This window comes from Rhinopithecus roxellana, chromosome 6, assembly GCF_007565055.1.
Source record: "Rhinopithecus roxellana isolate Shanxi Qingling chromosome 6, ASM756505v1, whole genome shotgun sequence".
NCBI lineage: Eukaryota > Metazoa > Chordata > Mammalia > Primates > Cercopithecidae > Rhinopithecus > Rhinopithecus roxellana.
The window spans coordinates 45,801,297-45,936,234 of record NC_044554.1 but is presented as its reverse complement, the minus strand read 5'-3'; the positions used below and the strand labels follow the sequence as shown (position 1 = coordinate 45,936,234).

Genomic DNA, 134,938 nt, shown 5'->3' with positions numbered 1-134,938 from the left:
ATATCTTGGAAGTGTCAAGAGCCTTTTGAACTTAACTCTGGGTCAACAACAAACACCCAAGAAATAGGTAGAAAGACCATTACATACCCAAGAATGAAAGGCAAACACACAGGCAACTTTTACAACCAAAGAAAACGATAGGCATCACGGGATGAAATTAATCTCTACAAAACAACTAATGGGTAAGTGCTTTCCTGCTCCTTGCTCCACACCTACCGGCTGGTAGGTCTCTGCCCCACACTGGTCACAAGTGTAAGTGGCCACCACCATCTTGGGTTTGACTTCAGAAACACGAGTGACGATTCCACGCACAGTCACCAATTTCCCCACAGAGTCAGCCCGCACTTCCCGGATCACACGAGGCTTGTTGCTGCTTGGGCCTTGAAAATACAGCTCACTAAGGGGAGAAAACAATCACAAACAAGATCCTGGAGAACCAATCCCTACATCCTTCCCAACAGAGACCACTCACAATCTGCGCATGAGTTCAGCAGGGTACTGGTTCTGGGGGCTTCGGGCTGTTCCAGGGTCCCGACTCCGCTGCTCCATCATCAGCCGATGCTCAATGTAAACGTCCAGAACATCTTTATTTACCACCTAAAGGAGAACAAAATAAACAAATAAATAAATGAGCAACAGGATGGGGAAAGGAAAGCACAGAGAACACCAGACAGAAATGCCCCTTCTTTCTGCCTGCTTAGAAAACATCAGTATCTGAGTGGCCTCTCTACAGAAGCTTCAATGCCTTGCCCTTTGTTTGCCATTGTTCTCTGGCCACTCACTTCCCTCTCCTTGTACTGAGGCAGCAGCTCTTGTACGGAATCGGCAAAGAGCTTTGCGTAGCGCCTGGCATTCTCACAAATTGAGTCCACCAACTCGGGGTCATCCTCGGCTACGTCGTCCAGGTCCACATACAGAGCCACTTGTTCCCGATGAGCCAGCCGAACCTCAGGTGAGGAAGAGACAGAAACACCTCAGAGCCACATTCACCTTGTGCACCAGTGTTCATACGTGAAAATACATCACTAAGAACTCAGCACAGGCTCTGGGCATCCACAGGGGAGAACACAGCGCCACTTAGAGCGATACCCGCTTCTCAGCCCCCAAACCCTCTAATTGTTACGTCTTTAATAAAACAAGCCAAACTACTTCTTATGGCTCCTTAAGCACCCCACTTCCCCATTCCCTTTACCCAATCTTATACTTACCAACTGGTTCCCATACTTGAACTGCTTCTTCCCAAGTTCATCATCCTGGTAAAACTCTTGTAAGAACTTCTTAACCTTTTCTGTAAAGTGAAATGTAAAATCATAAGACATAAACTTTAAGACACATCACTGCCCACCCCTCTGATAGAAATCTAAGACACCTATTTTCGCTTAAAACACAGCCTATGAACTAATATGAACATTTAAATAAACCTACCGAATTCTCCCCAAAGTGGGCATAACTCTTTTGCACAGTCTGTTTTAACCAGCGAAGAATAAAGAGCCCGTGGCAGTGCACAGTGCGAGCCAACATCTATTCCCCAGGGGATTTCCTGTCCCTACTTTAAAATCCTGGCGCCGTTCCCCATTGACCTCCCACACTCCGGCCTCAAGGTTCTCTGCTTTCTTTCCACCTCCATGATCCCTGCCTTCTTTGGGTCCCCCGAGCCCCTTATCTCGCCGGGACCTCCGCCACCAGGGAGGTCCCGCAAGCCACCACCGCTCCCGCCAGCGCTTCCGCTCTTAGTAAACAAAGAAGCACATGGGCCCGGATTCCAGCCGCTTCACAGCCCGGGATTCCTCCGCCCGAGGCGGGAGCCAGTCCAGCCATTGGCTAGCACGCACAGGGCCACCGCGATCCCAGCCCACTGCCGCCTTTCCCGGGCCCGAGCGAAGCTCCTGGAACCCAGGCACGCCCCCCCGGGTCGCAGCTCTCTCCGAGGCCGCCGCGCGGAAGGACACTGTTTACACGACACTCCCTCCACCGCGTCGCGCCACTTCCGCCCGGCTCCACTTCCGCTCGGAGGGCGGCCTCAAACGGCCAATCCCGGCACGCAGCGGCCCCGGCCTGCCCGCCCCCGCGGCCTCCGCGCGCCTCGGGGAGGCGGCGGGAACCTGGGAATGCCCAAAAGCACGCAGGGAAGCGGGTCCGGGGTCTAGAGCCCTTAAAGAGTCTCCTGAGGTCCTGGGCGCGATTTTTCCCTGTGCAGCCCCCAGCCGGGTAGCGCCCCCCAAGCCCCACAACCCCACGACTCTAACACCTTTCCCAAGTGGGATTACTACCTTTTCTTCAATGTCGATGCCCCCCGCGCGCCTCCCAGGCCCCGTGGGCCTTTGCCAGGCCGCAACCCGACCCTGCCTCTGCCGTCGCGCGCCCCAGAACCCGCCGACCCCAGTCCTCGAAGACCTCAGCTCACATCAACAGGTGTTCCCCAGGAGGCTCCCGCGCAGAACGCCCTCCCAGGCTTGTAGACCCGTACCTTTCTCTAGCGCGTAGTCCTTCAGTGCCATCGCTGCCGAGGCCCGTGCGGCAGCTCTTGGCGGGCTCAGAAGTCTTGCTCCTGGGGAAGCTGAGAACGTCCGCGCGGTGGACTGTGGCCGGCCAACCGAAATTGGCGCGAAACGTCGCCCCCCACGTGACCAGCGCTACTGCGTGCGGGCCAATCGGAAAAGCCGGCCCTTTCTCCCTCCCGCTAGCCGCAAGCCAATGGCCGGGCGGGCCTCGAATGAGTGACGGGGAGGCGGTGCGGGAGTCGGAAGGGAATCTCCGGGCGGGGTGGGGCGGGCGCCGGGTTTCCCGCGGTCCAAGGTGGCGAGGGCGGAGGAGAATCGCTCTTAAAGGGCCAGCGCACGCGCGTTCTTTTGTTCCGGGGCCTCAGGGCGGGGCAGGCCCAACTTTCGCCGTCTTCTTGTCTGCTCTCCAGGACGGCCATGATTTCCCAGTTCTTCATTCTGTCCTCCAAGGGAGACCCGCTCATCTACAAAGACTGTATCCTAAACCCTGGGGGCTGGTAAGGGGTGGAGGGACCGGGCGGGAGGGGCGCCCAGGGCCAGCCCGTGTCGCAGGATCCTTCACTGAGTCCTTCCACCCGCCAGTCCGCGGGGACAGTGGCGGCAGGGATGTGGCCGAGCTCTTCTACCGGAAGCTGACGGGACTGCCAGGAGACGAGTCCCCGGTTGTCATGGTAACCACTGGCGGGAGGCGGGTGAGGAACGGGGGCCGGGCGGGCCGGGTGGGCGCCGGCTCCCTCCCAGGCCTGGTTCCATGGTAGCTTTCACTTGGGGGGTGTATTTCTCCAAATAAAACTAACGAGAGGCCCGGCGCGGTGGCTCACGCGTGTAATCCCAGCACTTTGGGAGGCCGAGGAGGGCGGATCACCTGAGGTCAGGAGTTCGAAACCAGCCTGACCAAGATGGTGAAACTCCGCATCTACTAAAAATACGAAAAAAAAATTAGCTGGGCGTGGTGGCGGGCGCCTGTAATCCCATCTACTCGGGAAGCTGAGGCAGGAGAGTCGCCTGAACCGAGGAGGCGGAGGTTGCAGTGAGCCGAGATCCGGACACCGCACCCAGCCTGGGTAATGGGGATGGGGAAAAAAAAAAAAAAAACGTCCATTGGGCGCCAGCAACACACCAGGCCCAGCTGCCTGCGTGACTCCATTATCAGCAACTCAAGGTAGTTACTGTAATTAACCCCGTTTCCACATTGGGAAGCTGGACTCAGGGAATTGTCATGTATCTCCCAAAGTCACTGCTGTTGTGACTAGTAAGAAGCATCAGGAGCTGGGCGCGGTGGCTCAAGCCTGTAATCCCAGCACTTTGGGAGGCCGAGACGGGCGGATCACGAGGTCAGGAGATCGAGACCATCCTGGCGAACACGGTGAAACCCTGTCTCTACTAAAAAATACAAAAAACTAGCCGGGCGTGGTGGCGGGCGCCTGTAGCCCCAGCTACTCGGGAGGCTGAGGCAGGAGAATGGCGTAAACGCGAGCTGAAATCCGGCCACTGCACTCCAGCCTGGGCGACAGAGCGAGACTCTGTCTCAAAAAAAAAAAAAAGAGGCATCAGGATCCAAGCTCAGGTCTCCTGGGTTCTGATCACTCCACCTCCCTTTTCCTAACGCCTCTTTTCCCTGCCTGTGTTTCAGCATCATGATGGCCGTCATTTCATTCACATCAGACACAGCGGCCTGTATTTGGTGGTCACGACTTCAGAAAACGTTTCTCCCTTCAGCCTCCTAGAACTGCTTTCCAGGTGAGGAGGGTTGGGCTGGGCACCTGCTAGCTGGCAGGGGTCTGAGAAGATGAGGAAATACACGCTCCAAGTGTTTCCTCAGGTTGGCCACTCTTCTGGGCGATTACTGTGGCTCCCTGGGCGAGGGGACCATCTCCCGCAATGTGGCTCTGGTCTACGAACTCCTGGATGAAGTGCTGGTGAGAATCAACGATCCCCTTCTGTGGCCCCCGCCTAATTCCCCTGGAGATACATCTGCTCTTCTACTGTGGGATACTGTGGTTAGGAGGCCAAGCCTATTTTTTTTTCCTTTTAGAGACGGTCTTGTTCTGTTGCCCAGGCTGGAGTGCAGTGGTGCAATTATAGCTCACTGCAGCCTGGAACTCCTGGGCTCAAGCTATCCTCCTGCCCCAGCCTCCTCCCGTGTCCAGCTAATTGTTTATTTTTTGTAGAGACGCGAGTCTCGCTGTGTTGCCCAGGCTGGTCTTGAACTCGTGGTCTCAAACCATTCTCCTATGTCTCAGCCTTCCAAAGACCTGAGAGTACAAGAGTGAGCCACTATGCCTGGCCCCAATCCCCCTTTTTACGCCTTCCCTCCACTGACCACTCAGACTGTCCTTCCTTTACCACTAGGATTATGGCTATGTACAGACCACATCCACAGAGATGCTAAGGAATTTCATCCAGACGGAAGCTGTGGTCAGCAAGCCCTTCAGCCTCTTTGACCTCAGCAGCGTTGGCTTGGTCAGTAGAGGGAAAGAGGAGGGTGAGGAAGGAGAAGAGGGGTTGGCTGGGGTTGTCAGACCTGATGATTGATTGCTTTGGATGCTTTACAGTTTGGGGCTGAGACACAACAGAGCAAAGTGGCCCCCAGCAGTGCAGCCAGCCGCCCTGTCCTGTCCAGTCGCTCTGACCAGGTAAGGGAGGAATCTATGGGGTCAGACCCTCTGGTTTTGCTCTGGGACCCTGGAGTCCAAGATCTTAGGTTGGGCACAGTGGTTCATGCCTGTAATCCTAGCACTTTGGGAGGCTGAGGTGGGTGGATCACCTGATGCCAGGAGTTCAAGAGCAGCCTGGCCAACATGGTAAAACCCCGTCTCTACTAAAAATGCAAAAAAAAAGAAAAAGATCGGCCAGGCGCGGTGGCTCACGCCTGTAATCCCAGTGCTTTGGGAGGCCGAGGTGGGCGGATCGTGAGGTCAGGAGATCGAGACCATCCTGGCTAACACAGTGAAACCCCGTCTCTACTAAAAAATACAAAAAGTTAGCCGGGCGAGGTGGCAGGCGCCTGTAGTCCCAGCTACTCGGGAGGCTGAGGCAGGAGAATGGCGTAAACCCAGGAGGCAGAGCTTGCAGTGAGCTGAGATCCGGCCACTACACTCCAGCCCGGGCAACAGAGCGAGACTCCATCTCAAAAAAAAAAAAAAAAAGATCTTGGCACATCTCTCACCTCCCCTAGATGTGGGTATCCCTTCCATCACCCATGTCCCCACCCTAGAGCTGTAGCTTTGACTGTCCTTTCCTTTCTCCCTGTCTGTCCATTTCAGAACATAGGCTATTCTGCTTCCAACCATCCAAATCCTCTCTCTTTCTCAGAGCCAAAAGAATGAAGTTTTTTTGGATGTGGTCGAGAGATTGTCTGTACTGATAGCATCTAATGTAAGTTTGAGCTCCCAAACCTGGAACTGAGGACAAATGGGACTTGAGAAACATGGTGGGGTGGTTAAGACTCCCAGCAACGGCCACACAGCAGCTCATGCTTGTAATCCCAGTGCTTTGTGAGGCCAAGGTGGAAGAATTACTTGGGGCCAGGAGTTTGAAACCAGCCTGGGCAACATAGCCAGACCCTGTCTCTACAAAAAATACAAATAAACAAGTTACTCAGGCATGGTGGTGTACACCTGCTGTTCCAGCTACTTGGGAGGCTGAGGCAGGAGGATCACTTGAGCCTAGGAGGTTGAGGCTGCAGTGAGCCGAGATTGAGCCACTGCACTCTAGCCTGGGTGACAGAACAAGACCCTATCTCTTTAAAAAAACAAAACAAAAAAAAGGCAGGGCACGGTGGCTCATGCCTATAATCCTAGTACTTTTTGGCAGGCCGAGGTGGGTGGATCACTTAAGGTTAGGAGTTTGAGACTAGCCTGGCCAACATGGTGAAACTCCATCTCTACTAAAAATACAAAAATTAGCCATGCATGGTGGCAGACATCTGTAATCCCAGCTACTTGTGAGGCTGAGGCAGGAGACTCTCTTGACCCTGGGAGGTGGAGGTTGCAGTGAGCCGAGATCACACCGCTGCCAGCCTGGGCAACAGAGCGAGACTCTGTCTTAAAAAAAAAAAAAAAAAAAGACTCTAACCTTGATCCCCCTGCCTCTCAGGGCTCCCTGCTGAAGATGGATGTGCAGGGAGAGATTCGGCTCAAGAGTTTCCTTCCCAGTGGCTCTGGTGAGGCCTCTGCAGGCGGGACCCAGGGTTGGGGTTAGGGCAGGTTCCTTGGTGTCTTAAACCGTGGAGTTTGCTGAGCTCCCCTGATGTTCTCTCCTCCAACAGAGATGCGCATTGGCTTGACGGAAGAGTTTTGTGTGGGGAAGTCAGAGCTGAGAGGTGAGGAGAAAGTGGGTCTTTCTCCCCTTGGAGTAGGTCATTGCCGGAGAGTTCATGGAGAGAAGTCAGAGACGGAGCCTCCCCCCTTCTTGTTCCTCTCCCAAAACATGGGTCAGGAGAGAAGTCTCTTTCTTTCCAGGTTATGGGCCAGGAATCCGGGTCGATGAAGTCTCGTTTCACAGCTCTGTGAATCTGGACGAGTTTGAGTCTCATCGAATCCTCCGCTTGCAACCACCTCAGGGCGAGGTCAGGGTTGGGGTGGCCTCATAAATTCCATCCACCATGGGGAAGGGGTCAGTGGGGGCATGAGACCAAACTAACCTTGTTGCTCTCTGGTCTCTCAGCTGACTGTGATGCGGTACCAACTCTCCGATGACCTCCCCTCACCGCTCCCCTTCCGGCTCTTCCCCTCTGTGCAGTGGGACCGAGGCTCAGGCCGGTGAGACCATTTCCTGGGTTCTAGAACTACCTTGGAACCCAAGCCAAGACCTGTATGTTCCCAAGACTCACTGCAGAGTGAGGGTGGTGGTAGTGGTGATGGAGTGCAAATTGGAAAAAGTCTTGGGCTGGGCGTGGTGGCTCACACCTGTAATCCTAGCACTTTGGGAGGCTGAGGCGGGAGGATCACTTGAGCCCAGGAGCTCCAGACCAGCCTGGGCAACATAGCGAGACCCTGTCACTCTGAGAAAAAAAGGGAAAAAGCTTTGGCTAATGGAGTTGGGCTGGACTTCAGCCCTTTTCTCTCTTGGGGGTACAGCCCATACCCACACAGCCCTGCATGGAGGCCCCTAGTGAGGAATGGTGAGATGCCAGTAGGCGATGGCCTGAGTCATGGTGTTTTACCCTCTCATCCAGGCTCCAGGTTTATCTGAAGTTGCGATGCGACCTGCCCTCGAAGAGGTAAGAGTGAGGCTGGCGCCTGGCCGAGTTCAACTCTGTGGGACAGGAGACAGGGCCAGGGCACCTGCTACTTCTCCCTTCAGATGCAGCTGCCAGCCTCAGAATCCAGTTAAGGTAGAGGCTGTAGCATTTGGGAAGGTGGGGGACACCTGTGCTGAAATCCTGTTGTGACATTGAAGAGGAACAGGACAAGGGACCATGCCTTCCTGGGGCTGACTTTGTTCCTGTCTCCTCTGTAGCCAAGCCCTCAATGTCAGGCTGCACCTCCCCCTGCCTCGAGGGGTGGTCAGGTGAGTGTGTGCACCCACCACGGGGAGATTCCTGGGGAGAGAGTGAGCTCAGCCCAAGAAGGCTCTAAGCCCAGCACCTTCCCTCTCCAAACTCCAGCCTGTCTCAGGAGCTGAGCAGCCCAGAGCAGAAGGCCGAGCTGGCAGAGGGAGCCCTTCGCTGGGACCTGCCTCGGGTGCAAGGAGGCTCTCAACTCTCGGGCCTTTTCCAGGTATTTGTATTTGCCATGGATCCCTAAGCCCCTCTCCTCTCACCGTCATTTAACGGCCCCCCCACCCTCCCGAAGCAGTGCTGCCTCGTCCCCCCAGTGTGGTCAGCTTTCTGCCCTCTTTCCTCCCCCTGCCTCTGCCCCTCACAGATGGACGTCCCAGGGCCCCCAGGACCTCCCAGCCATGGGCTCTCCACCTCGGCCCCTCCTCTGGGTCTGGGCCCCGCCAGTCTCTCCTTTGAGCTTCCCCGGCACACGTGCTCCGGCCTCCAGGTTCGATTCCTCAGGCTGGCCTTCAGGCCATGCGGTAATGCCAACCCCCACAAGTGGGTGCGACACCTAAGCCACAGCGATGCCTACGTCATTCGGATCTGAGGCTCCCCAAATGAGGACACAGCAGCCAAGGCGGCAGTTTGTCCCACGGAACAGTCTTTTTCTTTTCCAGCCTCCTGGTCTTGGGACTCTCAATATGGGCAGGAAGAGTCCTCAGTCCCGAGAGACCAGGAGCGGGCAGTGGGCCCAGCCTTTCTGTGGTATCTGATGCAGGAAGGACTGCAGTGGATCAGAACTTACAAACCAAACTTTTATTCTGAGGAACTGACTGTACAATATCTAAAAAGAAAGTGACATGAAGGAAGCAATCTACAACCTCCTTCCGCTTAGTATGCATGCACGTGTGTACATGTCTGCATGTGTGGGAATCCAGGGGCTGGCAGGTGGAGCATCACGGAGCAGGCTGAGGGGAGCCAGAGTTGGGGGGCTGGGAGCCATTCGCTTTTGGAGTCCCTGGAGCTGGAGGGGGACTGTCCCCAGGTTCCTGCTTCCCCCCGCAGAGGGCACTGCCGCTGAGTGGGGAGGGGGACGATGCTGGTGGAGGAACTGGAGAAGGATGGGAAACGGGGCCTCCTTTGCCCTCCCCTGTTGGGGGAAGTGAGACCACGATATACTTCTGGACACTCCCGGGACCAGAGGGAGCAGTGCTGGGGGGTGCGGTGGTGGCGGTGGAGACCAGCTTGACGATGGGCTGCACACTGGGGACGGTGGTGGTGACGGGTGAGGTGGTGGTAGAACCTGAGCCAGGGGCTGAGGTGCTGAGGGACAGGACCTGGATAGAAAGAAAAAGTGGGTCCGCTTGCCCTGTGCCCTCCCTGCCCCTCAGAGGCCTGGCAGGGACACTTCACTTGCTCCCTGCCTGAACAAGTTGTTCCTGTAGTTGACCCCGTAGACAGCTATGGCTGGAGACCTTGCTCATGCAGGGCAGCTGCGGACCTGCAGGACCATGGTGGGTGCCTCTTTCAGCTCCTGACTTTGGGCCCAGAGGGGACTGTGCTCTACTCCTGGGCCTCCCCAGGGTGCTCTGAGGCAACCTGGGCCGTCCGGATGCTCCCTGTCCCACACAGCTCTGCATACCTGCTGGGTGGATGGGGCGCTGGAGGACGACGACATTACAATAAACTTGGTTGGAGGAGGGGAAGGCTGTGGTGGGGCAGCTGCGCGTGCAGACACCAGTGTCTGGACAGGAAGTGCGATGGAGCCAGGAACCTTCAGCAAGCCAGGGGTGCGAGGGCCAGGCTGCGGGGCCTGCGAGAGGGTCAGCGTGGGCCGGGGCTGTGGGAAGAAGAGGAAAGGGGATGTGGCAGCATCTACTAAGAAGAGTCTGAAGGGAGAGGCCTGGGCTCCCCTTGCTCTTCCTCAGTGGCTCTCACTGGGGCTGGAGCATCCTCACTCGGCCTGGTTGCCGTGAGACTGCTGACTCGGGGCCCACGTGGCTGTGTGAATGCCCATCCCACACTGGGGTCCTCCTCCGCTTCCTATTCTTCCTCCCCACCCGGCCACGGACCTGTGTGATGGTCAGAGTGGTCCTGTTGACCTGCTGAGCCTGCAGAGCAGCCTGGGCCCGAGCCTTGACCACATGGGAGCAGAGGAGAGGCCCAAGGGACCCGAATTCTGCCCGGTAGGCATCCTGATTGTCAGGCGGTGGGCGCAGCTTTGCCAGAACAGGGGCACAGTGTTTCTGCAGACAGAAAAAAAAGCCAGGTAGAGGGAGGGCTGGTGACACTCTGAGAATAGCCTTGGGGATGCGATAAAAAAGGACATTCCTTATCATCTCGGTGCCTCTGATGGAGGCCAAACTATGCTGAGCCGTTAGTGTGTGTACAGAACACTGGGCTTTCTCAAAACAAAAGATGGGCACGGGGCCAGTTGCGGCATCTCATGCCTGTATCCCAGCACTTGGGAGGCTGAGGCGGGTGGATCACTTGTCAAGAGTGTGAGACTAGCCTGGCCCAAATGGAGAAACCTTGTCTCCACTAAAAATACAAAAACTAGCCAGGCATGGTGGCACGCACCTATAGTCCCAGCTACCAGGGAGGCTGAGGTACTAGAATGCTTGAACCCAGGCGGTGGAGGTTGAAGTGAGCAGAGGTTGCATCACTGCACTCCAGCTTGGGTGACGGAGTGAGACTCAGAAAAAAAAAAAAAAGAATGGCTGGGCGTGGTGGTTCATGCCTGTAATCCCAGCACTTTGGGAGACTGAGGCTGGCAGACCACCTGAAGTCAGGAGTTCGAGACCAGCCTGGCCAACGTGGTGAAACCCTGTCTCTACTAAAAATACAAAAAATTAGCCAGGCATGGTGGCACATGCCTGTGGTCCCAGCTACTCGGGAGGCTGAGGCACAAGAATCGCTTGAACCTGAGAGGCAGAGGTTGCAGTGAGCCTGAGATCGTGCCACTGCACTCCAGCCTGGGTTACAGGGTGAGACTCCCATCTCAAGAGAAAAGAAAAAATGAAAACATGGGCACTAACATGTGAATGAACTTGCTAAATACTGTGGCAGAACAGTTAATCAAGAGGGCATTTGCCTTGTACAGAGAAGACCACACAGTAACACAGGAGCATTGGGGAAGGATGGTCCAAATGCCAAAGGCTGAGCATGTGAGCCCTTCTTTCTTTTTGGGGGAGTGGTGGTCTCCCTCTGTAACCCAGGCTGGAGTGCAGTGGCACGATCATAGCTCACTGCAGCCTTGAACTCCTGGGTTTAAGCAATGCTCCCACCTTGGCCTCTCTAGTAGCTGGGACCACAGGCACATGTCACCACTCCCAGCTTTTTTTTTTTTTGTAGGCGGGGTCTCGCTACATTGCCCAGGCTGGCCTCCTAGGCTCCCAGAGTGCTGGGATTACAGGCAGAAGCTGTCACGCCCAGCCCCCTTATTTCTTTTTTTTTTTGGAGATGCAGTCTCGCGCTGTCACCCAGGCTAAAGTGTAGTGGGGCAATCTCAGCTCACTGCAGGCTCCACCCCCCAGGTTCATGCCATTCTCCTGCCTCAGCCTCCTGAGTAGCTAGGAAAAGAGGCACCCACCACCTCGCCCAGCTAATTTTTTGTATTTTTAGTAGAGACGGGGTTTCACCGTGTTAGCCAGGATGGTCTCAATCTCCTGACCTCGTGATCCGCCCGCCTCTGCCTCCCAAAGTGCTGGGATTACAGGCATGAGCCACCACGCCCAGCCAGCCCCCTTATTTTTTACTCAGCCTGAGTCTCAGTCTTTCCATCTGTAAAATAGTATCAGACTCTGCAGTATGTTCTGAAAACAGAAGGCAAAGATGGGAGTAGGTGAATAAAATACACCATATGCTTGCTAAACGCCACCTGTCTCTTGGGGGGTCGGGGGCACAGATGCAAGGACAGGGGCTTCGGTTACCAGTAGAAGGCTCTGCACATGGTCTGCTCCAATCCGGTCAATGTTGCTCAACACAGGGCCATCCAGCACACTGCGGATCCGCTCCCCTTCCTGCTGCAGTCGGGGCAGAATCAGAGTCTTGATAACCTGTTGGAAGGGAAAGGGAGAAGCCAAAGCCGGAGGGTCACGAGGGTCTCCCAGGTAGGGGCACAGTGCCCTCTATAACCTCATGACTGCGTCCCCTCCCCCATTTCTTCCTCCCAGAGGCCTAACATCGTGTCCCAGCTCAGCCAAGCCTGCGATGGAGCCATAACGAGTCGTCCAGGGCGTCTTCTCGTCCACCCAGCTCTGTAAGGGGAAGGAAATAAACTAAGATGAAGGGGTCTAAAAGGATGATTGATAGGGACCCATGTCTTTCATAGACACTTTCCTTGTAAATCATTAAGACATGACAGTGAGGCCAGGCGCGGTGGCTCACGCCTGTAATCCCAGTACTTTGGGAGGCTGAGGCAGCCAGATCACCTGAGGTCAGGAGTTCGACACCAGCCTAGTCAACATGGTGAAACCCTGTCTCTACTAAAAACACAAAAATTAGCCAGTTGTGGCCAGGCGCAGTGGCTCACACCTGTAATCCTGGCACTTTGGGAGGCCGAGGCAGGCAGATCACCTGAGGTCGGGAGTTCTAGACCAGCCTGACCAACATGGAGAAACCCCGTCTCTACTAAAAATACAAAATTAGCCAGTTATGGCTGCAGGCACCTGTAATCCCAAGTACTCAGGAGGCTGAGGCAGGAGAATTGCTTGAACCCAGGAGGCAGAGGGTGCAGTGAGCAGAGATCACACCACTGTACTCCAGCCTGGGCAAGAGTGAGACTCCATCTCAAAAAAAAAAAAAAAGGCATTACAGACAAGCCTGAAGACCCTTAGACCCCCACAAGTTCCAGTCCCTCTTCCCTCTGCCCTTGTTTCCAGTGTGACTTCCCCCAACCAGAGGTGGCCAGTGATGAAACAAATGGTGCTTAAGTTTCCCTGGCTCACCTTGGTGAAGGTCTTGGTGATCCGGGACTGGATGTTGTTAGTGGTTGTGCTAAAATGCTTGCAGATCTGGGCCACCAGGCGGGCAGCAAAGTCTCGGAGTGCCCAGTGATTGTCCACATCTGGTCGCAGGCACAGCTGTCTGCTCACGATGCAGGTCATCACAGCCGGAATCAGCTCATGGACCTAAGGGAGAAGGGCGGGGCAGCTCATTCTGGTTTTGTTTGTCTGAGACAGTCTCACTCTGTCACCCAGGCTGGTGTGCAGGGGCACAATCATGGCTCACTGCAGCTTCAATCATCCAGGCTCAAGCAATCCTCCCATCTCAGCTTCCCAGGTAGCTGGGACCACAGGCATGCACCACCATGCCTGGCTAATTTTGTTTTTGTTAATTTTTTTTTGTAGAGACAGTAGTCCTACTACTATCCTCAGGCTGTCCTCAAACTCCTGAGCTCAAGCGATCCTCCCACCTCGGCCTCCAAAGTTGCTGGGATTCCAAGTGTGAGCCACCGCTGACCACTGACTTCCTGTTGGTGGCAGCAGGGTCCCTAGTCCCTGGAAGGGAAGGTGGGCAGGACCACTCACGTATTTTTCTAGATAGAGCGTGGGGTTGTCCATCAGCGCCTTCACCATACGCATCAGGTAGATGAGTAGGGCCAGGTTGTTCTGAACCACATTCACACGGACCTGCGGGAGGGAGGAGTGCTGGGCATGGGGCAGGGAGCCCCTCACAGGAGCTTCCGCTGCCGTCCCTGCACGGTGGAACCTCATGCTCTCACCCCCTCCGAGATGAAGGTACTGAACCGTGGCAGCATCTGATACAGCCCGGGGTCCGTGGCAATGCTTTGCAGGGCTTCCTGTGGGAGGAGGGAAGCCAGTCAGGTGGGGGTAGGATGTGGGGAGCAATTCATAGGACCCCCAGGACGAGGAGTCTCAGGGCCAGGGCAGGCTGGTAGGGCCCTCACCGCCCTCTTGGCCTCGCAGGAGCCCACACAGGCCTCGGTGATCTCCTTGTAGTAGAGCTGCTGCTCCACAGACAACTCATGGATGCTCCGCGGCTTCAGTCGCAAGGGGGCCCCCTCCAGCAAGGGCGGTGCCTTCTTCTCTTTCCCTGTGTGATTGGAGAGGTGGGTCTGACAAAGAAAGCTCCAGAAAAAACCTCAGTAACAGAAGAACCTTAAGCCTCCACTTCTCCTGAGACTCAGGAGACCCGGCTTCTTCTTAGGCTTCCCCATCCTTTCTGGGGCTCTCTGGCCCTGACCTCAGCCACTTCACAGATGGCCACATGGAGGCTTGGCATGGTGGTTCACACCTGTAATCCCAGCACTTTGGGAGGCCAAGGCGGGTGGATCACATGAGGGTGAGTTTGAGACCAGCCTGGCCTACATAGCAAAACCCTATCTCTACTAAAAAAAACTACAAAAATTAGCTGGGCGTGGTGGTGGGCACCTGTAATCCCAGCTACTCAGGAGGCTGAGGCAGGAGAATCGCTTGAACCCAGGAGGTGGAGGCTGCAGTGAGCTGAGATTGTGCCACTACACTCTGGCCTGGGTGACAGAGTGAAACTCTGTCTCAAGAACAAAAAAAGGAAACAAAACAAATGGCCATGTGGCTTTAGGCAAGAGTCCAGAGAGGCCTGGCCTAGGACTGACCTTTGCCGTCGGCTGTGGTGGCCCCTTGACCTTTGCCCTTCAGGGGTCCGTCTTCCTCTTGGCCTGGCTTGGCTGACTTCAAGGGTTCTGTGGCTTCCGCCTTCTGTTGCTCTTTGGGAGCTGGTGGGAAAGCAGGCACAGCAGGAGGCGTGACGAGAGTAGCAGGAAAAGTAAAGGGAGGAGGCTGGATGTGGTGGCTCACGCCTGTAATCCCAGCACTTTGGGAGGCCAGGGCGGGTGGATCACCTCAGGTCAGAAGTTCGAGACCAGCCTGGCCAACATGGTGAAACCTCATCTCTATTAAAATTACAAAAAATTAGCGGGGCGTGGTGGTGTGTGCCTGTAGCCCTAGCTACTCAGGAGGCTGAGACACAACAATCGCATGAACCCAGGAGGCAGAGGTTGCAGTGAGCCGAGATTGTGCCACTGCACTCCAGCACTCCTGCACTCCAGCACTCCTGCACTCTAGCACTCCTGCACTCCAGCACAGGCAACAGAGTGAGACTCCATCTCAAAAAAAAAGGTGGAAGGAGGGGGAAAGGGACCCAGAGACCCAGAGGGTGGGGCATGGAGGTTACCTGGGGGCGGGTTCTCGGGGATAGCTGGCTGGCAGCCCTCGATGCTCAGCCAATGAGCTGCAAGGAAGGCAGGTGTCAAGGTGAATTGCCGCGCATGGACACTGGGGAGTTGTTCCATGCTATTGAAGCATGTTTCCACTCCTGCTCCCCTTGCAACTCCCTAGGGATCTCACACTGAGCTTTTCTTCTATTGTGAGGCTACTCACACCCACACGCATCTGTCCTCCTTTCCTTCCTCCCTGCCACCCTGCTCTCCCCTCCCCCAACCTTTGAGGCAGACGTCCAGGGGCACCCGGGGCAGAGGGGTATTGATGATGTCGCTCAGATCAACCTCCTTCTCCTCGTAGAAGTAAAGCTCCCGGCCCCCACCAGAGGCGAAGCGGAAAGGAATGAACTCCTGGGCGTGGAAGCCATAGAGTGGCTGTGGCAGGAGAGAGGGGCACGGGTGAGAAGGGAGCTGGAGGAGACCTGGCTGAAGGATGGCGCCTCACCCCGACCCCATCGCCCTGTCCCCATCACCCGCCCCCTGCCTGTCTCCCCAAATCACCTCGACATTCTTTAGCTTCAAGGCGTAGTCAATGTCACTGGTGGTGAGCTTCTGCCGCTTCCCCATGTGCATGAACTTCAAGGCATCCTGGGGTGGGTGACGGAATAGACATCAGCCCAAAATCCTAAGGACGGGGCCCCGGGCGACATCCTGGACCCAATGTGGAGCTGGATAGAAGGGCTGGGTCACCTGTGCGATTTCTTTGATGCGGTAGCTGACCTCATCCGTCAGCAGCTGGCAGGTCTCCTCCTGAATCTGGGCGATGCCCATGGATTCAGCCACCACCTTCATGGACTCCGAGGGCAGCACAGTGTTGCTAAGCTTCAGCTTCTTCTCCTCAGCCATTCTGGAGTCCCTCTTCTCCCTGGAAGGATGAAGCCCCCGGTGGAGAGACGGAGACCCTGGCAGAGGAATGGGGCAGACAGAAGAAAAAGAAATGTGAGGCCAGGCGCAGTGGCTCAAGCCTGTAATCCCAGCACTTTGGGAGGCTGAGACGGGCAGATCACGAGGTCAGGAGATCGAGACCATCCTGGCTAACATGGTAAAACCCCGTCTCTACTAAAAATAACAAAAAATTAGCCAAGTGTGGTGGCGGGCACCTACAGTCCCAGCTACTTGGGAGGCTGAGGCAGGAGAATAGCATGAACCCGGGAGGTAGGAGTTTGCAGTAAGCTGAGATCCGGCCACTGCACTCCAGCCTGGGTGACAGAACGATACTCCGTCTCAAAAAAAAAAAAAAGAAATGTGAGACACGGGGAGGGGGCCAATAAAGGGAGGACAGTGGGGAGAGGGGAGGAACTCGGGGTGTCTTCTGTCCATCCCCACGAGTCAGCCCTGAGGTGTAACAGAGAAAGATAGAAATCTGGGCTGGTGCCAGGTGCCATGGCCCACACCTGTAATCCCACCAGCACTTTGGGAGGCCAAGGCGGGCGGATCACTTGAGGTCAGGAATTCAAGACCAGCCTGGCCAACATGGAGAAACCCCATCACTACTAAAAATATAAAATTAGCAGGGCGTGGTAGTGCACACCTGTAATCCTAGCTACTACAGAGGCTAAGGCAGGAGAATCACTTGAACCCAGAGGGCAGAGGTTGCAGTGAACCAAGATCATGCCACTGCACTCCAGCCAGGGTGACTCTGTCTCAAAAAAAAAAAAAAAACTCTGGACTGGGCCTAGTGGCTCATGCCTGTAATTCCAACACTTTGGGAGCCCGAGGGAGAAGGATCACTTGAGCCCAGCAGTTCACAACCAGCCTGGACAACACAGCAAGACCCCATCTGTACAAAAAATACAAAAATCAGTTGGGTATGCAGGCACACGGCTATAGTTCTAGCTACTTAGGAGGCAGAGGTAGGAAGACTGATAGAGCCCAGGAACTCCCAGGCTCAAGCAATCCTCACACCTCAGCCTCCCAAGTAGCTGTGACTATAGGTGTGTACCACTGTGCACAGCCAATTTTTTGCGGGGGCAGAGACAGAGTCTCACTATGTTGCCCAGTCTGGTCTTGAATTGCTGGGTTCACACAATCCTCCTGCTTCGGCCTCCCAAAGTGTTGGAATTACAGCCCTGAGCCAGCAGGCCCAGCCCAGATTTATATCTTTTTCTGTTACACCTCAGGGCTTCAATCTCAGCATTTTGAAGTCTTGGGCTCAAGCAATCCTCTAGCGTTGGCCTCCCAAACTGTTGGAATTAAAGGCGTGAGTCGAACTACCTGGCCCAGGCTCAGGTTTCCTTATCTTCACAGTAATGCCATCCATGCAGACACTTGTTCTTTATCTGAGCCTTCACAACAAATCCACCAGGTAGGCCAGGTGTGGTGGCTCACGCCTATAATCCCAGCACTTTGGGAGGCCAAAGTGGGTGGATCGCTTGAGGTCAAGAGTTTGAGACCAGCCTGAGCAACATGGTAAACCCGTCTCTACTAAAAATAGAAAAATTAGCTGGGCATACGGCGCGTGCCTGTAATCCCAGCTACTTGGGAGGCTGAGGCAGGAGAATCACTTGAACCTGGAGGGTAGAGGTTGCAGTGAGTTGAGATTGTCCAGCCTTGGCGACAGAGAGACTCCATCTCAAAAAAAAAAAAAAAAAAAAAAGATAAAAAAATAAATCCAACTGGGCACGGTGGCTCACGCCTGTAATCCCAGCACTTTGGGAGGCCGAGGCGGGTGGATCATGAGGTCAAGAGATTGAGACCATCCTGGCCAACATGGTGAAATCCTATCTCTACTAAAAATACAAAAAATTAGCTGGGCATGGTGGCACGCGCCTGTAGTACCAGCTACTCGGGAGGCTGAGGCAGGAGAATCGCTTGAACCTGGGAAGCGGAGGTTGCAGTGAGCCAAGATGGTGCCACTGCACTCCAGCCTGGCGACAGAGCGAGACTGTCTCAAAAATCAATCAATCAATCAATCCAGCAGGTAGTCCAACCTGACTCCCCTGCTCCCACTGCTTGGCCCAGGTCACCATCATCCATCCACTGGGTAACTCCAAAAGCCTCCTAACGATGTCTCCCGGTGTCTACCCTTGCCTCTCTCTACATCTATTCCTAATGTTGCAGCCAAAATGCTTCCGTCAAACTGTAAAGCAGATTGTCATTTCTTTGCTCAAACCCTCATAATGGCGCTCCACTTGCCATAGAGTAAAATCCAAAATCCTTATCATGGCCAGGTGCAGTGGTTCAGCTCATGCCTGTAATCTCTGCACTTTGGGAGGGTGAGGTGGGAAGACTGCTTAGGCTTAGAAATTCCTGACCAGCCTGGGCAACATAACAAAACCCTGTCTCAGGCCGGGCACAGTGGCTCATGCCTGTAATCCTAGCATTTTGGGAGACCAAGGCAGGCAGATCACTTGAGGTCAGCAGTTCAAGACCAGCCTGGCCAACCTGGTGAAACCCCATCTCCACTAAAAATACAAAAATTAGATGGGCGGGCACCTGTAATTGCAGCTAGTCGGGAGGCTGAGGCAGGAGAATCACTCGAACCAGGACGCGGAGGTTGCAGTGAGCAAAGATCTGTGTCACTGCACTTCAGCCTGGGCGACAAAGCAAGACTCCTTCTCAAAAAAAAAAAAAAAAAAAAGACAAAATCCTTATAATGTCCTACAAAGCCCTTCAAAATTTGCCTTCTCCCCATTATATCTCTGATCGCTCTTCCTTCCTTCTTCCACTTTGATCCAGATACATATTCCTTCTGGCTGCTCCTTAAACTTGCCAGGCATGCACTTGCTTAATAGCTTTTGCTCCATTCCCTCTGCCTGGAATGTTCTTCCCAAATGTCTAACTGGCTGCCTACCCTGACCACCCTATTTAACTCTGCACTCTGCCCTCAGAGTGGGGGCAGCCCACTTCTTTTCCGTAGCATTTAACATCATCTGGGCCTGGCGCGGTGGCTAACGCCTATAATCCCAACGCTTCGGGAGGCCGAGGCAGGCAGATCATGAAGTCAAGAGATCGAGACCATCCTGGCCAACATGGTTAAACCCTGTCTCTACTGAAAATACAAAAATTAGCTGGGCATGGTGGCGTGCGCCTGTAGTCCCAGACACTTGGGAGGCTGAGGCAGGAGAATCACTTGAACCCGGGAGGCAGAGGTTGCAGTGAGCAGAGGTTGCACCATTGCACTCCAGCCTGGCAACAGAGCGAGATTCTGTCTCTGTCCACCATGTAAACAGGGCTCTTCTTTTTTTTTTTTTTTTTTTGAGATAGAATTTCACTCTTGTTGTCCAGGCTGGAGTGCAATGGTGCGATCTTCGCTTGCTGCAACCTCCGCCTCCCAGGTTCAAGCAATTCTCCTCCTGTCTTAGCCTCCCGAGTAGCTGGGATTACAGGCATGCACCACCACACCTGGCTAATTTTTGTATTTTTAGTAGAGACAGGGTTTCACCATGTTGCTCAGGCTGGTCTTGAACTCCTGACCTCAGGTGATCCACCCACCTTGGCCTCCCAAAGTGCTGGGATTACAGGCGTGAGTCACTGTGCCGGGCAGACAGAGCTCTTTATGATGTTCACTGATGTATTCTAGGAGCCCTGGGACATCATAAATATTTGTGAAGTAAATGAATTAGTTGTAAGGCTTAGAGATGTTGGTGCTCAGTAAATACTTGGTATCACTGTTATTAATAGGTCATAGGCCCAAGCTTTGAGCCTACACTGTAGCTAAAAGCAAAGTGGAGCCAGGTGTAGTGGCTCACGCCTGTAATTTGGGAGGCCAAGGCGGAAAGATCACCTGGGGTCAGGAGTTCGAGACCACCCTGGCCAACATGGTGAAACTTTGTCTTTTTGTAAAAACACAAAAATTAACCAGACATGGTGGCGGGCGCCTGTAGTCCCAGCTACTCAAGCTACTTGAGAGGCTGAGGTGGGAGAATCGCTTGAACCCAGGAGGTGGAGGTTGCAGTGAACCGAGATCGTGCCACTGCACTCCAGCCTGGGCGACAGAGGGAGACTCCGTCTCAAAAAAAAAAAAAAAAAGCAAATTGGAGCCAAGAGAGGTAGCTCACCCCAGTAATCCCAGCACTTTGGGAGGCAGAGGTGGGGGGATCGTTTGAGGCCAGAAGTTTGAAACAAACTGGTCAACATGTGAGACCCCCATTTCTGCAAAATTTAAAAAATTAGACGGGCGTGGTGGGGTGAACCGGTCATCCCAGCTACTTAGGCGGCTGAGGCGGGAGGAGCGCTTGAACTACTGAGGAGTTGGAGGCTGCAGTGAGCCAAGATGGTGCCACTGCACAACAGCCTGGACAACAGACGGGTACCCCGTCTCAAAAAAAAAATAATAATAATAAGTGGCACACTTGGAGCTGGACATTAGGAAGATTAACATCAATACTGTTCAGGAGTAGCACAAGTAGGGTGGGGCCGTGCTGGAAGGATGGGAAGAGGGAGACCGAAAAAGAAATTGGTTCTTTTCAAACCATCCCTGAGCTCTTTCCCCACTTTTGTAAGTCTTATCTATAGGGAACACAATTATTCGAGACATACTCTGTGCCTGGCGCCGGGTTTACAAGAGGCGGTCGTGTCCCACTTCCCTGGCGAACTCCTACGAATCCTTCAATACCCGGCGGTACCCTCTGCCAGTAAAGGCTCATAAAACACGCTACAGTCACAGGATCTCCTCAGATCAGTGGAGGCGGCAGGAAGGCGTCCCAGGGAAGGGTTAACTTGAGCGAGATCCCAGCAGAGAAGCAGGTCGAAGATCCCCGGGCAGCGCGAAATGAGGCTCAGAGAGCCCACCCCATCTCCTGCAACATCTCTCCAATGCAGGCACACACACGGGGTCCCCACGAGCACAGACACACAACCAACCGTCCTCTTTCCAATCCCCACTAAGGGACCTTCAAAGGGTCTCCTCCCGGGTACCACTCAGACCCGCCCCCGCCAGCCGAGCGCGGGCAGCAGGAAAACTCTAGCCGCCGCCGAGACGCCGCTCACCCGGCGCTCGGCGCCATCTTGGCCCCGCCCCCTCCTGGAAGCAGGTCCTGGCAGAGCCGAAGAGCAAGTCACTGCCCCTTCCCCGTGCCAGAATAAGTCCTCTAGGCTTACAGAATGAAATTATATTTTAAAAATTTGTTTCTACATCTACATATAAGGACCACTCCCTCTTGGTGTAATTAGTGTAATTTATTCCTTCACTACCCAGCTGCCAGGACCTTCAAGAGGCGCCACAAAACGGAGGCAGGGAAACCCGGAGCAACGAGGCCGCACCCCTGTTGGGCTGATCTTGCGCATGCGCCGACCTTGCCAGGCTGGATTTAAGGTTGCCGCCAGCCGCTGGGAATTTAAAGGAGCCACACTGCCTCTCCGAAGTTGGTTTGAAGGCAAGCGGTGATTGTGGACGGCGCTTTGTCATGGGACCTGTGCGACTGGGAATATTGCTTTTCCTTTTGGCTGTGCACGGGGCTTGGGCTGGGATGCCGAAGGAGGAGGACGATGACACAGAACGCTTGCCCAGCAAATGCGAAGGTATTTGAAGAGGGTAGCCCCTGTGGGCATCGCCCGGCCACACCTCCTTCTTCTAGGCCGGACATCCTGGACTGTATTGGGTGGGTCACCCGACCTCCTTGAAGGCTTGAGGGAGGTTCTGGTGGAGCTTGGCTGAATTTGGATGGGGTCAAGGAAGCGAACGTGTAGTGCCACCTCAAAGCTGCATCCAGCGAGCGCCTGCATTTTTTTGGCTGGCTTGGACACCCCCGCCAATGGATTGTGGGAATTGTAGTTCAGGGACCATCGGCCCTGGACTGCCAACTTTTAGAGCATCTTCAGTGCGGGTTTCCCTCATGCCACCAGACCTTAATCTGCAGAGACTGCAGGAGCCGGGTGTGAGGCTCAGGCCTTGTGGACATCCGCTGCCCTACCCTAGCATAGACGCTCCCAAATTACAGGCCCCACGCCCCGCTGAGGGGGTTTGAGGGTGAGTAACTCAGGCTTTGAAGCTCATAAACAAAAGGAGGCCGCACAAGTAGGAGAGGTTCCCCATCCGGTGAGACTTTGCAGACGGTGCGTACTACATGGATTTTTCAGCAAGCAGCACCTTCCACAGCTGCACTAGTGTGGCGCCCATTTGAGAAAGGGGACTGGCCCTGATGTCCTAGTTTGCTGCCCTCCTGACTTTACGTTTCTTCCCTGGATTCTTTTTCTCTTCGCTTCACCCCCCCCCAAACTGTATTTCAGTATCATGAAAGGCAGTCATGATAGTCTCATGACTTGGTCCTCATCTCTGTCTCCTTTTACCTCCGTGTCCCGCTCTTCTCCCCTGACTTGTCAATCTTTTAAAACGGACTTAATCACCTAATTGTATCAGTCCTTGCTTTAACACCTCTGCAGGCCTTCTGTCGATATACAGCCCACAGGCCTGGGCACAGTGGCTCACATCTGTAAACCCAGCACTTTGGAAGGCCAAGGTGGGAGGATCACTTGAGCCCATGAGTTCAGGCCCAGCTTCACCATATCTTGTCATCCTTGGTTTATCTGTCCCAACTACACTGACAGAGACCTGTAGATAGAGATAATAGGTTTTATTGCTATTGTTAGTATGCATACAGAAGGAGCTCAATAAATAACTGCAGGATAACAGTGAATACTTATACAGTACTCACTATGTGCCAGCCTTTATATATGTTGATTTATTTAATCCTCATCACACTCCTATGAGGGACATACTATTATCCCATTGTATTTATTATATACATATATATATATATACATATGTATGTATTTTTTTTTTCTTTTGAGACAGTCTCATGCTGTTACCCAGGCTGGAGTGCAGTGGTGCAATCTTAGCTCACTGCAATCTCTGCCTCCCGGGTTTAAGCGATTCTCCTGCCTCAGCCTCCCAAGTAGCTGGGATTACAGGCGTCCACCACCATACCCAGCTAATTTTTGTAGTTTTAGTAGAGACAAGGTATCACCATGTTGGCCAGGATGGTCTCAATCTCTTGGCCTCATGATCCACCTGCCTCGGCCTCCCAAAGTGTTGGAATTACAGGCATGAGTCACCACACCGGCCTATTTATTTTTAATATATTTTACTTTGAGATGGAGCCTTCCTTTGTTGCCTGGGCTGGAGTGCAGTGGTGGGATCTCAGCTCACTGCAACCTCCACCTCCTGGGTTCAAGTGATTCTCCTGCCTCAACCTCCCGACTAGCTATTACAGGTGTGCACCACCACACCTGGCTAGTTTTTGTATTTTTAGTAGAGATGGGGTTTCACCATGTTGGCCAGGCTGGTCTCGAACTCCTCAAGTGATCTGCCCATCTCAGCCTCCCAAAGTGCCGGGATTACAGGCGTGAGCCACCACTCCTGGCCTATTATCCCATTTTAAAGATGAAGAAACTGAGGCACAGCAAGCAGGAAGATTGCCATACAGCTGCTAAATGGCTGAGCGAGGATTCCAATCCAGCCAGTCTGGCTCCAGAGTCTGCACTTGTATGCTCTGCTGCCTCAGGTCATCTGCAGAATGAATGGCTGGTGTGTTTGTCTGTCTTTCACCTCCCCTGGACATTTCTCCTCCCCACCAGTGTGTAAGCTGCTGAGCACAGAGCTACAGGGGGAGCTGAGTCGCACTGGTCGATCTCGAGAGGTGCTGGAGCTGGGGCAGGTGCTGGACACAGGCAAGAGGAAGAGACACGTGCCTTACAGCGTTTCGTGAGTCCTTCATGCTCCTCCCTTTTCCAACCCCCAAGGGAGCTCTGGGAGTTCCTACAGCATCCAGGGAATCTGTTTCCTCTCTTTCCACAGAGAGACAAGGCTGGAAGAGGCCTTAGAGAATTTATGTGAGCAGATCCTGGACTACAGTGTTCACGCTGAGCGCAAGGGCTCACTGAGATATGCCAAGGTCAGACCCTTCCCCAGGGCAGGACCCTACTTCTCAGAAACAAAGATCTGTATCCCCTGAGGTCCTCCAGAGGTTATCTGCCCATCATTTCACCGTCATGGGACTCATCCTGTGAATCTCCAGCAGTTGACAAAACTGAAATGGCAGAAAGGGGAAAGGAGGGGAGGGGTGGGGTGGTGGGCTGGGCTGATGCCAAATTCTTAATCTCTCAGGGTCAGAGTCAGACCATGGCAACACTGAAAGGCCTAGTGCAGAAGGGGGTGAAGGTGGATCTGGGGATCCCTCTGGAGCTGTGGGATGAGCCCAGCGTGGAGGTCACATACCTCAAGAAGCAGGTAGGATCAGATACTGCACCATCCAGGGAGGTGAGAAGGGAACCTGAGAGGGGAGCTAGGTTCTAGGGTTCGACTGTAGGGGGCGTCTACCCCGAGCATGGGGAATGGGGCAGAGTGAGGACTGTGCCATTGATTCAAGTGGGGCCAGGACCGGTGGGGCATGGTGGCTCGGCTCACACCTGTAATCCCAGCAATTTAGGAGGCTGAGGCAGGTGGATCACCTGACGTCAGAAGTTCGAGACCAGCCTGGCTAACATGGTGAAACCCCGTCTTTAATAAAAACACAAAAATTAGCCGGGCATGGTGGTGCACGCCTGTGATCCCAGCTACTCGGGAGGCTGAGGCAGGAGAATTACTTGAACCCAGGAGGTGGAGGTTGCAGTGAGCCGAGATCACACCATTGCACTCCAGCCTGGGCGATGGAGCAAGACTCCATCTCAAAACAAACAAACAAACAAAAGAAGAAATCATAATGAGCTGGGTGAAGTGGCTCACAACTGTAATGCTAGCACTTTGTGAGTCCGAGGGAGAAGGAGTGCTTCAGGCCAGAGTCCAAGACCAGCTTGTGCAACATAAGAGACCCTTCTCTACAAATAATAATTTTAAAGAATTTCTTTTTTTTTTCCGAGACAGAGTTTCGCTCTTATTGCCCAGGCTGGAGTGCAATGGCACCATCTCAGCTCACCGCAACTTCCACCTCCCGGGTTCAAGCAATTCTCCTGCTTCAGCCTCCTGAGTAGCTGGGATTACAGGTGCCTGCCACCACACCCGGCTAATGTTTTGTAATTTTAGTAGAGACAGGGTTTCATCATGTTGGCCAGGCTGGTCTCGAGCTCCTGATCTCTGGTGATTCGCCTGCCTTGGCCTCCCAAAGTGCTGGGATTACAGGCGTGAGCCATTGGGCCCTGCCTTAAGGAAAATTTTTAAAAAGTAATAATGGGCCGCGTGCAATGGCTCACATACGTAATTCCAGCACTTTGGGAGGCAGACGCAGGCGGATCACGACATCAGGGATTGAAGGCCATCCGGGCCAACATAGTGAAACCCTGTCTCTACTAAAAATACAAAAATCAACCAGGCGTGGTGGCGTGTATCTGTAGTGCCAGCTACTCGGGAGGCTGAGGCAGGAGAATTGCTTGAACCTGGGAGACGGAGGTTGCAGTGAGCTGAGATCCCACCACTGCAGTCCAGTCTGGGCGACAGAGCAAGACTCCATCTCAAAAAAAAAAAAAAAAAAAAAGGTTGCTAATGATATCCACCATCACTTATCAAGCACCTACTGTGTCCCAGACTCTGGATCACATACTTTGCATCTGCAGCCTCATTTTACCCTCAACAACCTGATGTGGTAGGTGCAATTACCGTACATATTTTACAGCCAAGGAGCTAAAACTCAAGAGTTTAATAACCTACTTGGCAGAGTAGGTGCTGGTAAATGTTTGTTGAATGAATGAGGATCGCACATCTAGTAGGCCAAGCTTAGCTTCCTGGCTACCGGCCTCTCCAAAATCAGTCAGGTTGAGGAGGGAGAGAAGACAGGAGGGATTCCAAATTCCTCCAGAGCAGATACTCTTCTGGCCCTTTTACTTGACCAGTGTGAGACCATGCTGGAGGAGTTTGAAGACGTTGTGGGAGACTGGTACTTCCACCATCAGGAGCAGCCCCTACAAAATTTTCTCTGTGAAGGTCATGTGCTCCCAGCTGCTGAAACTGGTAAGCATGGGGATTGAACTCTCTTGCCAAGCCATACCTCCCTTGCTTCCTGGACTAATATCTAAATTGTTTTCTGTCATCCAATCTAGCATGTCTACAGGAAACTTGGACTGGAAAGGAGATCACAGATGGGGAAGAGAAAACAGAAGGGGAGGAAGAGCAGGAGGAGGAGGAGGAAGAGGAGGAAGAGGAAGGGGGAGACAAGATGACCAAGACAGGGGGCCACCCCAAACTTGACCGAGAAGATCTTTGACCCTTGCCTTTGAGCCCCCAAGAGGGGAAGGGATCATGGAGAGCCCTCTGAAGTCTGCGCTCTCCCTGCTCCACAGCTTTCAGGGTGTGTTTGTGAGTGACTCCACTCAAGCTTGTAGCTATTCTCTCCCATCTAACCTCAAGCAAGATCTTGGTGAAACAGCATGGCATGGCTTGCGGGGTGGAGGGTAGGGGTGGAGGTCCTGCTCCTACAGATGAACTCCATCCAGCTCCTTAATTGGCAGGTGTATGTGCTGACAGTACTGAAAGCTTTCCTCTTTAACTGATCCCCACCCCCACCCAGAGGTCAGCAGTGGCACTGGAGCTGTGGGCTTTGGGAAAGTCACTTAGCTCCTTAAGGTCTGTTTTTAGACCCTTCCAAGAAAGAGGCCAGAACGGACATTCTCTGCGATCTATATACACTGCCTGCATCCAGAAGGCTACACACCAGCAAACCGTGAAGGAGAATGGGACACTGGGTCATGGCCTGGAGTTGCTGATAAGGTCGGTGGGGTAGATACTTGGTCTACTTCAGATCAGTGTCACTGAGAGCTCACCATATAGTTTCATAGGTGCTAAATTTTCTATATTGCTATTAAACTTTTTTCTTTTTTTCTAAAAACTAGCTGGGCCCAAAGTTTCAAACAGCAGGGCACACATAGCTAGCTGGTGGATGAGGCAGCATCCAGAATGGCTGCTGTCTTGTTAAGCTGAAGTTGCAGCTTGAGCAACATAGTGAAACCCCACCTCTATACACACACACACAAATTAAGAAGACTGCAGGGCTGGTGGTGCAGCACCTGTAGTCCCAGTTACTACAGAGGTGGAGATGGGAGGATCACTTGAATCCAAAATATGAAGACCAGCCTGGAGGCTGGTCGAGGTGACTCACACCTGTTATCCCAGCACTTTGGGAGGCCGAAGCAGGCGAATCACCTGAGGTTAGGAGTTCGAGAGCAGCCTGGCCAACAATAGAGAAACCTCGTCTCTACTAAAAATACAAAAATTGGCTGGGCATGGTGGTGGGCGCCTGTAATCCCAGTTACTCGGGAGGCTGAGACAGGAGAATCGCTTGAACCCAGGAGGCGAAGGTTGCAGTGAGCTGAGATCGCGCCACTGCACTCCAGCCTGGGTGACAGGGTAAGACTCCATCTCAAAAAAAAAAAAAAAAAAATTTAGAGGGGCGTGTACGCCTGTGTTCCCAGCACTTCGGGAGGCCGAAGCAGGAGGATCGCTAGAATCCAGGGGTTCAAGGCTAGGGAGAGCTACGATGGTGTCCCTACACTCTAGCCTGGGCGACAGGGAGAGACTTTGTCTCAAAAGAAAAAAAGACCAGGCGCAGTGGCTCACACCCGTAATCCTAGCACTTTAGGAGACCAAGGCTGGAGGATCGCTGGAGCCCAGGAGTTCCAGACCAGTCCCGGCAACAGAACTAGACCCTGTCTCTACAAAAAAAAGAGGAAAAAATAGAAACTTTAGCTGGGCTTGGTGGTGCGCGCCTGTGGTCCAAATACTCGGGGGGACTGAGACGGGAGGATCACATGAGCCTAGGAGGTCGAGGCTGCAGTGAGGTCTGATCGCGCCACTGCACTCCAGCCTGGACAACTGAGCATGACCCTTCCTCAGAGCTAATGGCGCTTCATAATTCTGCAGTCCAAGGAAGCTTCTGGGATCGCGGGGCGGAGAACCGCCAGGAGGCTGGAGTCCAAATGGCCTCCCGTGGCAGACGGTAAAGGCGCCGGAACTACAGCTACCTCCGCCGCGCCGTTTCGGCCGCCATATCTGGGTGCACGGGAACTCGCAGAGGACAAACTCCCACGCGCGTTTTTGATTTCTGCGCTTTCCTCGAGTGAGGCAAGACTTAGCAGAGGCCCAGGGTAGAGCGCGGCTAGGATTCGATAGAGGGGAATACAAAGGATAGCCTTAGGAGGGTGACGGGCAAGGACGTACGTACCGCTAGAGGAACGGGGCAGGGGCCGAGGACGCCGAGGGAGGGGCGGGCCCAAGTGTGAGGGGAGGCTGGGCGATACCATCTTGGGCAGGGGTCGAGGGTGATACCAACTTAATGGGAGGCGGGTGGCAGAGAACCGAGGCTTAGTGGCAGTGGCGGGGCCGGGCTCGGGTTGGGGATCGCAGAGGGATAGGACGGTCGCCCACTGCTCCATTTCCTTTCTTCCCAGCCCGTCCCTCCCTGCCAGGAGCAGCCTCATGAGGACCGAGCCATTGCGCGGGGCGTCCCCTCTGCTGGTGCCCGGCAACCCCTACTCCGTGGTGGTTCTGCTGCAGGGCTACGCGGAGCCCGAGGGCGTGGGTGACGCTGTGCGAGCCGACGGCTCCGTAACCCTGGTCCTACCCCAGACCCGGGGTCCGGCCTCCAGCCACCGAAAGTCCCCGCGCGGTAGTGGCGGCGCAGAGGCCGCCCTGGAGGAGGCGGCCCGTGGCCCCATCCTGGTGGACACCGGGGGCCCCTGGGCTCGGGAGGCGCTGCTGAGGGCGCTGGCGGGGCAGGGCGTGGCCCCGGGAGACGTGACGCTGGTGGTGGGGACCCATGGGCACTCGGATCACATCGGGAACTTGGGGCTGTTCCCAGGCGCGGCTCTGCTGGTCTCCCACGACTTCTGCCTCCCCGGAGGCCGCTACCTGCCCCACGGGCTGGGTGAGGGGCAGCCCCTGCGCCTGGGCCCGGGGCTCGAGGTGTGGGCCACGCCGGGCCACGGGGGCCAGCGCGACGTGAGCGTGGTGGTGGCCGGCACGGCTCTGGGCACCGTAGTGGTGGCGGGGGATGTGTTTGAGCGAGATGGGGACGAGGATTCGTGGCAGGCGCTGAGTGAAGACCCCGCAGCCCAGGAGCGGAGCCGGAAGAGAGTCCTGGTCGTTGCCGACGTGGTCGTACCTGGTCACGGGCCCCCCTTTCGAGTGCTCAGGGAAGCCTCGCAGACCGAGACGGAGGGTGGAGGGAATAGCCAGCAGGAGCTGGTGGTCGGAGACGAGGAGCCCGCCCTGCACTGATCAGCCCGGAGAGGGACTGGACTCTTGTAAGCCCTAACAGCGAGGAGTTGCTGGAGACAAAGAGCAGTCAAGGGTGGGAGCTTCCAGCCCTTCCAGGAGGCTAGTTTTCCAGTGAGGACAGTGCACCAGACACTGCCATCACATCGTCAGTATCACGCCTATCTCTGCCACCAAACTAAGATCAAAAGGACGGGCTCAGCTCCCTGTACATTCTCCCGGGGCCTCAGTAAAATGGGAGAAGGTTCCTGGGAGGGGTCTCCAAAATAAAAATGGAAACTGCATTGAAAATCATAGTGCCCTAATGTAAATGTGAAGCATTGATGGTGATAATCGTGCAAACATGGTAATCTGCAAATGCAGCAGGGGCATACTTTGGCCAGTTGCCCCTTTCTTATAGGATGGAGGTTGCTGAGAGAAGGTGCAGGGCATAGAGATGACCCCTTAGTCACATATTTTTCTGTCACACAGGCTGGAGTGCGGTGGTGCAATCATAGCTCACTACAGCCTCCAGCTCAAGCCATCCTTCTGCCTCAGACTCCCAAGTAGCTGGGACTACAGGCAAGTGCCACTATACCCTGCTACTTTTTTTTTTTTTTTTTGAGGTGAAGTCTTGTTCTGTCTCCCAGGCTGGAGTGCAGTGGCATGAACTCGGCTCACTGCAAGCTCCACCTCCCGGGTTCACGCCATTCTCCTGCTTCAGCCTCCGGAGTAGCTGGGACTACAGGCGCCCACCACCATACCTGGCTCATTTCTTTTTTTTTTCTTTTCTTTTCTTTTCTTTTTTTTTTTTTTTTTTGAGGCGGAGTCTTGCTCTGTGGCCCAGGCTGGAGTGCAGTGGCTCGATCTTGGCTCACTGCAAGCTCCGCCTCCCGGGTTCATGCCATTCTCCTGCCTCAGCCTCCCGAGTAGCTGGGACTACAGGTGCCTGCCACCACGCCCAGCTAATTTTTTGTATTTTTAGTAGAGATGGGGTTTCACCTTGTTAGCCAGGATGGTCTTGATCTCCTGACCTTGTGATCCACCCACCTCAGCCTCCCAAAGTGCTGGGATTACAGGCTTGAGCCACCGCACCCAGCCATTTTTTTTTTTTTTTTGTATTTTTAATAGAGACGAGGTTTCACCGTGTTAGCCAGGATGGATTTTTTTTATTTTTATTTTTTTGAGACACAGTTTCACTCTGTCCCCACAGGCTGCAGTGCAATAGCGCAATATTGCACTGCAGAGTGCACTGCAACCTCCGCCTCCTGGGTTCAAGTGATTCTTATGCCTTAGCCTTCCCAGCAGCTGGGATTACAGGCTCACACTACCATGTCCAGCTAATTTTTATATGTTTAATAGAGAAAGGGTCTTACCATGTTGGCCAGGCTGGTCTCAAACTCCTGGCCTCAGGTGATCTGCCCACCTCAGCCTCCCAAAGTGCTGGGGTTATAGATATGAACCACCATGCCTGGCCATCAGCTAATTTTTTTTTTTCATTTTTTTTCAGAAATGGTCTCACTGTGTTGCCCAGGCTGGTCTCGAACTCCTGATCTCAAGAGATCCCACCTTCTCGGGCCCTCTGCATTTTTTTTGAGACAGTTTTGCTCTTGTTGCCCAGGCTGGAATGCAATGGTGCAATCTCGGCTCACTGCAACCTCCGCCTCCCCAGTTCAAAGGATTCTCCTGCCTCAGCGTCCCGAGTAGCTGGGATTACAGGCACCCACCACCAGGCCCAGCTAATTTTTTGTATTTTTAGTAGAGACGGGGTTTCACTATGTTGGCCAGGCTGGTCTCAAACTACTGACCTCAGGCAATCCACCCTCCTCAGCCTCCCAAAGTGCTGGGATTACAGGCGTGAGCCACGAAGCCCAGCCCTGCCCCTGCCTTTATTCACTAATTCTTCATTCAGTGGATACTTAACCCCTGCAGTGTCTCAGGCACTGCCTAAGTTATGGGATACAACCAAGAACCAGCTGGACAAACTCCCTGTCCCTCGTGGAGATCACATTCTATATAGGAGACAGACAAATAACAGCAATAATAGTAGCAAATCAAATAATTACAGGTGGTTGTTAGTGATGTGAAAAAAAAGAAAAAAGCAGAGTAAGGAGGGAATGAGAGAGTGGGCTCTTTTATTTAGGGTGTCAGGAAAAGTCTTCGTGAGGAGATGATGTTTGTTCAGAAAACCAAATGAGTAGAAAGCCAGCCTGGTGTGGATCTGGGAGAAGGTCATTCCAGGCTCAGGAACAGCAGGTATAAAAGCCCTGAGACAAGACAGCTTGACTCACTGGAGCGTCAAGAAGACCCATGGTAGAGCTGGGTGTGGTGGTTCACGCCCATAATCCCAGCACATTGGGAGGCTGAGGAGGGAGGATCACTTAAGCCCAGGAGTTCAAGACCGGCCTAGGCAGCATAGTGACACCTCATCTCTATAGAAAATTTAAAAATTAGCCAGGTGTGGTGGTGCCTGCCTGTAGTCTCAGCTACTCAGGAAGCTGAGGTGGAGGCTCACTTGATCAGGCTACAGTGAGTTGTGATCTTACCGCTCCACTTCAGTCTGGACAACACAGCAAGACCCTATTTCTAAAATTAAAAAAAAAAAATAGGCTGGCACAGTGACTCACACCTGCAATCCCAGCACTTTGGGAGACTGAGGTGAGCAGATCACTTGAGGTCAGGAGTTCCAGACCAGCCTGGCCAACATGGTGAAACCATGTCTCTACTAAAAATGCGCGCGCGCGCACACACACACACACACACACACACACACTAGCTGGGCGTGGTGGCGGGTGCCTGTAATCCCAGCTACTTGGGAGGCATGAGCCACCATGCCTGGCCCTCCCAAAGTTCTTATTTTTTATTTTTGTAGAGACTGAGTCTTTCTGTGCTGCCCAGGCTGGTCTTAAACTCCTGGGCTCAAACAATCCTCCTGCCTTGGCCTTCCAAAATACTGGGATTACAGGTGTGAGCCACCGCATCCAGTCACTCTTACCACTTTTATCTCCTAAGAATAAATACCAGAACGCTGTGTGAAGCTCTGACATCCCATTTCAAATCCAATCACACATCTTCAAATGCCCCATCCACACATTCCGCTAGAAGCCCCCTCCCATCTCTTTAACCCATTTAGAAGAAGTATGAAATAAATCCTCGGGCTGGGCGTGGTGGCTCACACCTGTAATCCCAGCCCTTTGGGCTGAGGTGGGTGGAGCACAAGGTCAGGAGTTTGAGACCAGCCTGGCCAATATGGTGAAACCCCTGTGTCTACTAAAAATACAAAAAAAGAAAAAGTTAGCCGAGCTTGGTGGCGCATGCCTGTAATCCCAGCTAATCGGGAGGCTGAGGCAGGAGAATTGCTTGAACCCGGGAGGTGGAGGTTGCAGTAAGCCGAGATCGCACCACTATACTCTAGCCTGGGTGACAGAGCAAGACTCTGTCTCCAAAAAAAAAAAAAAGAAAGAAATCCACATCTTTTTCCACTCTGCTGCCTCACTCCCAGTTCAGACACCCCTGTGATTTTCAGTTTGAATCACTCTTTGGTTGTCCAGAGTTGTCTGGTCATCTCCAGTTATTCCAAAACCAATCTGTAAACAAGTATTGTCAATCTCCAGCGAACTTCCTTTACTGCCAGCTCCCTGTTTCCTTACCAGTTTAGCCTCTCCTCACCTCACATGTTGACTCCGCTGTTATAACTGGGCTTTGTTCTTTTTTGTTGTTGTTGTTATTTATTGTCAGTTTTTGAGATGGGGACTCACTCTGTCACCCAAGCTGCAGTGCAGTGCCCCAGGCTGGAGTGCAGTGGCATGATCTCGGTTCACTGTAACCTCCGCCTCTCGGGCTCAAGCCATCCTCCCACCTCAGCCTCCCGAGTAGCTGGGACTATAGGCGCAAGCCACCACACCCAGCTCACTTTTTGTATATTTGGTAGAGATGGAGTTTTGCCATGTTGCCCAGGCTGGTCTCTGTGGTTATCTTATAACTGGGCTTTGGTCTTTTTTATTTTTTATTTTTATTGTTTATTATTATCATTTTTCTGAGATAGGGACTCACTCTGTCACCCAGGCTGGAGTGCAATGGCCCAGGCTGGAGTCCCGTGACTTGATCTCAGCTCACTGCAACTTCTGCCTCTCGGGCGCAAGCCATCCTCCAACCTCAGCCTCCTGCATAGCTGGGACTACAGACGCGAGCCACCACGCCCAGTTCATTTTTTGTATTTTTAGTAGAGACGGGGTTTTGCCACGTTGCCCAGGCTGGTCTCAAACTCCTAGGCCCACGTTATCTGCCCACCTCAGCCTCCCAAAGTGTTGGGATTACAGGCATGAGCCACCGCGCCCGGGCAAAGCAGGCTTTGCTCTTTTTAAAAATTGAATCTGTCCAACAAACTGAAAACTCGACTTAAAAACATGGTGTCTCCTACTTGTCACAACATAACCCCCTAAATCCTAGTTTCTCTACAACTCATTTTAAAATTTTTATTTATTTTTTACAGAGCAAGTCTTGCTCCATCACCCAGGTTGGAATGCAGTGACACAATCATGGCTTACTGCAGGCTCAAACTCCCGGACTCAAGTGAGCCTCCCACCTTAGCCTCCCCAGTAGCAGGAACTACAGGCACGCACCACCACACCAGTGCACCATGATATCGGGCTAATTTTTTATTTTTTTCTAGAGATGGGGTTTTGCTATGTTTTGCCCAGGTTGGTCTTAAACTCCTGGCCTCAAGGGATCCTCCCACTTCGGCCTCCCAAAGTGCTGGGATTACTGGTGTGAGCCACTGCGCATGGCCTACAATTTTTTTTTTTTTTTTTTTTTTGAGTCTTTTGTTGCCCAGGCTATAATGCAATGGCACAATCTCGGCTCACTGCAACCTCTGCCTCCCAGGTTCAAGCCATTCTCCTGCCTCAGCCTCCCCAGTAGCTGGGATTACAGGCGTCCGCCACCAGCCTGGCTAATTTTTGTATTTTTCATAGAGACAGGGTTTTAGTAGAGACAGGGCTTTGGATTTTTAGTAGAGATGGGGCACCGTCTCTACTAAAAATCCAAAACCCCATCTGTACTAAAATACAAAGATAAAAACCCCGTCTCTACGAAAAATACAAAAATTAGCCGGGTGTGGTGGTGGGCGCCTGTAATTCCAGTTCTTCAGGAGGCTGAGGCGGGAGAATCACTTGAACCCAGGGAGGCAGAGGTTGCAGTGAACGGAGATCGTGCCAATGCACTGCAGCCTGGGCAACAGAGCGAAACTCCATCGCAATAAATAAATAAATAATAAATAAATACATAAATAAATAAAATCCCGGCCGGGCGCGGTGGCTCAAGCCTGTAATCCCAGCACTTTGGGAGGCCGAGACGGGCGGATCACGAGGTCAGGAGATCGAGACCATCCTGGCTAACACGGTGAAACCCCGTCTCTACCAAAAATACAAAAAACTAGCCGGGCGTGGTGGCGGGCGCCTGTAGTCCCAGCTACTCGGGAGGCTGAGGCAGGAGAATGGCGGGAACCCGGGAGATGGAGCTTGCAGTGAGCCGAGATTGCGCCACTGCACTCCAGCCTGGGCAACAGAGCGAGACTCCGTCTCAAAAAAAAATAAAATAAATAAAATAAAATAAAATCCCAACTCTATTCCTCCAGTACCCGCCAGCAAAGCCTCGGTTCCAGTCACGGTGATCTACACTCTTGCTCTCCCATAAGAGCAAGAGTTGAGATTAGGCACCGTCTGCACACTCCATCTCTCAACCCTTCCCCTGCCCCAAACCCAGGTGTCCCGTCCCTTCACTTCACTCCCCTGACCTCCAGGCATCTTGCCCCATCTGCGTGATAGACGTTTTTGGCCTCCTCACCGTTCCTGTTCTCCTCTTGTTCCTCAGAGGCCCCACTCCCTCCCTCATGAGTACTCAGAGGGCACGGTGTTACACAGATACTGCCACCACTGCCCCAGCGTGGAGTCCCCATCATGTGGACGACGTGGCCAGCCAGGCAGCCCAGGATGCTGTTGATGGTGGAGAAGGAGCGGGTGGAGCAAGACAGCGAGTGCCACACGTCGTCGCTGTGGTAGAAGCCAGAGGACTTAGGGGCCCGGAGCGCCCCCCCGAGGAGGCATGGTTGTTCGAGGAACGGAACTATAAGCAAAGCAGTCAGTGGGTACAGAAAGGGCGACAGCCACGGGTGTGGAGTACGTGCTGCTCTTTCTGCAAGCCGCACTGCCACTTACCCAGGCTCCTGTTTCTCGCCTTGGCCCCCTGGATTGGAGAAATGCCCTGAGAGAAAGCCTTGTCTGTCACGTTCCTGAAGAGAAACCGGCGGGCAGGAGGGAGGTTTTCATGGAAGTGCCTGGGGGGAAGGGATCCTGGGCTAAGGCAATATGGGGGTTCTCAGAGGAAATGAGGTTCTCAATGTGAAGGGCTTTCCTGTTCCAGCATCAGACTCCTGGTGAGGGATAGGGAGGAGGAGAGGGGTTGGAAGCTGTATTTCAGGGCTCCAGTTCTTTGAATTTTCGTGCCTTGGGGATTTCTTTTTCTTTTTTCTTTTTTTTTGGATACGGAGTCTCACTCTGTTGCCCAGGCTGACGGGTGTGGTGGCAGGCACCTGAAGTCACAGCTACTCCGGAGGCTGAGGCACGAGAATCACTTGAACCCTGGAGGCGAAGGTTGCAGTGAGTTGATCACACCACTGCACTCTAGCCTGGGCAACAGAGCAAGACCCTGTCTCAAAAAAAAAGAGGAAGGAAGGAAAGAAAATAAAAAACACACTTAATAACTTAATACAAGAAGATACTGGAAGTCTTTTTTTTTTTTTCCTTTTTTTTTTTCTTTTGAGACGGAGTCTCACTCTGTCGCCCAGGCTGAAATGCAGTGGCACGATCTTGGCTCACTGCAACCTCTGCCCTCTGAGTTCAAGTGATTCTCCTGCCTCAGTCCCCCGAGTAGCTGGGATTACAGGCGCCTGCCACCACACCCAGCTAATTTTTTGTATTTTTAGTAGAGTCAGGGTTTCACCATCTTGGCCAGGCTGGTCTTGAACTCCTGACCTCATGATCCACCCACCTCAGGCGTGAGCCACCGCGTCCAGCCTACTGGAAGCCTTTTGTAAGAAGTCTTAACTCGCCTCTTGGTCTCGCTAAACCCACTCCGTCGGATTCTCACTCCCACTTCTCCCAGAAATGGCTAAACCTAGTGTCAGTTCTCAGCCACAGTCATTGCTTGTGGCTGAGCTCGGTGCTCCGTCCTCCCTGAAACACACTCTGCAGCTCGTTTCCTGGACACCTCACTCTCCTGGCTGCTGCTTTGCGATTCCTCCCTTCCTCCTCAACCTCTTTCTGTTGGAGTATGCAGGCTCCATCCTTGCTTCTCTTTGTATTTACATTTACTCCTTTAGTCTCTCGTTGCCTGATGACTTTAACTTCCACGTTTATCTCTCCAGCCTGGACTCGTCTGCTCAACTCCTCCAGATTTTTTTTTTTTTTTTCTTTTTTTGAGACAAGGTCTCCCTCTGTCGCCCAGGCTGGAGTGAGCACAGTGGTGTGATCTTGGCTCACCGCAACCTCCGGCCTCCGGCCTCAGCCTCTCGAGTAGCTGGGACTACAGGCATGTGCCACCATACCCGGTGGACTTGTATCTTTAGTAGAGATGGGGTTTCACTCATCATGTTGGCCGGGCTGGTTTCGAACTCCTGACCTCAGGTGATCTGCCCACCTCACCCTCCCAAAGTGCTGGGATTACAGGCATGAGCCCCTGTACCTGGCCAATAAATGAATCACTTTCATCACCTCAACTACTACAGCCTGAGTACTGTCATCTCTTGCCTTGAGGGAAGACACTGTCATCTCTTGCCTTGAGGGAAGAGAGAGACCCTCTCATATTGTTTTATATTGTTTTATACTCAGTACCTGTTTTAAGAAAAAACAAGGAAGTGGCCGGGCGCGGTGGCTCAAGCCTGTAATCCCAGCACTTTGGGAGGCCGAGACGGGCGGATCACGAGGTCAGGAGATCGAGACCATCCTGGCTGACACGGTGAAACCCCGTCTCTACTAAAAAAAAATACAAAAATCTAGCCGGGCGAGGTGGCGGGCGCCTGTAGTCCCAGCTACTCCGGAGGCTGAGGCAGGAGAATAGCGTGAACCCGGGAGATGGAGCTTGCAGTGAGCTGAGATCCGGCCACTGCACTCCAGCCTGGGCGACAGAGCAAGACTCCGTCTCAAAAAAAAAAAAAAAAAAGAAAAGAAAAAACAAGGAAGTGAAACCAAAGACAGGCAGCCCGGCGTCAGGCCCAAAACTGGGCCTGGGCCTGCCTGCCCTAAACCTAGTAGTTAAAAATCAACTCATGACTTAGAAACCGATGTTATCCATAGATTCCCGGCATTGTATAAAAGAACATTGTGAAACTCCCTGCTCTGTTCTGTTTCACTCTGACCACCGGTGCATACAGCCCCTGTCACGTACCCACTGCTTGCTCAAATCAATCACGACTCTTTCATATGAAATCTTTAGTGTTATGAGCCCTTAAAAAGGACAGAAATTGTGCACTCAGGGAGCTCGGATTTTAAGGCAGTAGCTTGCCGATGCTCCCAGCTGAATAAAGTCCTTCCTTCTACAACTCGGTGTCTGAAAAGTTTTGTCTGCAGCTTGTCCTGCTACAGCCTGGTTACTGAAGAGCTTCCTACTTCTCATTCTCCCTGCTTTTCCCTTCTCCAATTCATTCTCATTTTTCCCCAATTAAAAAAATTGGGATTAAAATACATATACATATAATTAACCATCTTGACCATTTTATAATTAACCGTCTTGGCCTTCTTTTTTTTTTTTTTTTTGAGATGGAGTCTTGCACTGTCACCCAGGCTGGAGTGCAGTGGTGCAATCTCGGCTCACCACAACCTCCGCTTCTCGGGTTCAAGTTATTCTCCTGCTTCAGCCTCCCAAGTAGCTGGGACTACAGGTACGTGCCACCATACCTAGCTAATTTTTGTATTTTTAGTAGACATGGGGTTTTACTATATTGGCCAGGCTGGTCTTGAATTCCCAACCTCATGATTCGCCTGCCTCGGCCACCCAAAGTGCTAGGATTGCAGGCATGAGCCACCACGCCCGGCCTGATTTACTTACTGTTTATGGTTAGTCGTCCCTTCCTCTTGTCCTGTAGAGACTTTACCAGATCAGAGACCTTTGTTCACTCTGTATTCCCAGTGCCTAGAGCAGGACCATGTAACAGGTGCTCAGGATGCATTTGCTGAACGAAGGAATGGACTGATTGGAGAGGTTATGTCCTAGGAGGAGGAGGGGGAAATTTGCTATTGGTGTGTATGAGGGGATGTATTAAGGAATATTCCTGCAATCTGGAAAGATGACCAGGCATGGCCTGCCCTGAGAGTATCAGGGTCCCAATGCCCTGTAGAGATGACAGGAAGTATGTGCAGGATAAACCCAGGGATGCTGGACCCAGGTGGAGATGCCTGCCCACGCAGCAGATGCCAAGACCACAAAGGTTTGCACAGTGGGCACTTTGGGGTGACCACCATGGACAGAGGACTAAGGAAGGATTCCTGATGGTCAAGTTGGGTTTCTTTGCAGGGTCCAAGGTGAGGAGCATCCTCCCCACCTGCCTAGCAGCAGAGGTCCTCAGAATTGGATTAAAGTTGATGTAAAGAAAACCATGGGCCGGGCAAAGTGGCTCACACCTGTAATCCCAGCACTTTGGGAGGCCAAGGTGGGTGGATCACCTGAGGTCACGAGTTCAAGACCAGCCTGGCCAACATGGTGAAGCCCCGTCTCTACTAAAAATACAAAAATTAGCCGGGCGTGGTGGTGTGCGCCTGTAATCCCAGCTACTTAGGGGTCTGAGGCAGGAGAACTGCTTGAACCTGGGAGGTGGAGGTTGTAGTGCGCTGAGAACACACCACTGCACTCCAGCCTGGCTGACAGAGGGAGACTCCCTCTCAAAATAAAAAATATAAATAAATAAATAAAGTTGATGTAAAGAAAACACCTGACCTTGGGGTTGCAAATTCATGTTGACTATACATTCGCCAAGTGTGATTATTTATTTATTTATTTATTATTTATTTATTGAGGCAGAGTCTCCCTCTGTCAGCCAGGCTGGAGTACAGTGGCTCGATCATGGCTCACTGCAGCCTCTGCCTCCCAGGTTCAAGCAATTCTTGTGCCTCAGCCTCCAAGTTGCTGGGACTACAAGTACACACCACTGGGCCAGGCTAATGTTTGCATTTTCAGTAGAGACAGGGTTTTGCCATGTTGCCCAGGCTGTTCTCGAACTCCTGGCCTCAAGTGATCTGCCCCGCCTCGGCCTCCCAAAGTGCTAGGATTACAGGCATGAGCCACTGCGCCCTTCCCCAAGTGTGATGATTTAATGTCTGTTTTCTTTCAGCAGCCTGATGGCTCCCATGGGCATGGGATGGGGCCACACCTGCCTGGCTCTCCTATGCTTGGGACCTCCAGCACCTTGGACAAGTTCTGGCACAGAGTAGGGCGGGGTGAAATAGCAACAGATGCCTGAAGTGAGATCTTAAGAGCTCACAGAGCAGACCAGTTCTACTTGCTCTAAGCACTTTCTGTACATTATTATTATTATTATTATTATTATTATTTTGACTGAGTCTTGCTCTGTAACTGAGACTGGAGTGTAGTGGTGCTATCGTAACTCATTGTGACCTGGAACTCCTGGGCTCAAGTGATCCTTCCACTTCAGCCTCCCAAGCTGCTGGGGTTACAGGCATGAGCCACCGTACCCAGCCCCATCCATTAACTTATTTGTTCCTCATCGCAGCTCTGAGCTAGGTACTATTATTTTCTTTCTTTCTCTTTCTTTCTTTCTCTCTCTCTCTCTTTCTCTCTCTCTCTTTCTTTCTTTCTTTCTTTCTTTCTTTCTTTCTCTCTCTCTCTCTCTCCTCTCCTTCTCTCTTTTTCTCTCTTTCTCTCTCTTTCTCTCTCTCTCTTTCTCTTTTTCTCTCTCTCTTTCTCTTTTTTTCTCTCTCTCTTTCCTCTCTCTCCTCTCTCTCTCCTCTCCTCTCCTCTCCTTTCCACAGAGTCTCACTCTGTTGCCCAGGCTGGAGGAGCGCAGTGGCTCGATCTCGGCTCAATGCAACCTCCGCCTCCTGGGTTCAAGCACTTCTCCCTGCCTCAGCCTTCCGAGTGGCTGGGATTACAGGCGTTTGCCACCATGCCCAGCTACTTTTTGTTTTGTTTTGTTTTTTGCACTCTTGTTGCCCAGGCTGGAGTACAGTGACACAATCTCCACTCACTTCAACCTCTGCCTCCTGGGTTCAAGCAATTCTTGTGCCTCAGTTTCCCAAGTAGCTGGGACTACAGGTGCATGCCACCACGTCTGGCTAAATGTATTTTTAGTAGAGACAGGGTTTCACCATGTTGGCCAGTCTGGTCTCGAACTCCTGACCTCAGGCGATCCACCCACCTTGGCCTCCCAAAGTGCTGGGATTACAGGCGTGAGTCACTGCGCCTGGCTTTTTGTATTTTTTTTTTTTTTTTTTTAGTGGAGACGGGATTTTGCCATGTTGGCCAGGCTGGTTGAACTCCGGACCTCAAGTGATTCAGCCTCCCAAAGCGCTGGGATTACAGATGTTGAGCCACCATGCTTGGCCTATTATTCCTTTTCACAAATAAGAAAAAACTGAAGTATTGAGTGGTTAAGTGACTTGACCTTAAGTCATCAGAGATGACATAAATAGTAATTGGCGGCTGGGTGAGGTGGCTCACACCTGTAATCCCAGAGCTTTGGGAGGTTGAGGTGGGAAGATTGCTTAAGCCCAGGAGTTTGCGACCAGCCTGGGCAACATAGCAAAACCCCATCTCTAAAAAAGAAAAAAAAATTAGTTGGGCTTGCTGGAGCCCACCTGCAGTCCCAGCTACTTGGGAGGCTGAGGCAGAAGGATCACTTGAGCCCAGGAGTTGGAGGCTGCAGTGAAGTCATGATTGCATCACTGCGCTCCAGCATGGGCAACAGGTTAAGACCCTGAAAGTTACTGGCGAAAAGTAACTGGTAGAGCAGAGATTCCAACCTAGGCAATCTCGCTGCAGAGGTGGACTTTACCTCTTCGTGGCATTCTGAGGCGGCTCCTGCAATGAATAATAGGTTGATTTCCAATCGACCAATGCAAAAGGGACACGTGGTTCTTCTTTTCTAACCAAAGAGAGCATATACGCATTAGACTGGAAAGACCAGAGTTTTCTAGTGCTAAGTTCTCAGGCTGGCGACCGAGTGCCACTGGAAATTTCCCAAAAAGCTGCTTGGAGCCTCCAGGGTCCGGCATCCGGTAAGAGAAGGCGCTGCAGGAGCCTCCAGTTTAGCTCGCCTCTCCTGGGTACTTCGCCCCGGCCCCGCTACCTCCAGGCATCCGAGCGGCCGCTGTTAACTTTTGTGCTCTTTGGCGCCCCCTACTGCAAGTCCGCGGAGCAGCAGCCGTCTCGACTGCCGTCCCTCTCCCGGGAGCGCAGCAGCCGCTTTAATTTTTTTCTTTTTCTTTTTCTTTTTCTTTTTCTTTTTTTCTCTTTCTCATTTCTTTTCTCTCTTTCTCTCTCTTCTCTCTTTCTTCTTTCTTTTTCTTTCTTTCTTCTCTCTCTCTCTTTCTTCCTTCCTTTCTTTCTTTTTTTAGAGACAGAGTCTTGGGCCGGGCACAGTGGCTCATACCTGCAAGACTCCATCTCATAAACAAATAAATAAATAAACTTTATGTAGCCATGAGGTATCACTGTGTTGCCCAGGCTGGTCTTGAACTTCCAGGCTCAAGAGATCCTCCCACATCATATTCCAGAGTAGCTGGGACTACAGGTAACACCACCATGCCTGGCTAATTTTTTGTTTTATTTTTTATAGAGATGGGGTCTCACTATGTTGCCTGGGCTCAAGTGATCCTCTCACCTTGGCCTCTCAAAGTAGTGGTATTACAGGCATGAGCCATTAAATGCACCCAGGCTGGAAGGAGGTTTTGGTTCACCAAACATAGTCCTCCTCTTGCTGGCAGGTCTCCAGCAGGTGCTCCACTTGTCTTATACCGGTTCTGACTCAAAGCCTAGTGTCTAAGCCACCACCAAACACATCTGCAGGTCCCTTCCCATGTTTAAACTATATGTCTGTGGCTGGGCACGGTGGCTTACGCCTGTAATCTTAGCACTTTGGGAGGCTGAGGCAGGTGGGTCACTTGACATCAGGAGTCTGAGACCAGCCTGGCCAGCATGGTGAAATCCTGTCTCTACTAAAAATACAAAAATTAGCTGGGCGTGGTAGCACACACCTATAATCCCAGTTACTCGGGAGGCTGAGGTAGGAGAATCGCTTGAACCCGGGAGGTGGAGGTTGCAGTGAGTCAATTGTGCCACTGAACTCCAGCCTGAATGACAGAGGGAGACTCCATCTCAAAAAACAAACAAACAAAAGCAATTATATGTCTGTGGGTTTTGCTAAATCCCACAGAGAATAATTCACACCTCTGTCTCCTGGTCCTCATTGGTGCACCTGCACACCCTTCCTTTGCCACCAGAGGGGAGTCTAGGCTTCCAACTCCCTGATCTCCAGCTCTCCCTACCCCTGACAAACCCTTCCTTCTCTGAACCTCAAAACCTGGAGTAAATCCCCCTTTCCCCTCCTATCTCCTCTGTTGGCAACCCAGCCTCCACCATCTCCATCCCAGATGTAGAACAAGGAGCTTGTTTACATACAGAAGAAAGAGAGGTGCTGAGTTAGGGAGTAACTAATGAAATTGAATCTCTGAGGTCCTTGGGATTACTTGCACAGTGGGCTAAAAAGAGAGAAAGATGCCAGAGAAGATGGACAGATCACAAAGGACAAAGCTGCATAAATGCACAGGTCGAAGGGAGAGCTGGGAAAGTGTTACCAGATGGTGCTGTGCAATTCCAGGCTCTTGGTGTCCCTGAACAAAGAATTGGACAAGACAGACACAGATAGCAAAGCAAAGCAAATCAGCAAAACTGTATTAAGCACAGTATTCCACTCTCGGAGGGCAGAGCAGACGGAGTCTCTGTCGCCCAGGCTGGAGTGCTTTGGCGCAGTCTTGGCTCAGTGCAATCTCCACCTCCCAGGTTCAAGCAGTTCTCCTGCTTCAGCCTCCCGAGTAGCTGGGATTATAGGCACACGCCACCATGCCCGCCCAATTTTTGTATTTTTAGTAAAGATGGGGTTTCGCCATGTTGGCCAGAGTGGTCTCGAACTCCTGACCTCAAATGAGCTGCCCGCCTCAGCCTCCCATATTGCTAAGATTGCAGGCATGAGCCACTCCGCCTGGCCAAACCTCTGCTTCTTTTTTTTTTTTTTTTTTTTTTTTGAGATGGAGTCTCGCTCTGTCGCCCGGGCTGGAGTGCAGTGGCCAGATCTCAGCCCACTGCAAGCTCCGCCTCCCGGGTTTACGCCATTCTCCTGCCTCAGGCTCCCGAGTAGCTGGGACTACAGGCGCCCGCCACCTCGCCCGTCTAGTTTTTTTTGTATTTTTTAGTAGAGACGGGGTTTCACGGTGTTAGCCAGGATGGTCTCGATCTCCTGACCTCGTGATCCACCCGTCTCGGCCTCCCAAAGTGCTGGGATTACAGGCTTGAGCCACTGCGCCTGGCCAAACCTCTGCTTCTTATCGTGCTTCTTGCTCACCCCCGCCTTCATCTTGCTGTATTTTTTATTTTTTTATTTATATTTTTTGTCTTTCTTTTTTTTTTTTTTGAGACGGAGTCTTGCTCTGTCACCCAGACTGGAGTGCAGTGGCGCGATCTTGGCTCACTACAAGCTCCGTCTCCTGGGTTCATGTCATTCTCCTGCCTCAGCCTCCCGAGTAGCTGGGACTACAGGCGCCGGCCACCACTCCCGGCTAATTTCTTTTGTATTTTTAGTAGAGACGGGGTTTCACTGTGTTAGCCAGGATGGTCTGGATCTCCTGATCTCGTGATCCGCCCACCTCGGCCTCCCAAAGTGCTGGGATTACAGGCGTGAGCCACCGCACCCAGTGCTATTTGTTTGCCTTTTTTGTATTCCTTTTGTTCACCTTGCTTTACAGCAAAGTAAAAGCACCTTGCTCTCTGCTTTTCCTTATTCTGACCTTTAGCCAACTTTTAATTCCCTTTGCTATTCTTCTGCCTTATGTTCCCTATTCTCCTGCCTTGAAAGGAGTGGGTGGGCTCCCGCTCTCTCTCTAGCCCCCAACAAAACTCCCAAGTCTCCAGTAAGCGTGAGCCTAAGTTGGCCCTGCCTCATGGGAAACATATCCACATGGCTTGAAATTGCAGGACAAACAAAGGCTCGGCAGTTCCTCCCAGGGAAGGAAGCTAGTCAAGGTGTGGTGGCTCACACCTGTAATCCCAGCACTTTGGGAGGCTGAGGCAGGAGGATCACTTGAGCCTAGGAATTCAAGATCAGCTTGGGCAACATAGTGAGACCCTGTCTCACAAAAAATAAAAATTAGCTGGGCATAGTGAGGCGCACCTGCAGTCCCAGCTACTGGATAGGCTGAGGCAAGATCACTTGAGCCTGGGAGGCAGAGGTTGCAGTGAGCCGAGATCACGCCATGACACTCCAGCCTGGGCAACAGAGTGAGACCTTGTCTCAATATAAATAAATAAAGACACTACCAACAGGCTAAAAAGGCAATCCGTAGAATGAGAGAAAATGTTTCCAAATAATCAACCCCTGATAAGGGATTGATATCCTAAATATGTAGAGAACTCCTAAAACTCAAACAGTACAAAGCAAACAACCTAATTCAAAAAAGGGCAGCTGGGCGCAGTGGCTCAGGCCTGTAATCCCAGCACTTTGGGAGGCTGAGGTGGGTGGATCATGAGGTCAGGAGTTTGAGACCAGCCTGGCCAACATGATGAAACCTCGTCTTTACTAAAGATACAAAAAATTAGGCCGGGCGCGGTGGCTCAAGCCTGTAATCCCAGCACTTTGGGAGGCCGAGGCGGGCGGATCACAAGGTCAGGAGATCGAGACCATCCTGGCTAACACGGTGAAACCCCATCTCTACTAAAAAATACAAAAAACTAGCCGGGCGAGGTGGCGGGCGCCTGTAGTCCCAGCTACTCGGGAGGCTGAGGCAGGAGAATGGCGTAAATCCGGGAGGCTGCAGTGAGCTGAGATCTGGCCAGTGCACTCCAGCTTGGGTGACAGAGCGAGACTCCGTCTCAAAAAAAAAAAAAAAAAAATACAAAAAATTAGCCAGGCGTGGTGATGCATGCCTGTAATCTCAGCTACTCAGGAGGCTGAGGCAGGAGAATCGCTTGAACCCGGGAGGTGGAGGTTGCAGTGAGCTGAGATTGCGCCACTGCACTCCAACCTGGTGACAGAGGAAGACTTTGTCAAAAAAAAAAAAAAAAAAAAAGCAAAGGACTTGAATAAGCATTTCTCTAACGATAGGCAGCATATAGTCCCAGCTACTCAGGAGGCTGAGGCGGGAGGATTGCTTGAGCCAAAGAGTTTGAGGTTGCAGTGAGCCATGATTGCGCCACTGCACTCCAGCCTGGGAGACATAGCAAGACCCTGTCTTTAAAAAAAAAAAAGGCCGGGCGCGGTGGCTCACGCCTGTAATCCCAGCACTTTGGGAGGCCGAGGCTGGTGGATCATGAGGTCAGGAGATCGAGACCATCCTGGCTAACACGGTGAAACCTTGTGTCTACTAAAAATACAAAAAATTAGCAGGACGTATGGTGGGCGCCTGTAATCCCAGCTGCTTGGGAGGCTGAGGCGGGAGAATGGCATGAACCCAGGAGGCGGAGCTTGCAGTGAGCTGAGATCGCGCCACTGCACTCCAGCCTGGGCGACAGAGCGAGTCTCTGTCTCAAAAAAAAAAAAAAAAAAAAAAAAAAGATATACAAAAGGCCAACAGGTACATGAAAAGATATCAGCATCACTAATTAGAGAAATGCAAGTCAAAACCACAATGAGATCCTACCTAACATCCATTATGATGCCTACTGTCAAAAAGCAGAAAATAAATGTTGGTGAGGATATGGAGAAAATGGAACTCTTGTGCACTATCAGTGAGAATGTAAAATAGTGCAGCCAGTGTGGACAACACTATAGTGCTGCCTCAAAAAATTAAAAATAGGCTGGGCGCGGTGGCTCATACCTGTCATCCTAAAACTTTGGGTGGCCAATGCGGGCGGATCACCTGAGGTCAAGAGTCGGAGACCAGCCTGGCCAACATGGTGAAACCTTGTCTCTACTAAAAATAGAAAAATTAGCCAGGTGTGTTGGCAAGCACCTGTAATCCCAGCTACTTCAGAGGCTGAGGCAGGAGAATCGTTTGAATCCATGAGGCGGAGGTTGCAGTGAGCCGAGACCATGACATTGTATACCAGCCTGGGCAAAAAGCGAAACTCCATCTCAAACAAACAAACAAACAAGGCCAGGTGCGGTGTCTCACGCCTGTAATCCCAGCACATTGGGAGGCCAAGGCAGGTGGATCACCTGAGGTCAGGAGTTCAAGACCAGCCTGGTCAACATGGCAAAACCCTGTCTCTACTAAAAATACAAAAATTAGCTAGGCGTGATGGCATGCACCTGTAGTCCCAGCTACTCAGGAGGCTGAGGCAGGAGAATTGCTTGAACAGGGAAGCAGAGGTTGCAGTGAGCAGAGATCGTGCCACTGCACTCCAGCCCAGGCGACAGTGCAAGACTCCGTTTCAAAAAAAAAAATGGTTAACATAGTGAATTTCATGTTATATGTATTTTACCATGATAAAAAATAAAGAAAGGAAAGAAGGCAGGGAGAGAGGGAGGGAAGAAAGAAGGATAGAAAGAAGGATGGAAGAAGGAAGGAAGGGAAGGAGGAAGGAAGGAAGGGAGGGAGGAAGGGAAGGAGGGAAGGAGGAGGGGAAGGAAGGAAAAGATTCTCAGCTTGGCCAGAACTAGTCACAATAACATTGACTTATCTGAGGCTAAACACTGAGAAGTTTGAATTAATGTCCAGAAAAAAGATACTGTGGAGGCAACTCAGTTTGAAGCCAATTGTTATTTAATTTAATATAAGTGGTTTGTTGCTTTGTAAATATGTAGGTTTATATCTTTGAGTTTCCTTGTGCTTTCTCCCCCTATTTATTCCTAGTAAAGCTCTTTTTTGAAGAATTACAATTTTTTTTTCCCCAAAACTAAGAGGAAAAGAAAACCTCTACTTATGCACCAAAGTAGGGAGAGAGTAGGGTATTCTTTTTTTTTTTTTTTTTTTTTTTTTTTGATACGGAGTCTCTCTCTGCCGCCCAGGCTGGAGTGCAGTGGCCAGATCTCAGCTCACTGCAAGCTCCGCCTCCCGGATTTACGCCATTCTCCTGCCTCAGCCTCCGGAGTAGCTGGGACTACAGGTGCCCACCACCTTGCCTGGCTAATTTGTTTTTTGTATTTTTTTTAGTAGAGACGGGGTTTCACCGTGTTAGCCAGGATGGTCTCGATCTCCTGACCTCGTGATCCGCCCGCCTCGGCCTCCCAAAGTGCTGGGATTACAGGCTTGAGCCACGGTGCCCGGCCGAGAGTAGGGTATTCTTACAGACCAAGTATGAAGGTCACAGTGACCTTCTCAGTTTTAAGAACTGGAGGCCGGGCACGGTGGCTCATGCCTGTAATCCCAGCATTTTGGGAGGCTGAGGCAGGTGGATCACCTGAGGTCGGGAGTTTGAGACCAGCCTGACCAACATGAAGAAACCCCATCTCTACTAAAAATACAAAATTAGCTGGGCGTGGTGGCGCATGCCTGTAATCCCAGCTACTTGGGAGGCTGAGGCAGAAACACTTGAATCCGAGAGACAGAGGTTGCAGTGAGCTGAGATCGCGCCATTGCACTCCAGCCTGGGCAATGAGAGCGAAACTCCGTCTCAAAAAAAAAAAAAAAAAAAAAAGGCCGGGCGCAGTGGCTCAGGCCTGTAATCCCAGCACTTTGGGAGGCCAAGGCGGGCGGATCACAAGGTCGGGAGTTCGAGACCACGGTGAAACCCCGTCTCCACTAAAAATACAAAAAATTAGCCGGGCGTGGTGGCGGGCACCTGTAGTCCCAGCTACTCAGGAGGCTGAGGCAGGAGAATGGCCTAAACCCAGGAGGTGGAGCTTGCAGTGAGCCGAGATCGCGCCACTGCACACCAGCCTGGGCACAGAGCGAGACTCCATCTGAAAAAAAAAAAAAAAAAAATGAGAAAAACTGGGAAGGAGCTGATTGAGTTGGAGCAGAAATGTTACAGCCTGTGAAAGAGAAAGCATGAATAACTTAGATTTCTATTATCTCAAACAAACTCTTTTGGGCTAGTGTTTTGGACTCCCTTACAGCTACCTCTGCCTGATACAATTTGCTCACTCATTCTCCTTCTTTCTTGCCTTCCTTCCTTCCTTCCTTCCTCCCTCCCTTCCTCCCTCCCCTCTTTCTTTCTTTCTCTCTCTCTTTCTTTCTTTCTTTCTTTCTTTCTTTCTTTTCTTTCTTTCTTTCTCGTTCTTTCTTCTTTCTTCTTTCCTTTCTTCCTTTTCTCTCTCTTTTTTGTTGTTTGTTTGTTGTTTGTTTGAGACAGGGTCTTGTTCTATCACTTAGGCTGGAGTGCAGTGATGCTGCCTCAGCTCATGGCAGCCTCTACCTCCTGGGCTCAAGCGAATCTCACACCTCAGCCTCCCAAATAGCCAGGATTACAGGTGCCCGCCGTCAGATCCAGCTAATTTTTGTATTTTTTGTAGAGACAGGGTCTCCCTGTGTTGCTCAGGCTGGTCTCGAACTTTTGGGTTCAAGTGATCATCCTGCCTCGGCTTCCCAAAGTGCTGGGATTACAGGCATGAGCCACTGCACCCGGCCCTCATTCTCTTTCTAAGAACTTGTTCCACTCTGACACTTCTGCTCCTGGATTAATAGCGGGAAATAGAATGAAGAAATGGAGAGCTTTTCTCAGCCTTCTTGTCCCAGATTAGAGGAACTACTTCAAGCTTTAAGGGTGGAGAGAGATAAGCAGAAAGAGAAATACTCACCCAAATTGCAATGGCTGATACCGCAACCACCGTCTTATGCCACTTGAACTGTCTGACCAATACGTCTGAAGAAGCCTGGAGTTGTTTATTAGACATTGGTCCTGTGCTCAAGACCCTAGGTAGAAAATTTTTAAAATCCAAGGGTCAGTAAGAAACCATCAATGTAGGAGATGTATATCAATAATGGCAGTTTTTGAAGTTTCCAGTTGCATGATTAAATAATTAGAAGCTATGTTCAGCAGTGTCTGTAATACATAATGAAATAATTCTACAACTCGTCAATGTTGTAGAATCAGTGGAAGCCCTGAGCTTGTTTACCTGCAACTAGAGACCAGCCTGGCCAACATAGTGAAACCCTGTCTCTACTAAAAATACAAAAATTAGCTGGGCATGGTGGCGCATGCGCCTGTAATCCCAGCTACTCAGGAGGCTGAGGCAGAAGAATCGCTTGAACCCGGGAGGTGGAGGTTGCAGTGAGCCGAGATTGCGCCACTGCACTCTAGCCTGGGCAACAGAATGAGACTCTGTCTCAAAAAAACAAACAAACAAAAAAAAAAAAAAAACAAAGAAAAGAGAAGCAACTGCTGTCTACTCTCTACTTTCTCTCCCTGCAGCCCCACTTTAATTGGGAGTTTTTGTCCTTCTCAGCATTTAGTTTTCAGGGCTAACAGAAGACCCAGGAATTCAGACCATCATTCCTGAGAAATTCCAGACATCCTACCACTCAGTTGATCCTTTTCTTTCTTTTCTTTTTCTTTCTTCCTTTTACCTTTTTTTTTTTTTTTTTTTTTTTTTTTTGAGACAGGATCTCACTCTGTCACCCAGGCTGGAATGCAGTGAGGGTGATCATAGCTCGTTGCAGCCTCAACCTCCCAGACTCAAGCTATCCTCCCACCTCAGTCTCCCAAGTAGCTGAGACCACAGGCACTTGCCACCATGCCCAGCTAATTTTTTGATTTTTTTTTTTTTTTTTTTTTTTTTTTTTTTTTTGAGACGGAGTCTCGCTCTGCCGCCCAGGCTGGAGTGCAGTGGCCGGATCTCAGCTCACTGCAAGTTCCGCCTCCTGGGTTTAAGCCATTCTCCTGCCTCAGCCTCCCGAGTAGCTGGGACTACAGGCGCCCGCCACGTCGCCCGGCTAGTTTTTTGTATTTTTTTAGTAGAGACGGGGTTTCACCGTGTTAGCCAGGATGGTCTCGATCTCCTGATCCGCCCGTCTCGGCCTCCCAAAGTGCTGGGATTACAGGCTTGAGCCACCGCGCCCGGCCATTTTTTGATTTTTTGTAGAGACAGAGTCTCTCCCAGGGTACTGAGATTACAGACGTGAGCTGCCATGCCCAGCATGAATGCTTTTTTTCTAACTCTGAATTTTCATTGTCTTTTTTTTTTTTTTTTAAGGCGGAGACTCACTCTGTCGCCCAGGCTGGAGTACAGTGGCCTGATCTCGGCTCACTGCAAGCTCCGCCTCCTGGGTTCATGCCATTCTCTTGCCTCAGCCTCCCAAGTAGCTGGGACTACAGGTGCCCACCACCACACCCGGCTAATTTTTTTGTATTTTTAATAGAGATGGGGTTTCACCGTGTCAGCCAGGATGGTCTCGATCTCCTGACCTCGTGATCCGCCCGCCTTGGCCTCCCAAAGTGCTGGAACTACAGGCATGAGCCACTGCGTCCGGCCTTCTTTTTTTTTTTTTTCTGAGACAAAGTCTGTCTCTGTAGCCCAGGCTAGAGTGCAGTGGCGCCATCTCGGGTCACTACAACCTCTGCCTCAAATGATTCTCCTTCCTCAGCCTCCAGAGTAACTGGGACTAGAGGTGCGTGCCACCATGCCTGGCTAATTTTTGTATTTTTATTTTTTAAAATTATATATATATATTTTAAGACAGAGTCTAGCTCTGTTTCCCAGGTGGGAGTCCAGTGGCGTGGTGAGATCTCAGCCCACTGCAAACTCCGTTGTCCGGGTTTAAGCAATTCTTCTGCCTCAGCCTCCCGAGTAGCTGGCATTACAGGTGCCCACCACCATGCCCAGCTAATTTTTGTATGTTTAGTACAGACGGGGTTTCACCATGTTGGCCAGGTTGGTCTTGAACACCTGACCTCAGGCGATCCCCCCGCCTCAGCCTCCCAAAGTGCTGGGATTACAGGCGTGAGCCACTGCGCCCGGCCCCAGATCATGATTTTAATCCATACTGATTGCCTGACAAATAAAAGAAATACACTGCTTCCTAAACCTGAGTCTGTTCATGTGTCTCTTTCCCCTGCCCACATTTTCTTTCTGAAACTTAAATCCCCTCCCCCCATTGCAGGATACTCCTCACCCCTTGGTCTTTCTCTCCTCCCTCTGTAAGTCCCCAAAGCCTTGTGTCCTCTTTTCATAAAAACTCACAGGGTAGTGTCCTGGCAATGTTTTACCTACTGCCAAAGTACAGCATCTGAAAACGTGTGGAAGATGTGGCCGGTCAAGCACCCAGAAGGAAGTTCAGTGGGGAGAAAGGCAGCTGCCTTAGGAAGGAGAGAACCACACTTCTTAGTACAGTAAATTTAGAGTCCAGGAATGCAAGCGCAAAGAAGGAATAAGTCTGCGGGCAAGAGGAACCTAATGACTGTGGAACTTTATGGTCCAGACCCTCAGAAAAAGAATAATCACCTCCTCCTCCCACGCACCCACCAGAAAGCATTTTTGTTGTTGTTGTTGTTGTTTGTTTGAGACGGAGTCTCATTCTGTCACCCAGACTGGAGTGTAGTGGCACGATGCAACCTCCGCCGCCCGGGTTCAAGAGATTCTCCTGCCTCAGCCTCCTGAGTAGCTGGGATTATAGGCACACACCACCACACCCAGCTAATTTTTGTGTTTTTAGTAGAGATGGGGTTTCACCATGTTAGCCAGGCTGGTCACGAACTCCTGACCTCAAGTGATCCACCCGCCTCGGCCTCCCAAAGTGCTGGGATTACAGGCGTGATCCACCACGCCTGGCTCAGAAAGCCTTTTCTTTTTTTCTCTTTTTTTTTTTTTGAGACAGAGTCTGGCTCTGTTGCCCAGGCTGCTGGAGTGCAGTGGCCGGATCTCAGCTCACTGCAAGCTCCGCCTCTGGGTTTACGCCATTCTCCTGCCTCAGCCTCCCAAGTAGCTGGGACTACAGGCGCCCGCCACCTTGCCCGGCTAGTTTTTTGTATTTTTTAGTAGAGACGGGGTTTCACCGGCTTAGCCAGGATGGTCTCGATCTCCTGACCTCGTGATCCGCCTGTCTCGGCCTCCCAAAGTGCTGGGATTACAGGCTTGAGCCACCATGCCCGGCCCAGAAAGCCTTTTCTACTGGATATCTGTAGAAGAAAGCAATGCCCTGGAGAGAGGATTGTGTTTGTCTGTTTTCTAGAGAGAAACGACTTGAAGTCAGTACCTAAGTATATGAAGGAATTATGCAGGGATGGATGATATATTGAGCTCGATGGTTTGAGCTCAGGAGTTTGAGACCAGCCTGGCAGCAAAGTGAGACCCTATCACTACAAAAAATACAAAAATTACCTGGGCATGGGGGTGTACACCTGTCCTCCCAGCTACTCAGGAGGCTGAGGTGGGAGGATCACTTGAACCCAGGAGTTGGAGGCTGCAGTAAGCTATGATTACACCACTGCACTCCAGCCTAGGCAACAGAGCAAGACCCCATCTCAAAAAAATAAAAAAATTAAGAAATTAAAAAGTTGCTTCATGTTAGCAATATGTTTTTTATTTTATTTATTTTTTTTAGGACGAGTCTTCCTCTGTTGCCCAGGCTGGGGTGCAGTGGTGCGATCTTGGCTCACTGCAACCTCCGCCTCCTGAATTCAAGTGATTCTCCTGCCTCAGCCTCACAAATAGCTGGGACTATAGGCGCATGTCACCACACCTGGCTAAGTTTTGTATTTTTAGTAGAGATGGGGTTTCAGCATATTGGTCAGGCTGGTCTGGAACTCCCGCCCTCAGGTGATCCGCCCGCCTCGGCCTCCCAAAGTCCCGAGATTACAGGTGAGCCACTGTGCCCGGCCAGAGCAATACGTTTAGACTTAAGTTTTCTAGCAGCAAGGCCAGCACTAAAGGTTATAAGATGTTTTCTTGCTTTTTAAAATTTGTTATTTGGTTATTAATTTATTTTATTTTTTTTGAGACGGAGTCTCGCGCTGTCGCCCAGGCTGGAGTGCAGTGGCGCAATCTCGGCTCACTGCAAGCTCCGCCTCCCGGGTTTACGCCATTCTCCTGCCTCAGCCACTGGCTTAGCTGGGACTACAGGTGCCCGCCACGACTCCCAGCTAATTTTTTGTAGTTTTTAGTAGGGACGGGGTTTCACCGTGTTAGCCAGGATGGTTTTGATCTCCTGACTTCGTGATCTGCCTGCCTCGGCCTCCCAAAGTGCTGCGATTACAGGCGTGAGCCACCGCGCCCGGCCCACTTCTTTTTTTAAAAAAAAACAACACATTTATTTATATATATTTTTTATAGCAACAAAAGTAAAATGTTTTATTTCCCTGTAAGGTAAGATACAAATTTGTCTGGAGGAAAAACTCCTGTTAACTAAAATATTAATACAAGGTACCAAGACAAAAGTAGAGTTCTTTGGAGAAAACTTGATATAATAGAGACCCTGAGGGTAAAGTAGGGTCATTGTTGCAGAAACTGAGGGAGGAAGGTTGTGCTCAAGGATTTGTAAGATAGTGGTTCAGCATGCTGGTTTCTTTCCAGGTCAGTAGGTTCCATCATAAGCTGTGGTCACATTCAGCTACCTGTTCCATTGAATGATCAAACAAGGCTGGGAGCTGAATACACACACACACCAAAAAAACTTCACCTGAAGTCCTGCTACTAGTCCAGGAAGTAACTTTGTGTGTCTAGAAACCTACACCTTCCTGAAGCACGTTAGTCCCATCTGCCAGGAAATCAACCTTCCAAAATGTAGAAACCTTTTTTTTTTTTTTCTTGAGACAGTCTGGCGTGTCACCCAGGCTGGAGAGCAGTCACGCGATCCCAGCTCACTGCAAGCTCCGTCTCCCAGGTTCACGCCATTCTCCTGCCTCAACCTCCCGAGTAGCTGGGACCACAGGCACCTGCCACCATGCCTGGACAATTTTCTGTATTTTTAGTAGAGACGGGGTTTCACTGTGTTAGCCAGGATGGTCTCGATCTCCTGACCTCGTGATCCCCCCGCCTCGGCCTCCCAAAGTGCTGGGATTACAGGCGTGAGCCACCACGCCCGGCCACAAACCTTTTTACAAAAGAAAGCCTGAGTTTCAGCTGAGACGCTTTGGGAGAATTGAATTGTTCAGTGGCAATGGCGTGATCTCAGCTCACTGTAACCTCCAACTCCCAGATTCAAACAATTCTCCTGCCTCAGCCTCCTGAGTAGCTGGGATTATAGGCATGTGCCCCCACATCCAACTAATTTTTGTATTTTTAGTAGAGACGGGGTTTCTCCATGTTGGCCAGGCTGTTCTCAAACTCCTGACCTCAGGTGATATGCCTGCCTTGACCTCCCAAAGTGCTGGGATTATAGGAATGAGCCACTTCGCCCAGGCCTCACAGCCTCACTTTTTTTTTTTTTTTTTTTGTTTGTTTGTTTGTTTGTTTGTTTTTTGAGACGGAGTCTCGCTCTGTCACTCAGGCTGGAGTGCAGTGGCCAGATCTCAGCTCACTGCAAGCTCCGCCTCCCGGGTTTACGCCATTCTCCTGCCTCAGCCTCCTGAGTAGCTGGGACTACAGGCGCCCGCCACCTTGCCCGGCTAGTTTTTTGTATTTTTTAGTAGAGACGGGGTTTCACCGTGTTAGCCAGGATGGTCTCGATCTCCTGACCTCGTGATCCGCCCGTCTCGGCCTCCCAAAGTGCTGGGATTACAGGCTTGAGCCACCGCGCCCGGCCTGTTCGTTTGTTTTTGAGACAGAGTTTTGCTCTTGTTGCCCAGGCTAGAATACAACGGCGCAATCTCGGCTCACCGCAACCTCCATCTCCCGGGTTCAAGAGATTCTCCTGCCTCAGCCTCCCAAGTAGCTGGGATTACATTACAGGCATGCGCCACCAAGCCTGGCTAATTTTGTATTTTTAGTGGAAATGGGGTTTCTCCATATTGGTCAGGCTGGTCTCAAACTCCCTACCTCAGGTGATACACCCACCTTGGCTTCCCAAAGTTGTGAGATTACAGGTGTGAGCCACCGCGCCCAGCCCATAGGTCACTTCTAATCATGACAGTCACCATATGAAACTGAAGCTGCCAGTTACCAGGGCAGCACAGTCACACACTCTGATTAGTCATTGCTTTTCCTCTCAAGAAACTGAAGCTAATTCTGGCTGATTACAGATAAAGGGAATTAATAAAAGTATCCTGGGCAGCCCATACAAGTATTAGGAGACTGGAGATGAAAAGCTGAATGCTGATCTTCCAGAAACTATGCCCTAAAATCATGCTCAGACCCCCACTGCTGCAGCCCTCCTCAGTGGAGTAGGAGAGACTCCTGCTGTCATTCACACTGCACCAAGGATGCATGCCTTTCTGTGCCAGTAGCCTCGCAAACTACACCACTATTGAGGGCCAGGTGCCTCTAATACCACCCTCACTAGCAAAATGGATCCTGTGTGGACCTCATTTTCAAGTTGCTCACGTGTGCATTGAAGGAAGTGACATGAAAGCCAAGAGGAGATAAGATTTTCCAATAAAGGAAGGCGTGATTGGTCTATGCTGTTTACTAAGTGGGAAAAAAAACCCAATAATCTGCAAATGAACTGTGGCTTTTGGCCTGACTACCCCCAATAAAGACAACTGAAAAAAGATTTAAAATAAAAATATTTATGGCTGGGCATGGTGGCTCACACCTGTAATCCCAGCACTTTGGGAGGCCAAGGTGGGTGGATCACCTGAGGTCAGGAGTTCGAGACCAGCCTGGCCAACATGGCAAAACCCTATTTCTACTAAAAATACAAAAATTAGCCAGGTGTGCTGGCACACACCTGTAATCCCAGCTACTTGGGAGGCTGAGGTGGGAGAATCGCTTGAACCCAGGAGGTGGAGGTTGCAGTGAGCCGAGATTGTGCCACTGCACTCTAGCCTGGGTGACAGAGCGAGACTCTGTCTCAAAAAATAAAATAAAATAAAAATATTTAAGGCCGGGCGCGGTGGCTCAAGCCTGTAATCCCAGCACTTTGGGAGGCCGAGACGGGCGGATCACGAGGTCAGGAGATCGAGACCATCTTGGCTAACACGGTGAAACCCCGTCTCTACTAAAAATACAAAAACTAGCCGGGCGAAGTGGCGGGCGCCTGTAGTCCCAGCTACTCGGGAGGCTGAGGCAGGAGAATGGCGTAAACCCAGGAGGCGGAGCTTGCAGTGAGCTGAGATCCGGCCACTGCACTCCAGCCCCAGCGACAGAGTGAGACTCTGCCTCAAAAAAAAAAAAAAAAAAAAAAAAAAAAAAATATATATATATATATATATATTTAAAAAGCATCAAAGACCTTGTATGACACTGAAGAATTATCAGGAGAGAACAGGGAAAAGGACTGGAGCTCAAATAGATGGCTTAGGGTTGATTCTAAAACAGGGATATTTGTGAGCAAAGACAGCAAAGACATAAAGCTTGGCTTTTGTCATTCTCAAGAGTAGAGTGGGCTGGGTGCAGTGGCTCATGCCTATGATCCCAGCAGGTGGGAGGCCGAGGTGGGAAGATCACTTGAGCCCAGGCGTTTCACAACAGCCTGGGCAACATAGTGAGACCCCATCTTTAAAAAAAACACACACACACAGCTAGGTGTGGTGGCATGCACCTGTAGTCCCAGCTACTTGGGGGGCTGAGGCAGGAGGATCGCTTGAACCCGGGAGGTCAAGGCTGCATTGAGCTGAGACTGCGACACTGCACTCTAGCCTAGGTAACAAGGTGAGACCCTGTGTCAAAAAAAAAAAAAAAAAAAAGAGAGAGAGAGAGATAGAATGAACATGGGTGAAAGTCCTTCAGCAACTGGGAAGGTAAACTTTAGAGAAGCATCTTCTGCTGTTTATCAAGACTCTAATCCATGGGCATTCACTGAAAGGCAGAGATGTATTTTTAGTGGCTTCATGCCTTAGAGCAATGGGAGTTGGAGCTTACCATTCACCAAATGGAAGACACTATGTAACAGTTGCTATACTGGGTTGAAAACTGAAGAATTTTACTCTGGTTGTTGGGGTGAACTGTACTCCCAGGAATTTTTCTGTGTGGCCACAGAACTTCAAACCATGTGTCTGAACTGTTAAGTACCTTAGATATCTAATAGTGGAAACTGTTCAGAGTAAGATAGTAGTGCCTTAGGTCTTACAGTATACATAAAAGTATTTTTTCAAATAAAATGTCCAGAAAACAATCAAATATCACAAGGCATGTAATAAAGCAGGGCAGCCAGAACAATAGAAACAATAGACTACAGAAACATGTACACACACATACACACACAGACACACAAGGGCTCCAGAGGTTAGAATTATCAGACACAGATTGTAACGCTTACTATGTTCAAGGAAATAAAAGTCTAATTTTAAGATCTCAGTGGCCGGGCAGTGCAGCTCATACTTGAAATTCCAGCATTGTGTAAGGATGAGGCAGACAGATCACTTGAGACCAGAAGTTCAAGACCAGCCTGGGCAGCATAGCGAGACTTCATCTCTATAACAAACAATAACAAACAAAAATTTAAAAATAAATTCGTGGATTTAGGCATGTTTGTTATGTTTCAATTCACTGCAGTTATTGTCCTGATTGATTTCAAAATATTGTTTTTTCTTTTTTGTCCAGTGGAAGCCTCTTCAAGTTGGCTTTTGAATTCTTTTGACACAACCCTAGTCACCAATAAAGTTACCTTTTTATTGATTGATTGATTGATTGATTGATTGATTGATTGAGAAGGAGTCGCGTTCTGCTGCCCAGGCTGGAGAGCAGTGTCTTGATCTCCACTCACTGCAACCTCTGCCTCCCAGATTCAAGTGATTCTCCTGACTAAGCCTCCTGAGTAGCTGGGATTACAGGCACATGCCACCACGCCCGGCTAATTTTTGTATTTTTAGTAGAGATGGGGTTTCTTTTTTTTTTTTTTTTTGAGACGAAGTCTTGCTCTGTTGCCCAGGCTGGAGTGCAGTGGCCGGATCTCAGCTCACTGCAAGCTCTGCCTCCTGGGTTTACGCCATTCTCCTGTCTCAGCCTCCCGAGTAGCTGGGACTACAGGCGCCCGCCACCTTGCCCGGCTAGTTTTTTGTATTTTTTAGTAGAGACGGGGTTTCACCGTGTTAGCCAGGATGGTCTCGATCTCCTGACCTCGTGATCCGCCCGTCTCGGCCTCCCAAAGTGCTGGGATTACAGGCTTGAGCCACTGTGCCCGGCGAGATGGGGTTTCAACGTGTTGACCAGGCTGGTCTGGAATGCCTGACCTTGTGATCCGCCTGCCTCGGTCTTCCAAAGTGCTGGGATTACAGGCGTGAGCCATGCGGCCGGCCTAAAGTTATCTTTTTTTTTTTTTTTGAGTTGCAGTCTCACTCTGTCGCCCAGGCTGGAGTGCAGTGGCGCGATCTTGGCTCACTGCAAGCTCTGCCTCCCAGGTTCACACCATTCTCCTGCCTCAGCCTCCCAAGTAGCTGGGACTACAGGTGCCCGCCACCATGCCCGGCTAATTTGTTGTATTTTTTATAGAGATGGGGTTTCACCGTGTTTGTCAGGATGGTCTCGATCTCCTGACCTCGTGATCCGCCCGCCTCCGCCTCCCAAAGCGCTGGGATTACAGGCGTGAGCCACCGTGCCCGGCCCTAAAGTTATCTTTAACTTCATTCCGTAGTTTTATAATTACTTTCTGGTTTTTTTTGAGACTGAGTCTTGCTCTGTCATCCAGGCTGGAGTTCAGTGGTGCAATCCTGGTTTACTGCAACCTCCGTCTCCCAGGTTCAAGTGATTCTCCTGCCTCAGCATCCCGAGTAGCTGGGATTACAGGTGCCTGCCTCCATGTGCAGTGATTTTTTGAATTTTTATTAGAGACAGGGTTTGGCCACGTTGTCCAGGCTGGTCTCAAACTCCTGAGCCAAAATGATCTGCCCGCTTTGGCCTCCCGAAATGCTGGATTACAGGTGTGAGCCACCGCGCCTGGCCTCCATCTTTTATCTATCTACATCTTCTGCCTGCAGAGTGGCCTAGAAACTATGTTATCCCATAAAAATGGGCACTCACAATCCCCAGATATGCATTTCCAATTCCCCACAAATCCTCAGAGAATCAACAAATTCCAAGTCTGGGGCATAATAGGTACAAAGTGAGCCTGAGAAGCTTTTTTTTTTTTTTTTTTTTTTGAGACGGAGTCTCGCTCTGTTGCCCAGGCTGGAGTGCAGTGGCACGATCTCAGCTCACTGAAACCTCCACCTCCCAGGTTCAGGCAATTCTGTGCCATAGCCTCCCAAGTAGCTGGGATTATAGGCGCCCACAACCACACCCAGCTAATTTTTTGTATTTTTAGTAGAGATGGGGGTTTCTCCATCTTGCCAGGCTGGTCTTGAACTCCTGGACTCGTGATCCAACTGCCTCGGCCTCAAAAAGTGCTAGAATTACAGGAGTGAACCACCATGCCCAGCCGAGCCTGAGAAACTTTCTAATGCCAGAGTTATGTCAAAAAGGACACAAGCCAACTCGGCAAAAATTGTGAAAATTTGAATATTAGAGAAAACAATGATTGTACTGATTGAGCTACACCAAATCAATAAAAATCTATGTGTCCATAATGGCATTCAAAAAGGTAAAGCCATTTGTCACACTGGACGTGGCAGCTCACACCTATAATCCCAACAATTTGGGAGGCCAAGGCAGGCGGATCACTTGAGCCCAGGAGTTCAAGACCAACCTGGGCAACATGGCAAGACCCTGTTTCTACAAGAAATCAAAAAATTAGCCAGGTGGGGTGGTGCATGTCTGTAGTCCCAGCTTCTCAGGAGGCTAAGGTGAGAGGATTGCTCGAGCCCAGGAGTTCAAGGCTGCAGTGAGCCATGATCACACCACTGGACTCAAGCCTATGCAACAGAGTAAGATCCTTTCTTAAAAAAAAAAAAAGGCTGGATGCAGTGGCTCATGCCTGTAATCCCAGCACTTTGGGAAGGCCGAGGCGGGCGGATCATGAGGTCAGGAGATCAAGATCATCCTGGCTAACACGATGAAACCCCATCTCTACTAAAAATACAAAAAAAAAAAAAAAAAAAAAAAAAAGCCAGGATGGCGACGTGCCCCTGTAGTCCCAGCTACTTGGGAGGCTGAGGCAGGAGAATTGCTTGAACCCGAGAAGCGGAGGTTGCAGTGAGCTGAGAGTACACCACTGCACTCCAGCAACATAGCGAGACTCCGTCTCAAAAAAAAAAAAATTTTGAACTGATGCTTCACAGAAGATGATATCCCAAAAGACAAACCTGTCTAAAAATGTGATCAACCTCATTAATATTTAGGTAAATGCAAATAAAAACCACAACTGAGAAGCCATCGCATATCTAAAAGTGTGGCAATACTGGCTGGGTGTGGTGGCTCATGCCTGTAATCCCAACACTTTGGGTGGCTGATGTGGGCAAATCACGAGGTCAAGAGATCGAGACTATCCTAGCCAACATGGTGAAACCTGTCTCTACTAAAAATATAAAAATTAGCTGGGTGTGGTGGTGCGCTCCTGTAGTCCCAGCTACTCAGGAGGCTGAGGCAGAAGAATTGCTTGAACCCGGGAGGCGGCGATTGCAGTGAGCCGAGATTGCGCCACTGCACTCCAGCCTGGGCAACAGAACGAGACTCTGTTTCAAAAAAAAAAAAAAAAAAAAAAAAAAAAAAAAAAAAAGTATGGCAATACCAAGTGTTAATGGAGCTGGAGATAACTGGGAACTCTGACACATTGCTAGAGGAGCGTGAGTTGGTCCAACCAGTTTGATTTGCGGATCATAGATAAAAAAGATAGGGAACTGTGACTCATTTTTTTCTGGCAACCTGCTCTTTCTACCAAAAGCAGATAAAGAATATACCAAAAAGAAACTGTAGCCCAATCTCATTTATCATAATGGATTTTTAAAATTCTAAATAAAGCAGTACAACAAATGGGTAGTATAGTTTGTTCCAGTAGATGTTATTCCAGAAACACAAAGATGGTTAAATATCACTTGATCTTAGCCAGAAGGCCGAGAAGCGATAAAGATAGTTAAATATCAAGAATACTGCCACCATAATTTATTACATCGAAATCTTCCTTTTTTTTTTTGAGACGGAGTTTCATTCTTGTTGCCCAGGTCAGAGTGCAATGGCACAATCTCGGCTCATTGCAACCTCCGCCTCCTGGGTTCAAGGATTCTCCTGCCTCAGCCTCCCCAGTAGCTGGGATTACAGGCAAGTACCACCGCACCCTCCTAATTTTTTTTTTTTTTTGTATTTTTAGTAGTGATGAGGTTTCACCATGTTGCCCAGGCAGGTCTTGAACTCCTGACCTGAGGTGATCCACCCGCCTTGGTCTCCCAAAGTGCTGGGATTACAGGTGTGAGCTACCATGCCCAGCCTTGAAATTGTTGTTTCTAACAAATCTTAAAAGACACCCAGACTTCAACAATTGTTATTATATTCAGATTTTTTTGGTTTGTTTTTGTGACAATCTTGCTCTTTTACCCAGTCTGGAGTGCAGTAGCATGATCATGGCTCACTGCAGCCTCAAACTCCTGGGCTTAAGCAATTCTCCCACCTCAGCCTCCCGGGTAGCTGGGACTACATGTGCGGTATCATGCCTGGTTAATTTTTAAATTTTTAGAGATGGGGTCTTGCTATGTTGCCCAGGCTTGTAGAATCACTCTTCACATTATTCACTAACACTGCCTCCACCACATTAATACGGCAACAGGTCTAGAAATTATAACAAAAATTTCCAATGTTTACATATATTGTGTGATATATGTATGTGTGTGTGTGTGTGTGTGTGTGTGTGTGTGTGTGTGTGTCATTCCAAGGTACTAATTTTTTCCTGCAGAGAATATTCAGTATTGTAGCTGCATTGGCTAGCTGGGGATTCTATGCACCATCACATTGTCCTGGACTGAATCTGAGGACAAAAAACCACTTTGGGAACAAATTCTTTTTTTTTTTTTTTTTTTTTTTTTTTGAGACGGAGTCTTGCTCTGTCGCCCAGGCTGGAGTGCAGTGGCCGGATCTCAGCTCACTGCAAGCTCCGCCTCCCGGGTTCACGCCATTCTCCTGCCTCAGCCTCCCAAGTAGCTGGGACTACAGGCACCCGCCACCACGCCCGGCTAGTTTTTTGTATTTTTTAGTAGAGACGGGGTTTCACCGTGTTAGCCAGGATGGTCTCGATCTCCTGACCTCATGATCCGCCCGTCTCGGCCTCCCAAAGTACTGGGATTCCAGTTGTGAGCCACCGCGCCCGGCCAAGGGAACAAATTCTTGTCTTCAACAAAGAGCGGTCTTGAGTAGGCTTAAAAGTAGCATTTGAAGGCTGGGCGCGGCGGCTCACGCCTGTAATCCCAGCACTTTGGAAGGCCGAGGCAGGCGGATCACGAGGCCAGGAGTTTGAGACCAGCCGGACCGATATAGTGAAACCCTGTCTCTACTAAAAACACAAAAATAGCCGGGCGTTGTGGCGGGCGCCTGTAATCCCAGCTACTTGGGAGGCTGAGGCAGGAGAATTACTTGAACCTGGGAGGCGGAGGTTGTATTGAGCCAGAGATTAAGCCATTGCACTCCAACGTGGTTGACCGAGACTCCGACTCAAAAAAAAAAAAAAAAAAAAAAAAAAAAGTAGCATTCGAATAGCTTTTTTAATTCTTTTTTTAGAGGAAGGGCACCCAGGCTGGAGTGCAGTGGCACCAAAATAGCTCACTGCACTCCAACTGCTGAGTTCAAGAGATTATCCTGCATCAGCCTCCTTAGTAGCTGGAATTACCGGCGCGAGGCACCACGCCCGGCTTATTTTCTTATTTTTTGTAAAGGTGGTTGGAGGCGGGGGGCTGGGGAGGGTCTCGCTGTTACTCAGGCTGGTCTGTAACTCTTGCCCTGAAATGATCCGTCCTCTTCCGCCTCGCAAAGCGCTGAGATTACAGGCGTGAGCCACGGCGCCCAGCCTTGAATAGCTTTTTACATGCATTGCACGTTATTTCCTTTTATTATCACGTTTTTTGGGTCCAGTCTTAAACCTGGGAAGGCATTCGTTTGGGGGGTCACACTGGCGGGCATCCTGGTTCGGGCGGAACCCAGACTCTAGAAAGCGCGCGCAGGGCCACACGGTCAACCCTGTCCCACTCCCGGCCCTCCCAGACCGTCCCCTCGGCGGACGAACCCCCTCTTCCTCTCGCTCAGGCACTGACTGAGAGGCGGGGAGATGGGTGTTAAAGAGGGGATATCACCAATCAACGTGCGCCTCCGGGAAGGAGCGCTTCGCACTGGCTGGTTGGGTCTGACGACGTGGCCACGATCCAATCCTCATGCTAGAGGCGCTGCTAAAGGGTAGGGAAGCAAGCAGGAGGAGGAGCGCACCGGGTGCGAGCACGTGACCGGGGCCTGAAGCCGGAAGCTACCTATCTGGTAGGGAGCTCCACCAGCACCGAAGACTGCGATGGTGAGTGAGGACGCATGCGCGGGAGAACCCGCCGGGGGTTCCGCGTCTCTGCTCCCCAATCTGTGTGGTTTCCCCCTCGTGGGCCTGCGCTCCACCCTCACCTCCTATCCGCTTGGGGAGGAAGACGGGATGGAGATGGGAGGGATGGCGACTGGAATGCTGGGGAGGGGTCTGTGGGAGGGTGTTCTGGGGCTGCGGGTAGTCTGCAGGTCGGGGGCGGGGAGGTGGAGAGAGGGTCTGGGGGCAGGGGCCAGTGGGGCAGCGAAGTCCCCTCGGGGTGTCAAAGGTGGAGCGTGGAAGGCCAGGGGAGCCTGGGGGCCGAGAGTGGGGGCAGATGGAGCCTCGGGAAGATCAGTATTGAGGACCATGTAGGGGGAAGGGGGCCGGGAAAGGACCTGGCTGGGGAATGAGAAAACCTGGGGCCATCGTCAATCAAGAGACTTGGGTTTGTAGGTGAAGGGTATCAGGGGCCATCCATCCCTCTAGCATGCTTCTCACTACTTGCATCTTTATCCATTAGACTTCTGCACTGACCCAGGGGCTGGAGCGAATCCCAGACCAGCTCGGCTACCTGGTACTGAGTGAAGGTGCAGTGCTGGCGGTGCGTTCTGGGAAAGGGAGGGGGTCCCTTAGTGCACACAGCCCGGTAACCCCTTCTAATATTGGCTCTTCTTTTCTCGGCTTTTACCTGGTTTGCAGTCTGGCATCTATTAGGTTGGTACAAAAGTATTTGCAGTTTTTGCAATTACTTTCAGTAATCAGTCTGTGGAATCTTAGTCTCCTAACGGTAGCGATTTATTTATTTATTTATTTATTTATTTATTTATTTATTTTTGTTGCCCAAGCTGGAGTGCAGTGGTGCGATCTCGGCTCACTGCAACCTCCACCTCTGGGGTTCAAGCGATTCTCCTGCCTCAGCCTCCCGAGTAGCTGGGATTACAGGCATGTTGCCACCACGTTCAGCTAATTTTTTGTATTTTTAGTAGAAACGGGGTTTCACTGTGTTAGCCAGGCTGGTCTCAAACTCCTGACCTCAGGTGATCCACCTGCCTCAGCCTCCCAAAGTGCTGGGATTACAGGCGTGAGCCAACATGCCTGGCCTTTATTTGGTATTTCTTAAAGAGGCATTTGTATTTTGTTCCATAGTAGTGTATAGTGTTAGGTCTCTAGATGTTTTTGATTTAGCTGGAGACAAAGCTTAAGGTTAAGTGTTGAAAACAATACAGGTGGTAAAAGACTATTGAAGGAATCCAGGATATTAAAAATTCAACATGTTATGACAAGGTAACTAACTTTCCTGGAGGTAGGAATTCAGCCCAGCTTAAAGGAGAGTATTTACAGTGGGGAGGTGGACCTATTTACAGGTGTGTGGCACTGACCTTTCTGAACTGATGGTAAGTCTGTGCTTAAAAGATTTGGTAAGGTTTGAGGGAAGAGGAGGATATGGTCAGGGAGGATCTGATTGTGAAGGATCTTCAAGGCCAGGTTAACACACTTGAACTTATTCTTCTTGGAGGTAATAGTTTGAAAGGTTTTTTAAACGGAAACAAGACCCAGTGAGGTGGTTGAGCAATATTGTTGTTAGTGATGTGAAGATGGGCAGAAGGAGGCATCATTAAGAGATTAGACTGGGCCGGGCGTAGGTGGCTCACGTCTTTAGTAGTCCCAGCACTTTGGGAGGCTGAGGCGAGTGGATCATGAGGTCAGGAGATCTAGACCATCCTGGCCAACACGGTGAAACCCTGTCTCTATTAAAAATACAAAAACAAAATTGGCCAGGCGTGGTGGTGGGTGCCAGCTACTCGGGAGGCTGAGGCGGGAGAATGGCGTGAACCAGGAAGGCAGAGGTTGCAGTTAGCCAGGATCGCACCACTGCACTCCAGCCTGGGTGACAGAGCGAGACTCCGTCTCAAAAAAAAAAAAAAAAAAAAAGAGATGAGACTGGGCAAGTGGCGGTAAGAAGGAGCAAGGAGAGAAGAGTTTTGTTTTTGTTTTGTTTTTTGTTGTTTTTTGAGACAGAGTCTCGCTCTGTGGCCCAGGCTGGAGTGCAGTGGCATGATCTCAGCTCAGGGCAACCTCTGCCTCCCAGGTTCAAACGATTCTCCCGCCTAAGCCTCCTGAGTAGCTAGGATTACAGGCGTGTGCCACCACACCCGGCTAATTTTTGTATTTTTAGTAGAGATGGGGTTTTGCCATGTTGGCCAGGCTGGTCTCGAACTCCTGACCTTGTGATCTGCCCATCTTGGCCTCCCAAAGTGCTGGGATTATAGGCATGAGCCACCACACCCGGCCCTGTTTTTTTTTTTTTGTTTTTTTTTTTAAGGACAGAGTCTTGCTGTCACTCAGGCTGAAGTGCAGTAGTGTGATCACATCTCATTGCAGCCTTGAACTCCTGGGCCCAAGCGATCCTCCCACCTCAGCATCCCAAGTAACTAGAACTATAGGCAAGCACCACCACGCCCAGCCATTAAAAAAAAAAAAAATTTTAGAGAGACAGGGGTCTTGCTATGTTGCCCAGGTTGGTCTCGAAGTCCTGGCCTCCAGCAATCCTCCTGCCTTGGCCTCCCAAAGTGCTGGGATTATAGGTATGAGCTACTGTGCTTGGCTGGGAGAAGATACTTTAAAGGAGGAATCAGTATATCTTGCTAATGACTAGAAATAGGTAATAAAGGAAATACTTCTCTAGCTAGAACTCTAAAGCCTGGAAGAGTGATGATGCCTTAAGAAGCATGTCCCTGTGTGGTAGCTCACACCTATAATCCCAGCACTTTGGGAGGCTGAGGTAGGTGGATCACTTGAGGTCAGGAGTTTGAGACCAGCCTAGCCAACATGGTGAAACCCTATCTTTACTGAAAATACAAAAAATTAGCCTGGCTTGGAGGCACATGCATGTAATCCCAGCTACTTGGGAGGTTGATGCAGGAGAATTGCTTGAACCCAGGAGGCAGAGGTTGCAGCGAGCCAAGAGTGCACCACTGCACTCCAGCTTGGGCGATAGAGTGAGACTCCGTCTCAAAACACAAACAAACAAACAAGAAATCAAAAAAGGAAGTGGATTGGAAAGGAGGTGGATAAGGATAAGGTGAAATTCGATGGCCCAACTTTAGACATTGAGTTTGATGTAAAATAGCAGTTAATATATATTGCTAGCTCAGCAAAAGGAACTAAATCTAGTGGAGGCCCATATCAAGGAAGAGGGAAGAGGAAGTTGAGACAGTCACCAGAAAAGAGGAACCCTAAGCCACTGTCCCATCACTTACTCTAGGGGTCAACAGAGGGAGGGATTCAAGGACAAAGAGAATGTTTATGTTGGAGATTGTGCAAACAGGGCAGCAAGTGTGAAGACTGAGAAAAAGATGGAGCCATTAACAGTGGTGGGCAGGCATTCATTTCGGAGAATGTGGTTTTATCAAATAGGCAGGGACATGGGAGAAATCCAGTTTCACGAGGTTAGAAAAGCATGGTCAATAAAGAGATGGATGGCCAAGCATGGTGGCTCACGTCTATAATCCCAGCATTTTGGAAGGCTGAGGCGGGCAGATCATTTGAGGTCAAGAGTTTGAGACCAGCTGATTAATATGGTAAAACCCCATCTCTACTAAAAATATAAAAAATTAGCCAGGTGTGGTGGTGCTGGTATATACCTGTAATCTCAGCTACTTGGGAGGCTAAGGCAGGAGAATCACTTGAACCCGAGAGGCCGAGATTGCACCACTGCACTCCAGCGTGGGTGACAGAACGAGATTCCGTCTCAAAAAAAAAAAAAAAAAAAATGGATAAGCTGCTGCTCATCCGGGGAAGTCCAGTATTACAGGAAACAGGATGGCATCTGGAGGGTGACAACATCATAGGGGGAGATTTCAGGTTTTTTCCAAAGCTGGGTGACCTGAGGGTACTGGCAAGCCGAGGGGGAGACAGTCTAAGTGTGAGAGCCAAGGGGACTGTGCCTGAAATTCCTTCCCGAGCCTGTGCCGTAATGCCCGCCCCTCTCCCTCCTCCGTCTGCATGCAGTCATCTGGGGACCTGGAGAATGACGAGCAAGCAGCCAGTGCCATCTCTGAGCTGGTCAGCACGGCCTGCGGTTTCCGGCTGCACCACGGCATGAATGTGCCCTTCAAGCGCCTGTCTGGTGAGCCCCTGCCCCTGCCCTTGGTGGTGGTACTGGGAAGAGGGGCTGCTCCCAGAGGCTTCTCTTCTTCCTCCCAGCCTCCCACCATCTCCTCCTGGGGTCTCTGGTCTGGCCACTTTACTCCCTTTGGGACTCCCCTGTATCAGAATTGTGAATGAGAAGGCAAGAGAAAGGAGATGTAGCAGAGGCCACTCATTTTCAAATCTCTGAGCCTGGAACGATAGAATTTCTTTGGCTTTGATCTCAGCCAATGTGCGTGTGGCCCCGCCCCATGGAGTCTGTTGCACCCACTAACTCTGTGCTCCCTTCCCTCTCCTGGGGCGGGGGAAGGCGTGTCTCTCCTCCAGTGGTCTTTGGAGAACACACTCTGCTGGTGACGGTGTCAGGACAGAGGGTGTTTGTGGTGAAGCGGCAGAACCGAGGTCGGGAGCCCATTGATGTCTGAGCTTGCCGGAGGGCGAGGGTCGGAGAAGTGGATTGGGTCCTGGGCCTCTGTGATGAGGCAGGCACAGCCGTCGGTCTTGGCTTGCTGCTAGAACTAGGGCCTTCTGCTCGCCCACCTCCCACCCCTACCTGGATGGGCCGAGGCTTGGGGACTGTGAGCTGTGTTAAGGAGAACAAGGGCAAGGAGACCTCCCTTTGTGCTCCCTCCTTCCCTCCCTAATAAACATGAGCCTGATGTTCTCCAGCCCAGGGACATGTCTGTTTAGTGTGGGAATGGTTACACCCCATGTCTGTCTTCCACCTTCTGGGGAGAAAGTCATGCACCTTAGCCCAAGTTGGGTGTGGCAGGGGTGCCTCTGTGTGCTATAAAACTGGGAAACAGAAAAAGCTGGAGGGGAAGGGAGTCACTCTGAGCCCTGGCGACTTCTGCTCTTCCCATCAGTACACAAACTAGTCATCCTTCTCCCTCCTGAACAGGCATTTAATAGTCTTATTTCAGTTGGAAGCAATAGTTGGAGAATAAGTTACAGGAACAGACCAAAACAAAACAAAACAAAACCCACAACTTAAAGTGCTTCAGGCTGCAAACGTAAACATGAGGGGCAGGAGGCCACCTGCCTGGCCCTGTCCCCAACCCCTGAGACAGGAAGGTCACTGTCAGGGGCCCTTAGCCATCACCATCCTCTAATCTCAGCCCTGCAGGAGGGAGGGAGGGAATGTCAGAGGTGGGAAAGAACTCAACGGGAATGAGGAAGATACTTTGTAAACTTAGAACCAGGGTAAAGGGCGGGGGGCAAGGGAGCTCTGGAAACCCTTGCCCTGGCCTAGGGGTGGGGCCAGCCCCCCCCCACAGGAACTCGGGGAATACTGGTGGCTTAGTCCCAGCCATGCCCGCCCACTTCACAGCTTTTCCCCCGTCCCTGATCAGCAGACACAGACAGGCAGCTCTGCCAGGCCTCTTCACCCCCGTCTGGGAGGCATCCCAGGGGAGGTACAGCCCGGGAGCAGAGATCCCCTCTGGGGGCATTGGGTCTCTGGAGTGTAAGAGAGAACAGAGCTGGCACGATGCTACTTGACGGGTTCCACCACCAGGACCTTGCACTCGCGCTTGGCAATCTTGTCCAGGGACAACACAGCCTTGTCCGGGGGCAGGTAGAGGGGACGGCCAACAGGAGAGGCCACGGGGGGCGTGATGGCCCTGCGCTCCATCACACTGCCCGACCTGGGGGAAGGCAGAGGCTGTGGGCGCTGGTCAGACCCGGCACCCTCCCTGCTCCCAGCCTCTCCCCCATCCCTTGCCACGCCCCCTGGTTCTGTACCTCATGAGGTGGCTTCGGGAAGGCTGCTGGTGGGAGAAGGACTGGGAGCGGCCCAGGCTAGCCTGATGCCTCTCCACCAAGTCCCGGACAGCAGGGCTGCTGGGGCTGCTCTTGCGGGAGAGAGGCCGGGCCTCGGGTGGAGGGTGGGACACGCTGGCGGTGAACTGCAGCTTCAGTTTCATGTGCTGGCTTAGCTGGGGGGAGACGCAGGTCAGCATGCCAGCTCGGCTTCCAGGGCCCAGGCCTCCTTCCAAATGATCTTCCCCACGTGACAGACTAATGTCAAATCTAAATCCCACTTTCCCTCTGCCCAGCTTTTTCTTTCATCCCCAAAATCTAAGGGTCCTGCCTCCATCCACCCCAGCATTCTGCATCACTCAGCACTCAGCTCAGACCCTCCCCAGCCCACCTCGAAGAGCCCCGTCCTCAGAGCCTGGAAGGCCACACTGAAGGTGAGAGCACTGCCCTTCCGGGAAAAGCCAAGGTTGTTGAGGGGCGTGTGGCAGACGATGGAGTCCAGGGCAGCCTGCATGGCCCGGCGCTCCTCCTCACACAGCTGCTTTCCTGGGGGCAGAAACAGGGACCAGCAAACACTACAGCGTTCCTCATTCCCACAGGGCCTTCGCCAGCACAGTCTCATCTGATTCTCAAAGCCACTCTGTGGAGTAAACTGAGCAAATGTTATCTTTTGTGCATGTTGTAGATAACAACGGCTAATACTGTGTGCAAGGCACGTCACATATATTAACTCAGTATCTGCATGACAACCCCATGAGATATGAGTTGCTCTATTTTAGAGGTGAGGACTCTGAGGCCCAGAGAGGTTAAGTAACTTATTCAAGGTCACACAGCTAGTAAAAGAGAGAAGTAGAGTTCACACCAGCAAGTGCAGCTCCAGTGTCTATGTCCTGAAAGTCACTCTGCCCCACTGCCTCTCTAAACTCTCCATCTAGGACACTGGGGAGATCATCCAGGTACAGGGCGGAAGCCACCTGCCACAAGTCACCTTCTGTGGTGGGGCTGGCACCGAGTTTGGCTGTTATCACTGTCCGGCCTCCCTTTTTCCTTTCTTTTCTCCTCCCTGGGGATCAGATCCCCACCTGGCAGCTGACCTACCAGCCTGTGCATGCTCTGGGGTCCACACGAGCCTCACAGCAAGGAAGTCTTGGAGATTGTTGAGCAAAGTGTAGGTGACAGTGAAACGCTCGTAGGTCCGAACAGGGGACTCACAAGAAGCGGTCATCACGAAACACGGGCGGTCCAGGCGGACACTGGGCAGGCTAGGAGTGGTGAGAGAGGGATGCTGGCTGTGTGTGTCAAGCCCCAAAGGCGAATGCCACAGTTCCTCCGGGATCCACACTCACCGGTAGTGGGTATAGATGCTCTGAGTGAAGGGCAGCTTTGGGGTGGACCACTGAACCACAGCAATCAGGGGAACTTCCAGGCCCTGCGGGAGGGACAAAGCGGGTTGGGGCAGGTATTAAGAGCACCCCTCCCATCTTGAGTCAGCTGCATGGTCTTTCCCTCCCACTGCTTTATCACTTTTCTTTGAACACACCAGCCCCTTATGCTCACCTCCTTGGCCCCTGGAGGGGGCTGCTCACCCCCTCGCAGCTGAAACAGGAAGTTGTGTTCCTCCAGGGCATTCAGTGGGCAGGGGAAGCAGCCAGAGGTTCCGGGTAGGCGGCAGAAGGAGCCCATGGAGACTTCCCCAGACTGGTGACTAGCTCAGAAAAGAGAACAAGGCATGGTCTCCCCATGCCAGAGCTCAGCCCCTGAAGCCATCCCCACCACTTCACAGCCTCGCCCCTCCCAGGACCTCACCAGACATTGTCCACCAGCAGCACAGAGCCATCGGGCATGACAGGTAGATAACTGGCGTTGAAGTTGGGGAGGATTCGGATATCCCAGATGGAGATTTCCTCCTGAGAGGAGCTGTTCAGCACTGTGGGAGAGGACCAGCTTGGCTCAGAATAGCTGGATCCCTGAAGCCCCACCTTTACCCAGAAAAAACCGGACCCCACCAGCCTGCCCAGAGGAACTGCATCCAATCAGTTCCCTTGCTGCTCCTGAGCCGGCAGACCTGCTTACCCTTGAGCACGGTCAAGTGTTTTCCAGCCACAGTGAACTGCCGGCATCTCAGAACCGGAGGGGGCAGCAGAGTCAGCAGCGTGCTCACTGCGGGAGGGGTTGGGGGCCAGAAGTGATGGTCTGGGGGCTGACCTCACCTCCAACCCAGAATTCTCACCTTCCTCTTCTCAGAGCCCATTAGCCACTTTCCAGTGTGACCTCTCCCCTCTCTCCCCCAATTCCGAGACTCCAGCCCTTCGCCTCTGCGCTGTCCTGCCCACCTTGGGCCTTGAAAGCGCTCTGTTCGCCCCGGAAAGTCTCCCCAGGAGATCGGGTCTGCAGCAATCGCAGGTAGCCTTGATCTCTGACCTCTGGTGCCTCAACCTCCCGCTTCCACACAGTCACTACAATCTGTCAAGAGGAAAGACAGATGGCTGAACCCGGAAAAGGTGTCTGAATTAGGACAACAGCTCCACTCCTTGCTCATCTTACCTTGGCCTTAGGTGTCCCTGGGGGCAGTCTATCCAGTGAAACGGTGAGTGGGAAGATGACCTCATCTGTGGACACAATCGGTTCCTCCACAGGCAGCTGGGGTTGGGAAAGGGGTGAAGAGGTCAGGAGCAAGTCAGAGGCAGCCTGCAGCCTTTCCATTTAAGACCAGCAGGTCATCTGCCTCCTGCCTCAGGCCCCCAGCAAACCGCCCCTATGCCCTGTGCCGGGTCCCCCAAAGCTCCTCACCGTGGTCGCTCCCCCTGAGGTAGCAGGGCCCGGGCCGTGGGTGAGAAGGGGGCTGCAGCCTCGGAACAAACCCCCACCCCCAGGATCCCCTCCCCCTGGGGGCTCCGAATCCTGGTCGCCGGCACCGCCGCCACCCGGCATCCCGCCTCCGGCGCTGACCGAGGCCAGGGCGGCCAGGGCGGTTGCCAGTTCTGCCCAGGCTCCTCTGGAGCCCAAGCCCGGGCCGCCCCCGGCGCCGGACCCCGCACCGCCCCGGCAGCGCAACACCAGCAGAAAGCGGACAGTCTCCCCCAAGTACAGATGGTTGCGCCGGGGCAGCGCCCGGTACCGGCCCGGGTCCCCTGCCAGCTCCGCGCGCGGCGGCAGCGGCACGGCCGGGAAGTACATCGAATAGTCGCACTGGGACTCCATGGGGCGGCGAGGACGGCGCGACCGGGAGTCCGGACCGGAGGCCGACCCCCAGCGGGGCCCTCTAGGGTGGGTCCGGAGGGTCCCGACACCTCGGGCTGCTGCGCGCGGCTGGGGCGGCCTGAGAGACCGGCCCGGTCCCGGCACCGGGGCAACAAACCCGGAACCGAGACCCGGCGGCGCCGGAACCGGGGTACTGAGCCGAATGACTGAGAGAAACCGGAAGCGGAAGGGAGGGGGCGTGGCCGCCGTGACCCCGGAATCTGCGGGTGCCAGGACCGTGGAGGAGGGGGCGGGGTCCTGCTGCTCTGAGGCTGAGAGAATGCAGGCCGGAGCTGCGGCCAGGCTTCTTGGAAAAGAAATGTAAGAACCCCGTCTGCCAGGCGTGTTGGCTCACGCCAGTAATCCCAGCACTGTGGGAGGCCGAGGCGGGAGGATTGCTTGAGGCCAGGAGTTCAAGACCTCCCTGGCCAACTTAAAAAGACCTCCTCTCTGCAAAAAATTTAAAAATTATCCGGGTGCGGTGGCGCGCGCCTGTATTCCCAGCTACTTAGAAGGCCTAGGCAGGAGGATCCTTTGAGCCCAGAAGTTTGAGGCTGAAGTGAGCTATGATTGGGACACTGGACTGCAGCCTGGGTGACAGAGTGAGATCTTGTCTCAAAAAATAAATAAATAAGTAAATAAATAAGTAAATAAATAAATAAAACCTTCCAACCCCACTTCTTCCAGGAAGATTCTCCATCCCTCCCCTTTCCACCCTCCATAAATCAAGTAGAAGTTTCAAATTATTTATTCATTCAACCAATATTTCAGAGAGAAATGAACAGTCTAGTAGCAAATATTTCATAGAGAAATGGACATATCATTCCAACTCACCACACCCCAAACTTTCTGTGGCTCACTCCATCTTTTGCCCCCTATGGAGCTTTGGTGATGTGGATCTGCCTTGGGGCAAGAAAGGGGAAGGGGAAGCCAGGCGCAGTGGCTCACGCCTGTAATGGCAGAACTTTGGGAGGCAGAGGCGTGTGGATCACCTGAGGTGAGGAGTACAAGACCAGGCTGACGAACATGTTGAAACCGTCTCTACTAAAAATATAAAAATTAGGCCAGGTGCGGTGGCTCACGCCTGTAATCCCAGCACTTTGGGAGGCTGAGGCGGACGGATCACAAGGTCAGGAGTTCGAGACCAGCCTGGCCAGCATGGTGAAACCCCCATCTCTACTAAAAATTAAAAAATTAGCCGGGCATGGTGGTGCACGCCTGTAGTCCCAGCTACTTGGGAGGCTGAGGCAGGAGAATCACTTGAACCCGGGAGGCGGAGGTTGCAGTGAGTCAAGATGGCACCATTGCACTCCAGCTGGGCAACAGAGTGAGACTCCTTCTCAAAAAAAAAAAAAAAAAAAAAATTAGCCAGGTATGGTGGCACACGTCTGTAATCCTAGCTACTCTGGATGCTAAGGCAGGAGAATCGCTTGAACCCGTAAGGCAGAGGTTTCAGTGAGCCGAGATCATGCCACTGCACTCCAGCCTGGGGGACAGAGCGAGACTCCATCTCAAAAATAAAAATAAAAATTAAAATCGGGGAGAAAGAACAAAATGAGTAGAGGGTGAAGGAGGAAAGCACTGTTGGGAGCCCAGCAAAGAGGGCGCTTGCATCAGGACAAAGACTCATCCCTTCTGGGAGATGCAGAAGTGGCATCTTGCTGCCCCCCACTTATCACATGTGCCCTTCAAACATGGCTGCTCTTCCACCTAAATCTGTAGTCTGATGTCTATGGGGAAAGTGGCCTTGAAGTCTTGAGGGGCAGTGAGACTGTAGGGGGGAACTGCTTGGCATCCAGCTTGTCCTTATACTGGAGCTCAGGGGTAGCCAAGCGCTCACACTCCTCTTGGTCCTGAGGGCTCAATCCACTCCGAAGTATATAGCCCAAAACCTTAGCTGACCCAAACTGGAAGGGGCGGAACCGGCGATCAGTGATGTATTTGGGGTCAGAAGCCTCACCCCCTGCCAGACAATGTTTGGCTAGGGCCTCTCGGCGAGCCCGGAGCTCGGCCACAGCTGTCTGCAGCCGGCGCTGGCCGTATTTCTCTATCCGTGCCCAGAGACTGCGGTTGAAGTGGACGTAGAGAGCCCAGTCCAGGTTGTTCCAGGCTCGGGCCCGTGCAGTCAGCTGCCGGTCCTCTGCAATCAGTCCACTATTGCTGACAGTGCTGAGGCCCTGCTTACGTCCAGCCTGGGCATTGTGCATGAAGCCCACCACGTCATCTAGACCCCAGCACAGGGCATCTGCCAGCAGAACCAATGACTCATCGAAGTACTCAGCCACCATGACCAGGTCAAAGACAGAGTCCAGCCAGGCCAGACCCCACTGGATGAAGGATGAAGACCCCAAATCGAAAGAGGCAGGGCTTGATATCTGGCTGTGATGATCAGCAACAGTGGAAACAGGATGGATGAGGGCATTGGGATTGAGGGTTTGGGCTCGAGGGCCAGCACCAGAAGGCAAGACCTGCACCTGCAGCTGTCGGGGGTCGGGGTCTCTGGGGGGATGAAGACTCCCTCTCTTGGCCCTCTTCTCTGGGGGAAAGGGCAGGCCAAAGTCAAACCATAGTAAGTTGCGAGCGTAGTGGTCCCCACGGGCTCCAGGCCTGTAGAAGGCTCGAGGATTGGCCAGGAAGGCAGCCAAGGATGGTGACTTGCGGAAGGCTGATGAGGTGGATTTATAATAGGAGAAGGCAGAGCGAGCCAGAGCCGCTGGGTCTCGGACAATGGAAAAAAAGAAGCTGTCAGAAGGCATGACCTGAAGTACCTGCAGAGGAGAGAAGACAGAAGAGAGAGAATTGGGCTGGGGAGAAGGTATGCATAAGTATGCACAAGCCATGTGTCCACTGACCCAGCCTCCTCAAACCTCTTTCTCCCAGCTCTGCTAGGAATCCCCAGCTTCCATCACTTGTTGCGTGGCAAGTTACTTAACATCTCTGAGACTCAATTTGCTTATCTGCAAAATGGGGATAATCATACTTTCCCAAGTGATTATGAAAGATACATGAAATAAAACATACAAAGAAACCTGGAGGATGGAGCCAGGCATGTTTTGTGTGCCTGTAGACCCAGCTACTCGGGAGGCTGAGGCAGGAGTATGGCTTCAGCATTGCTATGTTGCTGAGGCCAACCTGGACAACATAGTGAGACCCTGCCTCTACAAAAATAAAACTAAAAAAATTAGCAGGGCAATCAATGATAGACTGGATAAAGAAAATGTGGCACATATACACCACGGAATACTATGCAGCCATAAAAAAGAATGAGATAATGTCCTTTGCAGGTGCATGGATGAAGCTGGAAGCCATCATCATGCTCAGCAAACTAACCTACTCCAGCAAACTGACACAGGAACAGAAAACCAAACACCACGTGTTCTCACTCATAAGTAAGTGGGAGTTGAACAGTGAGAACACATGGACACAGGGAGGGGAACAACACAAACTGGGGCCTGTCGGGGTGGGAAGTAAGGGGAAGGAGAGCATTCAGATGAATACCTAATGCATGCAGGGCTTAAAACCTAGATGACAGGTTGATCAGTGCAGCAAACCACCTTGGCACATGTGTACCTATGTAACAAACCTACGTGTTCTGCACATATATCCCAGAACTTAAAGTAAAATAAAAATAAATTAGCAGGGTATCCTGGCACACACCTGTAGTACCAGCTACTTAAGAAGCTGAGGTAGTAGGATTGCTTGAGTCCAGGAGTTCAATACAAGCCTGAACAACACAGCAAGACTCTGCCTTGAAAGAAAGGGGCCGGGTGCAGTGAGTCACACCTGTAATCCCATCAGTTTGGGAGACTGAGGCAAGTGGATCACAAGGTCAGAAGTTCAAGACCAGCCTGGCCAAGATGGTGAAATCCCCGTCTCTACTAAAACTACAAAAAATTAGCTGGACGCAGTGGCAGGTGCCTGTAATCCCAGCTACTCGGGAGGCTGAGGTAGGAAAATCCCTTGAAGCTGGGTGGCAGAGGTTGCAGTGAGCCGAGATCGCGCCACTGCACTCCAGCCTGGGCAATAAAGTGAGACTCTGTCTCAAAAAAAAGAAAGAAAGAAAGAGAGCCAGAGCAAGAGGGGGAAGGAGAGAACGGAAGAGGAAGGGAGGGGAGGGGAGTAAAGGGAGGGGAAGGGGAGAGGAGGGGCTTGTCAGGGGGTCAGGGGCAAAGGAAGAGAGAGAGCATTAGGATGGATGCCTAATGCATGCAGGGCTTAAAATCTAGATGACGGGTTGATAGGTACAGCAAACCACCATGGCACATGTATACCTATGTAACAAACCTGCATATTCTGCACATGTATCCCAGAACTTAAAAATTAGCCAGGCACTAATTTTTAAGGGGAGGGGAGGGGAGGGAAAGGAAAGGAAAAAAAAAAGAAAAAGAAAAAAGAGAAAGAAGGGAGGGAGGGAAACCTGGAGGATAGGAAACTCCTGGAGAACATTAATTTCCTTGGGCATTTCTGTCTGCCTTGATCAGTAAAACCTCTAGAAACCAACCTTTGTACTCATTTCTCCAGCAAAAACCTGTTGAGTGCTTGGGAGGGGGCATCACTGGCAGCAAAGGAGCAACTATAATGCCATCTCAGGCATAGGCAGCAGGTGGGCAGGCCAGGCCCAGAATCACTGAGGGGTAAAGCACTTCAGGGACTCCTGGGCATCCCAGAGGGCAAAAGACACCCTGGGCCGGGGCACCGGGAAGCCACCGCTGCCTGGTAGGATGCTGCCCTGAGGGCTGGGACATGTGATTCCACCATTCTGCAAGAAGGAAGGTGGAAATCAGGCTGCACCACACCCTAACGTGGCTCTGCAGGCTGATGCAGGTCAGAACCTAGCTACTGGTCTCCTTAAAGGGTTTCTGCCTCCAAAAATGACTTCCATCATTGAATCTGACTTCTGTCATGGTGTCCCTCAATTGGCTCTGCAAATATGGCACACCTGAATAGCAGCCTGTGAATGCTCTTTTTTTTGGGGGGGGGGGCAGGAAATGAATATTTTTCAAATAAAACTTTTCAGTGTTTATTTTCTTCTTCTTCTTCTTCTTCTTCTTCTTCTTCTTCTTCTTCTTCTTATTATTATTATTATTATTATTATTATTATTTTGAGATGGAGTCTCGCTCTGTCGCCCAAGCTGGAGTGCACTGGCGCGATCTCAGCTCACTGCAAGCTCCACCTCCAGGGTTCACGCCATTCTCCTGCCTCAGCCTCCTGAGTAGCTGGGACTACAGGCGCCTGCCACCACGCCTGGCTAATTTTTTGTATTTTGTTTAGTAGAGACGGGGTTTCACTGTGTTAACCAGGATGGTCTTGATCTCCTGTTGTCGTGATCCACCCACCTCGGCCTCCCAAAGTTCTGGGATTACAGGCGTGAGCCACCACACTCGGCCTCTTATTATTATTTTTTAAGAGACAGTGTTTTCTTGCTCTGTCACCTAGGCAGCATATCATAGCTCACTGCAGCCTTGAAAACTCCTGGGCTCAAGGGATTCCCCAAACTCAGCCTCCTGAGTAGCTGGGACTACAGGCACACACCAACATACCCTGTTAATTCTTAATTTTTTTGTAGGGATGGGGTCTTGCTATGTTGCCCAGATTGGCCTCGAACTCATGGGCTCAAGTAATCCTCCCACCTTAGCATGCAAAAGCACTCGGATCACAGGCATGGGCCACCATGCCTGGCCCTGCAGGTCTCTTTGAAGGCAGAGGGGAAAGTGAAGAAAACAGTCTTTGGCATTTGCCTGGAATAAAATCTCACTCTGCCATTTACTAATTCTGTGACTTTGGGAGGGTTATCATTCCTCCATCTAGAAATCTGAGGAACTGGGTAACACTTACCTGGAAGAATGTGCAAGTGTCTGGAACATGGTAGATACTCAGTGAATGCTGGTGTCAATGAAGGCCATCATCCTAGCCTCTGGAGAAACCTACCTCAAAAGTCACTGTCATTGCCTCACTCCTGCCAGTGGCCTTTCGCTGCCCATTAGAGCACGCCCATGTCCTCAGCTAGTGTCTCCAGCTCCAGCTTCAACAAGGGTAACTTTGCAGCCCCTGCAGAACTTCCACCCCAGTACAGACGTTCTCCTTCTTATATGCACATACACACATGCACCCCACCATGTCCTTGCTGGTGTTTTGCTCCCTCTAAGAATGCCTCATGCTGTCCTTACCACAAGCCACATCCACCTTTTCCTTTAAAACCCCCCACTCTCGGCTGGGCACGGTGGCTCACACCTGGAATCCCAGCACTTTGGGAGGCCGAGGCGGGCAGATCATTTGAGGTCAGGAGTTTGAGACCAGCCTGGTCAACATGGCAAAACCCCATCCCTACTAAAAGTACAAAAATTAGCCAGGTGTGGTGGCGGGTGCCTGTAGTCCCAGCTACTTGGGAGGCACGAGAATTGCTTGAACCCGGGAGGCACAGGTTGCAGTGAGCTGAGGTGGCACTGCTGCACTCCAGCCCGGGGAAAAGAGCAAGACTCTGTCTCAAAATAAATAAATAAATAACATCAAAATTAAATAATAAAGTAAAATAAACCCCCCTCTCCAGAAAGCCTCACCTCTTTGGTGAATACTCTGCTCACCATTCCAGATACAAACGCACACACAAGCCTCGGAAAGAGCCTTGACTTTGGAGTGCATGGACCTGGGCTCAACTTCCAGCTCTGTCACTTTCATTTTCAATTTTATTTATGTATTTATCTTTCTTTCCTTTTTTTTTTTTTTTTCTTTTGTGAAACGGAGTCTCACTCTGTTGCCCAGGCTGGAGCTCAGTGGCACGATCTCAGCTCACTGCAACCTCTGCCTCCCAGGTTCAAGCAATTCTCCTGCTTCAGCCTCCCGAGTAGCTGGGATTACGGGCATGCACCACCACACCCGGCTAATTTTTGCATTTTTAATAGAGACGGGGGTTCACCATGTTGGCCAGGCTGGTCTCGAACTTGTGACCTTAGGTGATCTGCCCACCTTGGTCTACCAAAGTGCTGGGATTACAGGTGTGAGCCACCGTGCCCAGCCTATTTATCTTTCAAGACAGGGTCTTATTCTGCCACCAGGTTGGTGTACAGTGGCATGATCTTGGCTCACTGCAGCCTCAACTCCCTTGGCTCAAGTGATCCTCCCACTTCAGCCTCCTGAGTAGCTGGGACTTCAGGCATACACCACTGCCCTCAGCTATTTTTATTTATGTTTATATTTTTGTAGAGACGGAGTCTGCTATGTTGCCCAGGCTACTTTTGAAGTCCTGGACTCAAGTGATTCTCCTGCCTCAGTCTCCCAAAGTGTGAAGATCACAGGCGTGAGCCACCATGCCTGGCCTTAATCTTTATGTTTTTAGCAATAGGATCTTGCTTTGTCACCCAGGTTGGTGTGCAGTTGCACAATCATATCTCACTGCAGCCTCCAACTCCTGGGCTCAAGCAATCCTCCTGCTTCAGCTTCCTGAGTAGCTGAGACTACAGGCATGCATTACCACACCTGTCTGATGTTTTAATTTTTTTGTACAGGTGGGGTCTCGCTATATTGGGCAGGCTGGTCTCAAACTGCTGGGTTCAAGTGATTCTCCACCTCAGCCTCCTAAAGTGCTGGGATTATAAGCGTGAGCCACTGTGGCTACTGGGTGCCATTTTCTAACTGTGAAAGTCTCTTCACCTCCCTGAGACTCGAACTCCACATATGTGTAATGGAGACACTTAAAATGCCTTCCTGGCCAGGTGATGGGAAGATTAGTATTCAGCATTGGTAAATACTCAGTTTAGTTTCTTCCCTGTATGTTTCAATTACACATTGATTTTCTTCCTAGAGGAGCCCTCAGCTTCCTGTGTGTGTCTGAGTATGTGAATGTGTATGTTCTTCTCTCCCCCATTAGAATAGAAGTTCCTGGAGGTCAGGACTGGGCTTCCACCCAGCTATTCTTAGCTGACCTCAGGTGATCTGCCCACCTTGGTTTCCCAAAGTGCTGGGCTTAGCCCCGGGCTAAACATACAGCTGATCCTCAAAATGTGGCAGACATGGTGAGGAGGTTGAAGAAGACAAGTCAGAAGGCAGTGGGGGAGCTGGGGCCCTGGTGTGACAGTGGAAGGGAGGCTAAGAAAGGGAAGGGGCGTGTTGTCCTAGGTACTTGCGAGGCTGAGGTGGGAGGATTGTTTGAGGCCAGCCTGGGCAACATAGTGAGACCCCATCTCTACAAAAAATAAAAAAAATTAGCCAGGCGTGGTGGCGTGCACCTGTAGTTACAGCTAGTTGGGAGGCTGAGGTGAGAGGATTGCTTGAGCCCAGGAGTTTGAAGTTGCAGTGAGCTATAATTGCACCACTGCATTCTAGCCTAGATGACAGAGTGAGACCCTGTCTCTTTCTTTCTCTCTCTCTCTCTCACACACACACACACACACAGAGGCTGGGCAAGCTCACTCCTGTAATCCCAGCCCTTTGGGAGGCCAAGGTGAGCAGATGGCTTGAGCCCAGGAGTATTTATTTATTTATTTATTTAAGCTCAGGAACTTGAGATCAGTCTGGGCAACATAGCAAGACCCCGTCTCTACAAAAAAATTAAAAAGTAGCCATGTGTAGTGGCACATGCCTTATCCCTAGCTACTCAGGAGGCTGAGGTGGGAGGATCCCTTGAGCCTGGGAAGTCAAGAGCTATGATTGTGCCCCGGCACTACAGCCTGGGCAACAGAGCAAGACCCTGTCTTCCAAGAAATAAAAAAAAAGAAGGGTAGGGGGCACCTGGAGGGAGAGTTGGGGGCTCAGAGTTGGCAGGGCACTGATGCCAGGGAAATACATTGGTGAAAGTGAGAGACTGTAGTAAGCGCCAGAGAGAGAAGGGAGAGAGGAGGACTTGGGCTCCCAGAAACTTCGGGGGAAGGGACACCTGTAGAGAGGATGACAGGGATCCCCACTTTTGTGGCCCCCGTGTCCAACTTTAGGGTGAGATGATGCCTGGGGAGCCCTCAAGTCTGGGCCCCCTCCCTTGGTGGTATCAGCCTGAGCCCATCTCTTGCTGGTCCCTCCCACCCCTGCGACACTCCTTACCTCTTTCAGGTTGAACCTCATGTGGTGACAGAGGATGTGGAAGGGGATCTGGGTGCCTCCAGTCTGGGGTTGGTAGCCTTTTACCCTTGAGGCCTGGAAGAGCCTTGGGTAGCCAAACTGGTAGCGGGCAGGGAGGGCGAAGCGCAGCCCGTGCCTGTCCCCATAGCGGTGAAGCAGGCTCAGCACAGAGCTGCTCCCAGATTTATGCGTCTTCAGGAACACCAGTCGCTGCCGGGGTGCGCAGGACGGAAGGGCTGGTCGTAGAGATGGAGCCGAGGGCTGTCGGAGCTGTGGCCCTGGTAGCCTGGGAAGAGATGTAGGGGGAGTGTCCTGTCCCTCAGCAGCAAATGGGTGGAAGGGACAGAGGGCATGGAGGCTTCTGAGTCCCTAAGAGTCACCAGCCCCAGGCAGGATGGGGAAGAGCAAGTGTGGGGCATCTAGAAGGAGTTGGGGCAAAGTGGGAACTTACCTCCTCTGGAAGGGCCCTCCCAAGAGCTGGAGTGCAAAGCCAATGGTCATGAAGACTCCCAGAGCCACCCCCAGGCTCCGAGGTCCCCAGAGCCGCAGCGTCCTGGCAGGAGACAGAGGGCCCATGTGGCACAGGGAAGGGTGAGATGAGAGAGGGATGGAGCCAGGACCAGGAACAGGGGCAGAGACAGCTGGAGAAAGCCGTGCAGCCGCGGAAGGCGCCGGTTGCAGATCGGGGGGTCATTCCCCAGGCCTGTTTGCAGTCTTGGTTGAGTCTGCCCCCTGAGTTAGCAGATTTTTGCCTCTTGTCAGCGTCTAGGAGGGAAATGAGGGGGAAGAAGAGAAGTCTAAGGAGAGAGGCAGAGTGAGCCTTCTCCTGGTTCAGGGAAGGGGAGTGGCCGGGAATGCGGTCTACACCCAGACTCTCCTAGGTGGCCCCACAACTACTTCCTCTGCTCTATCACTTTCTTATCTCCAATTCCCCCAGCTCCCCACCTACAGTTGTTCCTGAGCCTCAAGGACTTAGAAGGGAAGGAGAGAAAAAGCCCCAGCTCATGAATGAAACAGCCAGCAAGAGAGAGATCAGACCAATCAGCTCATTAAGACAGTCGGGTCAGACCATGGTCGGGACCCTGGCTTCCTCCTGAGCCCCTCTGGCTGTCACAGATGGGGATGAAGAGCCCTATCCCAGGGCCAGGAAGGGAAGCCATATGGTGGGAATGAGGATCAGACAGGACACAGGTGGATGAACCCAGGCAGGAGGAAGGGAGGTTGGACTTCCAGGAGTGGCATTGCAATGGGCAAGAGCCACTGTGTTCTAAATTCCCGCACCTCTTTTTCCTCTGTCTCAGCACGGGGCAGACCCCCATGTGCGACAGGGGCTGGGGGAGACGTGTAGCTACTTGTGAAGCCCAGATCCCCGGACTTAACCCACCATGCCACTTTCCAACCTTATCAGTGCACCCAGAGGAGACTGAAAGGGTGGGGCTGGAGAGGGAGACAGAGAGAGAGAGAGAGAGAGACAGACAGACAGACAGACACAGAGAGACAGAGAGACTATAACACAAAGATATGGAGAATGGCACAAATACTAACTGTAGAATTCCTTCTCAAGCCTGAGCTTCCTAATCAACCAGGAGTCCAGCCCCGCCCCTTCAGATTACAACTCACGATCAAGGACCACAGCCCCCTCCAACAAGCCCCGACAGCTCCCTGCTCCGATGAGCCAGGGGTAACCCCAGGCAGAGAGAAGCCACACTTTTACTCCAGGAGACCCGCCCCCTCTGGCATCACTCCCCAATTCCCTCCCCAGTCACAGCCCCTGGGGTCCAGCTGCGTCTCCCCTACCCAGAGCCCTTCATTTCCTTCCATCCATCTCTCCCTTCCCATGATTGGAGATCCCAGCCCTCTGTCCTCTCCAGCTTTGGTGACTGCCCAGTCAGTTGCCCCTGCCGGGGTCGCATGAACCCCTCACGTCTCCTCCCATAAATTAGAAGGTCCTTCTACTGGTCCTATCTTTGGTTTCACTTCCCACTCACCAGGCCACAAGGGGAGCAGCAAGGGAAATCGGGCCGGGCCCTCCCGCCCTCCCCAGCCACCGCCCGACTCTTGGCTCAGCTCAACTTTCCCCAAGAACTTTCTCAGCGCCCAGGCTCCTCCCTCCTCCCTTTGTCCCGCCAGCCCCAGCAGCTGCTGTAGCTTTGACTGCAGTTCTAGGTCTCTCCCCCACTGCATCTTCCCCTCTCCGGCAGGGCACCCAGACTCCCCTTGGAAGACACCACTTCCACCCCCTTTTCACACTTGGGAATCAATCCTACCATTTTCTCTTGGCTTGCCGCAGAACAAAAGATTCATTCAGGCGGCAGAAAGAAAGAAGGAAGGAGAAAGTGATATTTGAAAGCAGACATTGTCAAAGACGTGGCAAGGTAGCCAGAGACTGATGCTCAGAGAACAAGGCCTCCCATCCTGAAGGCAGGGGACAGTGGTGTGGTCACCTTAATAATGCCTCGTGGCCGGGCGTGGTGGCTCACGCCTGTAATCCCAGCACTTTGGAAGGCCGAGGCTGGCGGATTGCTTGAGGTCAGGAGTTCGAGATCAGCCTGGCCAACATGGTGAAACCCCATCTCTACTAAAAATACAAAAATTAGCTGGGTGTGGTGGCAGGCGCCTGTAATCCCAGCTACTCAGGAGGCTAAGGCAGGAGAATCATTTGAACTGGGGAGGCGGAGGGAGGTTGCAGTGAACCAAGATCGCACCATTGCACTCCACCCTCGCAACAACAGTGAGACTCCGTCTCAAAAAAAAAAAAAAAAAAAAAAAAAAAAAAAAAAGCCTCATGTTCAAACTCATGTTCAAAGAGCATTTTGCAGGTGACAAGGTGCTTTTTCACACAGATTCTATTTGGTCCCCACAATTCTCCCTGTTGTACAAACGAAGATGCTTAGAGGCCCAGAGGGTGGGAGATCAGGGTTTATTCCCTAGACCCGCCTCCTGGGGGAGAGGTGCCAAGGGAGGTGAAAAGCTGGCAGAAAATGAGCCAGTCAGAGAGGCTCTAAGACCTCTGCTGGGAGCCAGGGCTCAGACACTGACGGTGACAGCACAGAAGCCACACATGGGGTCCAATACATTACCATTTATTTACAGAATAAACACAGACTCAAACACTGAAACATGGAGTTTGTGAAGGATGTGGGTGGCAGAGGTCACGAGATGAGCACCCCCCCACGTTGTCTTTTTTAAATTTTGGTTTAAGAAATTGATACTGAAAAAACTCAACAGAACCCAAGCCCATGAAGCCTCACATCCTACTCAAGCACCCCCAGTCCCCTGCCCCACACCCTGTCAGCATCCAGCTTTGTCCATTTCTGAGACCAGATGCCCCCACCCCTCCGACTTCCAACTTCCTTCAAACCCCTTCCCCAGCTGCAACTCTAAACTCCTCACTTTCTCTGTTGGAGCTGATCACCAGCCCCAGCCTTAGAGGGCTGGAGATTATACCCTCTAAGGAAACCACACTGCCTCCTAAATAAATACCCCAGGCCCCCCTCCCATTACCAAATGAAAAAATAAATATTGTGAACACCCACCCACCTCTGATGAAAATCTCCTGGATTTGGGGCCCCAGCCATTCACCTGCAAAGTCCCTTCTCTACCTTCTCTGCAGCCCCCTTCGACTCCTCCCCAGGCCCAGCTGAGGGGGGAGTAGGGGAAAGGGCCATGAACCCTTCTGATGCTAGGGCACCCCTCCCCTGTTATCGAGGTCCAAGCAGGGCCAGGGACGAGACAGAGAGAATGAGGATGGTTTGGGTGTGAAAACCAATAGATGCCCCCCCACTCCTGCTCCGGCCCCGGTTGTAGCGAGCACTGCCACCTCCTCCTTTGCCCCCAGAACCATCCCTTCTAGGAGGGTATGGAGGCCGAGGAGGCCGGGCTGGGGGAGCCCCAGCCCCAGCCATCCAGTCATCTGCATACTGCTGTCCCCCTCCAGAGCCACTGGCATCCTCATCTGCAAGGAAGAAGAGGGACAGAGACAGGATGGGAGGGAGAGGCAGAGGGAGACAGAGGGAGAAAAAGAAATTGAGATAAAAACAGAAAGAGAGAGGCAGGAGAGAGGGAGAGGGAGACACGGGTGGATGCCGGGTTGGGTAAAGGAGAAAGACCATGAGTGACAGGAAGGCAGGGAGAGAGGGAAAGAGAGAGATCCGACAGCAGACATAGCGGGGAGAGATCATGATGGAAGACAATGAGACAGAGAGAAAAAAGACAGGCAGACGGGGAGACAGGATAACAAGAAAAAACAGAAAAATCAGAAGTACACAGAAGCAGAGAGCAGCCAGGAAGAGGGGTGGGGGAAGAGTGACAGAGACAGAGACAGACAGAAGAAAACATGAGTGTCTGTGCCTTGCCTCTCTGTCTGGCAAATTCCACTCTGGGGAGCCAGCCCAATGTCACCCACCACCCTGGCTTCCCAGCCTCCCCCAAGTTGCCCCCTCCCCCATTTCCCACTGCCCTTTGCCCATTATAAGGGTCTTCCCACTGTTCTGTAAGAATGTTTTCGTGTCTCCCCTACTGCCCCGAAAGGATAGAGATCCCCTCATTGATCTGTTACCCCCAGTCTTTGAAGTCAACTCTCAGTAAATACTCATTGAATGAATTAATGAATGAATGAATGCTAAGAGCAGAAGCACGGGCGGGAACTACCAGGAGAGGAGAGAGGCTTAAGGGCAGTGGGCGGGGCTCAGGCTCAGGAATGCCGGGGTCTCACCCGCGTCCTGCCCGTCCAGGTCGTGTCCCAGTGCGGCTGCCTTCATCCTGGCCGTGGCCGCCCGGAGCTGTAGCCGACGCCGCCGTGTCGGGACATCGGGGCCTGAGGTGTCCACCTTGAGCTCGGGGTTGTTGACCTGCTCGGCCAGGGAGCCCCCGACCACTGGCGGCAAGTACCTGCGAGCAGAGCAGCCCCGAAGCTCTCGTTCGCGCGCGCGGCCCCGCCCCTCCCGGCTGCGGCCCCGCCCCCTGCTGCCCCACCACGCCCCCGAGGCTCACCTGCCCCACCCGGCTCCGGTCCAGCAGAGCGCCACCTCCAGCGAGGCGTCCGCTGCCATGCGAGAGTCTCCGCACACAGTCAGGGACTGCCGGGCCCAGAAGCCCCGCATCCGGGCCAGACGCTCGTGGAGCTCCCACACCTGGGCAGGAGAGAAGGGGCGGGGCGAGCTGGAGCGCAACCCCCATCCCCATCCCCGACCCCGCCCCTCCCGCCCCCAACTCCTTGGTCACCCCACACACCAGCCGGTGCAGGTTGGTGCCCGCGGCCGTCGTGGGCCGCTCCTCCTCGGTCACCATCGACCACAGCCGGCCCACCTCTTCTCGGGGTGGCGGGGCTCGACGGTTGCGGGTCCGCACAGGGTGCGGGGGGCCGCACTCCTGAAACACCTGCGGCACAGGGAAGAGACCTCACACAGTCACCGTGGGGGGAAACCACACTGCGTCCTCACTCTGACCCCAGAGTCTCTTCTCAGATCCCCTATACTGTCTCCCTGACACCCACACTGTCCCCGCCCCGGGCCTCACCTCCACCCTTCTCTCCCCTGTACCTGGGCGGACACCTTCGCACTGTTTTCCTGCAGGTACATCAAACCCTCCGAGATCTTCACCCCAATGGACTTAGCCACCAGCTCAAAGGAAAAGGGGCCCTGAAGCTTATCAGCCAGGATCAGGAGACCATCTTAAGGGAGGCAGAGAAAGAGAAAGGATGGGATGAGTGGTGATACTGAACTAGGAACAAAAATCCTCACTCGGGCTTTAGAGAAGCAGCAGAGTTTTTCAGGGAAACTCACATGAGCTCCCTCTCATGTTTTCCCCCAATTTGGCTTTAGAGCCCCTCTCCAGTTCACCCCCAGCCTTACTCGGGACCCTCCTCCATTCCAGACTTTTTTAAAATTTAAATTTAAATTTTAGGATTTTCGGAATTTTTTTTTTTTTTTTTGAGACTGAGTCTCCCTCTGTCGCCCAGGCTCGATGGAGTGCATTGGCGTGATCTCGGGTCATGCAACCTGGGCCTCTGGGTTCAAGCAATTCTTCTGCATCAGCCTACAGGCGCCCGCCACCATGCCCGGCTAATTTTTGTATTTTTTTTTTTTTTTCTTTTCAGTAGAGACAGAATTTTACCCTATTGGCCAGGCTGGTCTCGAACTCCTGACCTTGTCCTTGTGATCCGCCTGCCTCGGTCTCCCAAAGTGCTAGGATTATAGGCGTGAGCCACCGTGCCTGGCCAATTTAAGGATTTTTTTAAAAGACAGGGTCTTACTCTCTCGCCCAGGCTAGAGTATAGGGGCACCCTCATAGCTTACTGCAGCCTCTAACTCCTGGGATCAAGGGAGCCTCCTGCCTCAGCCTCTGGAGTAACTGGGACAACAGGCATGTGTGCCACCATGCCTAATAAGTTCTTTTTTTCTTTTTTTTGGTAGAGATGGGGTCTAGTTACATTGCCCAGGCTGGCTTCCAACTCCTGGCCTCAAGTGATCCTCCTGCCTCAGCCTTAGGAGTAACTGGGACTACAGGCGTGGGCGCTACCACACCTGGCTAATTTCCTTCTTTCTTTCTTTCTTTTTGTAGAGATGACGTCTAGCTATGTTGCCCCGGCTGGGTTCCAACTCCTGGCCTCAAGTGATCCTCCTGCCTCTCAGTCTCTCAAAGTGCTGTAATTACAGGTGTGAGCCACCATGCCTGGCTCCAGGCTTTCTTGAATCCCCTCACCCAAATAGTTGCCCCAGTCAGGCTCCAGTCCCCTGCTGCTGAGACAGCCACGAACCACGTTGAGGCAGAAGCCCTGGCAGGGCATAAGTGAGGGGACTCCTCGGCAAAGGGGACAGCCAATGAGACGCATCAGAGCCTGGCTGCAGCCTTCAGACACCGGCACCTGGGGGCAGAGAGTGGGGCTATGTCCTCCACAAACATTGTGGCTGCTCTCAACCCGGCTTGGTGCCAGGCACAGACAGAAATCACATACCCCACCCCACGCCTAGGGCTGGTGACCCCATGTGGCAGCAGGTGAGATTGTCACAGATCTGAGGAGGGAGGTTCCAGGTTGCTGACACTGATTCGTGGGAGGGGTGGAACTAGAGAGGCAGTTAGGGGTGGAAGGAAGATTCAAGGACAAGAGTGAGCCCATCACAGCTGGGGAGGGAGGAGGTGGTCAGGAGGCAGAAGGTGAGGCTGGGAGGTCAGGTAGAGGATGGGCAGTGACAGAGGCCAAGCCAGGCATCTGGCCTTCAGCAGCAGGGAAGTGGAGTCACTGAGGGTTCCTGGGGGGTTGGGCAGGGGCAGTATCCAATCTGACTGCTATGGAGATGAGCAGTCCCTTGGGGACTGAGGGGGTTAAGGGTCCACAGAGGGGAGGAAGGGGTCAGAGATCATGGATCGTGGACCAGTGGAGGTTTCACTCCAGCTCCCTCCTTCCTAATTCATCCTGGGACACCAGGGCCTGGAGGCAGACAGAGCCCCGGGTCTGGAGGCAGACATAGCCCCAGGCCTCTCCTGCCGGCTGGTGGCTAATTCTTCCTCGTGGGGTCTCTCTCACTTCCGCCTCTCCCTCCCTGGCCCCTGCCCACTCTAACCTTAAGCGCTTCGCTGACCACATTTCTTCCAGTCTCCAGGCCCTGCACAAAGGCTCGGGCAGCCACCAGCGTCCGGGTTATCTGGGAGAAGGCAAAGAAGATGAGAAAAACCACAAGGGTGTTATGGGTCAGTCAAGGCTGGAGCCAAGAGACTGCATCAAGAGCAGTGAGGGTTGGGTTTGTGGGGTTCTCTCAAAGTGGGTCGAGTGTTGGGTGGTAGAGAGGCAGGTTCAAGAGCCCCACAGGAATTATAGTCTTAAAGAAAACCAAAGGAAGGCTTGGGAAGAGATGGAGGGATTATGTTGTACAGGGCTTAGAGATAGAGAAATTGTATATCGGAACTAACACTGAACTTGAAGCCAGAAGACCTGGATGTGAGCCACGGTTCTGCCATCTACTGGCTGGAAAGCTTAACCTCTGGGAGCCTCAGTTTTCTCATCTGTAAAATAAGGGCATGACTCTCTACCTTGTGATTTGCTTTCTCGGAAACCGATTTGCTTTCCAGGAAACTGATTTGCCTTCTAGGAAACCGATTTGCTTTCTAGGCTCACCAGGGCGAGTATTAAAGGACCAGCGAGTAGGCAGGGCTAGGAGCAAAACTGCAAGTTTATTTTTTGGTCAGCCAGCTTTGTGGGGGAGGGGTGAGGTCCGTTGGTCTCTGGCAGGGGAGGCTGGGGGAGTCACCCGGTGGAGCTCTTGGGTGGAGTTCCTGCAGTACTGACAGGAGTGGAGGCTGAGGAAGTGCGCACCGCGCGTCCACCGGGAGCAGCTTTTATGTCCTGGGCTTGGGAGTGGGAGGGCAGTGGGCGGGACATAGGCGGGTCGGGGCCGGGCGGTAGGCGTGGCTAGGCGGGTTCCGGTTTTTCTCCGTCGGAGGTCGGGTTGCGCCTGTGCAGTCGACCTGTGTCTTTCCCGGGCGCGGGAAAGTTGACGGTGAAGAACCCGGAACTGCGCCATCTTGCCTCCGTTCGTCAAACACCTTGCAGGGTGATGATGACAACTAAATGTGATACTATAAAAGAAAATGCCTTTTGCATATTGAATACATAATTCCTGTTTAGTTGAACCAGAGGAAGTCAAGGTGTTAGGATTAGGGAGGGGTTGGCACAAAGGTGGCTGGAGGTTAAGGGTAGGTGAGTGTTTGTGTGAAACTAAGGCACAGAATGGGAGGTGGCAGGGGTGGGAGCATCTGCTTCAAGAAGACCAAGGGGCACTGGGTCCAGCAGTGGTAAGTAAAGCTCAGGATAGGGATCACCAGGTCAGAAATGGCTTCAATGCAGGATGGGAGGATCACCAGGTCAGAGGTGACTGGAACACACCAGTTTGGAGATGAGTGGTGCACAGTTCAGGGGTCACTAGGTCAGAAGTTGTTGAAGCTCAGGCCTCAGGATCCCTCACCTGCAGGCGGAGGCGGCGGGGTGAGTCCCCGAAGGGCTGCAGAGAGCCATCGGTAGATGAGGCCAAGCGTGAGAGGCAGAGCAGGTAGTCAGGGGGGAAGCTGTACTGTGGGTGCAGCAGCGGGAACACTCTCTCCAGGAGCTGTGCCCAGAAATCCGCCAGGGTGTCATCCAACCCCTCACCAGATTCCCCATAGAAGTCTCGCAGCCGAGAGAAGAGGCCATTGAATATGAGAGCGTGCTGGGCATACAGGCGGCCGTAGGAGTGGGAGAAGAGATGGGTCAGAGAGCGCTGGGCTACCGAGAGCATCTCCAGAAAAAACTCTGCAGCAAATGCAGGGAACAGGTGGAAGGTGGGTGAGGCCAGAGAAGGGGAGAAAAGTGAACAGGCAGAGGCAGGAGGGGATGGGAGAGAAGAGAAAAGACAAGTGAATCAGAAACTGAGTAACTCTCAGAGATGGGGCAGACAGGGAATGAGGGAGGGCAGGGCCCTGGAGATAGAGTCTGGGGGTTGGGCAGGCTAAACCAGGGCTGGGAGGGGATGGAATCTTCAGAGACGGAGTAAGGAGTAGAGACAGGAGGCTTGCTGGGGTCCTAAGCGCTGAGAGGAGCTATGAAGCTGAGTTTGGGGACCCCAGGTCCTCACCATCAAATTTTCTGTGCCTGGCAGCCAGTGTGTGAACCAGAAAGGAGCCGCTGTCCTCCACCAGGCTTCGGAAGGTGGCCTCAGTCTCCCTGATCAGCCTCTGCTCTGTCTCACTGGAACAGCAGGTGTACTCCTGGGGACAGACCCGGAGGTGCTCACCTGGACAGAGGAGATGTGAAGGAATGGTGGGAAGTGATATCCTAAAATTCCTTCCATTTTCCGCCTCTCTCTGGGGACGATGCCTTCTCTTCTACCTGCCTGGTCTCTTTTCTATTGTCTGCACCCTCTTCCCCACCTGACCCTATTCCCCACCTTATTGTCTCCTCACCCATCCCAAGTTCACTCCCATTAGCCACGGGATCATCTATTTAACAGCTGCCCTGAGAGCCAAGTCAGTGGTCAGAGTGTCCTCGGGTGACCCTCCCCAACGTCCACACCCCGGACCTCGAGGGACTTGGAGGACAGCTTCTAGGGGATGAAGAAAGGGGCTTGGAAGGGTGGGGTTACTGGGTGAGCAATAAAGTATTCTCATAGAAGGGGCTAACAGAAACAGGGAGAACATGGCTGTGAAGAAAGAAACACATAGGGGGGTGTTAATTACGAGGAGGGGATTCCTGGGGTGGGGATGGAGTAAGAGCGCTATTCTGTGCATAGCAGGGTTATTGTGATCCCGGTAAGGAAGTTACAGGAGGAGAACAGACACTACTGTGGGATGAAAAGATTAGTATAACTGGTCACTCTGAAAGGGAAGAGAGTTATTGTGAGATGAGGAGGCCCCGCCCCCGCCCCCACCCCCAATTCTCTAGTCTTCCTCTTTCTCCTCACCTGAGATCAGGGCGGGAGGGATTAGGTTTAAGCTATGTTTGTGATCCCGGTAAGGAAGTTACAGGAGGAGAACAGACACTACTGTGGGATGAAAAGATTAGTATAACGGTCACTCTGAAAGGGAAGAGAGTTATTGTGAGATGAGGAGGCCCCGCCCCCGCCCCCACCCCCAATTCTCTAGTCTTCCTTTCTCCTCACCTGAGATCAGGGCGGGAGGGATTAGGTTTAAGCTATATCCCCGGGCCCCCAGCACCTGCCGGGTCTCTGCACAACTCCGGGTGACCTTTGCCTCGCTCCCGGGTCCGGGACCAGGACCGGGACACAGAGGCAGCAGCAGAAGCAGGAGAGGTCGCAGCACGAACATAGCTGCAGCCACCCCAGGACGGCAAAGTGGGTCCTAAGGAGGAAAGAAGAGCCTCCCAAACTCGGGAATCCGGTACTCGGCCGCGGGACCGCTCCGCGGGTCAGAGAAAGAGCGCTATACCCGAAAACTGAATACCGAGCACGATAGCTGGACCAGGCGGCATCTGCCGAGACAATGGGAGCGGGGAGCCGGACAGGGGGCGGGGTCCGAGGCGGGGCCCCGCCAATAATGGCTCGGAGCCGGCTTCAGGGGCGGGGGCAAGGAAGAAATTAAGCCAATGTAGCGCAGAAGCTCCGCAGGGGGGCGGGAACCGGCCGGCACTGAGGAGGTTGGTAAAATAGGGGCGTGGTCTCCCTCGGGGGCGTGGCGATCCTGTTCAAAAGGCGGGGCCTGGGTGGAATCCAGCCTATGGCAATTGAGAAGCCAGATTAAAGGGGTTACTACGAGTCTGGTCCGAAACCCGTCCAATGGAGGGGGAGATTGAGGGTTGCGGGGGTGGGGCCTGGGTGGGGGCGGGGCTAAAGCGGACCGCACGCGTGCCCAAGCCCACGTGACAGGGCAGCACGCCTGAGAGTTTGAGGCCACACGAGGCTGTGGAGCGGCGTAACTCAAACGTGGCGCGCACCAGCTCGCACACTCCCAAGCCTCGCGATAGCTACTGGCCCTGGGCGAGCCGTTGGGATTGCGCTTGCGCACAGCGTGTTTTGTGCCTTCCCGCGCTTTTCTGAACTCTTTCGCCACCGGAAGGGCAGCGGCGGGCGCCTGTGCGGAAGGTGGGGTGGCGAGAGACACCTGAGGGACCTGAGGTGGGGGGCCTTCCCTGAACCCTGCTTCGCCAGAAGTCACTCTTCCAGGCTCTGACAGTGAGGTTTCTCCTTGACACAAGAACACACCGTCTCGCGACCCTCCCGGCCCTGATACTAGGAGCCTTCCTGGGCCGTGCCCCCAATGGCCTCTGCCACACAGCCCGAGAATCCTCTCCCCAGGCTTCCAGAGACTGAGAGTCCACTCTCCTAAGCGCTTGGAAGGCTCCTCATCCCGAAGCCGGTTACCCCAGGGGCAGTCGTAGATATTTTTTTTTTTTTTTTTTTTTTTTTTTTTTGAGAAGGAGTCTCGCTCTGTCACCCAGGCTGGAGTGCAGTGGCCGGATTTCAGCTCACTGCAAGCTCCGCCTCCCGGGTTTACGCCATTCTCCTGCCTCAGCCTCCCGAGTAGCTGGGACTACAGGCGCCCGCCAGGTCGCCCGGCTAGTTTTTTGTATTTTTTAGTAGAGACGGGGTTTCACCGTATTAGCCAGGATGGTCTCGACCTCCTGACGTCGTGATCCGCCCGTCTCGGCCTCCCAAAGTGCTGGGATTACAGGCTTGAGCCACCGCGCCCGGCCAGTCGTAGATATTTTTACCTTCTGGAAAAATGGGAAATGCGCGCCTGCCTTTACTCCTTTTGCTTTTCCAGCTCTACTCTCATGGCGCTTCCACCCCCAAATCCTTAAGAGCCTCCCGTTCCATTCCAGGTGGAATCAGGTGCTAGTCCTCTAGAAACGTAAGCCTGGGGTCTTTCTGTATTTTTTTTTTCTTATTTATTGGTTTAATTTTATTTTATTTCTAAGAACCCGTAAGTTCCCTTGCAGCAGGCAGTTTGTACTTCCGAAGCCTCCAGAGAGGGGTGTGTCTGAAGCTGCCTTTCTGTTTGCCTTGCTTGGCTTTTTTTTTTTTTTTTTTTTTGAGACGGAGTCTCGCTCTGTCTGCCAGGCTGGAGTGCGGTGGCGCTATCTCGGCTCACTGCAAGCTCCGCCTCCCGGGTTCACGCCATTCTCTTGCCTCAGCCTCCCGAGTAGCTGGGACTACAGGCGCCCGCCACGGCGCCCGGCTTTTTTTTTTTTTTTTTTTTTTTTTTTGTATTTTTAGTAGAGACGGGGTTTCACCGTGGTCTCGATCTCCTGACCTTGTGATCCGCCCGCCTCGGCCTCCCAAAGTGCTGGGATTACAGGCGTGAGCCACCGCGCCCGGCCTGCTTGGCTTTTTTTTAATTTAATTTTTTTTTTTTTTTTTTTTAGAGAGACAGGGCCTTGCTATGTGGCTCAGGCTGGTCTTGAACTCCTGGGCCCAAGCGATGCTCCCGCTTCGTCCTCCCAAAGTACTGGGATTATAGGCGGGAGTCACGGTGCCCCACGCCTCAGCTTTTGGAGAGCAATTCCAAACTCACTGCCGAGTTTCTGGGGCCTTGGTGTCTAATCCCTTGGTGCTTTCTTTGTCTTATTTATTTGTCATTACTATTTTTTGAGACAGTCTTGCTCTGTTGCCCAGGCTGGAGTGCATGGTGCAGTCATAGCTCACTGCAGCCTCGACCTCCTGGGCTCAGGTGATCATCCCGCCTCATTCTCCGCAGTAGCTGGGACTACAGGTGCACCACCACGCCTGGCTAGTTGTTTTATTTTGTTTTGTTTCGTAGAGACAGGGTCTTGCTATGTTGTCCAGGCTGATTTCGAACTGTTGGGGTCAGGCAGTCCTCCTGCTTCAGCCGCTCAAGGTGCTAGGATTCCAGGTTTGAGCCACCGTGGGCGCCTTGCCTTTTTTTTTTTTTTTAAATCTATGAGTTAAATTCCCTTGCAGCAGGCAGTTTACACTTCTAAAGCTTCTAGAGAGGGCTGTGTCTGAAGCTGCCCTGGTGTGTGCTTTGCTCGGATTTTTTTTTTTTTTTTTTTTTGGATGCATTTCATGTTGCCAAGTCGTCTCAAACTGCTGGGCTCAAGCAGTCCTCCTACTTCAGCCTCATGAGTAGCTGGGACCACAGGTGTGCGCCACCACACATAGCTAGTTTTTGCTTATTTTTTGTAGAGATGGGGTCTTGCTATGTTGCCCAGGCTGGTCTTGAACTACTGGGCTCAAGCAGTCCTCCTGCCTCAGCTGCCTAAAGGTCTGGGATTACAGGTATGATCTGCTGCACCCAGCGTGCTTTTTTTTTCTTTTTTTTTTTTTAAAGAAAAAACCTGTGAGTTAAATTTACTTGCAACAGGCAGTTTGCACTTCCACAGCCTCTAGAGAGATGTGTCTGAAGCTGCCCTGGTGTGTGACTTCCTCAGCTGTTGGAGAGCAACTCCAAACCTGCTGGCCAGTTTCTGGGGAGGTGTTGTCCTTAATCCCTTGATGCCTTAGGTCAGCTCTTTGTCTTATTTATTTATTCTGAGATGGAGTTTAGCTCTTGTTGCCCAGGCTAGCGTGCAATGGCACAATCTCAGCTCACTGCAACTTCTGCCTTCCATGTTCAAGCGATTCTCCTGCCTCAGCCTCCCGAGTAGCTGGGATTACAGGCATATGCCATCACACCTGGCTAATTTTGTATTTTTAGTAGAGACAGGGTTTCTCCATATTGGTCAGGCTGGTCTTGAATCCCCGACCTCAGGTGATCTGCCTGCCCCGGTCTCCCAAAGTGCTGGAGTTACAGGCATGAGTCACCGTGCCCAGCCATTTTTCTTATTTATTATTACTTTTTATCTTCTTTTTTTTTTGGGATAGGGTCTTGCTCTGTCACCCAGGCTAGAGTACAGTGGTGCGATCATAGCTCACTGTAGCCTTGAACTCCTGGACTCAAGCAGTCCTCCCACCTCAGCCTCCTGAATAGCTGAATACAGGCATGTGCTACCACACCTATTATTATTATTATTATTATTATTATTATTATTATTATTATTTGTAGAAATGGGGTCTTGCTGTATTGCCCAGGCTGGTCTTGAACTCCTGGGCTCAAGCCATCCTCCTACCTTGGCCTCCCAAAGTGCTGGGATTATAGGCATGAGCCATGGTGCCCAGCCTTTGTCTTAGTTTTTGGTCCCCCTCACCCGACCCCAGAGTTCTAGAACCATTCCCTTGGAAAGAAAGGGACTGGTCAGGGCCGGGGATGGAGAAATGCTGTGATAGGAGTCCTTTCTTGTATTTCTTTCTTTCTCCAGCTGGATCGCCATACCTATCCTGCAGTCCTCATCGTCCTGGCGCCGTAGCTCCTCCTCTCCAAGCATGTCCTCCCCACTGCAAAGAGCTGCGGGAGGTGCCAAGAGGGCCTTGTCTGCGTCTTCTAGTTCCTCTGCCAGTCTACCCTTTGATGACAGGGACTCAAACCATACATCAGAGGGGTAAGTAGATGTTGCATTGTGTGGCCACTTCCTGTGTCGCAGCCTTCCGCCTCTTGTTTCCCCACATTGATAATAATATGCCTGGGACTGTGTGAAAACACCAGAAGTGCTATACTCGTTCAGCACAGTGACACCCTCCCTCCAGCTCTAGGTGTTGGCGGTCTTAGGTGTTGTAGACATCAAAATAGTAGTACATCCTGTTTTTCTTTCTTTTTTTTTTTTTTTTTTTGGAGACGGAGTCTTGCCCTGTTGCCCAGGCTGGAGTGCAGTGGCGTGATCTCGGCTCACTGCAACCTCTGCCTCCCGAGTTCAAGCACATCCTATTTTTAATCCATTATCCATCTTATCTAAACCTCTCTTAAACACATTTCTATGTTCAGCATGTACAACCCCTGGTGGGGGCTGAGAGGTGGCAGATCGGGGAGTAAAGAGTTCTTTATTTGTTGCCTGGCAAATTGTATATACTTTTTAGCCGGTGTCCCCTAGTTCTCCTACTTGAGGATTTTGTAAACAGGTCTGTGTATCTTTATTTATTACCATATATGAGTTTATTCTGTGTAGGTTATAATAATATATCTTGGTTTTTTGTTTCCAGAAGGAAAAAAGCTAATTTCATATAGATCTGCTTTATCCCCTGACTGTTTTAATTGGCTTTCTCTGAATCGTTTCTGTTTCTGTCAGTGCTACTGTGGGGGACCAGATTATATCAATGTTATAAACTTGAATTGATAAGACATGTGGTTTATGTTTCAAGGGGGTGAAATTTAGGTACATATTACTCTTCCATTTATGGTTGAGTGATAGATGACTTCCTGAGCCATGATATTTTTCTCTACGAAGAGCAGTGATCTCTACCTGCTAAGTGAGTATCATTTGATTCTCTTATTCGGAGAGAATACTAGGAAGGGTTGTCCTTCCCCTGCCTCATTTCCTCATTCTTCATCTCCATTGCTTTCACATGAAAGTTTTCCTTTAAGACTTTGTCTCAGCCGGTTGTGGTGGCTCAAGCCTGGGAGGCTGAGGCGGGTGGATCACCTGAGGTCAGGAGTTTGAGACCAGCCTGGCCAACATGAAACACCTGTAATCCCAGCTACTCGGAGGCTGAGGTAGGAGAATCGCTTGAACCTGGGAGGTGGAGGTTGCAGTGAGCCGAGATCACGCCATTGCACTCTAGCCTGGGTGACAAGAGTGAAACTCTGTCTCAAAAAAAAGCACAAAAGATTTTGTCCCAACTTCCTACTAATAAGAAGCTCGTTTTTTCTTAAAATCCGAATATGTTTTTCTCATGGAGATGGGGTGTGGTGAGAGACAGAGAAACTATAATTCATTAGCCTTTTATATGGAGGGAATAGGATGGTTGTATTTAAAGAGAACCATACTTTCTCACAGGAATAGTGACTCTTTGTTAGCTGATGAAGGCAGTGACTTTGAAGATAGCTTGAATCGCAGTGTGAAGAAGAGAACAGCAAAACGACCACCGAAAACAACGCCGGTGAGTCAGCCATTTTTCTTTTGTTTTTGAATCTTGTGGGGGAAGCAACCCAGCTACTCAGGAGGCTGAGGCAGGAGAATGAAGCCAGAGGGCGGAGCTTGCAGTGTGCTGAGATCCTGCCACTGCACTCCAGCCTGGGCGACAGAGCAAGACTTTGTCTCAAAAAAAAAAGCCTAAAAGAGGTTCAGGTGATATGGTTCATAAAAAGACAAGATTAAGGGACGGAAATAGGAAGAAGAGAAATTTCGAAGATAATAAGAGAAAAGGATGTTAGGATGTAGAGATACGGGAAAGGGACTCAAGAACTTTTTTTTTTCTCCTAGGGAAAAAAGTTAATAAATTTCATAATAGTATAAAAATCAACTATTTCAGGACTGAGTCTAACTCAGATTCTGCTGTGGAATTGGCAGCTTAAGCCTACTTGTATGATAATGATGAAACCAAGTGTTAATGTCACTTTTACCTTTTTTTATATTTCTGATCTCTTTATACATATCAGGTGGCAAAACATCCAAAGAAAGGGTCCCGAGTGGTACATGGTCATAACCGGAAACAGTCAGAGCCACCAGCAAATGATCTTTTCAGTGCTGTGAAAGCCGCCAAAAGTGACATGCAGGTAAAGCAGTGTCTTCTGTTGATACCATCTCACTTTTTGTAAGGTGGTAAGGACAAGTGTCTACAAACTTGATTTGATATGAACATTTTAGTGAGTATAACATATCAAAAAGAGATAAGATTATGGGGTGAATCCTTGGAGTGATAGAAAGGTAACCTTGAATGAGAGAACGTGTTCTTTTCTCTTCTTTTTTTTTTTTTTGAGACACAATCGCTTTCCATCACCCAGGCTGGAGTGCAGCGGCACAGTCTCCACTCACTGGGTTCAAGCGATTCTCATGCCTCAGTTTCCCAAGTAGCTGGGATTACAGGTGCATGCCACCACGCCCAGCTAATTTTTGTGTTTTTAGTAGAGATGGGGTTTCACCATGTTGGCCAGGATGCTCTTGAACTCCTGACCTCAGGTGATCCGCCCACCTCGGCCTCCCAAAGTGCTGGGATTACAGGCATGAGCCACTGCACCCAGCTTTGAGAGAGCATGTTCTTTTCTTAAAGGTATCACAGGAGTGATTACGCCTTTGTTGATTGATGGAGCAGATGAGGAGAGGCATTGCATGACATAGGAAGGAAGTTTGGATGTGGGTGGCACCTTGTTCACCCATGTTATTTTTTAGCTCCATCTTGACAATTGTACTTAATTATTTTTTCCCTCTCTCTTTTTCTTTTTTTATAATTTTATTGAAGTTCTAATATCCAAAAGTGTACAAAGCTTATATGTAGTTTAAAAAATAAAAATGATCACCCAGATCTCTAGCCCCAGCTCAATAAATAAAACTTTAATAGTGCTGTAGAGATCCTTTGTGTACCTTCTTTCTACCCTACCTCACAGTCCCCTTATTACCCGTCGGTAGACACTAGAGTGAATTTTGTGTTAATCTTTCTCATCTTTCATTGTAGTGTTAACCACTATGAATGTGTTCTTTAATTATGTAAATGAATCCATTATTCAGCCTTCTGTGATTTAATTATTTCAGTTAACATTGTTTGAGATTTATCCACATTAATGTGTAGTTTTATAGTTTCTGGGAAAATATTTAAAATTTTCAAACATACAGAATTTTGCTAGTTATATTTTTGTTATTTGATTTCTAACTTTATTGTATTGTAGTCAGGGAATGTAGTGTTTGAAATTTATGTAGGGGCTGGGCACAGTGGCTCACACCTGTAATTCCAGCACTTGGGGAGGCTGAGGCAGGCAGATCACTTGAGGCCAGTAGTTCGAGGCCAGCCTGGCCAACGTGGTGAAACCCTGTCTCTACTAAAAATACAAAAATTAGCTGTGTGTGGTGGCGTTTGTCTATAATCCCAGCCGCTTGGGAGGCTGAGGCGTGAGAATTGCTTGAACCCGGGAGGCAGAGGTTGCAGTGAGCTGAGATTGTGCCATGGCACTCCAGCCTGGGTGACAGAGTGAGACTCCGTCTCAAAAAAAAGAAAAGAAAAGAAAAATTTATGGAGACTTAGCCTTATGGCCTCGTATTGAGTTGGTACTTTCATTTTATCTTTTCTGTTTCTTTTTCTCCCTTTGCTTGCTTTCCTTTGGATTTCTTATCTTCTACAAGGACCTGAGCACATTTTAATTCCAGTTGTCTTTTCCATCTTACATGCAGTTGTACAGTGTGTTAATTTTTTTTTTGAGACAGAGTCTTGCTCTGTCGCCAGGAGTGCAGTGACGCAATCTTAGCTCACTGCAACCTCTGCCTCCGGGGTTCATGCGATTCTCCTGCCTCAGCCTCCCTAGTAGCTGGGATTATAGGTGCATTCCACCTCACCCAACTAATTTTTGTATTTTTAGCAGAGATGGGGTTTCACCATGTTGGCCAGGATGGTCTCGATCTCTTGACCTCATGATCCGCCTGCCTTGGCCTTCCAAAGTGCTGGGATTACGGGAGTGAGTCACCGCGCCTGGCCTTTTATTTCTTTTATTTTAGCCCATTCTCCCCCTCTATTATTTTTAAAATTTTATTACACGTAGTCATTTTATAATCTATGGTAGATTATTATCTAAAGTCTTTGTGAATATAATTCTGTCAGTGCCTTGTTTCTTTGTATGTTTTACTAGGTTTTATTGTGAGCCACTCATTTTCCCTAGAGTTCTTATGTGTTGGAATTCTTTGGGGGCCTAGGTCAAAGGTGGGTTTTTTTTTTTTTTTTTCCCTTGAGATGGAGTCTCACACTGTCGCCTAGGCTGGAGTGCAGTGGCTCTATCTCCACTCACTGCAAGCTCCGCCTCCCGGGTTCACGCCATTCTCCTGCCTCAGCCTCCTGAGTAGCTGGGACTGCAGGTGCCTGCTACCACGCCTGGCTAAATTTTTTTTTTTTTTTTTTTTTTTTTTTTTTTTTTAGTAGAGACGGGGTTTCACCGTGTTAGCCAGTATGGTCTTGATCTCCTGACCTTATGATAAGCCTGCCTTGGCCTCCCAAAGTGCTGGGATTACAGGCATGAGCCAACACCCCTGGCCAAAGGTGGGTTTTTAAGAGAGGATCCTGGCCGGGCGCGGTGGCTCAAGCCTGTAATCCCAGCACTTTGGGAGGCCGAGACGGGCGGATCACGAGGTCAGGAGATCGAGACCATGCTGGCTAACACGGTGAAACCCCGTCTCTACTAAAAAAATACAAAAAATTAGCCGGGCGAGATGGCAGGCGCCTGTAGTCCCAGCTACTCGGGAGGCTGAGGCGAGAGAATGGCGTAAACCCGGGAGGCGGAGCTTGCAGTGAGCTGAGATCCGGCCACTGCACTCCAGCCTGGGTGACAGAGCGAGACTCTGTCTCAAAAAAAAAAAAAAAAAAAAAGAGAGGATCCTGCTTTTGCTTTGACAGTTGCCTGGTTGCCTGGGGACACTCCTGAATCACTTTTTTTTTTTTTTGGAGACAGGGTTTCATTCTTTCTAGGCTGGAGTTTAGTAGTGCTATCACAGCTCCCTCCTGGTTTGACCTCCCACAGTGGCGAGGTGGTGATCCTCCCACCTCAGCCTTTCTCATAGCTGGGACTATAGGCATGTGCCACCATTCCTGACTAATTATTTTGTTTTTGGTAGACCAGCCTGGGCAACATGAGTTTTACTTTACTTGGGTTACTGCTCCCAGCCTGAATCACTTTTAATTATCTGAATGATTATTCTGGGCTGAGTGTGGTGGCTCATGCGTGTAATCCCAGCATTTTGGGACGCTAAGGTGGACCTTACTTGAAGTCAGGAGTTCGAGACCAGCCTGGCCAATATGGTGAAACCCTGTCTCTACTAAAAATGGAAAAATTAGCCATTAGCCAGGCATGGTGGCACACACCTGTAATCCCAGCTACTTGGGAGGCTGAAGCAGGAGAATTGCTTGAACTTGGGAGCTGGAGGTTATAGTGAGCTGAGATCACGCCATTGCACTCCAGTTTGGGCTACAGAGTGAGACTCTGTCCCAAAAAAAAAAAGAAAAAAAAAAAAAGATTATTCTGATCATCTATGTGATGTGAATCTTGACTGCAAATCCAGATCTGAGGGCTCACTATGGTTATGAATTCTCAAGGAGAATTTTTTTTCCCTCCACTGCACCCTCAGGTCATAACAAACTAGTTTTCTTGCTGTCCCTATCTGCCCTGTAGGTTTAGTGTTCAATCTCACTTCCTTGAGAATGTGACTTTTTGCAGGACCCAGCTTTATTTAGGTGCCTCCTCTTTGACTACTCATCTTGGAAAAAGCTTAGGCTCTATCTCCTGTGCTTTGCATTCCGTGCAGCCATCTGGATACAAAGTCAGGGTCCCCAGGGATTAATGAAATCTTTAGGGCAAAAGTCAGTTTGCTTACCTCCCAGGGTTGCTACTTAGACCTCATTTTTGACCTGTATGAAATTTTACCTTTCATTCTAGTTCACCAGTACATTGTGAAAGATGTTTTAAATGTTTTACAGAAGTTTAGATGGTTCAACTGGGAAGATCATATGAGATTTCTGTTCTGTCATATTGCCAGAAATAGAAGTCATCTACATTTTTTTTTCCTAGTCTTTGGTAGATGAGTGGCTGGATAGCTACAAGCAGGACCACGATGCAGGATTTCTGGAGCTTGTTAACTTTTTCATCCGATCTTGCGGATGTAAAGGTGAGGAAACTACTCCCCCTTTCTAATTCCCAACCTTTTGTTCCTATGTCACGAAATTCTTTCTCCATTTAGATATGTAGGATTAGACATTTCCTAAATAAAGGAAGATGGTAAAGCATTAGAAAAATTTTACTTATTTAGGCTGGGCACTGTGACTCACACCTGTAATCCCAGCACTTTGGGAAGCTGAGGTGGGTGAATCACTTGAGGTCAGGAGTTTAAGACCAGCCTGGGCAACATGGTGAAACCCTACTAAAATACAAAAAATTATCTGGGTATGGTGGCTCATGCCTGTAGAATTGCTTGAACCCAGGAGGTAGAGGTTATAGTGAGCTGGGATAGCGCCACTGCACTCCAGCCTGGCGACAGAGCCAGACTGTCTTCAAAAAAAAGAGAAAAGTTTCACTTATTTAACTAAATTTTTTTATTGATAAATACGGGAAGTGATCCAGTAGGGAACCATGTTGGTTTAGAGGCAAGACACTTTGGGGAAAAACAAGTAATCATGCTTATGTTATGGCACAAATTTGAAGACACCCTTTAGTCTTTCTAGGTGCAATAATCTGTTATTTTCTTACTCTTTATTTCCCAGCTACTTTGCCCATATTTCTCCTCTGTAGCTGTGGTACCCCCAGAACTCTTATTGTCATGGCTTAATTTATTGAGACAGATGGTCTCAGTCAGGTTGTATTATATAAGAAATCAGCACCTGGCTTAGTTTTATTGCTCTGTCTGTTTTGTTTGTTTGTTTTTTGGTTTTTGTGTTTTTTTTGCGACAGAGTCTCACTCTATTGCCCAGACTGGAGTGCAGTGGCACAACCTTGGCTCACTGCAACCTCTGCATCCTGGGTTTAAGCGATTCTTGTGCTTCAGCCTCCCAAGTAGCTGGGATTACAGGCGTGTGCCACCAAACGCGGCTAATGCTTGTATTTTTAGTAGAGACGGGGTTTCACCAGGCTGGTCTTGAACTCCTGACCTCAGGTGATCCACCTGCCTCAGCCTCCCAAAGTGTTGGGATTATAGGCGCGAGCCATCGCATCTAGCCTGTTTTTTTGTTTTGTTTTGTTGTTGTTGTTGTTTTTGGCACAGTTTTTCACTGCTTGATTCCTTTTTTTTTTTTGAGACGGAGTCTCTCTCTGTCACCCAGGCTGGAGTGCAGTTTTTTTGTTTGTTTGTTTAAAAAACAAATCCTGGCCGGGCGCGGTGGCTCAAGCCTGTAATCCCAGCACTTTGGGAGGCCGAGACGGGCGGATCACGAGGTCAGGAGATCGAGACCATCCTGGCTAACTCAGTGAAACCCCGTCTCTACTAAAAATACAAAAAACTAGCCAGGCGATGTGGCAGGCGCCTGTAGTCCCAGCTACTCAGGAGGCTGAGGCAGGAGAATGGCGTGAACCTGGGAGGCGGAGCTTGCAGTGAGCTGAGATCCGGCCACTGCACTCCAGCCCGGGTGACAGAGCAAGACTCCGTCTCAAAAAAAAAAAAAATCCTGCCTCAGGTTTATTTGTACAAATAGTGCAGGAGGACACCAGTGCTTCTGTCCTCACATTGGAGACGGAGATCTCTACTCTGAAGACTTTGTACAGCTTGGGGCACCTTTGGGAGCCTGAGCTGGAACTGAAGCTGGAGCTGCAGCCTGGGCCTTCATTTGATCCTTGGCCTTTGGCTGGCATACCCCGAGCCCCTTGGCATTGTGGGCACAAGCATGCTTCTCAAGCTTGGGGTGGGCAGTGTAGGCAAGTGGGCTTAACTTCCTTGGGCTTTAGGAGAGGCTTGATAGCCTCGACATGTGCACTTGTGGCCCTGGCATTGTTGCCCTGCATCATCTTTTTTTTTTTTTTTTTTTTTTTTTGAGGCAGAGTCTCGCTCTGTCACCCAGGCTGGAGTGCAGTGGCGCGATCTCCACTCACTGCAAGCTCCGCCTCCCGGGTTCACGCCATTCTCCTGCCTCAGCCTCCTGTGTAGCTGGGACTACAGGCCACCACGCCCGGCTAATTTTTGTATTTTTAGTAGAGACAGGGTTTCACCGTGTTAGTCAGGATGGTCTCCATCTCCTGACCTCGTGATCCGCCCATCTTGGCCTCCCAAAGTGCTGGGATTACAGGCGTGAGCCACCGCGCCCGGCCCATCTTTTTTTTTTTTTTTTTGAGACAGAGTCTCACTCTGTTGGCAGGCTGGATTGCAGTAGTGCAATCTCAGCTCACTGCAACCTCCGCCTACTGGGTTCAAGTGATTCTCCTGCCTCAGCCTCCCGAGTGCCCAACACTATGCCCAGCTCATTTTTTGCATCTTTAGTAGAGACGGGGTTTCACCATGTTGGCCAGGCTGGTCTCGAATTCCTGACCTCATGATTCGCCCACCTTGGCCTCCCAAAGTGCTGGGATTACAGGCATGACCGACTGCGCCCAGCTGGTCTGCATCTTCTTTAGGCCCTTCTTGTTGTGCTTCTTGGCAAAGCACATATTCCTCAGGAACTTGGGGTCCATCCCCTTAAGAGATTTGTATCTTTGTGATTGGGGTTTCTTGATGCCATTTCTGTGCAGTTTACAGCCTGATTGTGTGAGGTGTGGTTCTTGGATTTGGCCATGTCTACAGCATAACCTGTGGCTCCCTTCCTTTGGGTTTTTAGAGAGATTGCCTTATAGCAAATACAGCGTGGGATGTTGGCAGACTGTTGACCAGGGGGTCTTCTGATTCCCCACCTAAGCTCTTTGCAGAATATTTCCTTGCTCATCTTCAGGTATATCTGTAAATAATCATAGCATCCTGTTATTTTGCTTGTAAGCACCTCATATCCTTCATTCTTTAGGCACTGTGACCCCTGAGATGTTCAAGAAGATGTCCAACTCAGAGATCATCCAGCACCTAACAGAGCAGTTTAATGAGGTGGAAGAAGACGATTGGGATCCTCTTACTCCTCTTATTTCAAAACAATGCCTATTATCCCCTTCTTTTTGATTCTGTGAAATAGGGTAGCTTTTAGAAGGAGGAATTCAGTCTCTTGGGGGTAAAAGAGATCTGAATATGCCTCTCAAATTGGGGAGAATACCTGGAAATGAGGTATAACAGAGGTATTTTTACTAGACTGTTGGGTTTTGACATCCAAGCCCGTATGACTTCATGGACCTTGTGATAACTTTCCCATCCTTTTCATGCATCCTTTTGTAGGACTCGGGGGACTATCCTCTGACAGCTCCAGGTCCATCCTGGAAGAAGTTCCAGGGCAGCTTCTGTGAGTTTGTGAGGACATTGGTCTGTCAGTGCCAGTACAGCTTCCTCTATGATGGCTTCCCTATGGACAACCTCATCTCCCTGCTCACTGGCCTCTCAGACTCACAAGTCCGCGCCTTCCGTCACACTAGCACCCTGGCTGGTGAGCATTCCTTTTTACTCTGGACATTCTTCCAGGGATTTATAGAACTTTCCTCTGTTCTCCCATTCAGGGTCTTATTTCCTACCTGCATCTTGGCTTTTCACTTCAAGGCCATTCCTCTTTTATCCTAAACTTCAATACAGTTTCTCACTAGTGGAATTTTGAGAAGGGGTAGATCACAGCAACAATTTCCAGGCTTAATATTTTTGTCAGAGCTCACCACTAGGGGTATGCTGATGGTTAGAAGAAGACCACAAGAGTTAGAGGGAAACAGTCCACTCTAGGACAGGCAGTCTTAGGATTTTAGGGTCACCCTGCTCTGGCTTCTCATTTTCATTCTGTTTTTTCCTTCGACTCATCCTCTCTCCTCTGACCTAAATAATGATTTCTTTATCTCTTTTTCCTTACTCAAAGCCATGAAACTGATGACCTCCCTGGTAAGAGTTGCCCTCCAACTGAGTCTGCACCAAGATAACAATCAGCGTCAGTATGAGGCTGAAAGAAACAAGGGGCCAGGGCAGAGGGCGCCTGAGCGGCTGGAGAGCCTGTTGGAGAAACGCAAAGAGGTGAGGAGTGTTCCCTGCTTCTTCCTTCCCTTTTTCCTAACTTGCATCCACTTCTGCCACAGACCCCCTTATCAGGCCCTGGGCAGTCTTTCAAGATCATGGATAACAGAGTCTGGCAATAGTTTCATAGACCCATCCTGTAAGGGGTCATTGCATGCTCATCTTGTTTCTGGATTGTGGGCTCAATAAATAATGTGTAATTTAGAGTTCTCTCTAATTCCACTTTTGCTAAGTTTTTCTTTGTCAGCACTCATTGTCAGAAGTGTTTAAGTGCTGTACCTGCCTGTCATGCAAGGAATTTTTGATCTACTTGTCAAGTGTGCATGCAGTGTGCAAGTGATCGCAGGAGTACTAAAAGGCAACCATTGACAAGGGAGACCAAATTTTCAAGGAATGGAAAGAGCACAGGCCTTCCAGTGAACTCCTGGCTTTAAATTCTGTTCCATTTAGTCACTAGCTCCATAGCCTTATGTAACCTCTCTTCAGTTTTCTTTTCGTTAAAAAAAAAAAGGGATAATCTCACCTTTTTGTGAAGAATAAATGAGATGATAAGTAAATTTCCTCAGCTGGCACATAGTAGATACTTGTTTTGTTTCCTTTTTAACTTAAGGATGACCACTGGAGGGCATAAGCCGTAGCAAAATCTTTTACGCTGATGAAATCTTTAATCAGCTGGGTCCATCATAAGAGTAACACTACTGATGTGTTCTCCTCACTCTCTGTTAGTGTCTTAAGACCCCTCCTGTGAGGTTGGCAGGGCTCACCATGTCTGACCATATCATTTGGCTGTTTCTCCAGCCCTCACAAAAGATCTCTTCCATTCTAAATCACTAGAGAAGGAAACTTTCTACTTCCCTCATTCTCTTTTGTTATTTTTCATTGTCAGGTTGATCTTAAAAGCTTATGTGTATTAATCTATCCTGGATTTTAAATTATGTATACTAGTGCAAATCTTTCTTTCTCTTTTTTTTCTTTTTTTGGCTTCTCCGGGCTCTAGCTTAATCAATTGTCATTATAATTCTCCCATTTTATCCTTAATTTCTTTCTCCCCACTCTTTTCTTCTCTCCACTTATAAATGTATGTAGGCTCTTGGATCTTTATTTCATTCTGCTTCTCTGTGAGTTACTCTTTTTTCCATCCTTCCTTTTAGGATAGTATTTCCTTACTTCTTTAATGTCCAACTAACTGAATCCTTTTTGCTACCTAGCTTATTTCCCCATTTTTCTTTGAAACTGTTCTTTCCAAACCAATGACTTCCTAATTCCTAAAGCCAGTAACCTTTTCTCAGTCTCCCTTTCCCAAATATTTTACATATTTGCTTCACCTATTTTTGCTATTTTACTGTAAAATATGGACATATAGGTACTTCAGCCCTAATGACTTAAGTATGTCCTGTCGAAAATGATACGTTGTTCTTACATAATTGAAGAGGTGGGATCTGTTGTCTTAAAGAATGTTCCCTTTCTCCTTATAATTCTGTTTCTTTAGCATCTATTCATGTGATCCAGGATTTTTCAACAATGGCACTATGGATGTTGAGGGGCTGTCCTGCCATGGTAGGATGTTTAGCAGCATCTCTGGCCTTTTATCTACTAGATAGATACCAGTAGTACCCTGCCCCCTCCCCCCCACCAAGTTGTGGCAGCTAAAAAAATCTTTAGACACTACTAAATCTCCCTTGGGGAACAAAATTAGCCCCAGTTAAGAACCACTGATCTAATCCCTTTCTTCTCATTTTTGCTAGTTCCACTTCTATTAACTGCACTTAACAAAAAATTTGTTTTCCAAATTGTTAGAAACATACGGGCATCATACCTCGAAGATCTTGCAGGTTCAATTCTAGACCACCACAATAAAGTGAATGTTGAAGTACAATGAGTCACACAATCAAAAAATCGAAATTTTTATTTCTCAGTGCATATGAAAGTTATGTTTACACTGTAGTCTGTTAAGTGTGCAAGACTATTGTCTAAAAAACAGTGTATGTACCTTAATTTAAAAATATTTTATTGCTAAAAAGTGCTAATGGCAATCTGAACCTTTAGCGAGTTATATCTTTTTGTTGGTGGAAGGTCTTGCTTCCATGTTGATGGCTGCTGACTGATCAGGGTAGTGGTTGCTGAAGGTTAGGGTGGCTGTGGCAATTTCTTAAAATAAGACAACAGTGAAGTTTGCTGCATCTATTGACTCTTCCATTTACAGAAGATTTCTCTGTAATATGAAATGCTGTTTGATGACATTTTACCCACAATAGAAATTCTTTCAAAACAAGAGTCAATTCTCTCAAGCCCTCGTGCTGCTTAATCAGGTAAGTTTAGGTAATAGTCTGAATCATTTGTTGTCATTTCAACAATATTCACAACCTCTTCACCAGAAATAGATTCCATTTCAGGAAACCACTTTCCTTGCTCATTCGTAAGAAGTAATTCCTTATTCGTTCAAGGTCATGAAATTCTAGCAATTCAGCCACATTTTCAGTCTCTACTTCTAGTTCTCTTGCTATTTCCACCATATCTGTAGTTATTTCCTCTACTGAAGTCTTAAACCTCTCAAAGTCATCCATGAGGGTTAGAATCAACTTAACTCTTGTTAATGTTGATATTTTGACCTCCTCCCATGAACCACAAATGTTCTTAATGGCATTTAAAACGGTGAATCCTGGCCGGGCGCGGTGGCTCAAGTCTGGAAGGCCGAGACGGGTGGATCACGAGGTCAGGAGATCGAGACCATCCTGGCCAACACAGTGAAACCCCATCTCTACTAAAAAAAAATACAAAAGACTAGCCGGGCAAGGTGGCGGGCTCCTGTAGTCCCAGCTACTCGGGAGGCTGAGGCAGGAGAATGGCGTAAACCCAGGAGGCTGGAGCTTGCAGTGAGCTGAGATCTGGCCACTGCACTCCATCCAGCCTGGGCGACAGAGCGAGACTCCGTCTCAAAAAAAAAAAAAAACAATGGTGAATCCCGGCCAGGCACAGTGGCTCACACCTGTAATCCCAGCACTCTGGGAGGCCAAGGCAGGTAGATCATATGAGGTCAGGAGTTTGAGACCAGCCTGGCCAACATGGAAAAACTCATCTCTACTAAAAATAACAAAATTAGCCAGGTGTGGTTGTGTGTGCTTGTAATCCCAGCAACTTGCAAGGCTGAGACAGGAGAATTGCTTGAACCCAGGAGGCAGAGGTTGCAGTGTGCCAAGATCACACCACTGCACTCTAGCCTGCACTATGGAGACTCTATCTCAATAAATAAATAAATAAATAAATAAATAAATAAATAAATAAAAGTAAAGTAAAGTAAAATGGTAAATCCTTCCCAGACGGGGGGTTGGGTTGTTCTGGTTTTTGTTTTTTGTTTTGAAGACAAGGTCTGGCTCTGTTGCCTAGACCAGGATGCACTGGTATAGTCACAGCTTACTGCAGACTCAACCTGCTGTGCTCAAGTGATGTTCCTGCCTGATCCTTCCAAATTTCTGGAACTACAGATTGCATACTACACCTGGCTAGTTTTTGTTTTGTTTCTGTAGAGACAGGTTCTCACTGTGTTGCCCAGGCTAGTCTTGAACTCCTGGGTTTAATCAGTCCTCCCACCTCAGCCTCCCAAAAAGTTGGGATTGTAGGCATGAGCCACCATGCCTAACCCCAGGAGGTTTTAAATGGACTTTGCCCAAATCATCAGAGGAATCACTGTGGCAGCTATAGCCTTTTGAAATGTATATTTGAAATAGTAAGACTTGAAAGTTGAAATTACTCCTTGGTTCCATGGGCTGCAAAATGGATGTTCTGTTAGTAGGCATGAAAAAAGCAACATGGATCTCCTTGTACATCTTCACCAGAGCTCTTGGGTGACCAGGTACATTGTGATTGAACAGTAATATTTTGAAAGGAATCTTTTTTTTCTGAGCCATAGTTCTCACCCATGTGCTTAAAATATTCAGGAAACCATGCTGTAAACAGATGTGATATCAGTTAGGCTTTGTTGTTTCATTTATGGACATAGGGAGAGTAGATTTAGCATAATTCTTAAGGACTATAGGATTTTTAAAATGGTAAATGAGTGTTGGCTTCAGCTTAAAGTCACCAACTGCATTAGCCCCTAACAAAGAGTCAGGCTGTCCTTTGAAGCTTTGAAGCCAGGCATTGACTTCTCCTCAATAGCTGTGAACGTCCTAGATGGCATTTTCCAATATAAGGCAGTTTAGTCCACATTGAAAATCCATTGTTTAGTGTAACCACCTTCATCAATGATCTTAGCTAGATTTTCATGATAACTTGTTGCTTCTCTGTCAGTATTTGCTGCTTTACCTTGTACTTTTATGTTACGGAGAGGGCTTCTTTCCTTAAACTTCATGAACTAACTTCTAGCTTCAAACTTTACTTTTGTGGCTTCCTTACTTTGCTTAGCCTTCATAGAATGGAATACAGCTAGGATATTAATCAGGATTGGGCTTTGGCCGAAGGGAATGTTGTGGCTGGTTTGATCTTCTGTTCCGACTACTAAAAACTGTCTCTGTATTAGCAATAAGACTGTTTAACTTTCTTACCCTTTGTGTGTTCACTGGAGTAGCGTTTTTAATTTCTTTCAAGAATTTTTCTTTTGCATTCATAAATTGACTGTTTGGTACAAGAAGCCTAGCTATCAATTGGCCTGTCTTGGCTTTCAACTAAGCTTCATCAATTTTTTTTTTTTTTTTTTTTTTTGAGACAGAGTCTCTCTTTTTTTTTTTTGAGACGGAGTCTCACTCTGTCGCCGGGGCTGGAGTGCAGTGGCCGGATCTCAGCTCACTGCAAGCTCCGCCCTCGGGTTCACACCATTCTCCTGCTTCAGCCTCCCGAGTTGCTGGGACTACAGACGCCCGCCACCTCGCCCGGCTAGTTTTTTGTATTTTTTTTTTTTTTTAGTAGAGACGGGGTTTCACAGTGTTAGCCAGGATGGTCTCGATCTCCTGACCTCGTGATCCGCCCGTCTCGGCCTCCCAAAGTGCTGGGATTACAGGCTTGAGCCACCGCGCCCGGCAGAGACAGAGTCTCTCTTTGTTGCCCAGGCTGGAGTGCAATGGCTTGATCTCAGCTCACTGCAACCTCCGCCTCCCAGGTTCAAGTAATTCTCCTGCCTCAGCCTCCTAAGTAGCTGGGATTATAGGCATCTGCTACCGTGCCTGACTAATTTTCTTTTTTTTTTTTGAGATGGAGTCTCGCTCTGTCGCCCAGGCTGGAGTGCGGTGGCGCGATCTCCACTCACTGCAAGCTCCGCCTCCCGGGTTCACGCCATTCTCCTGCCTCAGCCTCCCGTGTAGCTGGGACTATAGGCGCCCGCCACCACTCCCGGCTAATTTTTTTTGTATTTTTAGTAGAGACAGGGTTTCACCGTGTTAGTCAAGATGGTCTCGATCTCCTGACCTCGTGATCCGCCCATCTCGGCCTCCCACAGTGCTGGGATTACAGGCGTGAGCCACCGCGCCCGGCCATTTTCTATTTTTAGTAGAGACGGGGTTTCACCATGTTGGTCAGGCTGGTCTTGAACTGACCTCAAGTGATTTGCCCACCTCAGCCACCCAAAGTGCTGGGATTATAGGTGTGAGCCACCACACCTGGCCTCTAAGCTTAATCATTTCTGGCTTTTGATTTAAAGTGAGAAACATGTGACTCTTCATTTCTTTTGGACACTTAAGAGGGTTATTAATTGACCTAATTACAATATTTTTGTGTCTCAAGGAATGAATAGGGAGACCTGAGGAGAGAGAGACAGGGAAACTCTTGTTGGTAGAGTATTCAGAACACATACAACATTTGTTAAGTTTGCCATCTTATATGGGCACAGTTCATGGTACCCCAAAACAGTTACAGTAGTAACCTCAGGCTGGGTGTGATGGCCCATGCCTATAATCCCAGTACTTTGGGAGGCTGAGGTGGAAGGATTTCTTGAGCCCAGGAGTTCAAGACCAGCCTGGGCAAACATAGGGAGACCCTGTTTCTACAAAAAAAAATTTTTTTAACTAACTGGGTGTGGTGGCATGCATCTGAACTCCCAGCTACTCGGGAGGCCGAGGCAGGAGGATCTCTTGAGTCCAGGAGGTGGAGGCTGCCATAAGCCATGGTCACACCACTGTACTTCAGCCTGGGTGCCAGAGTGAGACCCTGTCTCATAAAAAAAAAAAGTAACATTAAAGATTACTGATCACAGATAACCATAACAGGTACCGTAATGAAAAAGTTTATAATATTGTGAGAATTACCAAAAAGTGCCACAGGGACACAAAGTGAGGATATGCTATTAGACAAATGGTGCTGATAGGTATGCCCAATGCAGGGTTGTCACACACCTTTAGTAAACAATGTTTGCAAAACAATGAAGCAAAGTGCAATAAAGTGAGATATGCCTGTATAATACCAGCTAGGGCTTCTGAATAGTCAGAATAACCACATGCAGAGGGGATATTATTTTTACTAAACACAAACTTTTGAGGCATTAGTTGACTATACAGCTTCTTCCAGAATTAGAAGGTTTAAAAGACAGCATAGGATTACGGGGGTTCACACTATCCTATGATAAACAGGAAGTAGGTGGAAGTTGTACTTTTTTGTAACTTCAGGGCCTTATGCTTGTTAGGGTACGAGAGATTAATTCGTTTCTCCCTGTCCTCCAGCTCCAAGAGCATCAAGAGGAGATTGAGGGGATGATGAATGCCCTCTTCAGGGGTGTCTTTGTTCATCGGTACAGGTGAGCTAATGGGATTCTCTTATTGAAGCAGCTGGCCTTTGGTTATGGAATCTGAGGAAGTGAACAAGGTTCCCCCCCTCCAACCCATAGTTATTTGGTTAGTCCCAGAATTAATGTGGCTGGAGCAAAAACTCTTAACAACAAATGTTTCAAATTGGTGAGGTTTAGTTTATCACCACCTACAAAGGATCTTATAAGTGCTTCTTGGAGAAAATAAGAGAATAAAGCATTGCTGAGTATTTTCCTGCTCCAGTTTTGCCCCAGATCTGCCCCAACTCCTCATCTTTCTGGGGTTGGAGACTTGAGAATAAGAGCAGAGAACAGAAAGGCGGGACTTTTCTGAGGGATGCATGCTGTCTGGTGAGCCTTCTCCTGGCCCAGCCTGCTGTCTCACTATGCGAAGGGCAGGGGAGTTTTATATTGTTTAAAGACCTGATCAAGTTAAGTTAAAAAGAGTATCTGTAGGCTGGGCGCGGTGGCTCATGCCTGTAATCCCAGCACTTTGGGAGGCCAAGGCAGGCAGATCACCTGAGGTCAGGAGTTCACAACCAGCCTGACCAACATGGAAAAACCCCATCTCTACTGAAAATACAAAATTAGCCAGATGTGATGGCGCATCCCTGTAATCCCAGCCACTTGGGAGACTGAGGCAGGAGAATCACTTGAATCTGGGAGGTGGAGGTTGCGGTGAGCCGAGATCATGCCATTGTACTCTAGCCTGGGCAACAAGAGTGAAACACTCTCTCTCTCTCTCTCTCTCTCTCTCTCTCTCTCTCTCTCTCATATATATATATATATATATATATATATATATACACACACACACACACACACACACACACATATTTATGGTATCTGTAGATGTTTCTGACTCTTACCTAGGTTTCACTTCTGCCTTTCCAGACCCTTTCAGCTGATTTAACCTTTTCTTTTTTTTTTTTTTTTTTTTTGAGACGGAGTCTCGCTGTGTCACCCAAGCTGGAGTGCACTGGCCAGATCTCAGCTCACTGCAAGCTCCGCCTCCCGGGTTCACGCCATTCTCCTGCCTCAGCCTCCCGAGTAGCTGGGACTACAGGCGCCCGCCACCTCACCCGGCTAGTTTTTTGTATTTTTTAGTAGAGACGGGGTTTCACCGTGTTAGCCAGGATGGTCTCGATCTCCTGACCTTGTGATCCGCCCGTCTCGGCCTCCCAAAGTGCTGGGATTACAGGCTTGAGCCACCGTCCCCAGCCTAACCTTTTCTTAATGTGGAATTAAAACACACTCAGGGCCGGGCATGGTGGCTCACACCTGTCATCCCAGCACTTTGGGAGGCCGAGACAGGCGGATCACAAGGTCAGGAGATGGAGACCGTGGTGAAACCCAGTCTCTACTAAAAATACAAAAAATTAGCCAGGCCTGGTGGCAGGCATCTGTAGTCCCAGCTACTCAGGAGGCTGAGGCAGGAGAATGGTATGAACCTGGGAGACGGAGCTTGCAGTAAGCCGAGATGGCGCCACTGCACTCCAGCCTGGGCAACAGAGCGAGACTCCGTCTCAGAAAGAAAAAAAAAAACTCCCACACTTCGGCCAACAGCTGAATGAACCTTTTTTTGGGGGGGACGGAGTCTCACTCTGTCGCACAGGCTGGAGTGCAGTGGTGCGATCTTGGCTCACCACAACCTCCACCCCCTGGGTTCAGGCAATTCTCCTGCCTCAGCCTGCCAAGTAGCTGGGACTACAGGCGCCCCCCACCATGCTTGACTAATTTTTGGCTACCATGCCCTGCCTGAATGAACTTTCAAAATTGGGTTTTAAAAGAGGTATGGAGGCCGGGTGCAGTGGCTCACACCTTTAACCCCAGCACTTTGGGAGGCCAAGATGGGCAGATCACTTCAGGTCAGGAGTTTGAGACCAGCCTGGCCAACATAGTGAAACCCCATCTCCACTAAAAATACAAAAAGGTAGCTGGGCGTGGTGGTGCACCTGTAATCCCAGCTACTCGGGAGGCGGAGGCAGGAGCATCACTTGAACTAGAGAGGTAGTGGTTGCAGTGAGCCGAGATTGTGCCTGGGCAACAGGTAGAGTGGAGAATTAGGCTTTACAAGGCTGGTGTTTAACTATTTTATGGTTTGGTAACAGAAAATATTTACTAACTGGTTATGGCACATTTTTGTAGTCCTAGCTACTTGGGAGGCCAAAGTGGGAAGATAACTTGAACCCAGGAGTTCCAGGCCAGCTTGGGCAACATAGAAAGAGACCCCATCCCTTAAAAAAAAAAAGAAAAAATATTTACATGTATTTTGCTATATATATATATATATAGTATTTACATTGGGAGGAAGAAATGAAAGGCGTGGGGTGCATGGCATTTCAAGAACATAAATTCTTCCATGAGAGGGTGTTATCTGGTAGGATGGAAAGTGAGTTTGAAGAGAGGGTGACTATAAGAGTCAACTTATCTGTCTGTGTCTAGGGATGTCCTTCCTGAGATCCGTGCTATCTGCATCGAGGAAATTGGGTGTTGGATGCAAAGCTACAGCACTTCTTTCCTCACTGACAGCTATTTAAAATATATTGGTTGGACTCTGCATGATAAGGTGGGATTCGAGTCAGTTTCCTTTTCCGTTTCCCTCATCTTTTTCCTCACCTTTTCCTGGGCCTGCCACTGAGATATTTTACCTAGTGAGCAATGATTAACCCATCAAGACATTGAACCTTGAAACTCCCTAGCACTGGGGAGGGTAGGATAAGGTAGAGAGAGACATATCCAGGAGATAAAATGACTCAAAACATGAGGTATGGGGAGAGAGACTTTCCCATGGAAGAGAGTTATTGCTGGATGGTAATGCAGGTGCTAAGGGGCAGCCAAAGTATCCTTCTCATGAGTACTGCTGTGATCCTTTTGTTTTTTAAGTAAGAAGACAGCTGTTAATTTTTTCTGACATCTCAGAGTCCTCAGTATAGGAGACACCCAAGCAATAATGAGGGATCGGAGAGGGGAGTCTGGAGGCTCAGTAGGGGCAAGTAGAGTATGGTTAGTCTTGTTTCCATTCTCCTGGTTTTCCTTCCTCATCAGCACCGAGAAGTCCGTCTGAAGTGCCTGAAGGCCCTGAAAGGGCTGTATGGCAACCGGGACCTGACCACGCGTCTGGAGCTCTTCACCAGTCGCTTCAAGGTGAAATGGCTGGCGCTCCTTGGCTTGGCTCTTTGTCGTGATTCCCATTTCCCCACCTTGTATCTTTCTACTCCTCATGCTCTAAGATGTCTTGGCTATCCCAGCATCTTCCTCTGTGTAGGTACTCTCTTTAGGAATTTCTGATTCTAAGAGAGCAGAATGTTTGGAATTTGCATAATGAGATATTGAGTGACTTTCTCCTTTCTGCAGGACCGGATGGTTTCCATGGTCATGGACAAAGAGTACGATGTGGCAGTGGAGGCCGTCAGATTACTGATACTTATCCTTAAGTGAGTCCTGGGAAGAGGGGAGGCCAGTGTCTCAGACCTTTGCCCCTTCCAGGGTCCTCTCCCTCCACCTGTCCTAGCTGACTCTTCTGTCTGTGCAGGTTGACTGAGGTCATTCCTGAGTTGCAGTATCTCGAGGGGGAAATATTTCTGTCTTCTCTAACTCCCCATACTCCTTTGTCTTTCACTCTCCATTTAGAAGTTCTTTGTGAGTTATGTCCTCGTTGCTTTTGCCTCTTTTTGTTTCTAGCCTTGGTTGTGCCAGAAGACAATGTCGCTATTCACACACTCTTTCTGCTTTTCTGTGGGCAGGAACATGGAAGGGGTGCTGACGGACGCAGACTGCGAGAGCATCTACCCCGTTGTGTATGCCTCTAATCGAGGCCTGGCCTCTGCTGCAGGCGAATTTCTGTACTGGAAGTGAGTAGGGCCCCTTTTATTTCTTTAACACCACCCTCTCAGTTTCTCTCCCCGATTTGCTGCTGCCCTACCTAAGGCCTCCCCATCTCCATGGAAGTCTCTCTGGTGTCTCCTTTCCTCTCTCTGCTCCTTGGGGCTTTCCTTAGCTCTGCACCTCCTTTTCCTTTATCATCTCCTTGGGCCATCTCCTCCCTCTGTGGTCATCGTTACACCTCCTTGTTTCCTCCTGTGCTGAGCCCTTTCCTTATGTCCTTTCCACCAGACTCTTCTACCCTGAGTGCGAGATAAGAACGGTAGGTAGAAGAGAGCGACGCCAGAGCCCAGGCGCCCAGAGGACTTTCTTCCAGCTTCTGCTGTCCTTCTTTGTGGAAAGCGAGGTGACATACACAGAGATGAAGTCTGGCTGTTGTGCATAGGACCTACAAGTGGACTGGGCTTGGTGGCTCATGCCTGTAAGCCCAGCGCTTTGAGAGGCTGAGGTGGCAGAATCCTTTAAGCCCAGGAGTTTGAGACCAGCCTGGGCAACATAGTGAGACCCTGTCTCTACTGGAAAAAAAAAAAAAAAAGACAAATGGAGAAGGATGGGGGTGGACACTGTAGGAAGGAGAGCGATATTTAATCAATGACCACTTCCTAGGGTATTTTAATATGCCATCACTAACTCCCCATGCACCTCCTTCCCCAGCTCCATGACCATGCTGCTTACTTAGTAGACAGCCTGTGGGACTGTGCAGGGGCTCAGCTGAAGGACTGGGAGAGTCTGACAAGCCTGCTGCTGGAGAAGGACCAGAGTGCGTGCCACATGGAGCCAGGGACAGGGACCTTCCACTTCCTAGGGTGAAACCAGGAGAGATTGCTTGCCTGACTTGTACAAGGCAGCAAGGGTGGCATGGGGTTGGGGGAACTTGGAGTTAAGAAGGTGGCTAATCTTTGATTCTGTGTTTTTGATCCTCCTGGCACTCCAGACCTGGGTGATGTGCAGGAAAGCACACTGATAGAAATCCTTGTATCCAGTGCCCGGCAAGCTTCAGAGGGGCACCCACCTGTGGGCCGGGTCACTGGGAGGAAGGTATGGCATGAGGGTGGAGTGGGTAGGTCAGTAATACTCAATCCTGACAGGCATTGTGCATCCTTACCCTTCGGGCCAGGGTTAGGGTACTCCTTCTACCCTTTAAAGAATTTCATTTCCAGAAAAAAGGGCTGGGTGTGGTGGCTCATGCCTATAATCCTAGCACTTTGGGAGGCTGAGGAAGGCAGATCATGAGGTCAGGAGATCAAGACCATCCTGGCTAACATGATGAAACCCCATCTCTACTAAAAATAAAACAAAAAAATTAGCCGGGCGTGGTAGTGGGCACCTGTAGTCCCAGCTACTTAGGAGGCTGAGGCAGGAGAATGGCGTGAACCTGTGAGGCGGAGCTTGCAGTGAGCTTAGATCGTACCACTGCACTCCAACCTGGGCGACAGAGCGAGACTGTCTGAAAAAAAAAGAAAAAAAAGGGAATTTCATTTCCAGAGAAAAGAAATATCGTGGGAGCTGCCGAGTTCTCTTTTCCTTCCAGGCAGATAAGGTCACGGGGAGGAGGACTGCACACACCCCCTGCACCAGTGTTTCTTTACACCTCCCCCACCCCCAAGTGACTCTCATTCTAGGGCTTAACCTCTAAGGAGCGCAAGACCCAAGCTGATGACAGGGTGAAGTTGACTGAGCACCTCATCCCCCTGCTGCCCCAGCTCCTGGCCAAGGTACCACTCAGCATCACACCATGAGAAGTGAAAGGAAATGGCCTCTATGGGGGTGGGAGTAGGAATTAGCAATGTGTCAGCTCCTAAGGAGACCTCCCTGTCAATCATCACAGTTCTCAGCTGATGCAGAGAAGGTCACTCCCCTGCTCCGGCTTCTCAGCTCATTTGACCTCCACATCTACTGCACTGGGCGCTTGGAGAAGGTAAGGAGATAGATTTCCTATACCTTGCTTCTTGCCTGCTGGGGCCAAAGGGTTCTATTGCCAGTATCTTTTTTTTTTTCCAAGAACCTGGGTTCCAGAAAAATCAGCAAGCCTTGTCTTAGGCATCTTATCCTTGAAGTTTAATGCTTTTAACCCTGTTCCACTTCCCTCCAGAAGAGTGCCCTCCTCCCACCCCCACAGCACACCATCTTCTGCCTTTTCTTCTCAGCACCTGGAGCTGTTTCTGCAGCAACTCCAGGAGGTGGTGGTGAAGCATGCAGAGCCAGCGGTGCTCGAGGCCGGGGCCCATGCCCTCTACCTGCTCTGTAATCCGGAATTCACTTTCTTCAGCCGGGCCGACTTTGCCCGCAGCCAACTAGTGGATCTGCTGACTGACCGCTTCCAGCAGGAGCTTGAAGAGCTGCTGCAGGTAGAAGCTGGGACTGGACAATGGGACACCCAAACAAGGGTGGGAGGGGCTGCAAGACGGGACGTGGACTGATGAGTTCTGGGGGAAATGCTATTGTGGATCTTCTTTCTTCCTCAGTCGTCCTTCCTAGATGAGGATGAGGTATATAATCTGGCAGCCACTCTGAAACGCCTCTCTGCTTTCTACAAGTGAGTGGCTTTCCTCCTCTTTCCCATCCCGTTTTTACTGGTGTCTGTGGAGTTGGTTCCCTCTGTTCTTTTCCAGTATAACGTTCCCATTTCTTCCACAAAGCGCTCATGACCTGACTCGCTGGGAACTCTATGAGCCATGTTGTCAACTCCTGCAGAAGGCTGTGGACACAGGAGAAGTTCCTCACCAGGTGAGTGGACAGGCTAGAGATGGGTTGGGGGCTGGGGGGCTAGATTTTAAGGACCTATGTTCTAGGTGGCCACCAGGTGCATCAAGTCTCAAGGTGTAGAGTGGACAAAGCGAGGAAGATCAGGTCGGGGGGTCACCTCTTAATTCCTCTCTTAGAAGGTAGACTCTACTTCCAGTGTCTTCTTGGATTTCCTGGAAGCCAAGGATAATATTGATGGATTCTAGGAGACGTAGAGTAAATTAGGGAGCGGTGACATTTCTACTTCGTATAGAAGCCTCTGAAGAGTGTCCATAATATCATTCATTTTCCACTGGAAAAGGAATTGGCTCTCCCCTTACTCATTTTCTCTCCTCTTCATTGGTGTGTGTCTGCCTATCTGTCTCTCCCTCTCCTGACCCAAACCTCATTTTTCAAACACTTTGTTGTTACAGGTTATCCAGCCAGCCTTGACTCTTGTCTATTTTTCCATTCTCTGGACACTAACCCACATTTCTAAATCAGATGCTTCCCAGGTGAGTGTGGGTCTTAGATGGGGGAGTGGGAACAGAAGAGTCTGTGTCTTCATTCTTCCCTTTCAAGCCACTGTGTCCACAGAAGCAGCTGTCGAGTTTGAGGGACAGAATGGTGGCCTTCTGTGAACTCTGCCAGAGTTGTCTCTCAGATGTGGATACTGAGATCCAGGAGCAGGTGAGCACTGACTCAAGTGGGAGCAACAAGGCGAGTATCCCTGCCTGCATCCCCCATTCCAAGGAGAAATTGACAAGTGTCATTTCTACCTTGGGAAACATTCTGTCCTTTTAAACATCCTTTCTTTTCCCCCTACAGGCTTTTGTCTTATTAAGTGATCTACTTCTCATCTTTAGCCCTCAGATGATTGTCGGGGGCCGTGATTTCCTTAGGCCACTTGTCTTTTTTCCTGAAGCTACTCTCCAGTCTGAGCTAGCCAGCTTCCTCATGGACCACGTCTTCATCCAGCTGGGAGACCTGGGCAGTGGTGCAGTGACTCTATACCTGGGGCTCAGTAAGGGCTGGGGCTTGGGTGTGGCTCAGGAATATAGGGCAGGAAGCCTAAGTCTGTGATTCCCTTCTGCCTTCCTTGTGAGCCAGGTGATTCCCAGGAGGATCATTTACAGATAGAGCGGCTACACCAGCGGCGCCGCCTCCTGGCCGGGTTCTGCAAGTTGTTGCTTTATGGGGTGCTGGAGATGGACGCAGCCTCAGATGTTTTCAAACACTACAACAAGGTACAGCAAGGCCCTACAGAAATAAAAGAGAAAAGTGCAAGTTGAGCACAGCTATGACTTCAAACACGATAGCACTACAGGTGGGGGATATCCAATGGTATCAAGCTTAAAGGAGAAGTAGGAGGGAAAGGCACTGGGAGTTCAGAATAAGAGGACAAAGAAAAGAGACTTAATAGTAAATAATTATGGAGAAAAAGCTGTGAAGAAATTCACTGGAGGGGAAATAGCTTATTCTTCCTGTCAAGAAATATTTATTTTTCTCTGACCCCTGTCTATGGAATGGGGTAACATAAGAAGGAAAAAAGAATAAAAGAGGGATCAATCCTCACAGGATACCTAGATAGGTGCCCCAGTTTCCTCAACCCACCAGTATTGATTTATGCTTATTGAGCACCTGCTGTGTACCAAGCACCATTCCAGGAACTAAGGCCACAACAGTGAACAAAACACACAAGTTACTATTTGGTGGAGCTTCCGTTGTAGTTGGGGAGAGACAAATAGTGAAGGTGTCAGTGCTGTGTGAGAGGGCAGTCTCAGGCTTACTTCTCTTCTCCAAGAATTGGGCTTGGGGCAGTGTTTGTTTCTTTTTTATTTATTTATTTACTTATTTTTGAGACGGAATCTAGCTCTGTCGCCAGGCTAGAGTGCAATGGCACTATCTGGGCTCACTGTAACCTCTACCTCCCGGGGTTCAAGCAATTCTCCTGCCCCAGCCTCCCAAGTAGCTGGGATTACAGGCACGTGCTGTCATGCCCAGCTAATTTTTATAGTTTTAGTAAAGACAAGGTTTCACCATGTTGGCCAGGGTGGTCTCGATCTCCTGACCTTGTGATCCGCCCACCACGGCCTCCCAAAGTGCTAGAATTATAGGCATGAGCCACCGCACCCAGCCTGTTTCATTATTTGTTTACCAAAACTCTGATTTATTTTGGGCTTTGCACCTGTTGATTAGAGATGAGGTCTAGTCTGAATTATTTTATGCTTCAGTTCGTGTTTCCTACCTAAGGCAGTTTGGGAGGGAGACACGATTAGTGATGTGAAGGAAGAAACAAAATGGTCTTTTCCACCGGTCAGACATTACCTTCCCCACTCTTTCCCCTCAGTTCTACAATGACTATGGTGACATTATCAAGGAAACATTAACTAGAGCAAGGCAGATTGACCGAAGTCATTGTTCCCGAATCCTGCTGCTGAGCCTCAAGCAGGTGCGTCCTTCTGCCTTGAGGGCATGCCCTCCCTGTTGTCCCCAAGTCTCTGTCTACCCTCAGCCACTCAAAATATAAGATCCTTCAGAGCAGTAACTTCTTGTTTTGACTCTTAACTTTACATGATAGGTTCCTTCATTCGAATACTTGGAAAGTATTATTTTTTTTTAACTGACTGGGCAACCCCATCAAAAGTAACTTATCAGAATGTTGGAACGCCAACAAGGAAGTGATAGGGAATCCCTAATTATTTTTCAGTCTGTTCTCTTTCAGCCTCCTTCAGTTACTATAGACATTTTTATTTAATGTTACAGAGTAGAGGTGATGGGCGTTGTCTGCTGCAGGGGTTAGTATCAGGGGAGTTCCTTAGAAGAAAAAGAAAGAGTAAAAGTAGTAGATGGTGTCCCAAGGCCTTTGGAATTTCTGAGTAGAGAAGAGAATGCTGGACTTCTCTGTTTCTGCCATGTTTTTCCCTTTCCCACATGCACCATGTCTCCTGGACACAGCTGTACACAGAACTGCTGCAGGACCATGGGCCCCAGGGCCTGAATGAGCTTCCTGCCTTCATCGAGATGAGGGACCTGGCCCGGAGGTTTGCCTTGAGTTTTGGACCCCAGCAGCTGCAGAACCGTGACCTTGTGGTCATGCTACACAAGTAGGAAGTATTAGTTGGAGGCCGTGTTCACGGAGGGCTGGGAACAAGGTCTTGGAGGGAGGGTATGTGTGTCAAGGAATAGCAGTCAGGTTAGTGGTGGGTATGCCTTTGGAGACAGGCTGGGGACAGAGGGAGGGTGCACTGGCACAGGATATCTCAGCCCTGGGAGGGAAGTGGGAAGAGACTTTCTTCCTAAAAGAATTCTGCCCAACCAAGGGAAGGCATCAAGTTCTCCTTGTCTGAGCTTCCTCCAGCTGGCTCCTCCGATCAGCCTCCAAATCTGGCATTCCTGGAGCTCCTTTCAGAGTTTTCCCCCCGACTCTTCCATCAGGACAAACAGCTTTTGTAAGTTGGTGGGTGGATAGAGATGTGGATTAGGGAAGGGCCTGCTGAGGGCCCGGTAGCCCCTTCAGCCTTTTGGTTCCACCTCTTTCTTAGACTGTCCTACCTAGAAAAGTGCCTACAGCAAGTCTCCCAGGCACCTGGCCGTCCCTGGGGCCCAGTCACCACCTATTGCCACTCCCTCAGCCCTGTGGAGAACACAGCAGAGACCAGCCCTCAGGTCCTCCCCAGCTCCAAAAGGAGGCGTGTTGAAGGTAGGGTGCTGTGTGGGTATGGGGGTGCCCAGCGTGGATAAGTGCAGGTGGTCTTTGGCTGCCTTCAAACTTATTTTGTCAAATATTTCATTGAGCATCTACTGTCATTCAGGGTATTAATTTCTTTCAAGGTTTAGTCAACTGAAAACCTGCATCAAAAATCAAATAGAGGGCCAGGCGCGGTGGCTCATGCCTGTAATCCCAGCACTTTGGGAGGCCGAGGCGGGCGGATCACGAGGTCAGGCGTTCGAGACCAGCCTGGCCACGATGGTGAAACCCTGTCTCTACTAAAAATACAAAAATTAGCCAGGCGTGGTGGCATGCACCTGTAATCCCAGCTACTGGAGAGGCTGGCAGGAGAATTGCTTGAACCTGGGAGGTGGGGGTTGCAGTGAGCTGAGATTGTGCCGCTGCACCCCAGCCTGGGCGACAGAGCGAGACTCTATCTCAAAAAAAATAATAATAATAAAATGAAATAGAAAACCGATGATAAAACCAAATATTGAACTAAGAAATCTATACCTTCAGAGTACCCCTCCTCAATGTCTTGTATCCCATCATTTTCCAAACTTTAGACACTTTTACACAACCTTCATTATTTTTTCCCTTCAGATCACCTGTTGTCTTATAAGTTGCCTAAGGTTTTTTTGTTTTGTTTTGTTTTGTTTTGAAATGGAGTCTTGCTCTGTCGCCCAGGCTGGAGTGCAGTGGCGGCCTGATCTCGGGTCACTGCAAGCTCTACCTCCCAGGTTCATACCATTCTCCTGCCTTAGCCTCCTGAGTAGCTGGGACTACAGGTGCCTGCCACCACGCCCGGCTAATTTTTTTTTTTGTATTTTTGGTAGAGATGGGTTTTCACCATGTTAGCCAGGATGGTCTTGATCTCCTGATCTCGTGATCCACCTGCCTCAGTCTCCCAAAGTACTGGGATTACAGGCGTGAGCCGCTGTGCCCAGCTGCCTAAGGTTTTTTCTTTGCTTTTTAAAAAACAGCTGCATATTAAGTAACATTGTAGCAATCATTTCATATGCAAGTATGTGTTTTCTAGTGTACATTTTTAAATGGGACTTTATGTGACAGCTTTATTGAGATACAACTTACATATCATAAAAATCATCCCCCCCACCTTTTTTTTTTTGAGATGGAGTCTTGTTCTGTCACCCAGGCTGGAGTGCAGAGGCGTGATCTCGACTCACTGCAACCTCCGCCTCCCAGGTTCAAGCGATTTTCCTGCCTCAGCCTCCTGAGTAGCTGGGACTACAGGCTCCCACCACCATGCCCGGCCAATTTTTGTATTTCTAGTAGAGACAGGGTTTCACCATGTTGGCCAGGCTGGCCTCAAACTCCTGACCTTGTGATCTGCCCACCTCAGCCTCCCAAAGTGCTCCCAAAGTGCTGGTGAGTCACCGCACCCAGCCAAAAATCACACTTTTAAAGTGTACGCTTAGCATATTCACTGAATTGTACAACCATCACCACTATCTAATTTTAGAACATTTTCATCATTCCAAAAGAAACCACATACCCATTCACAGTCTCTGCCCATCTTCCCAGCCTTAGGTTAGTATCACTAATATAATTCCTATCTCTTGATTTGCCTATTCCAGACCTTTCATATAAATTGAATCATATAATATGTGGCCTTTTATGTCCAGCTTCTTTCACTTAGCACAGTGTTTTCAAGGTTCATCCATACTTTGACATATATAAGTATCTCATACCTTTTTATGGCCAAAACAATATGCCATTGTGTGGATATGCCACATTCTACTTACCCACTTGTCAGTTGATTGACATTTGGGCTGTTTTATGCATAATGCTGCTAAACATGCATGTGCAAACTTTTGGGTAGATGCATCTTTCCAGTTTTCTTGATATATACCTGGGAGTGGAATTGCTGGGTCATATGGCAATTCTATATTTAAGTTTCTGAGGAGCTACCACACTGTTTTCCAAACTACCTACACCATTTTACAATCCTACCAGTAATGTATGGGGGCCCTGGTTTCTTCATGTTGTCACTGGTACTTATTATTTTTTATTTTATCCATCTCCTAGTAACTGTAAGGTGTGGTATCTCATTGTGGTTTAAATTTGCATTTCCCTAATGACCAGTGGTATTGAGCATCTTTTCATGTGCTTATTGACAGTTTGTTTGTCTTCTTTGGAGAAATGTCTGTTCTGATCCTTTACTATTTTAAAATAGGGTTGTCTTTTTATTGTTGAGTTTTAAGTATTCTTTATATATTCTAGACACGAGATTTCTTATGATATGCAAACATTTTCTCCCATATTTTGGGTTATCTTTTCATGTTATTGGTGGTATCCTTTGAAACACAAATATTCTTGAATTTGGTGAAATCTAACTTACTTTTTCCTTTTGTTGCTTTTGCTTTTGATGCCCTATCTTGAGAAATTGTTGGCTAATTCAGGGTCACAAAGATTTACTCCTGTGTTTTCTTCTAAGAGTTACAGTTTTAGCTCTTAATTTAGTTTTTTTTTTTTTTTTTTTTTTTTTGAGACGGAGTTTCGCTCTGCCACCCAGGCTGGAGTGCAGTGGCCGGATCTCAGCTCACTGCAAGCTCCGCCTCCCGGGTTCACGCCATTCTCCTACCTCAGCCTCCCGAGTAGCTGGGACTACAGGTGCCTGCCACGTCGCCCAGCTAGTTTTTTGTATTTTTAGTAGAGACAGGGTTTCACCATGTTAGCCAGGATGGTCTCGATCTCCTGACCTCGTGATCCGCCCGTCTTGGCCTCCCAAAGTGCTGGGATTACAGGCTTGAGCCACTGCGCCCGGCCGCTCTTAATTTAGATGTGTGATCCAGTTTGAGTTAATTTTTGTGTATGGTGTGAGATGGGGTGTGAATTCTTTTTGCTGTCTTCTGTGTACCACCTAAAATTATATCTTATACCACCAGGAAACTCTGCTTTAATCAATTAACTAATATGTATTTGTTAAGAACCTATTATATGCAAGATACTATGTTCAGTGTTTTAGGGGCCATGAAGAATCCTCCAGCAGCTTATCATCTAATAGGAAAAGGGAAAATTTTAATTATGGAAAACCCGAATTATGAGCAATTGCCAATAAATAACTGCCTGAAGGCTTGTACAAATGAATGCTGTAGAATTCAGAGAATGATGAAGGCTTTACCAAGAAGATGGAAATGCTGGCGCTTAAAAAATAAGTAATATTTGTGTAAGCTGAACAGAGGAAGGAAGAGCATCATGGGCTGGCAGAATAGCACAAGCAAAGCATAGAACGCTGTGTGCTGGGCGAAGCATGGAGGTACATAGATCGCTCTGCCTAAAGCGTAGAGTTTGTGAAGACAAGATAAAACTGAAGAGATTGTTTTCATTCATTCAATAGATACTGAGCTCCATGTGCTGGGAATACAGCAGTGAACAAAAAAGCCAAAAATCTCTTTCTTTAGAGGGTGTCAGATAGTAGTAAATGCTATGGCAAAAAACAGGGAGGAGTATAAGGAATCCTGGTGGGTTGGGGATTGCAGTCTTACAAAGACTGATCAAGGGAAGACTCAAGAACACAAATGTTGGGCAAAAAGCATAAAAATAAGTTAAAAGATACACTTAGGCACATTAAAATTTTAACAGGTTTATTTGAGCATTCAGCAGTTTATCAATCAGGCAGTGACAGACCGCAAGCAGTTCAGGGTGCCACCACTGAGGAAACCAGTGGGGACACTTATAAGGTGTCTGTGGGAGCAAGACAAAGAAAATATTTAATTGGTTAAAGTGGAAAGTTCATATTTAGAGGTTAACTGACCATAAATCTCTTGTTAGAGGTTAGTCAGTAGTTTCTGACTGGTTAAGCTTAAGTTTCCTTCTCCTAGGTTACACACAACACTTTCACTCTGAGTTGAGTTTCAGTTTGCTGACTTAGGAACCCAAAGTGCAGGAGACATTTCAGCCTATTGGCCTCCCAGCGAATTTTTTTCACATGTGAGGGAGGCTGCTTAGTGTGCATCAGAATAGCATAGCAAAGGAAGCATCCAGTCCTGAGGCCATGAGGGGATGGGGGGAATGTTCCTGGAATGTTCAAGGAACAGCAGAGAAGACCATTAATGGCCAGAATGCAGATGGTAGGATATGAGACCAAATAGGGTGCAGGATCCCAGAGCATCTAAGGCAGAGACTGACTTTTACTCTGTGTGCAGTAGGAAACCGTTGGAGGATTTTGAGCAGAGGAACGACAGGATCAACCTCTGTTTTTAAAGGATCCTACTGGCTGCTGTGTTGAAAATGACAGGAGATGGGGGAAGGCTTGAAGCGGGGAGACCAGCAGGGAGGCTGTGGCTGTTGTAGGAATCCAGCCCAAGATTCAAGATAAGAGAGCTTCTTAAGCCAGGGGCAATGGTGGAGGTGCCGAGAAACGGCCAGATTCTGGGTGCATTTTCAAGGTATCTCTAGTAGGCTTTTCTGACAAACTGGATGTGGGATATAAAACAAAAAGAGGAATTGAGACTAGCTCCAAGTTTTGGCCTGACAGAAGGATGGAGTTGACAGTATCTGAGATGGGGAAGGCAGAGTGTGAAGATAGCTGTGGGGGAAGGTTGGGGCATTGGTGTTGGCCACAGGATTACAGGCGGAGATGTTGAACAAACCGTAGGGGCTGTTAAGATGGAGTTCAGGGGACAGCTGAAGGCTTGAGATCCCTTTGGGATGTGGCAGAGTATAGGTGATGTTTAAGGATGTGAACCTCAGTGTCTGGGTAATCTAGTGAAGATGGAGAAGCCAGTGAAGATGGAGAAGAGGAGAGACTCAAGGGCCCAGCCCTCGGGCATCACACCACTAACAGCTCGGGGAGATCAGGAGGACACACCTGGGGCCCCAAGGTTTCCCCTCTGGGCATACAAGCCCGGGGTATGGCTCTTCCCTGTTTTCTGTAGCCCTCTGCTTAAACCCATAGCAGCTCACTTTGGGATTATTGTTTTCAGTGGATGAACATGGCCATGGAGAAGGAGGGTAACGGGAGTGTGACTGTTTACAGTTAACAGACTTAATATCAATTTGATTGATGCTTTAAAATAGTATTGCCTGGGTTTTCTCAGGCAGTGAGAATCTTTGGATTCTTTCTCCTCCTCTACCTTCTCCAATCTCTGTAGGAGCTAAGTCCCCCTTCATATCATATCAATTATACTGGCATTGTAATCACTTCATTTTTTTCTAGCTTTTGGAAAATCCTGTCTCCCATTTTCCAGTTCTTTCCTGGCCCTCATGCATCCACTCTGGCCTCTGGTACCAAAACTCTGTTGTCATTTTAAGCTTTTTCTGACCACAGAAATCTTGGATAGGATCTCAAATGTCTTCATTGGCTAATTCAGACCTCTCAATCTTAGAGACTCCAACACTCCCTCATATTTGTGTTCACCTGTTCACCTGTTACAGTTTATCTGTGAAATGTATATTTATGTATCTTTCCATTTAGTTTTCTAAGCTATGTAGCAAGTTTTCCTTGGACAAGGCCTAACTACAATTCTCTAAGCCTTACTTTTTGGTACATAAGGCTATGTATTTAGTACATTGGGCTGTGCCCATTTGAGGGCAACAGAATGAGGCTGTATAGGTTTTCCATTCTCTTCTTGATTGACTTTCCCTTACTAAATCCCGGGCAGGTCTTGGAAAGAGAGCACACCTGTTGCAGGCCCTGGGCTGTGGTTAATGTGTGCATCTGCTTGGCAGGGCCTGCCAAGCATAACAGAGAGGACGTCTCCTCGTCCCAGGAAGAAAGTCTGAAGCTGAACAGCATCCCGCCCACGCCTACCCTCACCTCCACAGCCGTGAAGAGCAGGCAGCCCCTGTGGGGGTTGGAAGAGATGGAGGAAGAAGATGGCTCAGAGTTGGATTTTGCCCAGGGGTGAGGCCATGGAGGGAATCTGGGTGTCTGAGTTCCCAGTTTGGTGTCTGGCTACCTCCATCTTGCTGTTTCTATTTTGTAGTTCCCTGCTGTAGCAGTCCCTCATTGGTGGGTTCTTCTCTAATCCTTCTCCATTTTTTAGCTTTAAAATGCATCTCTCCCAACACTGAGCTTTTCTCCCCATTAACACCAGCTGCCTTACATCCTCCTCTTCTTACTCTTGATTTTTATCCCATCATTGATCCTGCTTCATTCCCAGCAGTCAGCCCCTCGCAGGCACCCAGAGGTCAAGGTTCTTGGGTCCACAGTATTTCCAGACTCCAGGCAACAACCCTTCAGGTCCTGGTCTGGGCAACCAGCTGATGCGGTGAGCTTTTCTCATCATCTCCTGTCTTCACTTCAGATCTGTTGCCCACTGTAAGGGGATTCCTTTCTCACCCATTGCCTCTCTGTGGGTGCTTTTTGGACTTGTTTTTAGCCACAGAGCACTTCCTGTCAGCACAATCTGGAAACCTACTATGTTGTACTTACTACTCCCCACTTCCCCCACCCCGGGTGTCTGAGAAACTCTCAGGGGTCCTCAAAGAACAGTTTGAAAAGCCTGACTCTTTGCCCCTACATCAGACTCAGCCTTATGGAAGAGGACGAGGAAGAAGAGTTCGAAATTCAGGATGAGTCAAGTGAAGAACAGCAGGATACAGACATGGTGAGTGGACCACCCTGCACTTCTCTCTCAAGAACTAGGGGCTGATGTGCCAAAGAGAAGCCAGGGTGCTTCCCCTCTCCCCACTCGGTGATCCCTAGTCTCTGAAAGCTGAATGAATCTAGAGTAAAGGAGGACAGGTTATACGTTGGTTTAGACTTGCTTGGACTCTACTTTTAGTAAAGAATAAGGAAAATAAATTACAAATACCAAAGAAGGTTGGAATAGCACTCTTGCTCCCAATCCCTAAGTAAATGTTGTTGCCTCCGAACCTCCTAGGAATTGGAAGTCCTAATGCTGGAGGTGGGAGGTCATTCAGTCCAGGTGGCAGCCCCCTTCAGTGTCTCTCCTCCCAACACATTGCCCCCTGTCCTCCCTCTCCCTACTACAGGGCTTCCCCTCCCTGTCCCTTCTCTCACTCCCCTTTTTTTTTTTTTTTTTTTTTTTTTTTTTTTTTTTTTTTTTTTTTTTTTGAGGCGGAGTCTTGCTCTGTCGCCCAGGCTGGAGTGCAGTGGCGCGATCTCCGCTCACTGCAAGCTCCGCCTCCTGGGTTCACGCCATTCTCCTGCCTCAGCCTCCCAAGTAGCTGGGACTACAGGCGCCCGCCACCTCGCCCGGCTAGTTTTTTGTATTTTTAGTAGAGACGGGGTTTCACTGTGTTCGCCAGGATGGTCTCGATCTCCTGACCTTGTGATCCGCCCGTCTCGGCCTCCCAAAGTGCTGGGATTACAGGCTTGAGCCACCACGCCCGGCCCCTCTCACTCCCCTTCTAACCTAGCCTGTTTCCCCAGGAGGAAATGCTGCTGGTGTAGTGGGAAAAGCCTGGCATTTGGAGTGAGGTGACCTGAGTGCTAGTCCTCAACTCCATGTCAAGTTAGCGCTTTAAGCCTTCTCAGCCTCCATTTTCTCATCTTTATTTTTGAATTATTTTTATTTTTTGAGGTAGAGTCTCTCTCTGTCGCCTAGGCTGGAGTGCAGTGGCACAATCTCGGTTCACTGCATCCTCTGCCTCCTGGGCTCAAGCGGTTCTGCCTCAGACTCCCAAGTAGCTGGGATTAAAGGCATGTGCCATCACGCCTGGCTAATTTTTTTTGTATTTTTAGTAGAGATGGGGTTTCGCCATATTGGCCAGGCTATTCTCGAACACCTGACCTCGAGCAGATCCACCTGCCTCAGTCTCCCTTAGTGCTGGATTACAGGTGTGAGCCACTGCGTGCAGCCCATTTTCTTATCTTTAAAACAGAACTGTTAGCCTGTAGTTCCAGCAGCTCAGGAGGTGGAGACAGGAGGATCAATAGTCCAGGAGTTGGAGTCCAGCCTGGGTAACATAGTAAACTCCTGTTTCTTAAAAAAAAAAAAAAAAAAAAAATCAACAATTCAAAAATAAATAAAATGGACCTTTTACATAAAATATAAGGTAAAACCACTTTATACATGGAAAAGGGCTATGTCTGAGGTCAGGCTACTGTAACGGAATTCCATAGACTGGTATCTTACAAACAGCAGAAATTTATTTCTTATGGTTCTGGAGGCTGAAGTCCAAGGGTTGGGTTCTGGTGAGGGCCTTCTTCCAGCCTGCAGACTGCTGGCTTCTAGTTGTATCCTCACCTGGAGGAGAAACAGCAAGCTAGCTCTCTGACCTAGGCTTAGAAGGGCATTCATCCATCCATGAGGGCTGCACCCCTATGACCCTATCATCTCCCAAAGGCCCCACTTCCAAACAGCATCACGCTGGGGGAAGGATTTCAACATGTGTGTTTGGGGGGACACAGATATTCAGTCCATTACAGGCTCTGTATCTTCTGTTATTCTTCTGTTCTGTTCTCTTCTCTGCAGGGAGGGAAAAAGAACAGAATAGAACAGAACAGGGGAGTCTTGTGCTCAGAAGGAGAAACCAAACAGTGATAGCTTCAAACCAGAGACTAGAGAGCAAGGCCTCTGTTAAAGTATTATTTCCTAACATATCAGGAAAAATCCATTTTCTGATTTCCAAACCAAAGGCATTGAAGGGGCTCAGTCAGCAGGCCAAGAAGCGCTCTGCAGTCAGGACCAATCCTCGTGTCCACACTAACATCCGTACCAGGAGGTGGCATAAGGGCCTGCTCTGCCCATATTTGTTCTTATGAGGCTGGGAAAGGAACTGGTTTTTTTGTTTGCGAAGTGATAGGAGTGTGGAAAGGCCTTTTTGACTTTTAACCTCATTCTCTCTAGCAAGCAAGTAGCTACTCTTCCCCCAGTGAGCGTGGGCTGGACCTCTTAGATTCTACAGAGCTGGATGTTGAGGTGAGTGTCCCCAGAGCAGGAGGAGTTATGTGTCCTTGGGAAATGCTGGCAGGCAACCCATGTACTCATCAAATTGACAGAAAGGCTACAGCCTGGGGGTGGCCCTCTGAGCTGTCTCTGGGGCTTTTACAGTAACCCGGGGGAGGACGGTCTGCCCATTGGCCTGTTGCTGTGTCCTGTGTATTCCTTTCATCTTTCTCATTATAGGATTTCTGACATGACTGGGCCCCTCCCCAGCTTCACTCCCTACCTCAAGGATGTGACCATTTGGAAAAGGCAAAGAGAAAAGGAGCAAAATGAAGCATTCCCCCAGGCTTCAGCCCTGGGCTCTGAGGGGAAGGAGTTGGGCATTGTTTTTCTAACCTAACCTTTCCCTCTGGTGATGTTGGGGTAGAGAAGCTGAGAGACCGTGTCCTCCCTAATGCACTGTGACCCAGTCCCCCTGCCTTTTTCCTGTTCTGTTTGGAGTGGAGAGGGGCAGTGCCTCTCTATGTCTAATGGAAAGAGCCCATAGTTTCCTGGATTTTTGGAACATCTTTCTCAGCCTATTTTTTGTCCTAATGATTCGCTCAATAAACATGTTTGAATCCACACGTTCCCAAGGTGTGGCTTAATAAGATCGTTAAACTGATGGAGGTCAGGTTCTTCGTCTGCCTTGTCCCATGGCCCAGTGTATAGGTGTCCCCACACCCCGCAGGTGCTTTGTCTACAGTCTCTCCAGGAAGTATTGCTTAGTAACTGAGAGGCGGGGTGAGCCAGTGGAGATAGGGAGAGATTAACTGCCTGTGAGTAGTTTATCTAGTGGCCACAGCCTCTGCAGCAGTGAAAGTTGTGCTGACAGGTGGGAGAGCAGGAACTTGTAAATCTGCTTGTCTCACCCACGCGGGCCAGGCCAGGCCATGTGTCCTGGCAGCCTTCACCCAGGGGTTCTTTCCAAAGGAAATTTTATCCTGTCATCCCAAAGGTACCTGTCATAATTTGGAATTTGATCAAATTACAGTATCTAAGAGTTAAAATGAAACTAAGGAGTTACTGTAAATGTCCAACCCTAAAATCCAAGTGACAGATGTCACCTTCACTCTTGCCTTCTCCAGCTAGTTCTTCACCAAGTTCTGTCAAGACTTGGTGAAAAATGTTCTCTGGCCTATGTCCTCCACACATTGTCACCATCATCTCTCACCTAGACTGCCGCAGTGCAGCCTCAGGGCTGGCCTCTTGAAACTCACACGTTTGCTCTTGTTTTGCCTTGTGGAGCAGCACAGCACCTCTATTCTTTCTTGTCCCTCTGACAAGCAGTATTTGAAGACAGCTGTTGTCATTTTGTATTTTCACTGTTTTCTTCTGTGGTTTAAGGAACGCTTCAGCCTCTCTCTTTAGATATAATTTCCAATTCTTCCCATCATGGGCACCTGCTTTAGTGACAGGTTCTCACTATGGTCTCCTAGGCCAGATACAGCCATCCAGCTAGTGATCTGTGCAGAAAGAGCCATGATTTCCTGCGATCAGGTCACTTAGCCAAGACTACCTCACCCCTTTTATTCTCTTTCCCTGCCCCCAACTGCCCTCCCAGATAAAAGCTAGAAGAAATTGGGTTGTGGGTCTCCTTTTGGAAAGGAGTCCGAAGGAGTCAGAGCTGGGTTGGGGGGAAGGCTAACTCATTGAGAGATCTTTAGCCTGTATTCAGGTAGAATAGCTCCAGAGAGAGGAGCCTGTTTTATGGGATGAGGGAACAGAGTGGGAGAACTGAGGAGAAGATGTGGAGTCTCTAAGAATCTAGGAGGGGAAAGATTCCTGAGTTATTTAAATATCAGCCAAGCTAAGGGTGCTTCACAAGAAGATAAGAGCAGCTTGGGGGCTTTGCGTCAATATGGACACCTGTGTACAGCCAGGCAGCCCAGTGCACTG

At 50.3% G+C, this 134,938-nt stretch overlaps 10 protein-coding genes across 23 annotated transcripts in view; 5 read left to right on the top strand and 5 right to left on the bottom strand.

The window, feature by feature from the left end:
- MCM7 (minichromosome maintenance complex component 7) overlaps window positions 1-2,640 on the bottom strand; it is an 8,604-nt gene extending 5,964 nt beyond the window's left edge. The window contains exons 1-5 of one of the 3 annotated variants that reach the window (XM_030932292.1): window positions 2,468-2,640; window positions 1,209-1,288; window positions 783-947; window positions 473-597; window positions 217-397 (exon numbers count right to left, since the gene is read on the bottom strand). In XM_030932292.1, the coding sequence (XP_030788152.1) occupies window positions 217-397; window positions 473-597; window positions 783-947; window positions 1,209-1,288; window positions 2,468-2,498 (582 nt within the window). In that variant the 5' untranslated portion in view covers window positions 2,499-2,640. Of the gene's footprint in view, window positions 1-216; window positions 398-472; window positions 598-782; window positions 948-1,208; window positions 1,289-1,425; window positions 1,987-2,467 lie in introns of those variants that run through there. The other 2 variants (XM_030932293.1, XM_030932294.1) reach the window with 2 other exon arrangements.
- A 126-nt stretch (window positions 2,641-2,766) lies between these two features.
- AP4M1 (adaptor related protein complex 4 subunit mu 1) lies at window positions 2,767-8,890 on the top strand. The gene is made up of 15 exons (XM_010377684.2): window positions 2,767-2,976; window positions 3,084-3,172; window positions 4,135-4,241; window positions 4,324-4,420; window positions 4,854-4,964; window positions 5,057-5,137; window positions 5,817-5,879; window positions 6,600-6,666; window positions 6,772-6,825; window positions 6,965-7,071; window positions 7,170-7,264; window positions 7,681-7,725; window positions 7,965-8,015; window positions 8,113-8,224; window positions 8,372-8,890. The coding sequence occupies exons 1-15, from the start codon at window positions 2,919-2,921 to the stop codon at window positions 8,594-8,596; spliced, it is 1,362 nt and encodes a 453-aa protein (XP_010375986.2). The 5' UTR covers window positions 2,767-2,918; the 3' UTR covers window positions 8,597-8,890.
- TAF6 (TATA-box binding protein associated factor 6) lies at window positions 8,784-21,186 on the bottom strand. Its single transcript, XM_010377683.2, has 15 exons — window positions 20,693-21,186; window positions 15,902-16,113; window positions 15,713-15,799; window positions 15,433-15,586; window positions 15,166-15,222; window positions 14,588-14,707; window positions 13,901-14,046; window positions 13,715-13,792; window positions 13,521-13,622; window positions 12,939-13,121; window positions 12,174-12,248; window positions 11,922-12,047; window positions 10,062-10,235; window positions 9,632-9,829; window positions 8,784-9,326 (listed from the first exon to the last, which is right to left on the bottom strand). The coding sequence occupies exons 2-15, from the start codon at window positions 16,055-16,057 to the stop codon at window positions 8,946-8,948; spliced, it is 2,037 nt and encodes a 678-aa protein (XP_010375985.1). The 5' UTR covers window positions 16,058-16,113; window positions 20,693-21,186; the 3' UTR covers window positions 8,784-8,945.
- Window positions 21,187-21,432: 246 nt separating this feature from the next.
- On the top strand, window positions 21,433-26,967 carry CNPY4 (canopy FGF signaling regulator 4). Its single transcript, XM_010377688.2, has 6 exons — window positions 21,433-21,673; window positions 23,729-23,855; window positions 23,949-24,045; window positions 24,258-24,380; window positions 25,976-26,093; window positions 26,183-26,967. Exons 1-6 carry the CDS (start codon window positions 21,559-21,561, stop codon window positions 26,344-26,346), a joined length of 744 nt encoding a protein of 247 aa, XP_010375990.1. The 5' UTR covers window positions 21,433-21,558; the 3' UTR covers window positions 26,347-26,967.
- An 821-nt stretch (window positions 26,968-27,788) lies between these two features.
- Window positions 27,789-29,645, top strand: MBLAC1 (metallo-beta-lactamase domain containing 1). 3 transcript variants are annotated; one of them, XM_030932291.1, is made up of 2 exons: window positions 27,789-28,199; window positions 28,526-29,645. In XM_030932291.1, exon 2 carries the CDS (start codon window positions 28,554-28,556, stop codon window positions 29,352-29,354), a length of 801 nt encoding a protein of 266 aa, XP_030788151.1. In that variant the 5' UTR covers window positions 27,789-28,199; window positions 28,526-28,553; the 3' UTR covers window positions 29,355-29,645. The 3 variants fall into 3 exon arrangements, with proteins under 3 accessions (XP_030788151.1, XP_010375992.1, XP_010375991.1); XM_010377690.2 differs by having other exon boundaries at window positions 27,789-28,222; XM_010377689.2 differs by having other exon boundaries at window positions 27,789-28,291.
- Window positions 29,646-63,755: 34,110 nt separating this feature from the next.
- Window positions 63,756-68,706, top strand: LAMTOR4 (late endosomal/lysosomal adaptor, MAPK and MTOR activator 4). Of its 2 annotated transcripts, none has more exons than XM_010377691.2 (4): window positions 63,756-63,880; window positions 64,401-64,481; window positions 67,892-68,009; window positions 68,357-68,706. In XM_010377691.2, the coding sequence occupies exons 1-4, from the start codon at window positions 63,878-63,880 to the stop codon at window positions 68,452-68,454; spliced, it is 300 nt and encodes a 99-aa protein (XP_010375993.1). In that variant the 5' UTR covers window positions 63,756-63,877; the 3' UTR covers window positions 68,455-68,706. The 2 variants fall into 2 exon arrangements, with proteins under 2 accessions (XP_010375993.1, XP_030788663.1); XM_030932803.1 differs by having other exon boundaries at window positions 68,340-68,706.
- A 207-nt stretch (window positions 68,707-68,913) lies between these two features.
- On the bottom strand, window positions 68,914-73,230 carry MAP11 (microtubule associated protein 11). Of its 2 annotated transcripts, none has more exons than XM_010377692.2 (11): window positions 72,581-73,230; window positions 72,335-72,430; window positions 72,124-72,253; window positions 71,864-71,950; window positions 71,597-71,717; window positions 71,348-71,495; window positions 71,137-71,219; window positions 70,889-71,052; window positions 70,182-70,336; window positions 69,773-69,966; window positions 68,914-69,675 (listed from the first exon to the last, which is right to left on the bottom strand). In XM_010377692.2, exons 1-11 carry the CDS (start codon window positions 72,989-72,991, stop codon window positions 69,522-69,524), a joined length of 1,743 nt encoding a protein of 580 aa, XP_010375994.1. In that variant the 5' UTR covers window positions 72,992-73,230; the 3' UTR covers window positions 68,914-69,521. The 2 variants fall into 2 exon arrangements, with proteins under 2 accessions (XP_010375994.1, XP_030788662.1); XM_030932802.1 differs by having other exon boundaries at window positions 68,917-69,675; window positions 73,081-73,212.
- Window positions 73,231-74,387: 1,157 nt separating this feature from the next.
- On the bottom strand, window positions 74,388-86,929 carry GAL3ST4 (galactose-3-O-sulfotransferase 4). 2 transcript variants are annotated; one of them, XM_030932162.1, is made up of 4 exons: window positions 86,794-86,929; window positions 82,531-82,844; window positions 82,062-82,365; window positions 74,388-75,798 (listed from the first exon to the last, which is right to left on the bottom strand). In XM_030932162.1, exons 2-4 carry the CDS (start codon window positions 82,653-82,655, stop codon window positions 74,761-74,763), a joined length of 1,467 nt encoding a protein of 488 aa, XP_030788022.1. In that variant the 5' UTR covers window positions 82,656-82,844; window positions 86,794-86,929; the 3' UTR covers window positions 74,388-74,760. The 2 variants fall into 2 exon arrangements, with proteins under 2 accessions (XP_030788022.1, XP_030788023.1); XM_030932163.1 differs by lacking the exon at window positions 86,794-86,929 and adding an exon at window positions 84,068-84,647.
- GPC2 (glypican 2) lies at window positions 85,147-93,160 on the bottom strand. The gene is made up of 10 exons (XM_010377696.2): window positions 92,708-93,160; window positions 91,685-91,843; window positions 91,040-91,362; window positions 89,642-89,722; window positions 88,782-88,944; window positions 87,620-87,750; window positions 87,312-87,458; window positions 87,072-87,211; window positions 86,794-86,969; window positions 85,147-86,034 (listed from the first exon to the last, which is right to left on the bottom strand). Exons 1-10 carry the CDS (start codon window positions 92,871-92,873, stop codon window positions 85,781-85,783), a joined length of 1,740 nt encoding a protein of 579 aa, XP_010375998.1. The 5' UTR covers window positions 92,874-93,160; the 3' UTR covers window positions 85,147-85,780.
- A 2,749-nt stretch (window positions 93,161-95,909) lies between these two features.
- On the top strand, window positions 95,910-133,630 carry STAG3 (stromal antigen 3). 7 transcript variants are annotated; one of them, XM_030932156.1, is made up of 34 exons: window positions 95,921-96,028; window positions 96,823-97,002; window positions 98,392-98,494; window positions 98,994-99,110; window positions 103,095-103,191; window positions 106,001-106,077; window positions 106,360-106,564; window positions 106,979-107,130; window positions 113,775-113,848; window positions 116,303-116,426; window positions 116,906-117,004; window positions 117,215-117,294; window positions 117,604-117,711; window positions 117,974-118,088; window positions 118,397-118,502; window positions 118,677-118,780; window positions 119,365-119,457; window positions 119,571-119,660; window positions 119,890-120,090; window positions 120,208-120,278; window positions 120,382-120,469; window positions 120,901-120,981; window positions 121,064-121,156; window positions 121,295-121,463; window positions 121,577-121,713; window positions 122,817-122,918; window positions 123,425-123,573; window positions 123,790-123,918; window positions 124,012-124,169; window positions 129,873-130,047; window positions 130,310-130,414; window positions 130,672-130,753; window positions 132,962-133,033; window positions 133,241-133,630. In XM_030932156.1, the coding sequence occupies exons 2-34, from the start codon at window positions 96,887-96,889 to the stop codon at window positions 133,247-133,249; spliced, it is 3,681 nt and encodes a 1,226-aa protein (XP_030788016.1). In that variant the 5' UTR covers window positions 95,921-96,028; window positions 96,823-96,886; the 3' UTR covers window positions 133,250-133,630. The 7 variants fall into 7 exon arrangements, with proteins under 7 accessions (XP_030788021.1, XP_030788016.1, XP_030788015.1 ...); XM_030932155.1 differs by having other exon boundaries at window positions 130,307-130,414; XM_030932157.1 differs by having other exon boundaries at window positions 95,926-96,028; window positions 123,425-123,510; window positions 130,307-130,414.
- The last annotated feature ends 1,308 nt before the right edge of the window (window positions 133,631-134,938 follow it).

Bases quoted from the DNA above. Each gene is read 5' to 3' on its own strand.
- MBLAC1 (XM_030932291.1), top strand. From the start codon at position 28,554: ATGAGGACCGAGCCATTGCGCGGGGCGTCCCCTCTGCTGGTGCCCGGC.
- GAL3ST4 (XM_030932162.1), bottom strand. From the start codon at position 82,655: ATGGGCCCTCTGTCTCCTGCCAGGACGCTGCGGCTCTGGGGACCTCGG. The intron at 82,366-82,530 runs GTAAGTTCCCAC...ATCTCTTCCCAG, and splicing joins GGAGGGCCCTTCCAGAGGAG to GCTACCAGGGCCACAGCTCC. The intron at 75,799-82,061 runs GTAAGGAGTGTC...TCTCCTCTGCAG, and splicing joins TGAGGTTCAACCTGAAAGAG to GTACTTCAGGTCATGCCTTC.
- TAF6 (XM_010377683.2), bottom strand. From the start codon at position 16,057: ATGGCTGAGGAGAAGAAGCTGAAGCTTAGCAACACTGTGCTGCCCTCG. The intron at 15,223-15,432 runs GTTGGGGGAGGG...CCTTCCTTGCAG, and splicing joins CCTGGACGTCTGCCTCAAAG to CTCATTGGCTGAGCATCGAG. The intron at 12,048-12,173 runs GTTAGGCCTCTG...CCCTTCCAACAG, and splicing joins TGGCTGAGCTGGGACACGAT to GTTATCAAGACTCTGATTCT.
- LAMTOR4 (XM_010377691.2), top strand. The intron at 64,482-67,891 runs GTGCGTTCTGGG...GTCTGCATGCAG, and splicing joins GTGAAGGTGCAGTGCTGGCG to TCATCTGGGGACCTGGAGAA. The intron at 68,010-68,356 runs GTGAGCCCCTGC...TCTCTCCTCCAG, and splicing joins GCCCTTCAAGCGCCTGTCTG to TGGTCTTTGGAGAACACACT.
- STAG3 (XM_030932155.1), top strand. From the start codon at position 96,887: ATGTCCTCCCCACTGCAAAGAGCTGCGGGAGGTGCCAAGAGGGCCTTG. The intron at 117,295-117,603 runs GTGAGTCCTGGG...TTCTGTGGGCAG, and splicing joins TTACTGATACTTATCCTTAA to GAACATGGAAGGGGTGCTGA. The intron at 121,157-121,294 runs GTGAGCACTGAC...TTCCCCCTACAG, and splicing joins ATACTGAGATCCAGGAGCAG to GCTTTTGTCTTATTAAGTGA.
- GPC2 (XM_010377696.2), bottom strand. From the start codon at position 92,873: ATGTTCGTGCTGCGACCTCTCCTGCTTCTGCTGCTGCCTCTGTGTCCC. The intron at 87,212-87,311 runs GTGTGTGGGGTG...TCTCCTGCCCAG, and splicing joins GCACCAACCTGCACCGGCTG to GTGTGGGAGCTCCACGAGCG. The intron at 86,035-86,793 runs GTGAGACCCCGG...TCTTCCTTGCAG, and splicing joins CCTGGACGGGCAGGACGCGG to ATGAGGATGCCAGTGGCTCT.
- AP4M1 (XM_010377684.2), top strand. From the start codon at position 2,919: ATGATTTCCCAGTTCTTCATTCTGTCCTCCAAGGGAGACCCGCTCATC. The intron at 7,265-7,680 runs GTGAGACCATTT...CCTCTCATCCAG, and splicing joins TGGGACCGAGGCTCAGGCCG to GCTCCAGGTTTATCTGAAGT. The intron at 8,016-8,112 runs GTGAGTGTGTGC...TCCAAACTCCAG, and splicing joins CTGCCTCGAGGGGTGGTCAG to CCTGTCTCAGGAGCTGAGCA.
- MAP11 (XM_010377692.2), bottom strand. From the start codon at position 72,991: ATGGAGTCCCAGTGCGACTATTCGATGTACTTCCCGGCCGTGCCGCTG. The intron at 71,718-71,863 runs GTAAGCAGGTCT...CCTCTCCCACAG, and splicing joins ACACTTGACCGTGCTCAAGG to TGCTGAACAGCTCCTCTCAG. The intron at 71,220-71,347 runs GTGAGCATAAGG...TCCCTCCCGCAG, and splicing joins CCCCTCCAGGGGCCAAGGAG to GGCCTGGAAGTTCCCCTGAT.
- CNPY4 (XM_010377688.2), top strand. From the start codon at position 21,559: ATGGGACCTGTGCGACTGGGAATATTGCTTTTCCTTTTGGCTGTGCAC. The intron at 24,046-24,257 runs GTCAGACCCTTC...TTAATCTCTCAG, and splicing joins GCTCACTGAGATATGCCAAG to GGTCAGAGTCAGACCATGGC. The intron at 26,094-26,182 runs GTAAGCATGGGG...CATCCAATCTAG, and splicing joins GCTCCCAGCTGCTGAAACTG to CATGTCTACAGGAAACTTGG.